Here is a 142684-nt window from a genome sequence, read left to right as displayed (position 1 = left end):
GTGCTATGCTGGCGACTAGTTCGTTCGTATACGGGACAGTTGAATTCGCTCCAAGGGATTCTCCATCTTTTGTCTTAGCACAATGGCGACCACGGCACAAAAGTGACTAAGTGCCCGTAATACTCGCTATTATACGCCCTCTTATTCTCGCGCACCTTTTCTGTTTCTCTCACTTGATCCCCGCGGGCTCGTCTTTCACCTTCCTATCCCTCTTTCACCATCCCTCTTTGGACTTGCTGTATGTGCAGACTACTTGGCACACCTTCGACCAATCTAATGCGAGAGACCGGTATATAATACGAATTTGTGGTATGGTGAACGCAACGCGTTGTGTTGTGCCGGAAATAACGTTGCCGCGCGCCGGTATTGGTTGAGGTGTACACGCGCTACGTTCGCGTGATATTGTGCGATACATCTCGCCCCTGTGCTATCGAACTCCACTGGCAGAAATCATTAATTTACTCTACCGACCCCTCTTAATACTACATTTGGCTTATACGAATTGCTTACAATACCTATCTACCGACCTTGAAACTTTGGAAGGCCGTGTTGTACGCTTGTAATACGGACTGCATCTATAAATTTAATCTGATTAACTCTCTGTTTGCAATCATATTTTTACTCCCTCTGTCTGGTCTAATCTGGGTCTTAAATATAAAAAATTTTATTTAATAAAAATTGAAATTCGAGCAAAAATGAGAAAAAAGTGGAAATTTGTTTCAAACTGTATAATTTAGCAATAAGAAAACCAGACTCAGCTCTTCTTTAATTCAAAGAAATTTGAGAGTGAAATTTTACTTTTTTTCATCAAAAAAAAAACATAGGTACCTGGATTACAGTCGGAGAGTTAAGTGTTCGATTACCGCTTTCTTCTTGAGAGCAGAAAAATGTATCTCTCACTCTTTTGATATTACCTTCGATCTATTTTAATTCTATAATTTGTAACAAAAAAATCGTAACACATCAAAATAATTTTACTTATAATTTTAAATGTTTATAATTTTAGTTGTCAGATTTCGAAAGCATTCGAAAAATCTTTGCACGTACAGAGTGAAGCATTTAAAGCGTTAAAGCTATTATGTTTGAAATTATGCGTTGAATAAAAAATATGTTCGGACAAAAGTTGTATGATTTCAAGGGAGATAAATAATGATAAAATCAATTTTTTAAAAATCAATTTTTCAAAGTCACATGGAGGTCGCCTTCACTTTTTTAAATATGTAATAATATAAATTTTTTTACATATTGATTTCCTTATTCTGCATACAAAAGTATTAAAGTAGAAATAATATCGAAAAATTAATAGCTGACGAGATATATTATACAGTTCTGGCACATTTTGATATAAAATATAAAATATCTTGTAAACTATTAATTTTTTGATGAATATACTTTAATATCTTTATGCACAGCATAATGAAATGATCAATTGGTGTAAAGAAAACATATACATGTAGTTATATAATTTTAAATGCTCCAATGTGTATATATACGTATATGTACAGGGTGATCATTAAAATTGTATTGAAAGATATTTTTCCTCTTCCGTTTCGATGATTAATTCATGTTGACATTCATAAACTGGCTTGTGCTATAGTTCAAATGAAATTGACGAGAGAGCCTCAAATACCGGATTCTAATCAGAAAAACAATTGTTGAAATGGAAGAGGAAGATAACGATTTATTTTTCACACAATTCTATTAATCACCCTGTATGTAGAATACATAATTCGTAAAATTATTGATTACATTCTATGCCGAATTGTAAATCATTTATAATGGATTTTAACAAACGCACGATAATAGTCATTAAATCAATTAGGTAAATAGGCAAAGTGTGTTTTCCAATGAATATCATTAGAATTAGCCACTGATATTCCAGAAATATTATAATTACCGCAGATAATTATCAGCGATAGGAAAACTATTTTAATGTTCAAAATTTAGTGCGATTATCATGAGAATTAATTACTGATTTGTGAAAATTGAAAGAACACGGCAAATGGTTGAATTTTTATCAGCGTTTAACACGTTTTTTTATAGACTACAATCAGTTCGTGTTGGGAAAACGTATGAGTGGCAATGAGAGCATCGGCGATCCCGCGACACTATTCTCGCGATATTAATAGGTCGCCGTTTCTCGTTGAGCCAGGGACGGGTGCACGTTTAGTTAGCACCAGCGATGGCAATTTGTAAGGGCGTCGGTGGTTTTCACGACGGGCAGCACAGCGGACGCGCGCGCCAGTGCAAAATTGATATAACCGGGTGCTCGAACATACCATGATGTATAGGTAACATCTGGAGACTCGGTCCACGTGACACACGCTGTAGGGTACCACGCGCTTTCGGGAAAATTAAAAATGCTGTTGAATCGATACTGAATCGCACGTGACGGTCCACAAAATAGATACCGAACATTTCGACAAAGGTCAGTCGACCGGTTCGTTTTTTCTCATTACGTATGTAACATGTATTCGTTTTTATCGAGAATGACCCAATCAGTCCTCGCATTCAATATTTTTGCTTCTACATTTTACACAAAAATATCAGTACTACATTAACCGATAAAGAATTAAAATCTAGTGAATTAATGTACACATGAATACGTAAGAATTCCTCTTTTACTTTTTATGATATTAAAGAATTTTTTAAAATTCAATTACTTTCGAAATCTGAATCCATGGATAATTATTGACGTCAGTCCTAAGTATGTCACTGGTAATTAATGAATAAAACGTGAAATCCCTAATTAATCTTTATTATTTGATCCAACTAATGTTTTAATGTATAAATTCAATATACATGATATTGGAAGATTGAAATTAACGTGTGAATATCGGTATTTTATTTTAATACTACAATGCTCAAATTTTCTTTCCAGTGCCAAGTATGTCACTAATTCCCAATGCCAAGTATTGCGACTGATTACCCGATTCACATAGTAATTTATCCACTAATTCAGATTTAGAAAATATATATTGTTACGTACATGATAATTACTTTTAAAAACGTAGTCCAATAAATTTTTAAGAAAATCTAATTTGAATTTGTTATTTTATATTTATGATATCATTTAGGATATTAATTGAAGTACCATTAGATTCTCAATTAGGAGTGACTATTGAAAAGTGCGAGATAATATAGTAGCGTTTTTACTGAGTGAGTAGATACAACAATGTATCTCGGGAAAGTTGCCGGCTGTTAGCGCAGAGTTTGCCAGTGCGTTGACGTAAACACAGACTTTAATATGTATGAGGAATCTAAATGTATGCTACACTCTATTAACTATGATATAGAATAGCCAACTATACGAAACTTCGGATAGCCAGATGCACGCTAAGGAATAAAAAGCAATAAGATAAACATAAAGATATACTTAACAGATTTTTAATTAACTCAGATACACACATAAAGCGCTGAGCAGTGAGAGAGTTTTAAACATTGAATATATAAAATTAAAACATGCTTATACAATATAAGAAATTTCGCGAAAATTAAACGATCTAAACATATAGATGCATTAGATGATGCAAAATTATGATATTTTCTTTAACCTTTATCGTAACTCTACAATTTGGTGCCTCATCCATACCATCAAGGGTCACTTCAAATCTCTTCGTTTTTTCACCTCTTCAAAATAATTTAAAAAATCTCTAAAAATTGATCAACATACTTTCAACTTTCTAGAATAAATATCGACTCTTTATTTTGGAAAAAATAATAAAATGTAGTATAATTTATAATTACCGAAAGATTCAAAGAAACTTGCACGAACAGGAATCGCTCGGTCACTAGTTACCCATATTAGCACGGTAAGGGTTAATATAAATATTTCCACATATAATAGCTTTTAAGAAATGTCTTAAAAGCTATTATATGGGAATAATTATTATATATTAAAGAAAATATCAATTTTGCATCATCTGTTAACATATTTAGATCGTTTAATTTTTGCGAAATTTAATTTTGTTAAATAATATAATTATACCAACACTACATATGATGAAAATAAATACGTCTGAAAATATTCTAGATCGAAATAGAATTAACGAACGTTTCGAGAATAACATTGAGGATAAATTGCGCTTTCTACACCGCTTCTTTCGACGTCGGATATTCGTGCTATACCTCACGATCAAGTTCCTTTCTCTTCTTCTCCCTCCGTATTATTTTGCCGTACTACTTTTTAACGATTTCAATTGAAATATATTCTTAGCCCGTGCCATCGAAGTTCGCTCGACTCGTGACTGCAGCTAACCGCGTTACAGCTCACCCCGTTCAACCGCTCTTGTTCTTTTTAAAATCCAGCCGCCGACTGTTTTTTTCCCCCAACCATGCTTAGCTTCTACGTCACGTCACTTAACTTCCGGGGACGAGCCGTTGAATTATCCTTCGGTACGTGCTCGCTCCGATTAAATCTCAATACCGATCGTAACCAATGTCTGTGTTTTCTTTACATGTAATAAATTTATTTACCGTCAAAATCTTGTATCTATTATCTGTATTAGTCTTCTCATACATGACAGAATGTTTATTTTAATTAGTTATAAGAAGTTTTAGTTATAAAAGCTCAGTTTGAAACATGAAGTATTTTGTCAGGAATTAACGAGAATACAATTGTAAACAAATTTAATTCTTTAGGAAAGTATTTTGTCGGGAATTAACGAGAATACAATTGTACACAAATTTAATTCTTTAGGAAATTTTTAATTTTCTTTTTTCAAATAACAGAAATTCTTTTGCGAAGCAATACATCTCTAATCTTCGAGATCGGGTTTTGATTTTACAATTATTGGATTTCCGATTCTATTTGCTTCTATTTGTATCTATTCATTTCATCCTAGAGAGTTAAAAAAGCGAAAGGGTCAAGGCATTGTTCGAACCATCTCATCGTTAATTTGCAGTTCACTACAAGACTTTTATTTAAACTGAAGAGGTTAAATATTTCCTCTGATGCGAACTCAGCCGGCACAAACCGTGTACCCAGAGAGAATAATTAAATTCCTGCTCTGCAATCAATTTTTTGTGGATGTAGAATGAAAGGAGCATTACCAAGCGATGTCTGAAAGTCGGGCCATTAGATTGCAAGTTTTGTCTACGCCATACAATATAAACATATTAAATGAACTAGTATTATATATAACTGGTATATTAGACTAAATGGGATATTGCTGATAAAAACGACAAACATAAATTGTGGAAACCTTTCTCGACGATTAATCTGCTGGAATTAGGCAATAATAATTTTACTAAAACATATATACCAGAAACAACGTTCGAATGATACTCTGAATAATTTAAAAGCTCTATAGTGAGCATATAGCTTATCGATTTCTTTTAAAGAACCGAAGTAACGTCACAGGAGGAAGTAAGGGGAAGCAAGAGGGATAGAGAGCGAAGGAACGGTAAATGCTCGATTAGAAAGCGTCCGATCAGGCCTATTAATCTTCGATCTGTCTGATACTACGGCATGAATTATGCATCACCCCAGCAGACGCATTGATTTCTCTACCGGACAAAGAAATATTATTCGAATAATTCAACGCTAATGAGTAGAGTACGAGAGGTCCCGGGTTCGAGCCATTTTCCATGCGGAGCTGGTTAACACTCGTTTCTCGACCACTGCCGGGACCCACTATTCTCCCGATTCCATTTTTATCTCTTAATACCCGAGATGACCGGTGCAAGCCGGCGGAACGAAAAAGAATAGCACTATTAACAAATTGGAAATTTCCTTCGACTCGCGTTCTCGTGTCCCGTTTATCGCATCCGCTGATTCCGTGAGATATGTTCGAGTTAAGCCACTGCGGATTTCTCGGGCTCTTTCCCACGGCGACCGCAGAAAAAAATGCAAATGCGACTTTAAAAGTATTACACTGTGACCAAAATGTTTTTCAATTCTTTGTACATTAACTTTGCATTGTGATAAAACGTTATTTAAGTCTTTTCAGAATATGAAAAGGTAATAATTCTTTTATGTATTATATGTGTAAAAGAGAATATTCCATAAAATTTTATTTAGTGAAAAGTAGTTTTTTAAAAAATTACAAAATTAGTAGATCAAAGGATACGAAAAAATGATGTTGTATTAACCCTTACCGTACCATCTACAATTTGGTGCCTCATCCATACCATCAAGGGTCACTTCAAATCTCTTTGTTTTTTCACCTTTTCAATAATTCAAAAAATCTCTAAAAACTCACCAACATACTTTCAACTTTCTAGAATAAATATCAACTTTTTATTTTGGAAAATAATAAAATGTAGTATAATTTATAATTACCGAAAGACTCAAAGAAACTTGCACGAGCAGAAATCGCTTGGTCATTAGTTACCCATATTAGTACGGTAAAGGTTAATGGCATTAGTTTAGTTGAAAATAATCTCATTAATAGTAGATTTTCCCAAAATTCCAAAAGTTTTTGACATTTTGTGTACGATAATTAATTCTTAGATTACATTCCAAGTTGCGTTCCAAGTTACGTCTCGTCTAAAATCTCAAAACAAGAAGGATTCCCATACAGCACAAACTTCCAAGGAACGTCCTAAAATGTCTAGGAAACATCTATATGTCCTCTGAACATCGTAAGGACATTTCCAGGATGTTTTTTGGTTAAAGTGTGCTGTATGGGCCATGATCGATCTATTCCGCAAGTGGAGACTCGTCGCATTGCCTTCTCGAATGTACAAGTGCCTCATTGTAAAACGCCTGAGCCAAGTATAATGGGAAAAAGCGTGGTCCTGATAGGCGGAAAGTTGCCAAGAATCGGGGACGCGACGAGGCCCGGAGGGGACCGGAATAAATCGAGAGACGAGAAAGCTTCCGCGTATCGAGTATCCTCGATAAATCGAGCCCCGTAGGGGTTTCCAGGAGATTAACGGAGAAGTTTGTCCTTGCGACGGGGGTGTGCAAGACGCCGTGAGAACACTTTTCTCTAATTCGATAGGAAGTCCCGGTGCAGCGGCGCGCCGGCCGATTTCCGACGGGGGTGTACCTACTAGCGGATCTTGGTCAGCCGACTCCCGATTCATCGTCGAACTGCCATCGAAGTTCGCTAACGATTATTCCGGAATTGTTCGCAGTAACACGCCAGTTTTCAGTTGACTGGCAAAATCCGTGAAGATCTTATCGAATCTAGCGTACATTTAACCTCGTCTCGCAAAAAATACGTTGAAATTTAAATCTTACGTAAATTACATATCCAGAGAAAAGGTTGCTTCGATTTAAAGAACGTTTCTTTGCTATACGGTTAAAGAAAAAATTTCTTTGATTTAAACATTATTTTTTAAAATCAAATAAAATTTATTTTGTCCAAATAAATTATGATTTGAACGTCATTTGTTGGATTTGAACATAATTTTTTTATTGAACAAAATAAATTTTATTTGATTTAAAAAAATAATGTTTAAATCAAAGAAATTTTTTCTTTAACCGTATAGCAAAGAAACTTTCTTTAAATCGAAGCAACCTTTTCTCTGGATGTAAAGAACATAAGTAAACTTCGAAAGAATTCTGTGTGTGAGAACTCTATTCACCGATACTTGATCTGTTTGATCGTGCCGAAAGTTGTATCTCTGTCAGTTGAATAACTCTGTTGCTTGATTATTCTTTGTTTCACTGAAAAAAATTATTTCTTTGGATCTATGAAAATTTCTTTAAAAATACAATATCATATTTCTTTGAAAATACAATATCTTATTTTCAAAGAAATTTTCATTAATCCAAAAAAATAATTTTTTTTAATACGGACAAAGAGATATTTCTTTCAAATTAAGATATTATTTTTCATTGTTGAAATGTTGGCACATATGAAGCACGTATGAAAAGCCTTGTAAAAGAAAAGTACTGCAAATTTTATTCATTTTATCTTTTGTATTTTTTATCTCGTGTTAATATTCCGAGACAAACATCTTATATATTACATAGATATTTTTCTCGGAAAATATCTTCTATTAGTGTGAAACTCGAAATGTCATTTTCACTTCAAATTTTTTGCCTTAAATTTGATAATATTACGCGGTACAAGATTAAGAGTGCAAGGGAAAAATTTATTGCAAATTCGTGAAAAAGAATTGTGGTTAAAAGTTAACGCCCGGATAGATTCGAGACGATCCCGTCGAACGAACCGTTTCGGCATTAAGTGAACAATTCGACTCGGCAAATTATTGCCAGTTCGAATTCTTTCCCCACGACGATAACAATGCGACTCGTCGTGTGTTATGCGGGTGGAAATACCTGAATGGCACGCGATCTAGCACGTCTTGAGGCAAAGATGCCGGCGCCAAGGCATGCACGTATATAGACTTTACACAGCACATGTTCCCCGTTAGATCTTAGTCTGGACGCGTTTCGTGCAGTTCCTCATCCAGTTTGTCCTGGGATACGAGTCTCGCGGGTGCTTACGGCTACGTCGGAGTTCCCGAAACTGTGTCGCGCATACTAGCACACGTGTTGAACCTCGAAACCTCATGCAACCCTTTATTTTCAAAGTTTCTTGCATATTACCCTTTTTCCAGGTTACTATTATTTAACTCTACTATTGTGTAACCCTGTTCTTTACTGTATAATTAGGGATGGACGATTAATAATCTATTATTTGAACAATTAATCGGTTATTTTTTAGGGTCGACAGGAGTGACAAACAATAAAATTATCTGCACTTCAATTGCACTGATTGGAAAAGTGCAATCGATTTATAATCGCGTCTATTTAACATAATAAATTTTTTTAAACAAATATATTATGCCCATCCTATTATGAACGAATTTTGTTTTAAGGTTCTAGTACGTAAAAAATAAAAACCTTTTACTGAAAAAAGATCTTATATTAACGAACGTTATAAAAAAAATAAATTACATTTTAACAAATTATTATATAAACTATTGCTATTCTAATTCTGTTTCTTTAATTATTATTAATTACTGCAGACTGTAATTACCAATTTTATCTCGCGGGTATACTCTGTGAGTATTAAATGCCGAAGGAATATTATTACATGGTTCTTTCCGAGTTTTCCTTAACGTTGATTGAGTCTGTTTTTCCTGGTTGAGATCTCATCTCTACTCGCATTTCCACGCCATTTTCATTTTTCATAAGTCCGCGCTTGGTAGCTGACCGCCTTGGTAATCCCGTATTTGAACTTCCGCGAGGAAGGTGCGAAACGTAATTCGCTGGCTGAGCATGAGAAAGCGGAAGAGACGCGTGGAATGGTAAACAAATGCGCGTTAGGACAAGAGATAGAGAGGAACGGAGGGAGAAACACGGGAGAATAGGGAACGACGAGTGATGAGGGGATGAGACGCGGATGAGCCGTCAGGCAGAAGGGTAAAAGGGTACTCGTGCAAAGGCCAAAACTACGTTACGAGGGGTTGAACGATACTCGGCGGATGGTGTAAACGGCACGGCGCGGGAAAAAGGAGGATGTGGAATGGCGAGAGTATGAAAGAGAAGCGGATGAAAGCGTACCATCGAGAGTGAAGAGCGGGGGGAGGTGGGGTTTTAGGTGGACGCGATTTGTGCGAGAGGATTAGGGACCGGAAAGAGGTTGCAGGGATTGGTCGCTGTAATAAATAATATACCGAGGTAACAAAAAGCGTAAAATGAACGCGATTAAAGCCGGTTAATTTGGAAGTTTTAATAAACAACCGTGCCAACTGGGTCGGCGCTGTTAGAGGATGAGGGAAAAAAATGTGAGAGAGGTAAGGGCAGCAGGAAGCATCTCTACGAAGAGTGACGCTTCGCGCGCAGGATAAGCATGGAGGGGGACAAAGAGGAAGGAAAATCTAGATTGCGCGTCCTGGCGTGTCGGAGAGGACAGGAAAGGGGAAGACGGATATACAGTAGTCGTCCGCAAATCATTTGCATAATTGATTAAAGACTTGTAGTATCCAAGTGTGTTGCTCGCGTCGGTGGAACGCGCCATATATAAGCCATTAAGGGAGCGTCGTGCAAACGATACATTACAGGGTCACGTCACAACGGGCCTCGTGCCCTTCTCTGCCCTGTGACTATATCGTGATAAGTCCAAAGATAACGCGAAGGAACGATGCGAGCGAGAATTTCGCGCGCATAATTTGCGCAAGTTCGTTAATGAACGCCCATAAGATACATCGGCTGCGTTTCGACTGCGCTTCCAGTCTTCCACTATTACACTTGCGGAGTACCTTAGGGGTGCACGATTACCAGAATTTATGGATGGAGCGGTGAAAGTTTGCGAGGCGACCGACTGCGCCTCCCTCTTTGTCCACTCGTTCTTCCTCCGTCTTTACTGCATCTTTCTCTCCTTATCCTTCTCCGGTACACTGCTGGTCTATTCGACTTTTTAACTCAACTTCGCGACGCTGCCTTGTTGAACTCTATTAGATTGTACTTTAAAGTACTCGACTTTCTGTCTCTTTATATTTTCATTGCATTGGGGAACGCTTCACGTTTGCAAAGACTAACTCTCGCCCGGTTGTGAAGAGACCTTTTGGATCGTAAGTTTACTCACGCGCGAGCATATCATAGACGAGCGTAGAAACGAGGATTTCCGTTGTGTTGTATATAGACTTGGTGAAACTCACCGCCTGACTTATCTCCATACTCTTTCCACCTCTCGCTTCTCTCGTTGGCTTTCGTTGCATTGCCATTCCACCATGTAAACTTCTCTCTCAATCTCGCGAATAATGTAACCAGCAAATTTTCTGGTTTAATTTATGATTCGATGTGGAAACTCTCGGGCGTAAAGAAGGACTGCGATAAACGTTGCCATTAAGTACGAAATTTATCGTTCAAAAAATTGGCTAACACCAGAGGACCATAAAGCAAAGAGAAGACATTGTCGGAGATTTTAAGTACATCGTTCACTAAATTGCCCGGCTTTTCGTGCACCGCGCACTGTGCCACAATGGCAAAGGAAGAGAGAGAGAGGGAGAGAGAGAAGAGTCGAGTGAAATTCGCAAAAACGCCCGACGAATCGGAGAATCCGCTTATCGAGGGAACAAAGTCGCGCTTCCAGTCTTCCTCCATCCTACCTTCCTCTTGCACGCTTTTTTCTCGGTGACTAAACTGCCGGAAGGTGTACCGCCGCCATGGACCGCACTTAATTTCATAGCGGCGACGTCGTGGTCCTCAGTTGCATGCAGGCCACGAGAAGGGCGGAAGAAGCTTTATTTATTTTCTCCATCCACCGGTTACTTCAAAAATATTCCTAATTACAACATTTCCTCCATGACGCACAAATTCATAATTTCCGCTACGTTTCCCAAGGAAGAGGGATGTAATCAGCGAGAATGCCTCCCGAGACATATTTGTACGGTGCTATATTTGCGGCGGACTTCTAAGAGTCTAAATATTTTAAAACTTTAAAATTTTAAAATTTAGATACTCCCCTTATTCTTCCTCTGCTTCTTTCTTTCTTTGAAAAATTTAAAAATAAAGAAAACGCACATTATCGTAAAAAATGAATTTTTTTATAAGCAATTTTTACATAATATTAGATAATAACTGAAAAAAATAATAATTGATATTTATAAAATGGTAATTTTATAACTAGTTTGAAATATGTGTTTATGTGTAATTTTTTTTATTTATATCTATATTGAGGTCAGGACGGTTCTTTTCGTTGGTTAATCCCGAAATAGAGAGGGTTTCGTTGAGCAAGATACACTTTTTGGATTCAAGATGAAGGTCATAAAAACACTTTCTAAAGAGATGACTTTTTCTGAAACGAATCGAGGAACTACGTTGCCAAGAAACCAGCGTTTCATGCGTAATTTAAGCGTCCGGAAAATATACATGCTTGGAAAACATTTTATTCGTATGCGAAATAGAGGATCACGCGACGAAAGCTGAGACGATGCCCATTTCAAAAGTATCGTTCTCCGAAAATTTTATGTGGCCATCGGATCCGCGAGGCGATGCGTATCATCCTTATCTACCTACCTGCTTTGAAATATCTCTTTGAAGAAGGTAAAAAATATAGATCGTCTTTCCGAACTTTCATGAATATGCAGTCTTGATCGACCTTGCATGGTTTTACCGGATAGCCAGGCTCAAGAAGAAAGTACGTGCGTGTACATTGGGATATCCAACGGAAACGTGCTGGGAAATATGTATGCACGGACTTCGTCCTCTTCGTAGTGCATGCGAGATGCGCCGACTCGATAAAAAGTGCATTTTTGGTTCTCCCGAAGGACTACGACACCGACGTCTTTGCATTTCTCGCTTATTTTCTGCGCTGTTCTCGCTGCTTGTGGCAAAAAGCCACGGTGGACGGCGCCATATATAAATATAAGTTACAGTAAATATTCACCTTACGAATTATTCTCCATTTACTACCATCCCAATCTTCGCTTGGAAGTATATCGTATATCTCCGCAAGGATTATAAGATTATTACTGAAAAGCTTTATAATATTATAGTACGCTGATTGCAACGCAAACACAATATTACTATTTTTAAAATTTATTGCCTTAATCTCCTTAGGGGATGCAATATCTGTAATATAAACAATTTGCAAAGTTTAATAACATTTAGTATTCTCAGTGAAGATCTTACATCTTGTTTCCAAAAAAATTTAAAAGACTTTCTAATTATTTTTTCAATAAATAATGATTTTATTTTTTCATGCTCAGAAATGATTAAATCACTTATCAATTTTTCTTCTAGCTTTTTAATTTTGTAATTTCGCATCGATGCTTACTTATATTCGCTATAGTCGCAATCTCGCGAAATCGATGTTTGCATTTCTCGATTACCGAGTTTGTCTGATGAGATTAGCAATAGAATAAATTAATGTATCTTTGGTACAAGCGCATGCAGTTGCGCAGATGCGCAACATACGCAGATCGTTTCTCGCAATTATCTTGGCCGATGGTCTACGATATCGACCACTTGTTGACGAGCTTCGTCGAGCGATCGGCGCCTCTATAAATTAACTCTGTGCGACGCGTTCACTGTTGGACCAATTAATCGGTGCTAGGGACGTTCGATACCACGTGATATCACACGCGTGATATCGTAAATTACGCACGGTATTATGTCTAATTATGCCTGCGCTTCTAACACCACTTTGCGTGAGCAAGAAACGTGATTATAACTTGATAATAGCGACTGATTAATTTCTTCGCAACAACTTTATACCAATTCACAAAATTCGTAGAAGTTTGTTAATTCATATTGTTTGGTAAAAAATTAGAAACGGCATTTTACAGAAATCTAATTTAATATTAACCAATTTAATACTAGAAATTATTTATTTTAAGTATATATAGTATTATAAAAGCATTAAATACACTAGTAGTTTTAATATTAAAAGTAATTAATGTCCTTATTCAAAATAAAGTAATTACATTTCTAATATTAAATTTTTATAAAAAAAAGTCAGCAGTTCGTCAAAAGTTTGAATTTTATATTTTTAATTATTTTGTTATATATATAAATAATATAAGTAATAAAAAATCTTGTGTAATATTTTGAGATTTAAAAATCAATTTCTGCATATATGCTTCCTATAAGCACATCAATTAATCATTATTTCAAGAAGATTAAAAAACACAGAGATACTTGTTACATTTATTTTCATACGTACAGTTTTTTCCTTTTAAAGATATATCGCAATAAAAAGTGGATACTGGTCTGGTTACCGACGACAGCTCGTTTCTCGAACTTTCTCTCGCGCGAAAGGGAGCGAGCTGTTTTTACGGAAGAAAACATAAAACTGGTAGATCGAGCTGCCACGTAAAGAAATATGTGGTTTGCCCGTGCATCATATGGAGATACGTTCTATATCAGCAAAGCGCGTTATTCTCACAGCAACGACATACGTTTTGCAGTCGACGACCTAGAAATCATAACCCAACATGTGTGATTTCGCGCAAAAATGCGTCTCGTAAAAAAGACGCTTCTGTTTATTATTGCTACCAAGTTTGAATAAAACTATATATCTTTGTAAAATAGACAATGCATCTCACACGTTACATCTCCAAGCTTCTTCTCGTATTAAATCATTTATCCTTTGTCCGTCGTATCGAATTTAATTAATTACGAAAGTGGTAAAGGTACTTTTTTTTTTTTACGGAACCTGACTGTGTTATTACAAAATGAAAAACAGAATTCTGGATCATCCTATGGTCGTACATCGACATTGCAAGCTAATGTCGAGAAAAGAACATCTGCACACCAACTTGCGACGACATATACCAATAACTAAATGCACACTAACTCCAATGTTCCGACCATTTTAATTATTTTTCCTTCATCACTGCCGAGTCGGGTCGGGTCGGGTCGGGTCAAATCGCGTCGCGTTGCGCTGCGTCGCGTCGGCGGTTCGCGGTAGTCTCGAGGAGTCTCGAGAAAATTACAGACAGCCTCGATAAATATTAACTCCGTAGCCGGGAAAGGTCGCAAGATCTACGGTGTCTCGGTCTGTCTCATTCCGTCGTCTTGTCGCTCCGCTTCTACCGTTCCGTTTGCCATCCCATCCCGGTGGTGGCTGACTGCCGTCGCTTGAATCTGAAACTGGGTTGTTTTGGAGGCGACGAGGTGAAGCGACGAAGTGCATCTAGAACGGGGGTAATCCGTGGAGGGTTGCGACAAACTGGAAAAAAGATGGTCAATACCATCTTCGTACGGAAGGCTTGCTCCTGTTTATTCCTGGGTTAAGTGGTATGGGTCGGTATGCAAGCAGCCGACGAGTCGGTCCATTGTGTGGGAAAATCTCTGAAAGTTGTCTGCTTGCAAACTGCTGCTACTACTACTTACTCGCCGACTAGTAGTCGTTCTCGCATCATCGAACAGTTTTAGCGAAAATTCTATTGACTTCACGTATAATTAAACGGTTTGTTTACCGTTCCAGAACGGGAAAATCACATGGCGCTGAAAAAGTATTATATTTTGAAACAAAAAATATAATAAAATAATAAATTATAACAAATGTTACTCAGGAAAAAATATAAAATTTTAAAAATAGACCCTGTCCTCTAAAGGTTAATTAATCGAAGGTACAAAACAAAGAAAAAAATTAATGTAATATTTTATTACCTCTCTTATCCGCCCTCTTCAATTAATACACTGAATGGCACTGAATATATTTTTTAGATTGACTGAATTATTTTTAGATTTTTATACATTTTCCGCGCTTATTTTTTGTTCATTACCTGTTTTCTCGTTAGAATGCGAAACAGTTTTATGGTTAAATTTCGCTTTTAGCGTTAGTTATTTCGTGGTATATTATAATGAAATAAAATGAAGCATTACATTTTTCTATAGATATTTTCAATAGCAAAAACATCATGATAATAATAATAATAATCTTTATTCGTTTTTGCCATTTATTTCTGCCAAGTCGTAAAATGTTTGCTGTAAATTTGCGAATTATCGGAAAACATCACACAATTGCGAAGTAGTTACTTTTGTTTTCGTATCGATTTTCTTGCGTTAAAAACAGACGCAATGGTATTCAGTCGTGAATGCCGATTTTCCAATGCGCACAAATCAAAGATTTAATTGGTTCTTCTCTCGTCTTGGGTGTCACGTAAACCGATTACATATTTCTATGTTAATAACCGTGCGACCATAGCGTGATTTATAAATTATTTGATTTGGTTTCTATAAGCTGTCAAAGTAAAACGTTCCCGATTATACCGAACCGCCGACTAAAGAAGAACGACCGAGCACGAGTCTGCGCTTGTGCGGTGGAATAAGTATTACAAAGGAGAGCTTAGTAAGCGGAAACGGATTCCTATAAAATGCGATCGTTTCGTACGAAAGAGATAGCGTTTATCTTGCAACGAGTAATTTGTTGTCTTATTTATCTCTCTTAGCATCGAGCACTTTGTGGAGTGGAGATGTTAACGATAAAAATAAGATTAAGATAAAATGTAGGTACACATAATACTAACAGCGGGTCCTTCGTACGCGCGGGATTACGTTATAAATTATATTTTTCTAAGCGAGTAATTCATTATATGCGTTGCATTTATTAAAATTATAATAAAGAGTACGTTTCTCTCTCAGGAGTTTATCTATTCTAATTAATCATTAGAGGACTTTAGAGATAATAATGTAACAGAATAGCCAAATTATGCACGCAGCTTTCATAATGAAAAACGCGGATGGGTAATGTTGAGATTTACAAAGAAAGGATTATACGTCCGTTTTGCTTCAGCATTAACCCAGCGTCTTGATTTCGCCGAAACGCCCCGCGGCGCAATATCGAGTAACAGAGGAGACGAAACGATGCGAAGGCACCTACCCTTTGATCCCGCCTTCCTCGGAATTTCGTTTCATCTCGAGTATGCCCGCCGTTCGTTGGCTTCACCAGAGATGAAGCGTATCGCAGGCGTGAACGCTTAACGGTTACCGTTACCCGTTACTGTAACGCGCGGAACGCGCCTCCGTTATATCAATTTCGGTTTGCGGCGGTTTGCCCCGGGGCGAAGTCGACCGGAAAGAAGATCAGGGCGAATTCCAGGGGAGACGACCGCACACGCTCCTGAACGCAAATGAAAAGAGATTATCATCCCGTCGTACGCAAATATGCAGGCTGCTCCGGATATGCACCTGCGCGGCGCGGTGAATTACGCAGTTTCTACCGCGATATTTTCTCGCTGCCCGCCGCGCCGCCGTCGCCGTCGCCGTCGCCGGGCATCGTTCTTTCGCGCCAGCAAAGTGGAGCGAACGTGCTCTCTAGCGGATATCGGCCGCGAGGAGAGAGAGAGACAGGGTAAAATTAGTTTCAACCTCTTGCGGTTCCTTCCTAGCCCAACACCGGATCTGTATGGAAACTACCCGCCTTCTGTTGCGGCTGGCAAGTGAACGGGTCAGCTGATGCATGCTCCACGATTACATAATATTCTCTAATCAAATATTCTATCCTTCGGATTATATAATAATACTTTATAGTTATATTTTTTATTATTTATTTCAGTTTTTAGTATTTAAAGAGTGTTAATCCGTAGACGCTTTTATGGCATAACTTTTTTTATTCAATATTTTTCCAATACTTTTTCCATTGCTTATAACTTTTTTATTAATAAAGATACATAGATACTCTCTAAATCCTTTGGAATGAAATTTCACTCGAGTGAAAATTGAGCCAGTTTTGAAAAAGAGTGGCTCAATTTTCAATCTTTAAGTGTGAGATTTCACTCTAAAAATTTTACAGAGTACATTCTCTTTGTACCGTTATCTTTCTTAATCAAATGATAATCTTAATTCCCTGATATATAAAAAAAATATATTATAACAAATTCGGCTATGGGAATTAGCGCTGTACTAAGTGCGTAATAAGTTTCAAATATTGTATCTTACATATTTAATTATTAATTTGTATACGTGTTAACCGGCAGTGGTTTGATGGAGATGAGATAATACCATTATTTCTATAACGAATATGCTTAGAATTTATTGATAAACTTTGTAAAATAATTGAAGACATTTAATCACGGTTGCACCATCCAATTAGCCAACTGATTGCGTTTTATCTAAGAAATGAAGATTAACCCACCTCACATGGAAACATTGCGGATACTAAAATAATGAAAAACATAAGAGTATCGTAGCCTAATCTTATACATCTCATCGCTTACTTTATCACATGGATTCATCTGTACGTACTGAGGATGGTTAAAAAGTTAGTCGAAACATGTATACAAATTAATGATTAAATATGTAAGATACAATTTAATATTTGAAACTTGTTGCGCACTTAGTACAGCGCTAATTCCCATAGCTGAATTTATAATAATATATCTTTCTTAATGTCTAGGGTTTCGATTGAAAAAAATTTTTTACAATAGGTTCATTTTTATGAAAGTTACAATGAATCGAATTGGATTGGCTACACACGGAAAGAATGGTTTCGCTGAAGTTCCAAAAAATTTAACTATGGTTAGATCTAAAAATAAATTTTGTTAGACCATTAAAATGATTATATAACGCTGATTATTAGAATATCGAAACTTTTTGCAGCCTTGTACATTATACCTGAGCTTCCTACACAAGTATTTTAATGTTCACTGAAATTATTTTCAAATTTATGTCTAATTAAATTTTTAGATAGGTATTTCAACAAAATTCTTCGTGTGTATGCCATGTTTATTAATAAAGATATATACATATATATTTGCTTGGTATCGGTCTTTAAAATGTCTGGCGTTTCGATTAAAAAAATATTTTTTACAATATTTATTTTTATGAACATATTGTAAAAAATATTTTTACAATAAGCAATCGAATTGGGTTGAGTGTGTCACATATCGATGTGTTGTTTCCATGATGAAGCCTTTAAAGAATAATTAGGTAAACGTTTATTAAATAGAAAGAGAAGAAAAAAAAACAGAGAGAAAAAGAGGTAATTATCTCTTCATGCGGTCGCACTGTTTATTAAAGGACCAATCGTTATCGCATTTAAACAGTGCAAACAAATCAGCGAATCGGCGCGCAATTGAACGCGCGCCCGGTCGATCGTGATTGTTCGGACAATTAGTCGAACACGAATAATACCGCGCGCGAGAGTCCCAGCGCGAAACTGGATTTACGTGACTTTTGGGTCACGTACAAGTTGCACGTTCGCCAAAGCAACAATAGAATTATCCGCGTCGTGGACGCGCGTTCTGCGAAGGCAGCCGCCTTCGTCTTCGCAAACTTTGGCATAGCACGAGCTGGTCTTCTCGCTCGTGATTCGTCGGGCGAATATCGATCTTAACGGGAACGAGAATACAACGGGTTTAAAAGTACGCGAACGCAATTGTTCCGTAGATGGTTTGCGATCCGAAAATCGGCGCCCGAAAAACGACGTAAATTACCCGCAGGAAATATATATCGCAAAGCGGTCGAGAAGAATTATTGTTCCGTCGATTCGTCGATAACTACGATTGTACCAAAATAATGTTCTTCCAGAGTTCTGATAGTGTACGAGTGCCCTCGTTTTTAGACACCCCATAATCACCGAGAAACCTAGTGTCACGACACGTTCACGTAGATAGGCGAGGATAACAATCTCCCTGACATCTCCCTAGTCGCTACTCTCAATCTTTCATGATTTATCGATGCAAGATAATTCATTTGTACTTCTGTGTATAGTGTGTCTGCTCGTAATTCCCTTTCGAGGCTTCAGATATTCTGTAATTTTTCTCTGAAATGTATACACATCGTGAGACTCTCAAACCGCAATTAAACATAAAAATCTAAATCCGGAAACAAATAAAATAACGACTGATCTAAATTTTATAACAGATTTTTTTTTTAACGGTATCGTATCTTGTATCTGGAATGGTATTTCTTGAAATATGCACAAAGCACAGACGCCAATCCGGGAATTCAGGATGGAATTTCGTACTTCTCTACTTAAACGCATAATATCAATAGTAATCGCAGTGTACACACAATTTTCTTATATTTTTCTTTTAAAGTCTGCTTTTTCTTTTGACCGTGTTATTTTAATATCTTTTCATTTAATCTTAAGTTTAAAGGTAGTATTATTAAATCTATCTATGTCTTAATTGCATAAATCTGATAATAATTTTTTAAGAAACGTGTCTGCATTCGAGCCAATTTACATTTCAGAGCGAGTAATTGGTCTTTTCATCATAAAATATTAATCGTTACGATAAATAATTAAAGATATTTAGCTATTGTTTATCTAATTGGCAATTTAGCTCAGCTATGATATATTGATATCACTGTTCGATAAAAAAAGAACATTAAAACAAATTCAGTCATCTTCCGTAGTTTTTTGGATTTTGAAAACGAATCCAGTTTCCAAATTGTTTACGTCGCAGTTTTGAAAAATTGACAGTTAAAATTATAAAAGGGGCTGCTTTCAGATTTTTTTTTTGTCATATTATATGAAGTGTTAGACAAGTTTTATTGCAATTAAAATGAAATACATGTTTAAAACTTTCAGTCCTCAAAAGGAATTTTTAGTATCGGCTATGATTAATGAGATATTCATCTTTATCGAACATTGTAATTGATGAAACTTCTTCTAACATGTGTATAATATATGAAGTTGGAAAAGTGATCGCAAAATTGATGGTTCTTTTTTTTGCCCATTTTTGGTCTCCCGATTTTAGAACTGAATTGTATGCGCAAATGATATCTTATGATGAGACATCAAAAAATTTTCAAGTTGAGCTGAGAATTGGGTTTAAAAGATATAGAAGGTCAAAGTTCATTAAAGCGTCAGCTCTACTTTTCGAAGCACGCATTTTTCAGAGTTTGATAATTTAAAACTTCGTACTCAGTGTTTTTGTTGGCTGTTGACAACCAATTTGAAGTTAGATTTTCAAAATTCAAAATGGTTGATTTAATATGGCGAACCATATATATAAAAAATGTTTTAATTCTACAAGAAATATCTTATAGAGATTTCTTAGATCACTGAGAGATTATAAATCTGAAGACAGATCTTTAGAAAAAATGATTGACCTAGTATAATGGACAAAAAATTTAAAAACTTTTTCACTTTTATGAGGATTAGTTATTAATAGAGTTGGTCGCAATATGTGATCGATGTGTGATTAATTATTTTTATTTGTTAATAATAAATGAATTGAAACTTTCAATCCCAATATGAATCATGAAAACAGCACTTTATAAAAATTATTCGGTTGGCTTAATTTGACAAACTTTGGTGATTGATGTCTCATTATAAGATATTATTTAGTACGTAATTTAGTGCATATTGTTAAAAATTCCAGGATCAAAGATGGAATTTTATGGTCACGCTTTGTGTTAATTTAGCACAAAATAAATATATTAGAAAGTAACAAATATTATATGTCAAAAAATTAACACAAAAATATGACATTGACGCAATTTGCAAGCAAACTGTGAAAGCATTTTTTTCAATAAAATTAATATCTATGATATGTTAAATAAAAATGTTTTTTATTTCTTTATCTTAGAATCCATGAATCCATCTTTTAAAAGACTTTTTTATACTATTTGTCTCCATTCCTAGAAAATATATCATTTTGATATTAAGGAACGTTGAATATCAATTTAATACAAAATATTTAAATAATATAATCACGTTATGTTCAATTAACACTCGGATATATTAAAAAATACAACACAAAGTTTTAACAAGGATTTAAGTGGATCAGTTTCACGAATACAAAATGTTTTTTTATTACGTACATTTTCGAGGAAATGCTTACAAAGGCATGACTATAAAGGCATGTCTCACCGACTGTATACGTGCCAATTTCGCGATCAGAGAGTACGCTGTTCAGCGATGCACCGCGTCTCAAAGTAATAATAATGATAATAACAATAATAATAATAATATAATAACAAGTAGAAACAGGGGTAATGATCACGCATAAATCGCTATTCAACGTCGGGCGCCTCGGCGCTCATCGACGATCGTCGCCGACTACGGTGAATACGCGGCTCGGCGCATGCAGTTGCACCTGTCGGGCACGAGGCGCGCAAGCGCTCAGGTGCTACAAACCGCCGCACGGAGGTAAAACGACGCGCGGTCGAGCTTTCGTAGTCGGCATCGGCCATCCGCGACGCGAACTTTCACCCGGTCGGCGGTACCGCGCGCGTCGCGGCGCGATTTACAAAGTTGTTGCGCGTTTTGTAACGCCGACGTGCTCGAGGCGGGGGAAAAAAAAAAGAGGAAGGCATCCTCTCTCACCTCGAACGACGGATACGCGGTATGCAAAAAACGTGGCTGTGCGACCGAAAAATGTGCAGTTAACTTTGGAACTCGGAAACGTTAAATCTTCGGAACTTTATTTCCGACGATCGCGCCAGTGCAATTTGCGGCCAGAGCAAGGAAATGGGGATTAATCCAAACTGGAGTACACACGTTTGGCTACACATATCTACGGATTAGAGTTACGCGCGTACGCGCGTGCAAAGGACGAAAGAATGCCTTTTTCTCGAGGACGGTGCCGCACAGGCGAATTAAAGTCGCGTCGCGTCGAGTGCAGACACTGATTTATTTCATCTGGCCCGATCACGCCCGCGGGCGAACGCGTGCACGCGAATGGAAAAACTGTTGGAAAAAAGAAAAGTTGCGGGCGACCGAAAGCGTCACTGCCTCTAATTTTAATTTCACCGGCCGTCCGGTCTATAAACCGCGCTTTCGCGTTTTCGGTTGCTCGATCGCGCGATGAAACCAGCCGGCCGGAAGAATTTCGATGCTGTCCCCGGAATTGCGGCGAGCCGCTCTTAACCCGGATAGAGCCGCGAAGGTAGGCTCCAAATACCGCGGTAGCGCAACCAATGCGGCCTCAAATCGTCCCAGCAATGCGAATTAACATACCCGTGCATACCAAAATAAATCGCGGTCACGCTAAAATTTCGATATCGGTCAGAAGCACGATCACCAATAGTTCGAGTTAACGAGTACATCATACGTCGCCGTCGCATTATCCGCAATCGGCAAATCTCTCTGTATTCCATAGAGAGAATGATAGCAATCATAGCGGTGGTACCGATATAAAATAAATGTGGCTTTGCGAAATTTCGACCGATCGGAATCTCGATCGCGAATAGTATACATTCGCAATTCAAGTTAATATATTCATCCTCTACCACTGTTATGTAATATATATACAGAATTATGTGGAATCATGGAAATTACAATATGCAGTATGCTTAAATTAACTCATAATACAAATCAGTGCATGCGATTGGAAATAAATGCGGTTTTGCAAATTTTCACTTGATTAGAGGGGTTGTCTATTGTAATCAGCATGCGTATAACGCAAATTTTCCTTTATCTACAGAATTATGCAAATTAGGAATATAATCTATATAGCTTACTTAACTTGATCGACAACCCATCGCTCATTCTCCGCCGGCTCAATTATTCGATCGATTATCAACCAAGCACGGATCGGTTATACAGAAAGAAAGAGAATTTGCTGAAGCATTTAAAAATTTAATTAGACGCATATTTGAAAATTATTTTGTTGGATCATCCAAATAATTACACAGGAATGTCAAATATGATGAGTAATGCTGCAAAAAGATTTGACATTTTAAGTAACCAGTTTGGGCGTCCTACATAAATATTTTGAGAGACTACAAACATGGTGTATAAATTCACATAAAATTATTTAAAACATTTAAGCTTCGACCGCGTATAGGCATTGCTTTTTACTTATTATGTATTTACATTATGTATTTACGGTCTTGATAATTTATTATTGTTTTTATAATTATTTTGATAACCCAACAAAAACCATTGTCTATATCTAAATTTTTAGATACTTTAACAAAATCATCCTTTTCTCGCGCAAGATTCGCATTTTCGATAAAGAAAACGTATTTAATACGATAGTAAAACGTGATGAATTTTTTCCTATTTTCTTTCTGTAACTATTCAACTCTTGCGTGGTCTTTTTCGAATAGTCTTCAAAGCAAAACTGATGAAATATTGGAGGAATATTTCACATATATTGGGACACACGCACATACACACGTACACATACATACACACGACCGGCATTGCTCGCTCGCGCGAAAGCATTGAAATTTATTAAGTCGTAAGGATACAAACGAGGGAATATCCGCTCGATGAATGCTACACTGAATCCAGACACGATTATCGAAGCGGAAGCTCGTCCCCTCGCGTTTCCGACAAAATTGTGGAAAGCCACATTTAAATTGAGATCAAGAACTTTGGATAGCACGAGGGATGGATTGCGAAGTCATGTCATCGTTTATAATCGAGCAAAATGATAGGACAATAAAGAGCAAGCGTCCTGTTCATTGTCGATCGCATGAATTGGTATCGGTAGAATTGATGATCGGTCAATTATGAAAAGAGCGAGAGCAGAAATGGGGCCGCGCGTCACATTGGTTTCGATTTTGTATGAGAGATCAGGCGATTTTATTGAGCTTACGCCGATGCATATCGATGGGACGAGCAGTGGAAAGCGAGAGCTTTTTTATGGGGGGAAAAAAAGGCAATAAGAGCAGAGTGCACGGCGAGGCTAGAATTTCGCATTTGGAAACGAGGACAGCGTCGCGCAGATGGTAGTTATGGATAGCTACGAGAGCGAAACGATTGAATTGGTGACGCGATGATACCAACTATTCCCATATCGCAGCTAGAAATCGTACGTGAGTGAAATTAACGATTGGCAAAATCAGGCATGCGAAACATTCAGAGCATAAAGGTTATGACACACAAAAAAAACTTGAGTACAGTAAAGGCTGTCATACATACTTTTCGTAACTGTAAGACGTACCATAGGAATTAGTCAATCACAGCCAAGAATCGTCAAAAATGTTCATCTTTGATTGATTATTACAGAAACTCTCTTATGATGCTTCAAAAACTAAAGGGGTTTTTGAGGTATCATAATTTGCCATAAGATTTTTATACTTGAACAAAAATTGTTACAATTGAACGCTTGCACTGTGTGCGGCAATCCTAAGACAAAAGTAATGTATGCAAGTGAATCAGCCAATCACAGTAGAGAACGTAAGGCAATAACGAAAGCAGTAACAAATAAAAAATGTTGATTTGCTTACGGCTTATGTTTTATTGCTCACATTTTTCTAAGTACCAGCATTAAAGTTCAACAGATTCGGACAAATACCGCGTTAAATCTTTTGTCAATGCATAATTTTTCTGCTTTTCACTACCGTGTTTCCTAAAGTTTATGCTGAAAATGTAAAAGTGAAACAAAAAATCTGCCAAACCGATCTTTCTTGTTTAAAGGATGGGGTTTTTGAGGCGTTATAACGAAATTTGCACAAAAATATAAAAATTCTTACTGTTTAAATTTCGATAATTTTGGTACTCGTTCATTGACAGAAGAATTAATTTGATTAACAAAATGAAATCTTAGTATCGGAACTATTAAGCGAGTTCTCAACAGGTTGTTAAAACAGACATAAAACTGCGTTGCGTTAAAAAGCCTTAAATTTAGATGAAGCATTTCTTTTTAGCGAAAGAAAATTAACTATTACTCTTGTAAACAAGAATTGAATGATATGGTATTCACAATTAACGTTCAAGTCAAAAGTTGAAAGGGGACACCCAATCTTATCTAGAAAAATATTTACAGTATCAAATAAATATTTTCTCTTCGGACTGGGTGTCTTAACTTTCATCGCGTGATGGCGAGAAGGATAGTCTTAGACGATAAAATCCTCTTTGTTTATTCATATCGTAATACTGCCGTCGGAAGAATTTCTTCGTGAAGGCAGAGTCGATATAGATACAATAAAAAGTACCGCGGGTGCGTGAATAAGTCAGAAATGGGTAGGCACGCCGTCCCTTATTCGGACGTATTCGAAGGGGAATATCCGCTGACAAATCGATTCTCATAGTCCACACATGGGCCGTTGCTTGTGGGGTTGTGTTTCGCGCTGCCGCCTGCGCACGTGGATTTCAGAGGGGAAAAACCAACAAGGCGAATACGAGGATATAGTCTTACCAAATAAATAAACCATACCGGCCCTACAATTGCGAGTTCCGGCAGACCTTTCGAACTCTCAAACTTGGAATCATTTACGAACATGGGTGGCGAGGCTGTCGCGGTCCCGAGATAAATCGCGTGTGAAGGTATCGTACTATGCCGCAAACCACGACATGGAACAATATTTCTCGCTTCGCTCGCGGCTCTCTATCGATATTGTGTGCCGCGTAGTAAACTTCGTAATCGTGTTTAGCTGAACTTTTCGTTTCGGCGTTCCAACATGCTTCTACAACTCAGTACCCTCCGATCGATGTTACAGGCCGTGAAGAAAAGTGAATGTACATGTATTGAAAATCGTGTGCACCAATCTCTATCTACGAGCTTGGAAAAAAAAGAAACGACATTACAGTGGACCAAATCTAGTCAATCTTAGTTTTCGGCGTCGAATATCGAATGTATATGTAGGACACGGAAATTGTATTTCCGTTAATCTTCCGACTGCCCAACGATGCTGAACTATAAGATCAAATATGTAAGATCAAACAGCGTGCTGCTTCAGTAAAGTAACTCCAAATTGAATACTCGAATGCTTGCCGAGATACCGAAGAAAAGCGGTCGATTTCCGATGGAGAGTTGCACATACGGATTCGGATAAACGGACGATACTGGCACTGGTAAACGGAATCATCGCAAGGTACATCCCAATTATAAACACAAATCACTATTTCGAAGTTAGGTGGGTCAGCCTCGCTCGATAAACAGCAACATCCTGTTCGATCTCCATGCTCATTAGCAGCGACCGTTGTGCAATCCGTGCGTCATCTCTGCATCTATCCACCTATATATCTATATATCTCTGTACGAGGATCGATCGGCGGAGCATGTATACGTGTCGGGAACTTCCTTCTAAGAGCGTTGTCGCGCGCGGCCGCGGCCGTCTCAACACTGGACGACGCCCGGAACTTGCAATGCAAACTCGCAACAAGTTGCATTTAAAATCCGCACCTACTGTCAGTCCGTTGGAGCAGTTGCTCGACAGTTTCGTTTCTTTTCTTCTCCTACCATTTTCCTCCGCACATCGCCTCCCCCCGGAAGCCCCGTCAAATCGCCGAGTATTCTCGACTGATTCGGGCTATTCAGACAAGAGCTCGTCCGAGATTTCCCGTTCGCTCGGCCCCAGGATTATTCAAGATGAAATTCGTTATAAATTCATTCGGGGGTACTACGCGGCTCGAATCGAGCTGCGTTTAATACTGCCATGACAATCTTCTGGCTGTCTTGACAGCTAGTAATTATTAACGAGATTAATTCGCTCGTTTCAGGATGAACATGGATGGAGAATAACGCGGGATTGGTCGGTCGTGTCTATTTTTGGGTGTCGCGGCGCCGTCTAGTTTATTCATGCGCTTCAGTAATTTTTATACACGCTCATTAATTCGGCTCAGTCTTTATAGTAGTCAGTTGAGAAGCGTGCAGTTTCCCTCGCGAATTAAAAGGCGTTGCACTTTGACTTACGACTCCTCGCGAAGAGGAAATCCAGTTAAGCAGCGGGCCACGTGGAATTACCGGAATTTCTCGACCGAAAGATGAAGAGCACTCGCCTCACGAAGCGAACGCTTTTAGCACCTTACCTTGGTAAAGTAAAGAGAAAAGATAGAAAGAGAAAGAAAACTTTCAATCGTGAAAAATTTCTAACTGGCGGTGTAAAAAGAAAAAATGTCACAGGAGGTCAGTTCTCACAAGAATGTGCCAAGATGAAATGTTAGTTTGCAAATGTCGAATTAGATTTTTTCAAGTTTCCTCGTTTTCAACTGATAATCAATCGGAATATCCTTTGAATAAAGAGAGTATAGGTGGCAAATGAGCGAAGTCGCAAATAAATCCATATACGGCCGTTAAGGAGGTCGGCTCTTTAACTGCGTATACGTTTCTTCCCTCTGAGTCGGACGCACAGTGAAAACACAATAACTCGCGGCAATCATTAAATTTAATTGACAGTGGAATAACGCAGAAGCTCGCCGCTAATTAAGACCAGTACGATGGGCATTCGCGCGTATCTGACGAGTCCGCTTCTGTTTCCTCTCTCTTTTTCTTTTTCATCTATCAATTCTGCAATTGTCTCTAACGCTATGAATGTCCATGCACAACTCTTTTCCGTTTGAACAAACCGTGCCGTGAACGCGCCTTCGAACCAGCTAAAACACTTTGACGGTAATTAAATTCAAATAAGGTAGTTGGCAGTTTCGTATAAATGGAACAACACGGTGATTATCCAAACAAACTTCATTGTCTATGAAAATAGGATTAAATAGTCATTTTGAAACTAGAAAATAATGAATGTGTAATTAATAACTTGGATATTAAGAACGATGATCATTTTTATTACTTAATTATCCCATTGATCCACTTATTGAAAAGGCTCATTTAACCTCTGGATAAATTTTATAATCAATTTTGAATCAGCATGAGATTGCGCTTTAAATTTTTGGCCAAAGTGATTCTAAACATCCGCGAGATTAATGAAACCAAGTTGTATCTCAAATTAATCTTTTTGACGTGAACCGATGAGAAATGTTCATTAACACCTCCCGCTGTATCTACGCTGCGTGTGGATAAATAAACGTTTGCGTTTTTTCTGTCATTACAATTACGCGACATTTCTGTGACGTCAGGAAGAAGAGAATTGTTGGCAAGATCACCGCCAGTCGCCGAGGAAACTGGGTGAAAATTACGAATTGTGGACCGGAGGGTGCGCGAGCGCCGCCGAGCGATGGATTTTGTGCTGCTGCTCCTCGTGATGCTGCTGAGGCAAGAGGGTGAGTGCTTTCACTTATGTTATAAGCTGCTGCGCTTTCGAGCGCACGAATGCACACTCCGGTCTCATTCCATGAACGCATGCTGTCCTTCCACTATAAACGCGTGCTGTCCTTCCACTATATCTGCTTTAAAGGATGAACATCCTCCTTCTATCCTCTTCCCATTTTTTTTGTTTTACATTGGTGACTTCCTTTTTTTTTACTCACGCCTAAGGATGCTAACTACCGCGCTATATTTTAAGCACGTGCTCCGAGAAAGCCACAAAGACTGCGAAAGGCCATTCGCGAGAATTGGTCTCGCTCGTGAAAATCCCTTAAGCGTTAAAACCGTGATGAAAATCCGATTACATATTATATGTATATATACTTTAAACTATCGTGCAATTGAAATGTCTGTTGGCTGAATTATGCATATAAATATATGTTGTACATTTCTGTCCATTACGGAAATAAATATGTACGTACAGATATAGTACAAGTATGGAGACAAGTATTACAAAACGTAGAGATGTTGTCGTTCTCCAATCTATTAATACAAATCTACGCCATGTAGAAATTAAACTGATTCTGATATTAATTACATTATTCAGTTATATTATTTAAATTTAATGAGTGTAATTAAGATTGAATATGAGATAATTTCTGTGTGCATCTATACTTCATATAGTAACCATCCTTTTTTCATATATCATGCTATTACAATATAATATAAAATTTTATCAATTGAATATTATTATTACCTAATCGATAAAATATAATATAAAATTTATTATCTTAATGAGAGAGTCAGGTGAATTATATTATTATTTTTAGCAAAAGAATGGAATAATACTATTTGCAAGAATTATTAGAAACTACTACAATTTTCATCAGTGCAGAGCGAGAAATAATTAAATAAACGCGAGTAAATACAGTGTGAAACGCAGCTTTGCATCACCATAATTTGTAATTATATAATTTGAAATAATCCGGGGCTTGGATAGAATTGCAATGCTTGGATAGCATTGGAAGGGATAGTTTTCACGAGTTGCGCGGCTATCATATCGTAAATAAAACATTGCCGTTGAAATTATAACTTAATAACAGCGTGCTTGACGTCACTCAGTTCTACCACAAATCATTAAATTACCAGGGCCAATAAAATATATGATACTTCGAAGCGGTATCAAAAGCGACATTTGCAAACTGATACCGTGACATTTCGCGTACGAATTACAAACTCAGGCTTGATACAGAACACCAATCAAGCTTGCAGATGGTAGTTTCGCTTTCCTCGCGATCCGTCTTTAACAGTCGGGTTCAAGATCGTCGTCATTAACTAGCCCCCTCTGGCTAAGGTATATATAGTCCATTGGATCTATCACGAAGAGCATAACAGCCAAAGATGCGTACGTTGCAGACGATGTATAACGCGTAGAGGTTCTCAAACTTTAATATCTCGACTCCGCCGCCACGAGATACATAAATTTATTTAAAGCTTTCACGACGGTGCATAATTTGGTGCGCGATAAAGCGCGAGTTTTATGATGCGTCTCGGGATAATGCGCTTTAAAAACAACTAACGTGTAATAAGAATACGCGCAAGTTGCATAATTCACTGCGAAAACGACGTCTAAGAAACGATTACGTCTCATAACAGATCAGATATTCACGTCAGTACAGAATTACGAGGTACATTTAAATGAATATATAACATGTTCTTTTAATAGCAAAAGGTTATATTTAATTTTCACTGAACTATTAATTTTCACAAAACGGACGGAAAGGGAATAAATCAACCTACAAAATTGGTTAGAAAGCACCATTAAAAATTAAATAAAACATTTAACGTCTTAAACGCTGTAAAACACGTCTTGTAAATTATTGCTCTCCGTTGTTAAGAATTAAACAATGTGATGTCTTTTAGATTTCCAGGAAAACAATTTTCACCTTCTTTTCTCTCTTTTTATTTATTTCGATTCATTATTTCAAGAGAACTGATTAGAAAATTCCAGTTGCGCTAGCGTAAATAGCACTTTGAGAATCACTGACGTATATATATAGTTAGCTGCAACCCATCTCTTCACTAAAGTTTCCTCTACCCGTTCTATACCCAAGTATCTGATAGCTCTTGTAATTTCCAAATGGCCGTTCTCCATCTCGTTTGTGTCGTTCTTTTTTGATGATCAGTTCTTTCTTTCTCGGTTTAGTCTCCAATCTGAACCCTAACGAGGGCGAAAAGCTAAAGGTTGAGTTCATTTCAAGAGCAAGGAAAGAACGGTTTAAAAATGACGCTGTTTCTAATTACATTTCGCCCGTTCCTTCCCGGTTATCACAATTTCAACGGGGGTGCACACGGTGCAAAAAAGGACGAAAGTCAAACGAGGGTGAATAAGGAACTTGAGAGAAAGAGAAAGAGAGAGAGCCGAGGGTGCGCTTTGAGTAAGAGAGCAGAGTGCAGGATGGCTAGGATTTATTACGTTCCGGTAGGCGGATGAGGGAGAAGCGGCGAGGAAGCAAGCGTTACACCGTGGCGGAATAAAAATCTCACGTTAAGGCAAGGCAAATGGTGTAACAGTCAAAATTAAATGGGCAGAGACGAAACGAGCTCGGGAGCAGTTAAAAGGTTACGATCGACGAGAGATTAAGTAACCGCGAATGCGAAGATATTTTCTATATCAACTACCGACGAATATCTGGAGGAGATGATCTGAGATTTGATCTTTGTTACGTCTAGAGACTCTATAATAGCTAGAGTTTGGCCACGAATAATTTTGTCAAGATAAGAGTGAGAAAAAAGAATATATATATACTGCCTCTTTTTATATATGCTTTATTCTAACTTATGTCATCTTACTCATTCCATAACTTACTGAAGTTGTTGACAAAAACGTCAGGCCAATCCAAAGTTTGTCATCTCGTGGCCAGACTCTGTTATAGGGTCTATAGTCACGTTGACATGTGAAATAACGGTCCGCGGTTATGAAATCTCGTGACAGTAAAGTTTGACGTGTATGTCTCGTGAACGAAGAATCGAATAGAACGCAGACTTCGTAAAATGAGTACCAAGAACAATATAGAAAACATGGGCCGGATGGGAATCAGTGAATTTTTGCTAACCAGAATTATTTTTACATATAAATGCTGATAAATTAATTGACAAGGAACGATGACAATCAACTGATAATGAATAATGTTAGAATATTCTGTTTATTCTGACTTTATAAACAATTTCTGTAAGAGTAGTATAGGGAGCTTAAACAGAGCTCTCTATAGATGCAAAGGAATACGAGAACGCAGAAACGAACTGATAAAATAATAAAGAAACTACGTTCTTTCTCGGGAATCGTACGGAGAGCTTTTTTTTATACCGGCTGTATCCTCGGCAGGAAATGAAAAGCGTTTCGACCAAAGAGAGTAAAGTGCATCGCCCCATACATATCAATATGGAGAACGTGTGCACTACGATGTACATGATATAAAATTTTAAAATTGTAAACTTGAAGTCTATACACATATACAAAACGAGTATCTGTATTCAGTTGGTTAGCATAAATAAATAAAAGATGCGTTGAACACCTCGATGTCGGAAGCTTTTCCTCTCTTCTCGAAGTTATCTGCGAAAATCACAAATCGAAGGCATAATTAGATAATTAAGAAAATAAAATATCGGAACGTTTGTAATAATTTTTAAAAAAGTGTTTGATAAATTTATAATTATATTTTATATATATTTTTAATACTTGAGAGATCTTTAACATTTTTTACTTAAAAAATAATATTCGATAAGAAAAATGATGTTAAGAAGTGACAAAGTTTTTTGAATTAATAAAAGTTTACATCTGTGAATGAAAAAAAAAAAAAAGAAAAATCTCATAGCAATTCGATCATTCTACAATTTCCGTCCGATATTTCAGATTGCTCGAACTGTAGCGAGAAATTCCTTTTTTACTTTTTCATTCGCGGATGTAAACTTCTATTAATTCAGAAAACTTTATTCTTTCTTTTGTGTATAAAAAGATAAAGATTGTTCTATAAATCTATTTGTTGCGGGTAAATTCTCTTTTACCTATTATATTAGTTATAATAAATTCTCTTTATTATGTAGAGAAGAAGATAGTATCACGGCCAGTGTATATATTGTAGCCTCCCTTAATATCTCCGCTATTATATAGCGAATCCTAATGATTACTTATGGAATTATTTGTTCAATAGCTCGTTGTTACATCATTACGCTAATATACTCAATAGCCAGCACTTATTATAACGCATTTTTACTTTCAAATATTTCAAAACATTTCTGAGATACATTTTAGCATTTAATTACAACTATAACTTCCTCATTTTTCTTAAATTTGAGCGTATTATCACATGAAGATGTGTTTTTTTTTAGTGTGTTATTTGCTATTTAACATTTTATTTGACTGTATATATTTTGCGTTATGCAAATTTAAAAAATAGCATTGCATTTTACTAATGTGACTCTATGGGTATTAATTACTTACAACCTTTTCTTTGAGGTTTTCATATCAAAATAATTATTTGATAATCGATTGTAGCTCTGTTAATCTATAGTTTATACTACGTGTACTATTTTTAGTACTGAGATTTGAGTACTGAGCAGCTTATATGCAGAAGTTATGTACATATATTCGTTTGCATAAATTTTAAAATATTTTACTTTTTGATTAATTTTGTAACCAAATATTGTTTTCTAAACAAAACCAATATTTTAAGGCTATTTTTATGGAAGGCCACATTACCACCCATTTTTTTCTTCAAATCATTATGCAATATCGTCATATTTTTATTAATAATCTTAAGTAATAAATATTTCGTAACTTTAGAGTCCAGAATTGAATCAACAACATTTTAACATTTTTAACGAATGTAATTGTCAAGTTTTAAACTTAAATATTGATTATTAACAAAATTATTGTGTAAAACTATCATAATACCAGCTTCTCCTCTATATATACATGTATGAATATCTTATTACGTTTTTGATTTAATTTTACCGATATAGCTTTTATAATAGCAAATGTACTCTGTTAATTCTTATTTCCTATTACAACACTCTTTATGTAAGTATTTTATTTCGTTGTTTTACAAATTGTTGATCCCAATGAAACGATAGATATTAGCAAACATTGTAGACAATTGATGCGCACATAGCACGAGCGTTAACAACCCTGTTGTCTCTGCTACTTGAGTGTAAAGAGAAGATACATCGAAGAGAAGGTTGGTAATTAAATTTCCTATGGGGAATTTGTTTTCGTCTTGTTTGCTCAGACTCGAGGCTTTTGGACACACGACACCGCGCGTGTGTGCAAACACGCGGGTCAGTGCACAAAGTTCTCCGATTTACGACCCGGTCCGGAAACGACGAGCAACTCATTTAACGGCGCGAAGTTGCATAGTGAAACAGATTATCGAGGACTCGTTTTAACAATGATGGCGATAATATCAGCGCATATATCTCGATTATGCACAGTATAATACGGCCGCGCATACAAATGAACGTTTGAAAAGGGGTAATCAAGAGATAATATTTACGTGATTTTTCAAATATTTAATATCTTGGAGACTGAATCGCGTTATCGTTGTAATCGTAAAACTGTAAAAATAGCTCTTTACGACACCGGAAATCAGTTCTGTGCCAACAGGTGTGCGCGGTTACGTAACACGCGGGACCGCGAATTAAGCGATCGCCCGAAACGATACACCGCGCACGTTATAAAGTGTCCGCGTCGACAAGCTTGGCAAATTGAAAAATCGAAGACCGAAAACTGGCGCCCGATTTGAAGGAGGAGAAAATGCAGCGCGCGACGCGCCTCAGGGCATTCCGGTATTTCGCCGACAATACCGTATGCATTTTCGCGTCTCGATGTAATAAAGCTGATGCAGAAATGCGCGAAACTTAATTTCCCGTCCCTCGGCGCGGAGGTTGCTAGAATTTGAATTTTTCCGCGTGGTCTCGTATTCACGTCTAGTGAGAAATGGTTCGGTTTTTCAGAGAAAAAGTATACAGGCGTATAAAAATGTCGCAGAACATAAAAAGCACGAGCGGAAGTTCCGCGCAAAAATTCAACGCTTCTCGCGTTGAACATTCGCGGACTCTCACACATTGATGGCTAACTCCTTCGCGCGCGATGAAAATATGTCAAAGGAACGGAACTACCAAGTGTCGCGCCGTAATTTATCGATCGAGTCACAGAGAAAAAAGGTGAAAAATGAAGGCATGTGAAGGAAGCGCGATTGGATGATTGACGCGCGTAACGAAGATGAATTAAAGAGCCGGGCCGATTTATCCGGATGGCTATCGCGAAGGATCCTCGACAAATTTCCTCCCTCGCTCTAATACGAGAGGCAGATTTGCAACGCTGTCATTTATAAGCATGCGAGAAGTTGCCGATAAAATTGTAGAATACGAGATGGGAAGTCTAAAACAGAGAGAAAAGATTAAAATATTTATATTAAAATATGGTTTATACAATGCGATTGTTATTTATTCGTTATTACGAAAATAATAATATAATAATAATAATTTATCAGTAAAATAATGCAATGAAAAATATTTCCCATTTGTGTTGGAAACGTTCTATTCAAGCCCTTGTTAAACTTTTGTGTTGAATTTTTTAACATATTTGAGTGTTAATTTAACATAACGTGATTATGTTGTTAAATTGATATTCAACATTTTTTAGTGTCAGAATAACACATTTTATGAGTAAGTGAACAAATAACATGAAAATAATGTATTTTAAACCGTAAATTCTAAGATGAGTGAATAAAATGTGTTAATTTAACATATCATAAATGTTAATTTTACTGAAAAAATGTACCTCTATGGTTTATTTACAAAACTGTGTCAGTATTATCTTTTTCGTGTTTATCTTCTTAAATAATGTTTATGTTATTGCCTTAAATAATATTTATGTTGTTACCTTCTAACATATTCATTTTGTATTAAATTATCACAAAATTGTGTTAAATTTTCCAACGATAAGGGGATCCTAAAGTCGTCTATTTTACCGATTCAGTAGGATTTACACACATACGATTTACGTATCATTAATACATCACTACACAGTACTACATTAATATCGCACACATACAAATTTTCTAATTAACTAATCTTTCATATTAGGTATTTAAGTCTAATTCTAAATACTCTATATTGTTTATAATACTTCAAATCAAGATTGTTTCACATGTACAAAGTACAAAACTTTTATATACAGCAAATATTCTTATGAGTGACGCCAGAAGCCGATAAAAAAAACTGTAAGTTCCCAACTTTTTTCATTTTTGGTATAAAGTCGACCGGTATGGATTACGTTATCGTTTATAAATTAATTATAAAACAATATATATATTTTGATCTATACGTAAAGGGAGGTAGAAAAATATTTATTTGAAAAATAATTTGTAAAACAACAGACGACTTTTTAGAATCTTTTTAAAAGGTTAAAATATATTTTGACATGTGTACGTGCGTGCAAAATTTGTCGCTATAAATTGTCCAATATGTGTAAATGCACCTCTGGCCAGACCTGTGGCAAACCGCTTTGAAATTCTCTCGCCGTTCGTTTACCAGCGAGAATGTAAACGTCCAGGCGTGCCGGACTTAAATCGAAAACGCACTCCAACGAGGCGAGTTATATCGCTTCCTCGCTCGGCCGCGCGACTCGCCGCCTCCCTAGAGCAGCCAGTCCGTTCGCCTGATGAAGATAAAACGGGATAATTATAGAGCCTATCGGGGATCGCGGCGCAGCTAAATTTCGTCGGGGCACGCGAGACCGTCGAACGTTGGGCGCGGCAATAAAGGGAGAACCGGAGCTTCGGTGGCGGCATGGCGCGCCGGCGACGAAAAAGAGACCGAAGAGAGAAGAATAAACCTGCGGACGTGCACAGCCGAAATAAAAAGCATGGTCGAGAGAGCATAGAAATAGTGCGGGCGCGAAAGAAGCGAGAGACGCTTAATTTTTCATACGAAACGAGATAGCATCTGCGTTTGGCCGACCGCGCGTGCTCCATGGCCTCGCTAATTATTTCTAACTCATTCTTTTTTCATCCGGCTTTCTCTATTTCGTGACTGCCGGATGCTGCTGGCAGATGCGGTTGCCGCTGTTGCTGCTGCTGCTGCTGCCATTGCTGCTCTCATAGCTCGTGTTCAAGACGGTCGCTGTCGCTGCTCGCAAACTTCACCCCCTCGCTAATCGTCCCATAGCACGCGAATTCCGCTTTCCGTTCCGCATCGTGTTTTCTCTCATTTTTCATTTTGTATTATCTATCGTATTCTATTCTAGAGAGAAAAACCGAGCTAACCCGCAACACCATTAAAATGATGTTATCATGGCTATGATAGTCATTGAAGAAACCACGCCAAGTACTTATGAGACAGTTTAGTATAGAAAATCGTTGCTCGAAAATAGCTGCATTCATCTGATATCTCGTATATTTTAAATACAAACTGATATTTTGTAAATTTCAATACATATAATTGTTTATATTTATGAAAGTCTCTTTTATAGTAATTTTTATTTTTTATTGTAATAAGTATGTTACACTATTTTTAAGCTAAATCTGTTCTAAAGATCCCATGCAATTAGGAAAGAATTAAAAGATGCACACATTAATTTCTCGTCTCTTTCTCTTTTATAAACTTTGTCTCGTTTTATTTTCTCTTACGAGGAAAAAAGCAGTTTCGAAGAAGTTTCTTTGCCGTAAGAAAGAAACTATTGATTGCAAATCGCAGTTTTAGTAATTACCCTAACACAAGCTTTCGCCAGAGTGAGGTAGTATCGTCAAATTCTCGTTGGCTAAATGTAGCTCTAATAGCTTCTTCCACCTCTGATCTGTCGTATCCACTTTCTCTCTTTCTGTCGTCTTTTTCTTTCTCCACCACGTTTATTCCCTTAGCTTTCGTGAAAAGGCACTCGACCAAGTGCGATCTCAGCACTTTCTAGTCGTTTCCCCCGGTGTTTCGACCTATTCGAGACGGAAACGAAATGTCCTCGATGGGTCAAGCACAAGTTTCGTCTTCTTGCTGAAAAAAAAAGATCGAAGTACAATCAACTCAAAAATCTTAAATTGAGAAAAATGTTCTCGTTGTACCAATAAGAAGTAAAAACAAAAAAAGATCAGAGAACAAATAAGGACTAATGAGAGTTTTTACGCGGTTATTAGTGCGAAAATAAAAATCGTTTATTGTCCAAATATATAGTATAAATTATACGCATAAACTACTTCTGAACTATCATCAGTATGTCTGAACGTATAATGTAAATTCTCGCTTCTTCATGGCAAGCCGGTAGAGTGGCAATTCAATCCTCTTATTCAATTGGCAATTTGTTTACTTGTTTTATTTACAACAGAAGATTTCTTATTATATAAATCAGATTTCTGATAGTTGTATTATAATTGAATTTCTAGTTATCTTAATTAGAATGTTTAACAGATTTAACTATAAATGTCTAATTTGTCCTTTTTAGATTGAATTTATCAGAATTCCAATTAAATGCAACAAGATTTGTTTCCAGTGTAGTTTTATTCTTGTGCACTGATAGCTTTGTTTATTGGGAGTATATCTCATTTATATCTCTTATAAAATTATCTTCTTCTCGTTTACTATATAATATTTTTAATTTAAAAAATGCATCTGCGAATTGATTGCATCAATAGATTTTACCAGTGCGAGGAGAGAGAGAGAGAGAGAGAGAGAGAGAGAGAGAGAGAAGTATTATTATTTAACACCCTAGAGAGTAATTTTTAGCTCCAATTTTTAATATTCACGAAATTCCTATCGCATGCTGATTAATCTCCTTGACGTTGAAAATGGTTCTAAATCCATTCTTTATTCTTGTATAAAATTATGACTACTGCAGCGATAAAATTTTATTTCACGCTACATTTTTAAAACGTAAGAAAAATAATGAACTACGATAGAATCACGCAGCCTCGTCATCGAATAATAATCAGTGGACGAAAGAACGCGTTCGATAATAACGGCTGAAGAACTTTTGACGATAATAGTACATTACGGGATCCACGTTCGATTTAATTTTCGCGATTTTTACTTCCGGGATGCTAATGGCACCAGTTTAAAAGTCGACCCCCACCGTCTTTATCGGTAACTTCTTTCATTATACGAATAGTTACGCTTGCATATTTTATATCTCCGACTTTTACTCCCAACCAACCTACTTTTTTCTCCACCAGTTCCGTACTTTGTTACCTCTTCGTCTTCCCGTTTCTCTTCCCTCTCGTAAAGCTCCTTTCGCGAAGAAGGTAAATTTAAGTCTCGATCTAACGACCCCGCGAGAAAATCTCGCGATCATGGAGCAATCGAAGGCGTTCATTTCCGCCAAACGTGACGCTGAGAACTATTTCGTGTCGCATTACGGGCGCGGCTTTCAAATCGCAGGATCGAACTCGCATCGGCGCTTTAATCGACGACAAAATCGATACGCTTGCCAATCCACGACCAAATAATTGACATTATATAAAGTATTCAGGTTGCAATCGCCGGGGTCGTTTAAGCCCGGCGCTCGTGCGGTAGTAATTTTCAATTCCGCGGGAAACGAAATGTCATAACGTTGTCACGCGAAACGACGTTAATGGTGAAACAAAGTGACGGGTTTAAAAGGGTGTAACGGAATGCAAAATTATCGGTGAATTTGTCAGAACTCAATTTAAAGCAATTTGCGCTTGCTCGCGCGCTTGACGTTTTCCCACAAATAAACAACGAAGCCGAACGATCGGATATTGTTCGAACAAACTTATATATTACATTTCTCTTGCGTACATCTGTGTGTACAATCGCCCTCTTTTGTGCTCAACATTTGAATTAGCATTAATCATTTAAGTAAGAACATTGCTTTTACAGATTATCGACAATACTTGATGTATTATCTAATATGATAAAGACGATCTATTAAAATTACGGCAAATGTACAAAGAAACGTAGTTAAAGGACTTGATCAGTTCATACAGTGTGCCGTCGAGCATTATTTTCAGTTCATCGCGCAGAATTGCTTCATCCTGCATTATATTATACGTTTAAAATAGATTAACGAATATCGATCCGCAATGTAATTTTGTTACCGTCGTCGTCTGGCCAGGTTAAAATCGCTTGCCTGACTAGAGGTACGATTTACGATCTTTCTAAATACGATTTACGTTAGCATTTACCGTAGTAACGAATATTAAAATAATCCCGAGATAGATGATGCCGAAATTAATTTCATCTAAATGGATCTCCGTTACGTACATATACATTACCGCAGCTTTTTCGACTTCCACAGACCGACTGACACACGATATAAAACAGTCTAATGAAGATTCCGCTCATTAACATCTGACTAACGAGCACATTCCGACTGAAGAACCGCAAGCACGACAAGAGTATTAAGCTCGCGCTCACCCTGCTCGTATAGTTGTATGTGTCTGATCTCACACAATCGGATATTATTATTATTTCATTTTTTTTTCTTTTTGTTTTCTTTCATGCGCGATTTTCAGCGCACACCGCGTGGCACCGTCTCGTGGTTAGTATATCTGTCGTAAAGCAAGCGTCTGCAGTTCGACCGTCGGCGGTGCCGCGCCGGCAGGACGGACGATGTAATTAAAGGTGACACTGTCATTGCGCGCGGCAGAACACAGTCGTACAATTACGACGAATAAAATTTAACGAAGTGTGCATCACGCGCGCGGTGTCACTCGCGATTCGCGCACGTGGTTAATTAAGCTCGCTCGCTCGCTCGCTCGCTCGCTCGCTCGTCGGGACTCACCCCGGTAACTTGATCCGCGCGCGATTCCCAGTCCACCGAGGTATGTAAATCGAGTTCTGCCGTTTCCTATGGCCTGGATCGTATAATTTTCCACCCGTGTCCGGGATCAGAGAAAAATAGCGGGGTGGACGAGAGCAAAAGAGAGAAAGAGGGAAAGGGATAAGTGAAAGAGAGAGGAAAAACGGAACTGGGCGATCTCGTGTTCGCGAAGGTATTTTCGTTTCGGTGGGATTGCGGAGGCTTTAGTCCTCCGGATTATATTTCCATTACGCTGTTTGCCGAGTAAGTTACACTCTAATGTTACGCGATATATATATATATATATATACATATATATATCTATATATATAATGCGAAGGATAATCCCTCTAAGAAAGGAACCGATTAACGACGAAACAATTCGCGCACGCGATAGCGGAACGTCTCTTTATTATACACGTTGGAGTTCCGCGATAAGTAAACCGTTCATTTCACGCCACGTGTATTATCCCGTTTTCTCATATCGGAAGGGAAAATATATTTAATCCTCTGATGGGAATTTGCAAAATCCCCAATCGTAGAAAACAATTGTCACGCGCGAGAATTCTCATTTTAAATCCTCCAGTGCAGCACGCGTTGTACACGCGTCTCTTAACGACACTCCTGTTAACAAATACATGTGTCAAATTCAGCTCCTCGTTTTATCGACAAACGTGCGAAAACGAATCTGCTTGCGGTTCATCTTCGTCGTTCTCATCGGCATCGTGGTGCGGAAAATTCCGTTCGAGCTCCGCCAAACCGCCGGAATGTACCCGGATCTTGTTACGAAGTTTAAAATGTAACGCTGACTGCCTGAATCCCGAGAGTCTTGCTTTCCTTTCTCCATCCTTTCTCTCAGGCATGCATTCTCGTTTCCAATTAATTCCTTTATTTTCTTTCAACCGCATTCCTCCACGGCGAGACGTAGGTTACGTAGGTAGACGGAGGAGCGTCGGAGAAGCTCCGAATTAGCCCGGTAAATGTATTCCGAGCGTTATCGCCACAGTTGTATATATTCCAGACTTCCTGCTTCCGGTATAATAGCCTTCACGTCGCAAATTCTAGCCAACGAAGATATAAATCGACAAACTTACGGGTCAGCGGTATAAGCTGAACTCTTCTGTAAATTTCGGAGCGACTCCGTTTGTCTCGGAAGAAAAATAATTTACGCTTTTCGCGTCAAATCCTTACCTCTCTCCGCCGTATGCGCGGCACTACCGCGTCTGTGTTTTTTCAGACTGGCTCCGCCAGCGCGCGAATTAATTTCTTCCCGTTTTTCCAGTCGCAGACTTTCTACAGATTTTCATTCTGATCGTGTCCTGGTCAAAAGCATTTCTGTTTTCCCATTTCAATTTCTCGTCGCGTTTTGTTCGAGATACGCGAACACTTAAATTTCTTTCGCGCAAACGTAATTACGCAATTCATACATTCCGTCACGCAAACAGGTGTTTCGCGAATTCACGTAATCTAGTTATATCAAATCATGCAGCTCAAAGTCGATTGAACTTTCGGTGCTGTGTCAATTTCAAGTTGTGCAACTTGCATTAATTCTCTGTCATACTTGTAATAAGACTATAGATACTAAATATAGGAAAATTCATATTTTAAGTCAATAATAATAAAAAAATTTATAATGTGCATAAATGGAGATTAAATATGAAGTCTTACGCTTAATTTTTATTTTCGATATCTTTGTGTCTCACTTAAATTCAACTTAAATTGCATAGAAAGAATTAAATTGTACACCTTTTAGATGTGTACATGAGATTAATAAATTAATTTTAACTGCTTCTGTAAATATAATTCTCAAGAGATATGTTTTATTTTTCGTAAGCAACGATTTGCCGGAAGCTAAGCTGCCACGCAAAACGGCATCGCGCTATATTCGCATTCCGGTGTAATTAGAAATAATACTTCCCCAGCGCGGAGACCGCAACGACGAGAGCAGCGTAATGTTGGAAGTGCACGGCGGCAAAAGAAGACCGAGAATGCAAAAGCGTGATACGTAAAATGTAAATTTCACGCATTCTTATTTTTTCTCGTCGCGGTAGCAACGCATAACACTTTTTGCGGACCGTACAATGCACCGGGCAAATTTGAATCTACGGCCGAACAGAACACGCGGGAATATACTTTAAACCCTTCGCATAATTACTCGTAACAGGATATAAACGGGAACTCTAGTTGGTCCCAGTTATTTACGCCGAATCCAACTTTGGCCCACCGCTCACTTCTCTCGTGTCCCTGTATTTAATTCCCGCGAAAATTGTTGTATATGCGTCTAATTACTAGGCCGGATGACAAAAAGCGTTATCCTGGATGCGTAAAATTATCTATATTTGTCACACGCTTTTGTGCGAATTATTCGTCGTATACATCCTAGCTAAATTTTCACAAATTTTCAACCCGTTTAAGTATTAATGATACAATAATAAAGCAAATGCATAATAATGATTATCGTCACTCATTAAGTCCAAAGTTACCTCACTAACGTCGTGTACGATGTAACGCTCATTGAGCAAACAAAAGAGGATAAAATTTATAATGAATTAAACGCACATAAAATTTCAATTAATCTTTTTTTCGTAATTATTTTCGCACTTGCTCGTTTTTTCACTTTTGTTTTTTTTTTTAATCGCTACGTATGAATTTTGCACTAACACGGAATTTGACATGTTTTCATTTGCCATTCGTTTCGTGTTTCGTAACGAAGAGAATTGCAATGTCATGTAACGAGAAATAAAGAAAAAGAGAGAGAGAGGGAAAGAGTTTCTAGTTTTCAAAGAACCACTTTTGTCTGGCGCTGCCTTCCGTAACATTTCGTTGAATTTTTAGGGATGCTCCGTGATTTGCAACGGATGCAAGAAATTTCATATTTCATGAGAGTCGGCACACGCCGCTCGGTGTGCTGCTAGCACCGCTCTGGCGCTTCTAGGGATAAAAATTTATCTCTCAAGATGCCTCGTCTACTTGTTGGTTTCCGACAAAATTTTTCTAAAATGCAAGAATATTATGGTTGAAATTTATGAAGCGCGACCACCAATCTTTGCTAGAAACAGGTACGGGTAAGTGAAAAGACACGGGCATTTTGCAAACGCTGTAGAATGAAGGAGGGGGGGGGGATCTGGCTATGGTCCAGAATAATCCCGAATTCCGTGGACGATGTCTATTCGCCGAGAGTAAAGTCATCCGTTTGACGACTTCTTTCCGTAAGTCGGTCATCCGACAATGCTAGCAGAGAATACATGATTTCGAAAAAGGACTACTGTAAAGAAAAATTTTTACAAATATTACATTATTTATTTTAATTAGAGTTATTCCGGTTTATAACATTGAAGTTTATGCAACGTATTATGCATATGTTTATTTATAATATGCATAAACTTCAATGTTGTAAACTGGAAACTTTTTAATTGATACTTCTACAACATTTTTATGTACAAGTTAAATGATATTTTATTCTCCTATACGCATTACATTTCTATAATAATGGTAGAATAAATAATAACGACGAATCATAACATTAATAGCAACAATGGCAAACAAGTAACATGTATATTACTATAATAATCGACTGAAAATGATATTGATACTGATTATAATAACAATGACCATGAATGCGTAAATTGAAATTTGTACTGTTATAATAGACAAGCACAGTAAGCTATTAAAGTATGTTTGTCCATTGCCCGATAAACGTCCACACGTTAACCAAACGAGTAATATACGGTTGTATTTATGTAATTTTGCGCAACCATTTTCTGTTAGAAAACGGACTTATTAGCATTGTTATCGCGACACGATTCTATTTATGCGCTATCAATTACAATAACGTGGAAAAGCTCAAAAAGTCGGATGAAAACTGGTGATTTCGTATCGGAATTGATATTGTACGTTACTGTAGCATTGATAGGAATCGCTTTTATCAATAATGGAAATATAAGCACACTCGCATAAACATACAAAATATGCTCCATATAAAACATGCATCACTATATTCTGGCTCATTCTAATTGTACACACGTATTGTTACGTGCAATATTATTTTCAGCCGATAAATTATATTACAATCAGAAATGCGAGATATATGAACTATATCTACAATATAATATAATACTTGCGAAAAATATTAACTGGACAAAAATTTAATTTTACACAGTGCGTATGAATAATCGCAATAATGTCTTCGCTTCTAAAATCATTTTCGAAAACTCATATTAATGCCATGCAGAAATGCATAATAATAAATTAACAATTTCGCATAATAAATTAATTAACAAAATAATTGTAATTCCCTGCGGATATTTCGATTTAAATATCTAATTTTCTAAAATTTACATTTTATTTAAATTGCATGTATTCAACGAGCATCGATAATGACGATGACGTTTTTACGGAGAACACTCTGAAATCCGCGAGGAGGACTTCCATACGTCCGTCGGAAGCCGAATTAAGGATTATCGTGAGCGCATAGGACATCGTTGCATTACCAATAATAAACGCGGTATTACCAATATGGCTGTGCTCATAGTCAGCGAGTAATATGCGGTTGTTTACCGTGATCCCTCATTAAATATTCAAATACATCGAGCGATGTCGGTCGGACGATACCCTCCCTGTGCGATGAACGATCAGTGGCGCGTACAGAATGTCGCACGAAAGCACTCGAAAACTTGCCCTCTCTCGTGGGTGAAAGCACTCGAAAAGTCGCGCAAGTACGTGAAATCGCACGATAATATAATATCGCCCTTCCTTGACAGGCGCGAAACTTAATCACGCGACCCCGACGAGATTTTCTTCCTTTTTCTATTTTTTCCTCAACCATTTTCGACACGCGGAGCGGCAGCAATATCGTTATGTCGTTGTAAGATGTCGACCCCAAGGACCATGATGATCGGTGGACCGTGGTTTTTTTCGGATTTTATAAGACGCCTTTACCACGTGACGCTCTTCACAACGTATAACGAAATCGCCAGTTTAAGGAAACGACGCGAAACAGCGCCGAGTATTCGAATTTTCTCAGCTGCACCGAGGAATGTAATCTGGCGAATGCGAATTCTCGCGGAAAGTAGCTCATAGGTTTCGGGCTTTTAAATCGCCTTTCTCATAATGGCTGTCTCCTCTACTAACTGTAGCTCTCCATGCCGTTAAAAATATTAAACGCGAGGATAAAAAGCCTTTGTTAATAACTCATGTGAACTCCCTCATAAATAATGGTAGAAGATAATATCACGATAAGGAAAAAGTATCATCAAGTTGCTACACGACCCAAATTAACAAATAAATGATTTGCTTAATAAATGTTTACTTATGTTTCTCATCACGTTTGTGTTCATTAAGCTGCTTCTATTGATCGCCATAACAATTAACGTGACCTCATTGAGACATTATATAGGGAGAGACGAAAACCTGTATTCGATGTTGAATTAAAAGTATATTAACCAATATTAATTAATATTGATTGTAATAAAAGTGACAGATTTTGCTCAATATCACTTGTTTTAACAATATTACAATATATGATGTGCATTTAGACCAACAAGAATAAATCTAATTAAATATGAAAATTCTTATATTCGGTCAAAGCGGGATCTTAGTGCTGACATATTTCTGTATGAATTTATATACATATCTGATTCTGTATTCTGCAAACATAAAATTATTTCGGTTTTGAAACGCCATTATGAGTAGAACGAAAGTAATATCACTTTGTTAAATTGATAAGCAATTTAATAACTTGTTTAAAAATTTGCGTGAATTTCATATGTGCAAAGTTTATCAGATTCACTGGGAAGCCCAACATTTGTGGCGATTAATTTATTCCGCCTAGCTCGTGCGACATCAAAGGGGCTATAGCTTGTTATCACAGTGAAATAATACATTTTTAACGTCGCTAACCGCTGTAACCTTGTTTCTCCCGTAGATGTCATTGCTGGCGAATGAACCCGTTCCTTTTTCCATTACTATCGCGGATTTCATTTTTGTTATTACTCCTCGTTGAGCCGCGTTTAACTCCGTTTACACTGTTGAAAACGGTCGGCCATTGTTTGCAGTCTATTCGTTCCCTTCCTGTCCCGTTCCAGTCTCTTTCCTTCTTTCTCGATACCGCCATTATCGCGGTAAACGGAAGGGTTATATGTACCTTGCCATCCATGGCGTTCTTATGCGAAGTAGTATAGTCAACTTGTTCCACGATGGTCTTTTTATAAATATCAGATGATTGGACTGTAGCTTTAACCGGCCTTTTTAAAAGAATAATTATAATGTTTTATATATTATACACTTTTTTACATTATTATACTTTTATATTATATATTATATATCGTTATTTACTTTTTTAATGCTTTGGGAAATATAAAATATTAAAATATCTTTTGATGTAAAAAAATTAATATGTAAATTGATACTATTCTGAAAATGTTGGAAATTAAATAACGAAAAATAAAAAAAAATTATTTATAAATAGTTGTGCACGATATAAATAAAATTTTTGTTCTAAAATTGAGACATTAGCATTAATGAGTTAATTATGTATGCATTTACTGTGTTGTGTCAATTGTCTTTTCTCAAAATTTCTTGAAAATAAATGTATGTGCTATTACACAATTTTTTGTACCATAATTTAATGAAATTATTACAATTTATGTATCGATTATAGTTGCATTAATTATTATTATATACATATATTAGCATGATTATTTTTTATTCTGCTGATGCTAATTCAAATTCATATTCGGATTAGTGCGGGTTTGGCGGCGATAGAATTATTCATGTGGTTGTTGCACGAATAAGCATTAACATCTGATTGATCGACGAAACCTATCATTACGCTAGAAATACGAAACTCCTCATCAGTTACCTTTCTCATAAATGTTTCTCTTGCAATGGTGAGGTGCTGCGTTATCCTTGTCTGAAAGAATGACACGTGAAACGTGCCCGGCGTAACCAACTCTCTATGTTACTCTGCACATGAAAAATATCCGTACTGTTTTGAGTATATAGAACGTATAAATGTTTCATCAATGGAGCTTAACTTGGCAATGTATCTTATTTCTCTCTTTCTCTCTCGTAAAGGAATTAATAACAATCTATTGTAGTATAATTGCTGAAATTTATTTTACAACCGCGTAAAATTTACTGCACAGATTTGTTATTCTCAGAGCGCGCGATTGTAACATACTTTCTGAAGCATTCTAACTGCGGTATGCGGCGAAATATGATTACGCATATCGTTAATGCATTTGGTGCAAGCCCGTTCGAGCGTTTTCGAAAAACGCTAACCCACGCGACAACGAGCGCACTCGTGGCGCGGTAATTAATATTAATGCCAAGTTGCTTTCGGCTGAGTCAGCGACAGGACGCACCACCAGCTAACACGTGACGGCCCCGAACCGTCTCGACGCATCGAGCGCGACGGGTACCACGAGGGCAGAAAAGAATCGATAGTCATAAAGCACGCGAAAAACTACTGCTCGCTCGACGGAGGTGGAACGCCCTCGTCTCCGGTTTCTGTATTTCCGTCGTAACACCTTCCTGCTTCTGTCTCTATCCCGACGGAATTGACTAGACTCTACACATCCGAACCAGCATCTCATATCTTGAAACAGATGACGAAGAGAAAAGCAGGGAGAGAGAAAAGGATAAGGAGAAACGTGAGGGAGAGGAGAGAATGCTCCGTGCACTCGAGGGTGAAATGCGCCCCGATGGCATTACATGTGGATTGTATAACCTTATACTGGAGAGAGTCACACCTCCCTTACATGTAGATCCCTCTGTAGTTTCTACGTCCACGTCGAGTGAACACTGGGGGTGCGAGGCAGTCACGCCATGAGTCGGAAGTGACCCCTTCCTCGAATCCCGCGCTCCGAACCCCGTCGGGGATCGTAAAGACAAAAATCGGGACTCTTATCACCGGACAAATTTATCACCGTAAGTACCGTGAACGTGTATGCGTTTGCGTTCGTGCGCGTGAACATATATGCGAAGGGCATAAACGAGACGAGGAGGTGACTTTATCCGACGATTGTCCAGCCGCGGGCAACAATTATCTTTCCTATGTCCCCGAGTTCGCTACTGACAGCAATGAAGATCGGAGATATTAGAGATTATACGAGCCAATCTGATTAAAAACATTTTCTCGACCCGCAGAATTGTTAATAGATTTCTTATAGATCGTTTTCTCTTCCTGCAGAAATATCTACCTATTTCTTCTGACAATAGCTGTCCATTAGCTCCCGCTTTTTTACAATGTCCACTTTCTCTAATCCGATTCTCTTTCCTCTTTATTGCTCCTTTTATTTTTCTCTTCATTTATTTCATGACATTGTAGCCTTTTATCTATTATTGTCGTTCTTCTTCCATCTTTTTTTAATTTTTTTTCTTTATATATAATATTTAATTACTCTTATAATTGTATAATTTTTCATGATTTTATAGACATTTACAAAGCATCGATCCTTAATGTATTTTGTTAGAAAAAGAAATAAAATAAAAAAAGAAGGTAAAATAAGATGAAAATTTTAAAAGGTTCTTTGCAGATAAAATTCTTTCATATATGTGAGATTTAAACGATGATGTATAAAGCAAAATGGTTTGGCAAATTTTTGATCGTCAATGAGATCGCCTAATTGTGAGTAAAAGATGATTAATAAGAGATTGATAAAGAATAACTGAAAAGGAGTTAATAAAGATTGAATGGCAAAGGTGAATAAAGCATGTTCGGAAGCAATTTCATCCGAAAAATATTCTCGTCTTCCAGCTGAGAAGCTTTCGTTTTCATATATGTAGATGGTGCCATTTAAATTCCGAGAAGAGCAAAGCGTATGGCAATTCGTCAATGTCAAGGCAATGCGGCTGCAGTCGTGCATGTACGTATCTTGGCGGCGTGTAACGAAACAGCGATATTGAGTTTTGAAGTAGTTTAACCACAAAAGAAACTTTCTTAGATAGTGATGTCAAGAGAAAGAGAGAAAAAAATAAATGGTGAGAATATCGATATATAATGTATCATTGTGAATTTTAAAAACTAGAATAAGAAAATTCATCCATTTTATTTACATTTTACATTTCAAAACTTTGATCAAATATCCAGTAAAAGACATACAATTATATATTCTGAGTTCCTCAAAAGTCCATCGATTCAGATAGAGATTTAAGATACAGGGGAGACCGGGGCTAATTGTCGTACGGGGTTGATTGTCAAAATGCTTATAACTCAAACAAGACACGGCAGAAAAATCTCTTTTTTTGACTGTAGAAAGCTGATATAATATAAATTTATTGTGTAAAATGGTTTGCACCACAAGCATTGTATATATTATTTATAGCAATTTTTGAGAAAATGAAGTTGGTGAGTAAATTTTTATAATCACTTATTTTGTTGTCTGACAAGTCTTTGGCATTATTAATCGTAATATCCCTGTATTCATAGAAAATGACATATCTTAGAAGATCTTTGCTACAATTAAGTAATCATTATTCTGACTAAGTTTGCGAATACAATCTCTTTTATTAAAAATGGCTATGTGGGGTAGATTGACCAAAATGAGACGAGATTAGGTGACAATCAATTTTAATATCTTTAGAGGACACATTTTCAGAGAATATACTTACAAATATATTATATTTCATATAGATATATATTTTTTCATTTTTCATATAGAAACTATGGTACAAAAACAAATTACGTATTTACTTTTATGATTAAAATAACTATTTTATTTATATTAATACTATAACTACTGTTATTTCTCAAAATATAGAACTGATATTAAAATAAAAATTGTGTTTTTTATACGTGTTGTCCATAACAAATATGTTACTGGCAATCCTAGAACGTGTGACAATCAACCCAGAACACGGGGTTAATTGTCATATTTTTGCAGCATCATTTAAAATTAAATAACTTATTTTTATGATATGATGAATTCACGAGTAATATTTTTTTTAATACCTAAAGGATGTAGGTATATTCTAACGTATATAATATTTCAAAATCAGGCATCCACTTATTTCTAAAAATCAATTATCAAAAACTGTGACAATCGGCCTCGGTCTCCCCTACTAACGAAAGCAATTAAAAAATGAGTTAGATTTTTTGAAAGATGAAAAATCTTTTCATCAAGGTTATTAATTCTCTCCTTTGAGACGAGTGGATCTAATTTTGTTGAATTTTCCTTATCTTCACGGGCTTTTAATGGGAACTTTCCGTTATTTCGAGTAGAAGGCGGAAGCTCCGACGCGAGCGTTAGCATGGAGTTCACGTAGGAAGAGCTTTGAAAACTTATTCTCGCGGTTCGTACGATTATTTCGTCGGTTCGTCGAAATAATCGTGCGGGAGCCGTTGTTAACGATCGTTGTTCTATCCACTTCCATCCGTGGCAAAACGCGAGTCCAGACGTCAGTTTAAAGTCGCATCAGCTCGAACTTCCTGCGGTCGGATGTCTAATTATGCGCTCGTTTCCGCGACGAATAAAGGAGAAATAATTCTATAGATATCGCATTTCTCCTGTGGATACCTGTAATTAGAGAGCGAGGATCGTATCGGGCGAGAACATATATTCGGCTCGCGCGCAGTTTATATCCACGTCAAAAGGAAACGTGAGCACCGTGGTTAATATCTCTGCTACCTATAATAACGCAAACGATCGGCATTTTGTATGTATTCTCATTCTCACGATATTACAGTGCTTATTTGCGCGAGTTTAAAACTCCAGGGATCTAAACGGAACGACAGAGCTAGTGTCTTAGAGACGTAATTATTTATGTTTTTTATAGATGGTCAATGAGAAAAGTAGAGTAATAATTTTATTTACAAAATATCATTTGCGATTTACAGCTATTGATAATTATTACGTGGATAAAAAAATTTTGCTAAAGTATCTCAAAATTTAGCTACACACAGATCTGGCAATTTTTTATTAGACTATCAAAACATAAAGATCCTCAAACTGATTGCTAGAACGTCAAAATTTTTTGTAGCTCATCTTGCTTGTGAGTTTCCTATATAATTATTTTAATGATCCAACAAAATTATTTTTAGATCTGTATCTTTTTTTATAGATACTTGATCAAACTTTAAAAAAAATACAAACAATATCTATATGGTTGTTCACAATAGACCGAGATTGCTCAAATCGCTTTCCGTTGAATCTACCATTTGATATGCTTTCGCAGTAACCGCGACACGCAGTGTCGTGAAAAGTGCACTCGGGAATCATGGACTTTTCATAGCTGGATCGCGCCCGAGAGAGCGACAATTTTCGGAATAGCACTGAAAGAGCGAAACGCGGAAGTAGAACGTATCGCGCCACTCTCTGTTGTCGCCGGCACGACAATTAAACTCGCGGATTACACCCGCGGACTAGAGCTCGCGGTACGTCGTATCGTTATAATGAAAACGTTAATGTCGAGCGTCGCTCTTCCAGTCACGTGAAGCTCATCTGAATACGATAATGCCCGGCCAGGTCGGCCGACCATTGCCTTACCGTGTCCCTGGCTTTACATTCTCCGAGGCTTTAATTCCGAGTGCAACGATGTATATAAGGAGAACATCCACTTCGTGTAGCGTGACCAGATACGAGTCTTAACCCATTCGGACAGGTAGTATAGGGATAAGATAAGAGGGACTGTCAGGTACTTCTCTTTATTGGGATACAATCTAGTTCGGTTAATCAAACGCGCAGTCTCGTAAAAGAAATGGACTTGTCATTGGCGTGGGTTATCGAACGTGACCATCGCGTTGTAACGTGAAACTCTGCCCCTGTCGATGTGAAACCACGAACACATTAATCAGACGAACACTAATGTTTTTCTCGATAGTTCCTATGTACCTGGTCGATTCTGTAAACACTTCGACTTTAGGAAAAGATTACTCGCAGGCCACCTGCTCGCAAATATTCCCTCGGAACCAAGTACCATTTTCAACAGTAATTTAACAACGTATTGCGAGTGAAAATTACTATTTAACAGTCTTCCTTCACGAGGTATTAATGCACAAACTTTTGGTTAACGGCGTATCTCTCTTTCTTCTCTATTAGGAGCGTCATATTTCGTTGGTCGACGACAGCCAAACGTTTGAAGACGTTTCTAGTCGGAACAATCGCCGCAGGAATAACTACATGGCAGTATTCGGAAGCGACGGAAAATGGAATGCGCATAAAGTTTGTTCGATGTGAATACACGACTGAGAAGAGTTAGCTGGCCTCTCTCGCGTGATAAGTAGAATAGTTTAAAACAACTATCCGCGCGCACGTTGAAGCACTTATAACTTTTACTACCGGGTCCTCAGGCGAATTATTGTGACAGGATGATAAGCAAATTATTCAAATATAATCAAATTATTCGACGAAACTAAATATTGCTGCATAACGTGATAATGGTATCTTAACACATCTTTTTGGATTTCAGTGTTTCTAACTAATTCACATCCATTTGTAATTTACAAATTTGAATTTTATATGTCTTATTATTTATTCATTTTATCATTATTTACATTATTAGTATAATTTGTCACTTTGTTGAAATTATGATAATGCAGAATGTTAAAATATTGGCTCTTTTTCGATCGTTCTCATTACAGTATTATCTTTTATGTCGTTAAATAATGTCGATTCATCTTGCAGACTTAATGACCAAAAAATACATAAAAGCTGATAATTAATCATGTTTAACTAAAGGATGCAATCACGTTTCATGAATTGGCAAACATTCGCCGGAACCTAGTGTGGTGGGATACACAAACGTTGGAAGCCGGGTCAATAGAAGTCGCGTTTAACGTCGCGAACGAATATAAAGGACTTCCACGGTTAATTCCTCCTTTATCCAAGCTGGAAAGCTTAACCGTCCGTTCTGGCGCAAAGGAGTTTGCGGTACTATATCGCCTAGAAGCTGAAAGCGACTAATTATTTTTTATTTCAACCGTCGCGGTCGCCAGACAAAGGCCTTATTGCTTGTCGCGCGAGCGCGACCATGGACAATTTTATACTCGATTCCTCGGTTAGCCCTCTCTTTCTCTTTCTGCGTGTGTATTTTTACGTTACCTTCTTGCTACCCTCGTTAATCTCGCGTTTCAGACAGAACTACTTTAGACTGATTTTCTTTATCCAGTTTTTTCCGCTGCTTTCGTTAAGACACACCGTCTGAAATAATTTCTTGAAAATTAAATCTCCATATATGTAGAATCGTTATCCATATTATAGTTAAATCTGGTTACAGGAGCTATTTTGAATTTTTCGTTAAAACAAAAGTTCAAGTGACTTCAGTTCGTTTAAATTTGCCGATTGAAATTTCTCGCAATATAGAAAGTCTTTATTTTTTGAAATTGATATATTATATGTATAATCAAATACACTGTTAGATATCAGTGATAATTTAATTCTTTGAGTAAAGTAGCATTTTGTTTATTCCATTCCAATTTCCATATGTGTTAAAATATAAATCAACCACTTCTGTGCGGCTAGTTTCGAAGTAAACAACATTCATATTAATAAGTAAGTATGCACTTACTTAGTGAATAATAAACTGAGTCAAATACATCTTCATGATTTTGATTAACTCCATTGGTTTTGTAAAATTAACATTTTAAGTTGGAGCACAGTGGCGATCGAGAAATGATGAAAATAACTCAAATTGAGTACAATTTGATGTTATGAATTAGATATTATAATCGTTGTAAAAAGGTAGGATATATAAGAATAGGATTTATGTAAAATAAATCTTGATTACAGTTTTTACTGTCTATCTATTTTACATGTAAAGAAGAGAGAAATTTATTCCTATTAGATCACATTAAAAGATCAAAAGATCGCAACGTGTATCTCTTAGATGCGTATACAATTTATGGAAGATGCATATGCATGTACATCCCAGAGATACATATCTTAATTTCATGCATTTAATATTGAGATTCTAGATTCGAGATACTAATTCTTGTTAAGTGGCAAAAAAATTGATGATGCGGAGAAAATTAATGGTACTGTGTTAGCTGACATAGCAAATTTATATCGGTTGATGCAACTGTTTCATCAATTAGTTTCCAAATTAGGATTATATATGTATACTCGTATATATACATATATATATATAAGTCTGTTCTCCACAAGTACCGAATGGCAATGATCGCGCGAGCAAGAGCGAAGACGAAGCGCTTGAACGCCGAGAGTCAGGGACAAAGCGACTATTACGCGCGGAAAGTGCCGCTGAATTATTCAGGCTATTCTTCTGTTATGCACAGGCGGTAGAACAAAGAACTGTGATACATCAATATCTTGCAAGTGGAATAACTAATATCGTTTTACGTGCCGTGTAATTACATATTATATAGGCGCCGTCAAGAAATAGAACAATGACGGCGCATCCATGGATATATCGAGCCGCGAAATAACGTTACACGTCCCGGTTTTGCGTAGCAATGATATAACTGGTGAAAACAGAAGAAAACCGATCAGCGTGTGCGCAAATTTGCCGAATGGAATTTTCGAAATAAAGCCGGAGCTCTGGTGTAACTATGGTAATGACTCCGTGCAAAAATGGTACGGGCAAAAGGGCACGAAAGGAAAAAGCGTTTGCACGCGATGAACCGGCATGACGACGGGCCGATAGCTCTGAAAAGCAGGGGGGCCTCGGGGCGGATCGCACGAAAACGATGACGCGCAGGCGAGTATCATCGATTCGACATCGCCGTAACTCGTTTGCTCGAGTAACGGCGCAGTGCGGTAAATCCGCCGTGGAACAACAAGCGCGTTTTGTTGAACTCGGCAGAAATAGCGAATTAAGCGATCCTATCTTATCGTCGCTAGAAGCGATGATTGCCCATTCGGTTCTTCGCTGTCATATCCAGTCATTATTAGATTCACCGAGGCAAACTTGATGATCACGCACTTGGCTTCGTTCCATCGAGCGCCTTCTCGATATTTACGGTAACCAATAGAATGATTGCACTGTTAGATATGAAAGGAACAATATGGTAACCCAATCCCTTGAGTTAAAAATAACATTTTATTATTTTTAACTTCCATGCATGTCAAAATATAAATCCATCTATTTCTGTGCATTGTTAGTTTCAAAGTAAACATCCTTATTAATGCATACATTTAATAAATAATAAATTAAATTTCAGTTAAATTTAATATATTTTCTTGATTAGATTGTTTAACTCTACCATATTTATAGGAATGATCGAAAATAAGTCAAATTGGGTATAATTTGACATTGTGAATTTAACGGTACGATAGATAAAAGTTTGATTAACTGAAGAATTAAACAATTAAATAAAAATTAGATGACAACTAAATACTAAAAGCGATATTTTCATCACCTGGAATGAAAGAGGGACATTTTATATTCAAAAGAGAAAAAGCATGAAGTGTCTAAAGTTGACAAATTTTTTTCTAGGAAGACACCTAAGATAGATAGAGTTTCATATCTTAATATATCTATCTTATTTTACGTTTTTATCTTGTTATTCGTTAAGCGTTAATTAAATCCTTTAAGTTGCTTAATATGTACTAAATTAGTTCTTCCGTGACCTTCTATAAACATTTCAAATGTTTTTTTGTTATAATCTGGAGCATTATTTGTGGCATTTAGCCGGTGTTTGACTTCTACCGTACAATTTTGCATCCCTCGCTCGGTTGCGTCTCTTTCGGCCAATTGAAAGACAGCGACGAAAATGACAAGCTACACAAACACGTGCGCGTGGCACGAATTAATTAAAACACAGCAGGGTGAGACGCGGCGTCGCGTCGGCGCCGACTCACGGTGTTCCGCCTGTGATAAAGGACAGGGAAGCGTCGTTATTAATCCGCGTAAAATTAATGTCTGCTTATAATGAATTTCAACTTCGTTCCGGGAAAGCCACCGTAACGCGGAGGGCTACTCTGTCTCTCCCTCTATCTTTCTCTCTTTCTCCCTTTCTCTCACTCTCTCTCTCTCTCATTCTCGTAACGCCCGAAACGCGGACACTGCATAAATTAAAGATACCTCAGTGTGCTGCCTCGACTCGCAAGAAGTTTTAACGATAGCGCTTTTTTAGGTGCGTTATTACGCTGCTCTTAGATAAGTCAGTATTAAAATAAAGTCTCGGTGCATAACGGGGCATTCCTTCTCTCTCTCTCTCTCTCTCTCTCTCTCTCTCTCTCTCTCTCTCTCTCTCTCTCTCTCTCTCTCTCTCTCTCTCTCTCTCTCTCTTATCGTCCTTCTATGCATGTCCTCCTCGCACATATGTCCATTATGCAGTGAACTATCGCACTTTACGGTGTAATTTAATTTCTGGGTCTTAGTATGTTATAACACGCACATTCATCGAGACCTTGTTAAAAATTTTACTATCCCACTTTCCAACGTGAAATATGATAAGGAGATGAGACTTCGAGTCTCGTGATTGCGTGGACTTATCAAACCATGTAAAGTTTAATAATGGATCTCGATCGATAAACGACAAAGTCTGCACAATCTGCAAAGCGGATTGCAAAATTTCGCGAAAGTGGAAGTAATATTATTGGACATTTGATGAATAGAGTGATTAAAATTTTTATTTTTGAAAATGGTTCGTGAAACAACAAAAAATTGGAACGAATTTATCATGTTTCTGTGCTCTTATATTTCGCTTTTACCAGCTTCAGAAATAGTCTGTGGAAAGGATATCAACGGAAGTTACAGTGAAATTAGCTTGTCATATCCTCAGAAATAGCGCTCTCCGCATTGTCTGGTACAAGAACAACATAACCCGCGCTAACACGGTAATACATAGCCCGCGCGAGAAGGGTGTCTCTTAATGTCGTTTAGAGCAAGAACAAGGTAGTTTCGGGGTTACACTGACTGATAAAGTGGCATTGTTCGCATAAAGTCTCTAATCCGTGTGAGATTATGTATATCATATAAAGAAATTCTTAATGAAGATGATTTATAAGGAACCTAAAAATTGAAAATAAATAGTATGCGTCAAAGAACAAATGCAACATAGAACGTTACATGATATTATTTTTTCTAGCAAATTATCATCAGTTTTCAATTTTTTGCAAAATTTTTTTTCACCAATCTATAATTGCTTTCTATATTATTATCTTTCATTATTTTTTATAACTAAAAAATTGTCATATCCTGAAAGTTTTTTTATAGAAAAAACTAAACATTTTTTTCTGTGTAAGAAGAAAGATTTATAAAAAAATAGCCTACCTACAATTTTAATATAATGTATTACAACGTTTGATAACTTGTAATAATTTTTATTGTTGCAAGATATCAAACGTTGTAATGCATTATTATCACAAGTAGACCTGTGTCGATTGTTCAAAATTCTCAATGCAAATTTTAGTACAACCGTTAGGTCATCGTAGGCGAAGGGCCTACAATATTCGTGATCGTTGCTTCGAACTTAGCGAGTTTCGTGAAGAGGCGACGGCTCCGACAGCTATGCAAAGCCAAATCCCGGTGCAATTAATTCTCGGGCGAAATCGAAGCACGATCCTCTCGATGGAATATAATCGCGCTCTCTTGGCCGGCGTCACGACCAAAGGTGACTCGTCGAGAGAAAGGTCGCTTATCTCTCTTGAAGCCGATCGTGTAATTCAACGGTCGAAGCTGGAATACATACGGAAAGCGAGGAAGTTATTGTTAGGCGATGGATGTAGTGAAACGAGAACCTAGCAACGATCGACAAATATCGTTGAATGCATCGCCGCGTTTCTCACGATTAAACTACGAATTAATCGGACGAGTTTTACACTCGTCCGACGCATCGACAATCGAGTCACTTTTCTTCTCGAGTTGAGGATAATAGCGTAGCGTCACATCGTTAACGCAAAACGCATTCGTTATTCCCCGTTTGTTCGGTTCCAACTGCGTCAACCCATTGTATTTTAACGATTTCAATGACAATCACGTGGAAGGATCCTACGTGCACGTTTTTTGCTCTGCACAAATTTGACGCTAATCAATATCTCCGGAGAGCGTTAAGTAAAAAATATGTTTAGAAAAAAGGAGTATGAATAATTGTCACTTTGAAAGGAGAATTAATATTCAGGCAGTATATTAGCGTGATTTAAATCACGACGTGTAATTTATTTGTAGAATGGTATACGAGCTAAAGTCATAAATATTACAGCTTCGGAAAATACGGTAGAAGGGAAGAAGACGACATCGATTTTCGCTTGTAATGCTCTAAAAACCACACACAATGTGTTACACTGGTGTGTTGTGGGCAGCTCTCCCTTATCTAATCCTCTTAGGGTGATCTCGAAACTCGGATTCGCCTCGGACCTACGTCACTCGTAGCTTGCTTCTGACAGGGCATAACAATTTCCACCAGATGAACATTACCAGTTTACCAGTTTACTTTGCGAGGTATATGCAGAATCAGGAAGCAGACCCAAGTCCTTCTTCGTCTCTTCCCCCTTCTCCAATTACGAAAGCTCGTGAGGTTTCCGTAGAAAGTTTCGGTTTGCCCGACGCTTCTCGTGCGCGCGTCGCTGACTAAACTGTTTAGACGTGTCCTAGGACGGGTGAAAACTTCGAAGTGACGTTCGAATTTTGGTACTTACCATGTCGAGTAAAGATATTGAAAGCTGTAAAGGATCGACAGGCTAGCGAAAGGGTAAAAAGGTAGACATTACGGCTGAGTCGCGAGTTGAGAAATATACTTCGTCGTGTCGGGAAGTTGGAGAAGTTAAGCGATATATTTATAAATGTGTGTGGACATTCGATACATGTAAAGTGAATTGGTTTCTCAACATTGATGTTCTATGTATATGTATAACTTCGACATTTCATAATAAACTATTAATATATCCATTATTTTTCGAAATAAGTTATAATAATTTCAAAATTTAATTCTATAAATAAATTTTAAAAGTTCGAACATTCCTTGGTAGAAATTTCATGCATTTTTTGAGCAGTTACTAAACAGTTACACCAACTTCTGTCTAGTAACTGAGAAGGAAAACCACTTAGGATCCCAAAAATAGGATGTAATGCTTTGTTTGCAGTTACTGCATACAAAAGTTGCATAAAATCTGAATCCATTTATGGAATAGAAACACAATAAATAATGGATATTAAATTGATTAATAAGCAAGTCTGCTTGTGAAATAGACAGAATAAAATTATCAAGTTCTTGTCCATTTCCTACTCAATATTCGTACAATTAATGAGAATACAGTAATGTTAGATAGTAACTGGATAGGTGTCTAGGAAAACTGCATACATTTCTACCAGGATTTAGCAATTTTAATCGTCAATTTATAACTCAATATGCTTTTTGCTTTTGATTTGGCGAAGTAATCACAAAATAGTATTTGCTGCCATCAAGCCACGTTCTATCTAAGTATAGACGCATCAATATTTCGCCATTAATTTAAGTACGGAATAATCTCTCTCATTTCTGCACAGAATATAGTCCCGGTTTTATTCTATGAATTAATATGTATGTACCTATAAGAGATCTTCGTCTTATGAACTGTCTACGGGTAACATTTACGAGTTCACGAACGCAGAACGAGACAAGACCGGCGCGGCGTCTAGAATGTTCTAGCCTCCACATTTAATCTGGTACTGAAAATTTCAGCTCGTCTCTGCCTAGGAATTCTTGATCTTAACTTTTTTGCTCTTCACGTCCATTCCCATTCTTCTGTCAGCGGCGACGACGACAACGACGACGACGACGACAACGGCAATGACGACAAAGTTAGATACCGACCTCTACTAGTCGTTACATGTGCATACTTATGTACTCTACATACACATATAGTCTGCTAGGCTTAAAAAATATAAGAGTTGAGCTTAGACCCTCGTAAGGTAGCTCCGCAATTTCTTCCTAGTTTATCTATAACGGATTGAAAACGCGTCGGATTATTAAAATCGGAAACTCAATTTGAGTATATAAAGATATCGATTTTGTTTTTTTTTTTAATATTTAAAGAACAATTTTAAATACGAGTTAACATTATATATCAAACGAAAAATTGATTTGCACAAAAACCGATAGAACTTATATAAATGTAATATTTTATAAACGATCTTTTGGCATATTTAAATAAAACGATGTAATCGTTTATGATGATTGAATTATATACTCAAAAATATTGATATTTATATGAATACTTATCAACCCTTCATGGAATAATTTAATAAAACGATACATATATTATTTGATGTCATAAAAGCATTTTTTAAATCATATAAGATTACATTAAATTATCGATTTTATTAAATCCTCGAAATGTATAGTTTATAAAAGTCGGTTTTTGGCTCGAATATGTCAAGAGGAGACAAGATGAAGGAAAGTAGAAAAGGAGGGTAAACTAGCAGACATCGTAACAAAATATATCTTCCATTATTTGAGCATCTAGCACGATCTACTTCCAATTCTTAGGATCATCCAATCGTAGCACAATTTTCCAAGCTTTGCCAACCCTCGTCACTACTGAAAGCTTGAGCCGAAGGTCGACGCGATACTTTTCTGTAAAAAGATCCGCGGTAGGTCGAGTAACTATGGTACCGTTTTTTTAATACTTCTTTGTACGCTTGGCAGTAGGTCAAGAGATTTACCGATTTAAGCGTGAAAGAAGTTTCACATTTGAAAATGTTCTCTATTCAAGTCGGGCTACACATCAGTAGCGAGTAATATTGAAGTAGCACTTGTTCAGGAGTTTCTGATCTAACAAGCAAACCTTTGCAACAGCTCTTTCATCTATTCTCTTAGAAATTTAAAACTATAGAAAAACTTAGAAAACTCTATCATAAAAAAAGAAGAGAAAGAGATGTGTAATGTATTGTCATAATTAATCATAAATTTAACGAGAAAATAGATCATGATGCTGTTTCAATTTCGATAAATAAATGTTTAAATTTGATATGGATTGATATTGATATCACCAAAATTGAACAAATAAATTACGTACAAAAGGAAACAAATTCATGATAGTAATAGAATATAAATAACCTCCCATTTTTTTTTTCATACAAATTTTAGAAATAAATAAAATTTTGCCTTTTCTTCTTGTCTTTTTAAACTATACTCATGTATCAATATCCATAACTCAAAATCATTCCTTGATGCTTTTACTCTGAAAAAGCGTGTTCTATGTTCTTTTATTATCGATAATATAATCGAACACTCGAGGAATCGTTGTCGTGCATTTCCGGTGACATCGCATCGATAGCACCCCCAGGCGACGACGTATATACTCGCAATTGACATTTATGCGATCTCACACGAGCTTTCTCTTTCTTTTTCTGTTTCAGTCGCTGCTCTGAAGCTACTTCACATAAATGTTCCGGCGTACACCCTCAGGGGCAGGAGCGCGCTTCTAGAATGCAGGTGAGAATGTTCGCCATAAGCTACACAAACGTCAACTGCTTTCTGCGTGCGCGAAATAGTCACTATGTCGGCGGTGATGTGCAATTTTCTTAGATTATTGTGGTGCTTTATCTTATAAATGTATTATCAGGATTTTATCCTCTCGATAATAACGACATACATGCACTTTGAAAAGGAAATGGTTTCAAATCCCGAAATAGTATTTCATAATATCGACAAGTATATTGGTAGACAGATATAACGTATCCGCGAAGTCCATCGAATGCAAATTACTTCGGAAATTATTAACGCACGACTAATTTTGTAATTGAAAATACATTGACTCAAATAGTAGTTTAAGAATTTAGTCAATAATGTTTAAATATAAAGATAATCTTAACTGTCAATAATGTTTAAATATAAAGATAATCTTTGCACTGTACCTTCTTTCTAAATTTAATTTCCGTGTTTCCAAAAATATCTGATAATCCTTGCAAGATATATTGACACAAATGTCTTAAAACTGTTCTTTAGAAAGTTCTAGCTTTCTGTATTAATATGTTGTAATTTGCTTCTATAACTTTTAGCATTTGGAATCTTTTTTGTACATACAATACATTAAGCTAAATATTATAACGTTATAATTTCACGTTATATTTAAGATGACTTACAGTTTACAGCTGTAGATTTATCTTTTCATACGTATGATAAATAATAATTTATTTAATATTTGACATAATATTGGAATATGAAAAAATAAATATTACTTAATATTAATCAGTTAAAAAAAACCTAATGCATGTAACTACTAATAATGAAAATACATTATCTTTACAATTTATGACCTTATATACCTACTTTAAAGAAAAATGTATATTCATACTTTTAAAGAAATCTTAAATAACTATTATTTCTTGTAATTTACATTTGTTTTCTTTCTCGATAAAGCACTCAATTATGAAAATATCATGGAGAATTTCACCGTGAAAAGTCAAAGCTTTTATCCGCTTTTGTTCATAAAGCACAGTCGAGTTAAACAGATACGCGCCGCCGAGATATATTTTGCGAATTATCGATCGATACACTCTTTATTTTATATTTGCAAGAGAGATGATGCGCATCTTATTGAAACAAGACGCTACTTTACCCTCATTACATAATTTCTGCATTCCTCTTGTCGGCATACCTATTAGCTTCCTTTTGTTCCGGCACATCCTCCCTCATTATTCTCTCCAATTACAACATCCGATTTTACGTACCTAACAAAATCTCGTTCAGCGAACTTTGTTAAAAAATCTTTAATATCCTTTTTCAAACATTGAGTTCAGGATCGCTAAAAGCGAGTTGAGAAAACAATTTTTTTGAATGAAAAGCATCTTTTTATAAGAAATTTATATTGAGGTAAAAAGAAAGAAACAAAAAAAAATATTTATCCTATTTAATATATCAGTGGAACGAAAGCAGAAAATTTATTTTTTAAGAAAATCCCCAAAAAATATTTCTTAAGATTTTTTTAACATTCATCTTTACGATGTTAAAATTAATCATTAGAAAATAATGTTAACAAGAAAGAAAAAAATATATATGTTGCATAATCGGGTTTTAGAGTCTCTTTCCAGTTTGCTTACTCTCCGCAATTTGCACGGGCCATGATTATGTTAGTCCTGTATTGAATAATTCAATTGATTTATTCCATTAATCAAGTTACGCCTATGCCTACGTAAAGAGGACTTCGAGAGCTAATTTGATCGGTTTTCGAATGACCGGCCTGTAGCACGCTCTTGCTGCGGCATAACAACGATAAATGATCGATTCGGTGGTGTAGAACTTGCTAAATAATTCGCCCGGAGTATACGGCATACAATAAAACCGAAATATCGCGACATAATCACTAATGTATACCAACCCAGGTTCCAGGCCAGCGGGCGTGAATTCTCTATATGTATGCACAACATGTGCATGGAGCGCGGTGTGCAACGTAACCACTGTTCATTCATTACAAAGCAAATGGTAGGACGTAATGAAGGACTAGACCTCCCAGCGGATAGTAGATTTTACACGTGCGCCGAAAGCGAAAAACTATACCATCACTGTTGCATCGACGGGCGCGTGCAAATTCCATTTCCATCCGGAATTATTAAGACCGCGAGCGGTAGCAGTACCGTAGAGAGGAAGATACGCGAGGAGATCGAACGAAAAATAGAACAAAAGCGCCAGCGGGATAAACCCGGCGGGAAATGCAGCCACAGAGGAGACAATACAGAAGAGACGGAACAGTTTCTCGCATTTACCCCGCGAAGGTAAATCGTGTAAGCGGAACTCATAAAAGCATCGGTAAGAAGCGAAGCAATAAAGTACGTATCGAGTTTGCGGTTAATGTTAAAGGAAAACGATAAATAAAATTACAAATAAAAGCGGGGCTGTGGGAAGAAGAGGGTGGATGGACGGGTACGGAAATGTTGCGGGGAGGTTGCGAGATGCAAGAGAGAGATCGAACAACGAAGAAATCTCGATACTTTTCAAGTCTCTTCGTAGTTTATTTATTTACTCGCCTACACGCGGAGATAAGTCTGTACGGGAAAACTTCTCGCCCTTTCTCCTGCTGCGCTTTTCTCCCTCCGTCCACGGTTTTCTTCCTGTCGGAAAAAGATGCCCCTCGACCCCTAACTCGGCCGTGAGACTCGTAACTCTCGCGAGATTTCTCCGCTCAAGTTCTTCACAGACGTTCTGGACTGCCGTGCTGCTTCGCGATCGTTTCCTCTAATCTTCCGAATCGGAATTCCATCGCCGACATTGATGGTTGCTGCTGCTGCACGACGACGGATCGAAGCCGTCAGCAGAGAGAGAGAGAGAGAGAGAGAGAGAGAGAGAGAGAGAAGAAAAAGGACGCACCGAACGAAAGAAACAGCGAGCTGTTAGTCAGCAAAACTCGTTTCAGCTGAACGATCCGTCATCAAATATGGGCGGAGGAAGAAAGAAAGGAAAGGACCGGAGGAAACGAAAGAAAGAAGAGAAAGAGAAAAGCGATCGCCAGACGCAAAAAGGAATCACCTTGAAGGTCCACCAAAGGCCATGGATTTCCCACCCCTTCGTGTGCACCCGGAATATACGTGACAGATCGATCAGCCCTTCGTAGTATTCGCGACGCGAATGCACGATAGTCCAAACGTGCGATATGGCTTGTGTATTGAATGGCTGATTCGCGGTCGATTCATTTCTTATCATTTTGAGCAATAATAGTAAATTGCAACAATAAATATACATTGACAAAAAATCAGATAAATCCAAAGAAAAATGTTGAAAATTTCATTTTAAGAATGTGTCCATTTGCTTTTTAAATGGCAATAATTCTTTCATACATTTCCTATTTTCTTGCTTCTCGACTCTCTCTCTCTCTCTCTCTCAATTTATATTTCTTTTCCTTCTATATTTCTTACGTTTTTTATATATTAAAATTTTTACTTGATTATCCATTTATATAAAAATGAATGTATTAATTAAATTGATACATTTTATCCTATGGTGTACACACACGATGATCTATCGCTAATCGATGGAGAGTCAACATAATAACCGAGGTAATAAAATATGGAATGTATATATAATTTTGCTGAAAGATCTAAAATTTTGCTGACTATAGATCTGAAATTTTGAATTGTTAAGATAATTTTGTTGAAACTAAAAATTAATAAGGAATTGCTGACAAAAAATGTCTATATTTTAGCTATTATATTAATTTGAATTTCCAACCAAATCATTCTCTCTGATGGTTCTATAAAATGATTTTCATATTTATATCCAGTAAAATTTTAGAGCTTTCAGTAAAACGATTTTTTTCTGTATAAAAAGCAATTATTATAAAATAAGAATAAATCGATTGTTAGCGTTTGTGTAATCAAAGACAAGATTTTCAACTGACTGCGTACTGTCAATTTATAAGCTCACAATCCGTCTGCCTCAATACCTTCTCACCCTTTCTTGGCCCTTAGGTTGGGACCACCCCGGTTACCCATGCCATCTGCTAGATGGATGGTAATTGCGTACCCTAAGTTATCACGGAATCGAAGTTTCTTCCGGTAGGAAACGACAAGCTTCACGGAATCTCTATTAGGAGGGCTCGATCGAAGAGCCGCGTGGACGTGTACTACGTACACACCGCCCAGTTTGTGTAAGAGTCTTGTAGTCACCATGTTTAGCTTGCACACGAACGTTCGTTCTCACGTAACCGCGGAATCACCTCGAGCGGAGGATAATTAAAGCGTAATTATATACTTTGGCGAACGAGGGAGCGGAGGATGGGTGTAATGACGTTTAGTCGACACGTCGTAGATTTAAACGTCGTAATTGATGTAATACTTAATGAACAAGAATATGATCAGTATGAGATATCATTGCTTTTGAGGAAACTTCCTAGAAAAATTCCTTGAATTTAATACAATAGCAAAATATGTTATGATAAAAAATACTGAAGAGTACAGTGACAAAAATATATTTTCTGTTTTTTGCAAACGATATTCAAACAGTTCTTATATTATTCGTACTACACTAAAATAGTTATTTTCTTTATAAGAATAACAAATGAAAACATATATTCGTATATATAAGAATACAAATGAAAACATATATTCGTGTTTTGCGATGTTTCAATTCTTTAGTAAAAATCTTTAGTAAAAATTCTCGCTTTTTGCTTTACGTACAATTATAAAAATTGAAGTATAAAAAAATAAAATCTATGGTTTTCATCTATCTTTTGTTTTTTTAAACAGTTTTTTGTATTATTCGTATTAAAATAATTACAATATTTTTTTCTATAAGAATAAATGAAAACATATATTTATGTTTAATTAAATTATTTAAACAATTTTTTTATTATTTGTATTAAAATAGGTATTTTCTCTGTAAAAATAACGAATGAAAATGTATGTTTTAATTCTTTAATAAAAATCCCTTCTTTTTTCTTTATATGCAATTATAAAAATTTAAGTACAAAAAATAAAATCTACGATTTTTAATTATTATTTATAATCAATCATAAAATTAAATTAACAAAATTGTTTTTTTAATGATAATTTTCATTACATCACAATTACGAAAAAATGTGGTGTAGAACGTAGTTTTAAATACGAGAAATTTTTGAACAAGCTTTTTTTTAAATCAATTTTAAATGAAGACCTGTCATTTTTCTGACAGAATATATATTGACTTCAAAATATCCCTATTGCTTGTTCATGTTCATAGTACAGATTTTTTTTTCAAAAAAAAAAAAAAACAATAGGTCTTCACTCTAAACTGACACGAGAACGAATATTGTTATTCAAAAATGTCTCTTGTTCACAACTAGCTCTGTTCTTTCTGTGTCGTTTTTACATGAAGAGAAATTATCTTGACGTATTTGCAGTTAGAAAATTTGAACAAACGAAATTTATAGGATCAACACACTATATAAGATACGATTACCGTCACACTTGACCTTACATCCAATGCCAAGATATACATCGCCGAACCGCTCCATAAATTCGGTGTCCTAGAGCTTGCCCGTGTGTCGCGCAAGGAGCGAAACGCATGAAGAGCGATGAGCTTGCCTGAAACTCGGCAAACCGTCCGGTAACACATCGATTCGATGACCGAGCCGTGAGTTATTGGATTTCAAAGTTCGGAAGTAAAATTCGTCACATCGACCGCCGGCGAATCGGCGACGGCAGCGTATGCGCGGCACGTACCGTCGAATTGACTATTGCACTTTGAAACTCAATAACTTACCAACGAGAACCGACGCGACGCGCTGCGATATTGAATTCAAACTTTCCTGTTATTCTTATATGACGGACGATTTATCCCGGTAGAAAACATTTTCTCTTAGACGTTTCCGCGGTACTAAGATCCGATTCGAGATGTGTCCTCGTGCCCAAGCAACCGCCAAGGATTCCCTTGCTTGACAACATTTGACTTTGACTGCTATATTTAATAATATATTTTTTATTATATATCTTATTCCACAAAATTTATTTATCATTATGTATTTATGAACAATGCGTTAATTTATGGATAAACGGCGACGGTATTCCACAAGCTCGATAGAATTTATGTATTAAAGCGTGACACGGATACTTGTTTTGCGCAAATTCCATAAAATATGGCATGCAGTGTCATTGCACGTACGTCGTATGAAGCACTTTACGTTAATCTGCTCCATGCATATGCCGCGCACGGACTCCCCCGTCTCCTCCGTAATATATCTCTATTTTTCGGCAAACCTTCGTGTGCGCGAAAGCCTGAAATAAAGATACCATCTCTTTAGCTAAAAAGGATACAAAACAGTCTGTCAGAATCGTTTACGTAGTAGTCGAAAATTCCTGTAACATATTGCGGAACACAGTTTGTATTGTTGGGTACTATCAGTCCCAATTAATAATTTTATCACGAAGAAAATACGCGCATTGGCCGGATCAGCCACGGCTTCCACAACTTTATTCGCTATCGAACGAGTATCGTATTTGCCAGGAGAAACAATATGCTCCCCACGTAACGTCGTAAACGAGACTGTGAAAGCGCGCGAAGCGCCTACAAATTGGAACATACACTTTTTCCACGGTGTCTCGAGAAATCATGGAGAAAGTGGAGCGAAACGTTGTTCTCTCATCACCCTTCGATCGGCGACCCTCTTACGCTTTTACCTCTCACCCTCTGTCGCGGGCACTCTTCGAAGTATGTGGTTCCGCCGTCGCATTGACTTTCGCATAAACCGAGATACTTCAACTTTTCAACCTACTCGTCATTTCGTTTCATTTTATAAGGTACTGCTCCCTCACGCGTTATTGCACTTGTTTCCGCGGTACTTCCAGTTCGATGTTTTAAACGAACCCGGGGGAGAAGAGGCGGGAACAGGGACGCCCGCATCGCAAGCATTAATTGGATCCTACTCGACTCAGACAGCTGTCAAGGAACTCGTAATTGAATTTCTGAAACATTAATCCGACTGGCACGCCGATCCAGCGGCAGCGAATGAAATCTTGAGACAGCAATAAGAGGGAAAGTGAGAGAGGGAGAGAGAGAGGGAGAAAGAGAGGAAAACAAGTGGAAGTAATCGCACTCGGTTTTCCCTTCTTTCTTCTCACTTCCTTCACGCTAGATCTCGTCATGTTCTATCGAAATTTACAGTAATCGGAATCATACCATGCTCTTTGCGGAGACAAATGTTAATTGTGAGTTCAGAAGTAATTGAACCGTTAAATGTGTGAATAAAAGTGAACAAAAGTTACATGAATTAATGAATAAAATAAATACATACTTTGATCGGACTTTGTGCTTAACTTATTCTTGCATGAGATAAAAGTTTAGATTTTGTATTTTTAAAGAATCATTAAAGTTATCTATAATAAAGATTAAATAGATAATTTTTTATTTAGTTTTGATCATTTTTTTTCTTCCTTATAAAGAAGATATAATTTATACTGATATATAAATAATAGAATTATTCCATATTTTAAAAATTAAAATAATCTCTTATCAATAAATTTTCTATCTTTCTTGAACGCAAGGTAATATTTGTGTATACGCACACATACACACACACATTTGCGAAATTGCTCTAGCAATATTTTGCACCATTAAATGATTTTCTAAAAAGAAGGAAGGTAAATATTGTTATTTTTCAATCTCCCTTATTTCTTTATGGTTTTCCTTTATATTTGTAAAGGCTGAACTTTAATCGTACACATTTGATCGCGTATTAGGATCATGTACAGTACAACAGCAATGTAATAAGTTAGAAAGGAAAGGAAACGTGCGAAAGAAAGAGAATTCTATGAACACAGTATCTCCTTTGTCCTGCGATTTCCACATTTTGACTCCTTATCCTCTTACCACCTTTCATGATACCTTAATCCACCACTTGAGTGTGAATTGTAGCAATGAGCTATCGTATGGTCTTTTGAAATTGTTCGGATAAATCCTGTTTTACAGAAAAATAGGATCTTGTTTATAACCAAATCATACTAAATATAAAAAATCCTACAATTTATAACTATTCTATGTAAAATTATTGATTTAAAGGATGGTAGGGACATGGTCATTAAAAACAAGATCTTCATTTTGCAACAAAAAAATAAACGCACTTCAAATTATCAATTTATAATAATTTAATTAACTCGAGTTAATTAGATTTTCAATAATTGCATTATTTAATTCATATTCTAAAGTATCCTCTTTCATCACAAGTATTTCCGCCGCAATGTAATTCACATTGATTTGATACGTTTAATTTAACTGAGAAGTTTCGTATCTTCACTGTGAAGATACACAAGTATCTCGAGGAAGCGCGACCATATGCTCTACTTCGAGAATTATTTTGTCAGAGGCAGAAACTTCTGGCGAAGAGAGATTCGTAGCGATATTGACGTTTCACTTCTCCAAACTGCAAAGATATAACGAAGCTTTCAGATTTCCGTACAAATTCGCAAACTCTTACCTAATGTTGCGTACTTAATTAGGACTTTTGAATCACGATACACTGCGTGTAGAGATAGGTACTTTCGAAGGACCCTCGCAGAAAGACCGAGCGTTTACGTAACTTGATCTCGCAAAAGGGGTATCTGCTGGAGCAATTTATAATAATGTTCGTAATGATCTATACTAGAATTTAATTTGCCTAACAGCAATTCATCTATTAACTGAGGACTTATGAGGAAGATATTTAAGAAAAGATGTTTGCTGATATGCACGAGATGAGAATATTTTTATTTATCTTCAGGAAAATAATAAAGCATTTAAAATGCGTAAAGTACATCAAGATAATAAATGTTTAAGGAAGACTTCTCTTTCCAGAATTATTACAATATTTACTGAGTCTTTCATTTTTGAACCATCAAATATGCATACCTCATATAGATGTACACTTACATTTTATGGTATAATTAATTGGAACTTCTTATGTAGATCGCGATCTACTTTTTAAAAGGACAAACATTCGTGACTCATCTAGTTTTAAATATGAAAAAGCGGTGGATTGATAAATAAATTATTTATTTATTCCTACTATACTGTGTCTATTTTTCAATATTTGGTCGCGATTCGTACTTTGGGATTCTCAGAACTAATTAATTAATTGAGTCAAAAAATCAATATTAATACCCGCGGAATACTAACAGTAACATTACATTAATATTATAATTTTCTACTCAATATAAATGAAATACAGCACATATTGTATGTAACAATTATATTGTTGAGTAAAAAATTATAACAGTGATGTACTGTTTGTGTTCTGTAAGTAGTATCGTCTAATGGGGCAACATAAAAAGTAATCGAAAAATATTGTATGTTTGCAAACTGCTAATTATATCTTTTCTATTTCATGTGATAACAGAGTACGTCAACATGCAAATGAATGTTCTAAACAGAGCACGATTATATTGAAATATCTTGTGTGATATACACATAAATTACAAATTAGTTCGCTCTTGTCGACACAAACTTCTCTGGTCAGTTTATTCGACGTTTATATCGTCATCTCCATAGCAGCAATTTCTCGCGCGTGCAGCTCACCTCTCTAGAAACGAAAATTATTCGCGCTTATGACTAGATCGTCAACCCTTTCATTATCGGTTTTCTAGAAATTCTGCAGATATTTAAATCAGTCGGAAAATCTCGAGTAAGAATGTCGGATAACAATAGTACTGTTTAAATTTTTTAAGAAGAACTCCCATCCGATTATTCATGCTATGTTATATTAATTTTGCGTCGAGATAAATCACACAATTAAATAATAACAAAATAACTGTATACATATAATAGTCACAATTAAATTCTCATGCGTGCAACAAAGCAGATAATCATAGGCAGATACCAACATATAAACCCTGCTTTATCATTTATGATAGCATGATATACATACATCTTAAAATGAGAAATAACACGCGCTATTGTATAATAATTAATAAACCTTCATTATACTAATCACATATCCATTAGTGATAATATGTAGAAAATCATGCGATTGAAATTGTTGTCACGTTTATATATTTCTATTGTGTAGACGCGCATAAGTTATCGCGAGATTGACTGCCTCATTTTAATTAATATTCCCAACATGTTTATTTAATATGACAAAGCTTTGAAACAGTATACCGCTAATTTGCCATTAGTTAAATTATTGGACATTCTGCGTGTTTGAACGAGGAATTTGGGGACATATATACGTAACCAAAAGGAGCGTAAAATACTATTGTCTTCTGACAAAGAAATTTTTTAATTTTTGTATTTTCTCTCTCTCTCTCTCTCTGCTTTTCTAAATCATATTATGTTAAATTCTGACAGTTTGTGTATAAATAAATGCGAGAATGTATTTTAGTATTTTCGCACCTATTTGATAGCGCGCAGTTAAAATTTATGATTGGTATATCCTTCCCAAACGAAGATTCATCGCTACACGTTGGTTTCAACATTACACGCACTCCTTCCTCTGTATAATTTCACCACAGAGAATTTCCTATTACAAGTTCCACAGACCTCCATTCTCGCGCTGTCTAATCGTTGAATTTCGCCTCGATTGCCCCGCGAATCTCATTCATCATTGTGACATTTTCCTCGATCTTACTAGCCCGTGCAACTTGATTCTACGTTTATCAAATTGCAAATTAATTTCAAATTTTGCTGCGTACGAACGCAACTACACTAACATGTAACTCTTTTTAATCTTTTTAAATAAAAAGCTATATTTATATATACAGCGCCCATATAACGTTAAGTGTTATTTTACACAAAAAACACAATACTATTTTAATTTATAATAAACAAATTTATTAAATAAATGAAATTTAAATACTGGAGATATGTTTAACTGAAATAAAAATCGCACGTGTGTGTTACCTGATATTAATTACAATTAAATTTGATAATAAATAAAAAATAGGACAAGATAAGGATAATATTTAAACCATTAATTTTACAAGACTTCTTTGAATGAGAAATTCAGAGAATTTGCTTGTTGACCCATTTTAAAATACGTCAGAAGAAAGAATTTACTTCTATATTGGCAATAGCAAAAAATGTATAAAATTGAATATAAAATAAAAGGCAGCAATAAAAAACGGTAAATGATAGTTAGCGCAAGAAATACAGACTACGTTTGTAGAAGAAAGACATTGAAATTGACAAGCGCGCAAGGAATTGGAGGAATATAAGCACATAGGCAATGAAGGAAGGAAGGAAGGAAGACGAGAGCTGAACGAAGAGAAGCGGAGGAAGATGCGCGAGAGCAGAGCAGAAGAGAGTAAGGGAGTGGAAGAGCAAAGAATTCCCGCAGGACACGACCCAGCAAATGAGCCGGAGAATGCAAATCAATCCCACGACGCGGCGCTCGAAATTGTGCACCTACGCTCGAATGCGGCAATCCCTTTTCCAGGGCTTTGCTGCACGTGCTGGTGGTATGGCGTTACCGCCACCAACACACAGCCCACGAATGCCCCCCTAGGGTACGTCACTGCAACGGTGCAACGGTGCAACGGCGCAATGAGACCGACATTGCAGCGGAGCGTGCATTATCGCGTCCGACGTGTCCGACGCGACCCGGAGAACCGCCTTCTCCTGCGCGATCCTCTTCGGGGAATAACGTTTCCCCGACGCTACCTGTAGTAACACGACTTCGCTTGCTCGCGGATCCTCTCGGTGCGAGCCACGGCTCTACCACATTTCTGAAACGACGCAATACATGCCAGACGGCCGGTGGCAATCACCAGACGGCCCTTTACACGGCACCTTAATACACATCGTATCTTCTTGCACTAGTTTTTGTCTTTCGCTTTTTTCCGATGGTTCACTGCGCGCTGGGAAGGCGCAAAAATGGAACAAATTTGCTCCGAATGGTAGAACAGATATTTTTAACCAGGACTTAAGAGCTTAAGAACAAAATTCGCGAAAATCGTCTTATTTCTGAATTCCGTCTTTTAGCACTGAACAAGACTTTGACGTCTAAAGTTAGATCTTCCTGCTTTATCCATTCTTATGTCTTTATCAGATTTCGCGAAATTTGGCTTTATGATTGTCATAGCAAATAAAGCTGTATTATTTCAAGAGTGGCTTGAGTAAAACTGTTTTAAGATTTAAAATAACAAAATACGAAGAATTGATCCAAAAGAATATATCTAGAAAATATGAGATATGTATTAATACTTCTTTGCATTTTTTACCGTCACACTTTTGGTTTTATTTTTAAATATATTATTATTTTAATTATACGCGTATATGTTAATTTTTATTTTATCAAATTCTTAATTGGTTCACGTTTTTTTTAAGAGATAGCAGCTTTCCTGAGATTGATCTTATAGCGCAGCTATTATTTCGCATTTTTCTCTTTTTAGCAAGATAAAATCTTTAATTACAAGCCGCTTTTAAACTTTTCTGACATGCTCACTTTTAATCGTGATTTCAACTAATTGTGCCAAGAAAAATTCAATAAATGTTCCGATATTCACTTCAGAGATGCTTAATTCTCTTATTAAAATCATTTGACAGATAAGATCATATTAATAGAATATCTCGTAAACTTTCTAATGACGTCCGTTTGATGAATATAGATGGATCGGATGCGAGTCTGGAGAGAGAGCACATGCGGTTACTTTTGCAAACGCGTCACTCGTAAGAACATGGCGATGACGGGGTCGAAGAAGCGATTCCCTTTGTCCTAACCGGTGAACTAACCGCTCAAAAGGTTTATCGGAGCATGACCGAGAAACTCCATTGAAATGCAATTTAACGAGATGGAACGGTGGGGAAGGCTATCTAGAAGGGCGATTATAGCGAAAACGACAAATGCGCGATCGTCGAATAAGGTACCTCTTCCGACCGGATCAATCGTTCTGAACATAATATCAAAGATGGAATTTAATTGCGAATGAACATAGATATGAAGATGAATTTGTTACTTGGATACGCGACTACTTTGTTATTCGAGCAAAAGGAATGGGTAGCTTGCTTACTCTTCGTAGTTAATTATAGATATCGATAACGAATTTCGTCTTTTATAACTTTTAATAATTTCTTAAGTGTAATGTATCTAAAGATCAACGTGGAATACATGTACATATACTCTCTTGTGAAGGATTATCGATTACTACGAACATGCAAACGCAGCGTATAACGATTACACAGGCATACAAAAAATTTTTTGTTCCAGATATCAAACCACGGTATTCTTATGTGTTTTGGCGCTTTGAAACCAATGTCCAAATTACTCCATCATATTACAATTTTTTAAAATTATAAATAGCGCGATTTTCAAGTATTTTTAGTCAACCAACTTGCATATTAATTTTAAGCTTGCATATTATCATCGTTAAAAACTTATTTTCTCTTTTTTTATATCTCAGCTTGCATATTAAAAACCAGGCTATAAATGGCTCTAAAAAATACTGAAAAATTGAACTATTCACAATAAATAAAAAAATTGTGATGTGAAGCAATTTGGACATCGGATTTTTCGGAGCGTCAAAATACATAAGAATACTATGGTCTAAGCTGCGATTCAAACATTAAAAATTCTGTTTTGCGTATTATTAAATAAATGTTACACAATAAGAGAGAATTATCCGTTATATGCCATTCGATACACGTTATTTGACAAAAATCACGATACAGGCAACTGATGTTTTCGATTTGCCGTTCGAATACATCAAGGGTAATCTGCGATTAGCAAAATGACGGACTACCGCGACTGTGCTCTGATCACGGATATCGATCAATTATTGCAATAGTACTCGCCCTACATTCGAGTCTTGTCACGCGAACAGTCTCTCTTCGATCCTTCCTGCCGAACGTAATCACGTTAAAACAACATACGAGCTACGTTTCGCGAGTTCGGAAAAATCGCATTTATGGTCGATGCCTTTAGGACCTGTCTGTTTCGGACGATCGTAAAAAGCTTCTGATGCGAGCGATTTTTCAAACGACTCTTTCTTCCTCTCTCCCTCTCTCTCTCTCTCTCTCTCAATATAGTATTTTATGACATCTGTGATCCATCGTTACAGTCACCTACCGAAAAACTATATTTGTATTCTCTTGGAAATTTAGTGGATGTATGCACTCTAAAAAATATTGATGTGGATTTAACACCATGCTGTGTTAATATCAACATGATGTGGATTTAACACCATGGATTTTAAATCCACATCGATATTTTTTAGAGTGTAGAAGCACTGCGACGTCACTAAAATTGTACGATTGAGCAATACGCTCTCCCATGTGTCAGTTTAAGTTATTATACCATACGGCATAAGGCGCAATCATACGATTAATATTTTATCACACGGAATTAGTGAATTTCGAAATGTTAATGCATTGCTCACCGCAAATGTGAATATGTAACGTCTATGTAAATTGCTTCCGCAAAGCTATTAAAATTTAATAAAGAGATATCGAACGGGCCACAGATGTCCCAAGCTCTAAACGCTCAATGGGGATCCGTTAATCGTACGGCAATAAGCAGCACGTTAAAGACTCGAGGTTCAGGGATAGCGTTTCGTTCGTGTTACTTCCAAAAGCGAGAAAGGACTGTTTCAATTAATAGCGCGATTCGACGATAGAAATAATCGAACGAGGACCAATTAAGGATACGATCTGAAGCCAGCACACGAATGGAGCGCGCGTTCATTTCACTTTTATTCCCAGCTCGTCAGTATTCGCTCGTTTCCACGACTCGTCTCTATTGTACCGAATGAACCGCAGAACCGATTAGCCCGTGGATACGTAAATTGCGTCCACGATAAAAGCGGCCTGTGAATAGGATGGGGCGCCTTTCAGTAGCCGAGTAGGCGCATTGGTTGGCTCGTGCAGGTATCCATACTATTAGCGCTCAGTACCACACCGCCAATCTACGATGAAGGTTCTGGATAACGGATGTGTCGGCGCGTGTTAATAAAACTGAATTATTAAAAAAAATTACATTTCATTTGACAGTAAAACTCTTGCGATAAACTTTTTGTAACTGTTTGCCAAATCGATTGGCAAACAGTTCTTCGATTTGATTAAAAATTTAACTGTTGTATAAAAACTTAATTGCTACGTTTCTCACGTATATTCGACGTTTTAACTTTCAAAAGCAAAAAATACTGACTGCTTAAAAACTTAAAACGGGTTTTTTTATTTTTACATTTTTAAATCTTATGAACAATTTATCGTATGAAAAATTACTTTATATCTATATACAATGAAACGTATTTTTCACGGAAAAATTTGAGGCGAGCAAAATAACAAAAATAAGTTGATTTAAATTCTTAAAATAAAATTGTATGGATATATCGTCTGATTAGATATTGATTTATAATCACTTACATAAATGTTCGAAAGGTCGCGGCAGGTCATCTAACCAATAATTTATTACACAATCTATTTTAATATATTTATATATGAATGCTCAATTTTAGTAGAAGTTACTTATTTGACATACGAATAAAATAGATTTTCCAAAGTAGATTTGTCAAACACATTTCTCTGTTGAGAATTAATAAATTAATAACTAGAGAGTGTGTTATGCAGGAACTTTAATATTTGTGTTTAATTAATTTACGTTATGAGTATATTGTAAATTAATATTTGTCATGTATTCAAAAGCAATACACAGTAAAAATCACTTTATATTCGTGTTAAAATCAATCCACTTAAATCCTTGTTAAATTTTGTGTTGATTTGTTAATATATAGCGTTAATTTGACATAATTTGATTTTGTTACTTGAATATTTTGTGTTTAATTGAGATATTCAACATTTCCTAATATCAGAGTGGACCAATTTTAACACGAATATAAAATGATTTTTACTGTGTATTGCTTTTGAATACACAATTTATGAGTAAGTAAACAGTAATATTAAAATAATATATTTTAAAATGTAAATTCTAAAAAGTAAATGAATAAAATACGTATTAATTTAATATATCGTAAATGTTAATTTTAACTTGAAAAAATGCTTCCACAATTTGTTTAAAAATTGTGTCACATTTTAGTGCTACATTTCTCGTGTTAATTTTTTTTTTTTACATAATATCTGTGTTACTTTCTAACATATTTCTCTTATGTTAAATTAATACAAAAATGTGAATAAACTGTGAAAACATTTGTGTTAAATTTAACACAAATTTCCTAACTGTGTAGTATATATATATGTTATATCTATACACATGGCGCGTAGTATATATATTAGGTATATCTATAAACAAAGCGCGAAATGCAGCATCTCCGTACATTGAGAATATCGTAGTAAGGGATATTTGAGAATTGTCCGCAGGACCGGTGTCTCAGGTGTCTTTACTAATTCAGCAAACAGTTGCGGAATACATTTAATAATATGTCCCGCTCGATCTCCTGTTTCAGATATGATCGGGAGAGAGACCATCTCTATGGTATTACATGGTACAAGGACCACGAGGTATTCTACAAATACGTACTCCGAGATAAAAATCCCCACGTCTATGACGTCAATGGTGTTAAAGTTGACGTGAGTAAGATGCCCTCTCATGTCCTCCCATTGTAATTCAGCGTTATTGTTTCTCAATTTCTATTGAATATTTTATCGAATATAATATTTTTTTAATAAAGAGCACTTCACTTATAGAATAACTGTTAAATTATATGTCTTTGTGTATTAGTTTTTATATATGTAAATACGGAATTGAGATATTGGCAAATGTGACAATGGTGCATGAAAGCAAACGCATATATATAGTTGTAGATAAAGAATATATGTAATCCCCAAAATGCGAAATATTTTAACAGCAATGGATTAGTTTAAACCTAGATTTACGTTCACGTCTGTTTCGATAAATCATTCAATAAAACTCGAATTCGTTGGCAGACGCAGGCAAATAAATCGAATTGAAGACCGCCACATCGCGGCTATACGTCATGGACGATGAATTTTGAGACAAATCTCGAAATCTATCGCGAGTACCCGATAAATTTTTCGAAGGCGACCTCCTGCAGATATGTCTTAAACGTCGATATATCCGGGATGCCGGGTAACAGGTTGGAGAGCCTGCGGGTCAAACAAAGTGGAGCTTTCGACCTGATCTACGATACCAATTTCATGGAAAAATCTTCAATTCGCTCGAGCATACGTAGTGAGAGAAGGAAACGAAAGATTTGCTCTAACGCAGGTTATAGAAATCGGAGCGGCGGGAAAACTATCGGTTCTCTCGCAAACGAAACCGCGAACGATGAGCAAACTTCGTTTCAAAAATATTTGTCTCGTCGCTCGATAAACGAAAACGGTCTTCCCGAGAAGGAGTTTAACGCGCAAGCTTTACCAGCTGCTTTGTCGCCAGCAATAAAAACATTTGTTCGTCAAAGAAAAATATTGTTTGCCGTATAATCCACAAAGAATCGGAGATTAAGAATCGGAGTCTACGTTTTCGTAAACTTTGACGACGTACAATGTAAAATTATTCCGTTGTTGAAACATTTTTTTTATTAATTCTAAAATTGTCAGGAATAAGATGCTTATTTTTATTATTTCTACATATATATTTTTTAAAGAAAGAAAGAGAATTTATAAAGTATTTTTATAAAGATATATAATATATTTGATATAATACAATATAATAATAATTTTTTATATAAGTTGAGATTTTATATTTTCTTTTTGAGATAATATTAAAAATAATTATTAATTCCCTTTCTCTCTTTCTTTATCTTTCTATTACAATCGACGTCATGCACAATCATGTAGGAGATAATTTAAACAAAAACCACCAAAAGTCCCATCATATGTTTATCAATCTTTTGTCCTGTTTTATATAGACTTGGCAAAAAATGGACCTAGGTATACCTACTATCAGAACCCGGTGTGGTTCCGTATATACGTGTGCAAGGGAATGTGCATCGTATATCATAGACCGCCATTGTGCTCAACAACGTACGCGGGAGCGCTCAAGTTTTACGGCTTTCCACAAAGATTTAGCGGCGCCAATCTACTCTTTATATTACGGAGTAGATGAGGCTGAATTCAGAGATCTTTGCGAAAAGAGATTGCATGAAGGCGATGCATCCCCGCGCTGTCGTGACGCGATGGATATAGGTCGCGATACGTTCATTGAAAAAGGACGGGTTTTAATGGACACGCGATATCGGTGATCGGCTGATGTGATTACATGTCCATGAAACGAGAAAATCGAGTTGCTGCAAAATTCATATCTATCGATTTCTTTTTTGACTAACTATGTTTGACAGAGGCTATAACCATCGTTCAGCTTCAATCCCTTCAATCTTTACCGATAATATGAAACAGTAATGTTTAAGACATTATCACATAATGCGATTTTGTATGCAGCAATTTATATAATCGATACACACTCATACATATGAAAACCGCTTTACTTTGTACATAATATATGGAAAAGGATTTCTCACATAATTCATGAATCTGAAAGATAACAAAGAAATTTTAGCAAGTAGAATACTTCGTAAATATGTATGAATCAAAATCTTTGATGTTCGCTCAATCTTATTCAATATAGAAAAAGCATTAAAAAAATGTACAGAATTTTTTGAAAATCATCATTTACCAATTTGCATTTATAAGCAATTCTTTTTAAGCATGAAAGATCCTGTTTTACTGTAATTTTCTTGATCTTATAATATTGCAATTTTTCTTTCCATCAAGTTCGTCCATGTTTAGTGTCAACACTTTATATGAAGCAAGATAAAAAATAAGATGGATAACTGCATAAACTTCCTCTCTCTCTCTTTTTCTCCCTTTCTCTCTCTCTCCGTTTTCTTGTCTTACATTTTAATATCTATAGTCGAGATCCTTTTGTGTTGCGCGCAACAGGACAAGCTGTAAAACGCAATTACCTTTACGACTACATACTCGCTTTGACGTAGTACGCTTTGTGGTTGAGTACGTCGAGTGTACCCTTTTTAATATTTTAAGTATTACAAAATTTTCCAAATTATGAAAACCAGAATTTTCTTTCCTTTGATTTTAACGACGCGCGAAAGTATTTTTGAATGAAGTCTGAGCCATCTTTCACGTTAAAGAAATTTGTTATTAATTTTTAAATAAACTGCAAAAAGAGGGATTTTATCATTTATTACTTTTCAAATACCTGTGGTTTCAACAACAATAAATATTATTAATAATATTTCAATATTAACAGTATTCCAAATTTTTAAAGCTATTTTTTGGTTTACCTATATTTTTAATCTATAATCATGAACATACATTGTTCTCATTTGGCTAGTATTAAATCTCTCAGTCTGACTGAAAAGTCAGAAAGACTTTTCAATGAGCATCGTACGATTATCAGACGGTATCTGGTAATTGAAAAATCGTTTGACGACATTTACACCGATAGGAGAAGCTCAACCGTACGCCACGTACGTTAACATGGCGTATTGAATTGTCGGAGGTAACTGAGTTTACAGGGAATTGCTCGTTCGACCGTGAAGGAATCGTATCGTCGCTCTCCGAGAAAGGACTAAAGTGAAACTGCACCGCTCACGATACGGGGTGAGAAAACGTGGACATCACGAAAGGAGAAGCGTCAGATCGGACTAGAAACCACATGTAACCACATGTAACCACATGTATGTGAGAGATTCGTGTAAAATATTTCAATTTATTCTGGGTCGCGAGAGGTTGCGCTCGCGACGCGTGTTCAGCGGTACCGCATGTATATGTATGAACAAAGTCGCGCAATAATAAAACGTCACACTCAAAGCTATAATAAAAATAAAGCTCGACTACCCATCGTGTTGTAGATGGGCTTAGTTATGGAGAGTGGTGTTATACGCGATCGTGGTATTATGCGCCATGATAAAAAAGACCATCGTAATGGGAATGCGGAAATGCGCAAGGCAAAGAAAAACGAGGAACGACGAGAACTGTTCTGGAAATACGCGTGTACTTTTCTTTTAAATTCCACAGCAGGGAAACTACTAATGACAAAAAAAAAATATAACGAAGAGTTACGAAACGTAACAAGATATAACAGAAGTCCGTTGACTGTCGTAAACGTGCTGTGCCTTACGAGACAATGGAAATATAATTTAAGATTTAATTGCCAATACGTAAAATTAAAACGGTTGACATAGCAAGCCAGTTTTCACCTAAAAATTCTTTAAATCTCTAGGGATAAGTATTGAATATTTTCCACGTTCTTTTTTTAAAATTAATCAAGATAAATTAAAAATATATTCGGGATCAATACAGATTAATTAAGGATAAAAATACCGAAGATGAAAATGTACGTATTTTTAGCAAAATTAATAAAAAAATAATTTTTTAATAACAAGACGATGCCGTCCCTAAAGGATTAAAAAACAATTCTTTATTCGTAATAAGAATAGTATAAATAGAAGAACAGTATAAACAAATAAAGACGTTACTTCACGATCAATTTCAAATAGTAAATTTTTAATATGAAGATTAATTAAAAAGATAATATTAAAACTAAAGAGATGCAGGAACCAAAAGATACGCGCAGTTCCGCCGTATTTCGTACAGTGCCAAGATGTGAATTCGTGCGGGGTGTAGCACAGGTCCAGGTTTTCATCGAAAAATCAGCCGATAAGATCGTAAAGCATCACATCGTATTTGTAAATTATGTAAGATCCAACGTCTCCGCGACGCTGCGAAGGATCGTCTCGATTCTCGAGATGGTGCGTCCGCTTCCGATTCACGTTTTCGATGGCACGAAAGTTCCGCCCTCCTAGGCGCTCGTTAATATCGTCCGACGTGTAACGAGCATTACGTGAGTCGAATCGGTTCATCCCCTTTTCCCGCCCAGCCGCCGATCTTTCGAACCTTCTGTATTGGATAGCGGACTATTAATCTGGCTCGGTCCAATAGTTCCCCGATATCAGCGGAGAAAACTCTTCGTGGACAAAAGCGATCGTGTCTACCCGCCGTCGCTGTCGTGCCTGATTTCTGGCGTGTATTAAAGTGTGAGGAACCACGCAAATTTAACAGGATATGACATCGTTAAGCGCAGAGCGAACAAAAGAAGCTCTAAAGTATCCTTCCGTTATCCTTTATTATAAATATCTCTTTCCGTGGTTTCCATCCACATAATTTTTATAAATCTGCTTGTAATTTTTCTCATATCTTTAATAAATTTCTTTTAATTTATTATTGAATTACGAAATATATTTTCCAAAGTTGGTAAATTATCAATTTATCCCCAGTTGTATTACGAATTAATATTCGCTCTTTGGTTAGAATTAATTTCCGCGGTTTTAGCATGCGTTTCTTCGATTGGAAATCGAATTATTCTGCCTCAAGAAATGAAGCAGGTCACAATGGCAGCATGTATATTCTAGTGCAAATCTTTTAAATGCAAAAAATAAAATAGCGTTTATATCAAATATCTTCGATAAATTCCAAAATAAAGATTAAGAGATTGCTTATAAAATAGTACTATCGTGTATTGAGTGGATATTATATATTGAGTGGACATCGTAGTATATTCTGATTATGATTTATAGACGAAAAATACCCTGTTTTTCTCCGAAGTTTATATAGAGAGGAATTTATGGAAGAAAAACAAGATGATATACGATAAACCGTTTATCGGATATGAATTGTGATCGTTTTGACCGTTTTTCTTTTGTCATTAAGTTAAAATTATTATGATTGCATGAGAAGCTTCATATAACAATTAAGTTCCGATAAATCGCTGTAACATTATGTCGTTAAAAACCTCGTCTGTATTTTCTTTGATATTACAGTAGAGATGCTGCATTTTCTTTTTCGTTGTAATTATTGCCAATTCGTAAAAAATGATTCAACCGAGAACTTGAGCTAATATACTTTTTCTCATCTCGCAATCATCATTTCATGCATATTCTATCCTAATATTCCCTTAACGAATAATGCGGATAATAAAGTAGTATTAACGAATCTCGTAGCTTGGGGCAGTTCTGGAATTTTTCTAGATTTTCAGACGCGTGAAAGGGCAACTAATGTAAAAATTGTTTTCACCTCACCCGTTCGCGTAATCGCGTTTACCTTCATCGAGCACGGATGCATCCGGCTTGAATGGCGCTCGCTAATTCGCCGTAAAAACGAGAGATTCCGAGGTGCTTGGGAAAAATGATGAAAAAGTTGAGCTACGCAGGAACGTAGCTGAGAATGGAAGGCACATGGATATAAAGCAAGAAAGAAAGAGAATAGGACGAGAGAGAGAGAGAAAGAGGGGGGGGGGGGGGGGGGAGAGGGAGAAGTAACACGCGGCTTTGAAATTACCTGCCAACTCGAGTCTGAAATTTCATCGAAAACGAATCAACAGCTGGATCTTTCGCGATGTGCTAGAAGCGCGTACCTACATTCTAGATAAACTTCCTATCTTTCTTAATCCTTCTCTCTCCCTCTCTCTCTCTCTCTCTCTCTTCCTCCCTCTTCATCTATTTATTTATCTATTTCTCCATCTATCCATCTGACTCCCCTTCGTTCAAGTTCTTGCACAGAACTTCCGTAGTGATGCCAACAAACAATCTCGGATGCTTTGAGGAAGTTATCGTGCGTTTCTCTCTTCGCTGTCGACTGCTTTTTCGACTCGGTTCAGTAAACCTCTAGTTTATGGAGTTTCTTTTAACCAAGCTCGAATACTGGTTTTACTTGTAGAAATCTGCTATTATTGAAATATTTGCAGGTCGTTAATCAATCATCTCGGTTAATTAATATGAACCGAGTTAACGATTATTCTTTGCAATTATAATTTTTCTTCAATATATATGAGGAAAAATAAGAATTACAAAATTCATTATATTAAACTCTTTTGCATCACAATTCTTTTTATAACTTCTTCTTCAGAGAAATCAAAAGATAGAATTGATCAGAATTAGAAATTAAGAGTCGATATAACTGATCTGAACTAGAACTGGTTTTTCGAATGATATTCTTGATACAAATTCGTGCCTACCTTGACCTTTTAGTTTATCATTTCAGAACAGAAGCAAAACGTTTGAAGAACGAATTGCCGCCGGTGGGAAATATTGTCGGCGGTAATACGATTCTCACGGTTTCTGCCGCCCGCCGTCATTTTCCCTCTTGTTTTCGCGAAACTTTTCTCGAGGGACGTAAATTGATTTGTCGGCGTAAGAACTCTATGTCCGACAGCGCCTTTACTACGAGATAAACGTCAACGTTGCCGCGCAGGAACCATGTCGTTTATACTTCGTGACTTCCTCCACGTGATCGCGCGGTTGGCGCGCCTTCCTTCCTCGCGTTTCCGTTTCCTTGTGGAACTCGCGTTTGTACTTCTCCATTGCTGGAAAAATCTCTGGACGTGTTACTGCTGGTAATAAAATTCTCCCGGACATACGAAGGAGCGTATTACTCGACCTTTTCCCTTATGTTCGGTCGTCCGACTTTTCGATCCTACTTCGATTCGTCTGAATTTTCTCGTAAAGATCGCCAAGTAGATACATAGTATACTTCGTTTGTAAGACTTCTCTTCGTCATTGTCATCGTTAGTAAGAACACGTAATGCGAATAAAATTGTGACAAACGTTACAAGAGTGTCTCTACACTTTTCAACATTTAACTAGCGAAGAAAAATATAATTTGAAACTCACACGTTGAGTTAAAGTTAGTTATTGAGAGGAAGTACAAAGTTTAAAAGTATATTTAATTCCTAATAATATATTTGCTATAGAGTCCAACGAGAATTTATTCTAAAATATTACCGTGTGCGCTGAAACATATTAATCCATTTCTATTTCTAGTTAACAAATTAGTTTTAAAGAATCGCGCACTGTACGACATATTACTCGTATAAAGTTGGAAAGTAACGTGTTACTTATAACGCCGTTACCGTTCGTTACGCCGGTAACGATTGTTTCTTTTCTCTGTAACGATAATGGTAACGTCGTTATATTTTTACAGTAACGGTAAGTTCAGCCTTATCGTTATTTTAATCCCTTCTTATTTTTATAACTATTCAATTATAGATCGCATTATTTTTAATTGGTTAGAAATATCTTATGAGAGAAATTTAAATATCGGAAAATGTTTTGTACTTTATATTTTAGGCTGCTTTCTGGTAGTTACTGTCGATATTGAAAATCTATAGTATATAAATAATGTAAACTATAAATATTTAGTGATGAATACACTCTTAATTGCTATATTAATGTTTAAAAACGATGTTTCATAAAAATTTTTAATAGACTCTGCGTTTATAAATTAGAATCTAATTTCTTAAAGTATATATATTAAAAAATAAAAATATTAATATAAGAAATTATCGAAGAGATTTATTAGATACGAGTTTAATGAAAGTTTGCTATAAGATTAATTAAAAATTTAATGTTTTAATATCAATTTTTACAATTAATATTAATTATTAAATAATGTTTTTTTTAATTATAAATAATTAATTTTTGAATAATATATAATATCTTACGTTAACATTTCATTAAAAAAGTAACGAATCCTCACTTTCTAAAAGTAACTGTAACGGTAACGGGTTACTTTTTAAAGAAACTAACGAGTAATAGTAACAAGTTACTTTTTAGAAAAAATTAGTAACCGTAATAGTAACGCATAATTTTTATAAAGTTCCCAACTCTAATTATACATAATTAAGGAAACGTAAGGCGTTATTACATAAAACTCGCGATATAATTTTCTAGACAAGTTTTCATTTACATCGTCCTACTTATCACTCTCTTAAATTTATAGCGTCTTTAACACTTTCACTATCTTTGAAGGTGTTTGGTAGATCTTCGAAAGAGACATTGCTTACTTACTTCCTCACGGTTGCGAAGTTTTATCGCACCCACGAAAGGTATTTCCTGAAAAGTTTTCGGATACCGCGGATTTCTCCCGCATCTGGGTACCACAGCACGATGCCTTTCTATCGGTAACGGCGTTTATCTTTCTCACCGTTTCTCTACAACGTACATTTTTCTTTCATCCGATCCAATATAATTCTACGATCGCTCGTGTTAGGTATTTCAGGATAAGCCTTTTGATAATTTATCGACAAATAGACGATTGCTGCAACAATGAATCAGCGCACGTACACATATCGCATGTCCCATTTTCTACGTAACTATTTTTAAAATTACTAGTTAGTTGAAAAGAAAAATTTTTTTATATTAAAATCTCACTCTATTAGAAGAGCATTTTATGATACGTGTAATTTTGCTTTAAGTGAATCCATTTTAATCGTTTTTTTGAAATATTTATTGTATAATAATTATTAGGATTTAAAATAAAATTAGGTCGAAAAACTAAAATTAGAATTGGATATATATATATTGGATATAAATAATCATGAAAAGACCATAATAATAATTTTAGATCTTTCTAACAAATAAGTTCTAATTTCTTAATAGTTCAAATTTCTTAATAGGAAAATTTTATTTTTGTATTCAGTCCGTAAACAAGATTATTCTAGTCGAGTTTTAGTCAATCCATTTTTGGATTATTTTATTAATTTTATTGGGTCACGTTATTAAAAATATAATATGAAAACTGTTACAATTTATGCAATTATTGAGTAAGTAAATCTGTCTCAGGAAAATCTGATTCGTTAGTTTGAACATCAGTTTGAAAGCTTTTAGTCCTGTTACGAAACTGGGAAGTTGTCATAGTGAACATATCTGTAGTGTATTTTCCATAAACTCGAATAGCAAAGAAGTGTTCCAATTTTCCGCTTCGTGAACATCCAAAGACTCGCTTCTCTTATATAAAATATATATATATATATACACATGCCGTTATAAATGGAATAAGCACGTATATTTGCTCGCTCGTTTAAGTGCGCATATATATTTCTTTATATACGATCCAAGTGCCAGCCGGATCGTTCCATATAAAATTGAATTTCCATATTTGCCTTTTAGATAGATGGACAAAATTGCATTTTAAAATTTGGAACAGCTCACTTTCTTGAGCTGTAATTGAATTAAATTATTGTACTATAATTACGTAATAGATTGATTGTATCCATCTAAAACTAAGGGAAAAAGAATATTTGCAATTCATTTAAAAATAAAAAGCGGATTTTTTTCTTCATATTTACACATCGATATTGTTCCAATATCGAATTCACTAGTTTTACTTTATTCGCTGCAAGCTTCATTTTTACTCTTTTTATCTTATTTTTTTTATTTGAAGATTTTTGCATTTGAAAATCAACGAGAAAAAAGAATAATTCCATTTGCGCTTTGTCATTTTTACTCACGTAAGAGCTTGACATAATACAGAGTTTTTTTCGACAATTGATATAATTGCATCTTGCCAGCACGTTATAAAGAATTTTGTTCAAAATATCAATGTCAATTTTATATTAGTGCTTTGAATTACATTAAAAATTACATATTAATATTTAATTAAATTACATTAAAAAATTATTCTTAGAGAGATTGGTATTTCTTACAATTAGATATACAACTTGTAAAAGATTCGAACCAGTTAATTTACCATTAATTTTTTTTCAACTGGCGCATAAGTTTGAACAGAGTATAATAGATGATCATTTTAATACAATAAAAAGCGAACAAGCGTTGGAGTCTTTTAAAGTCGCAGATCGTAAGTCTGCAAAAAGAAAATAACTCCGTAATCATGCGCGATCTGCGACCGCCATTTGTAACAACGTAACTACTCCGGCACGATTCACTGCTCTAAAAACGAAATGACTCGTAAAGTCGATGTCCCGCCGCTCCGCCTTACAGTAATGACACGAATTATTATACCTTGACTAAACGCTGTCAAATAGCTCGGAAGAATCGCAAAGTCTGTTAGGTCCATCTTTCCCCACTTCGCTCTTGATAGACATATCTTAAAATATATCTTCTTTTCTTTTCATATAATGAGTTTATCTTCATTTGCGATATTTTCAAACTTTTATAATTTTATTCCAGTAATAGTCCGCAATGGCAGATCCGCCGTTAAAAATAAATTGCATGCACCGTGCAAATCAGATGCAATATGCATCTTTCACCATTTTTTCCGATATATTTGACATATTTGAGATGTTTCTTTCTTTCTTTTCATTTTTAATAATCTTTATTTATTAAATTTTGAAACTTTTGATATTTCTCTTTAATAATTGATAACGGAAAATTTAATTTCTAAATAAATTGTTGCATAAATTATATAAATGTAATAAATATTTCTCATCGCTTAAGTGTAACTCATATAACACACAGCTCTTTTACTTAATTTATTTTTAATCCTTAAATCATATTACTGGAAGAACACTACGGAATGACATTCCAACTCAATTTGATTGCTTATATAACTTTCATAAAAATGAACATACTGTAAAAAAAATTTTTAATTAAAATACCAGATATTAAAGAATATAATTATATCAAGCAAATGTACGTATTTTTAGTAACAAAGAAGTTATAAGCAATGGAAGAAGTACTGGAAAATCATGGAAAAAGAAAACCATCAGGTATGCCATACCGAGAAGACGTTTAATATATAATTTATCTTCATTCGAATTATTTTTAAATTGACATTTCCGACTCTCCATAACAATTTACAATTAAAACTTCGGCACGCTTATAGAAATAGCTCTGCACAGTCAAATATGATAAGTGAAAAAGGCAAAGATTTTTAATAAGACACATCAAGTCCTTATTATAGAGAAAATGACGTTATTTGTCGTCATATTGACGTCAAAATGACATCACATTGATGTCAAAAATGACATCTATACATTTGGATATGAAAGTGATAAATAACGTTTGCTATCTAGGTCGAATGGGGTGTTTAAATAGATTAATGTAATTTTCATTTAAGTAACATCCGTTAATTCTTCAATCATTCCTTACGATTTGTCGTAAAACGAGGTTGCACTTTCTGTTTCAGAAATCTCGCTCGAATGATCAGATAGTGACGCTGCAGGACGCAAACCTTCATGCCACCGGCATGTACAAGTGCGAAGTTAACGGGGAGGGGCCGAGCTTTAATACAGTCAGTGCCGAGGCGAGAATGGAGGTCATAGGTGAGTGGGCCGGTGTCGCGTTTAATTAATAATGCTTTTGAACGCGACCGCGTCGTCGTCTATCCTTTGGTAACTCGATTAAAGACTACGACGTGGTCGAGTTCGGCAATAGTATGCTGAAAGCGAGAGAGAAAGAGAGAACCGTATCTCGTGATGAAGGAAACTAGGAGTCGATACTCTTGCAACTATCTTTCGTGACGTTCCATCATCCTTGACGGTGGAACGAGCCCGCCATTCTAACTGTGAATTGGCTACCGCGTTTACACGTTCATCTGGCTACGATGGACCGATTAGTTCGCGAAATTAACGGCAACTCACCACCAAAGTGCTGGCGATATCAGATTACAGAGCCGTGTAAGTTTGCAAGTGTTACTGAGATTCGGGTATTATTCGCAAGACAATCTAGCAGTCGGAGAATGTGGTAATTACCGAATGTCAAGTTCGCCTTATTGAAATAGCTGTACACTAATGAGATTTTAAACGAATGATAGATATAATATAAAAGACCATCGATAACTTTGACAGAGAAAAACGTGAATTGAAAGTAATCGAGAGGTAATCGAGAATATAATTAAAAACAATTGAAAAAGATTGAATATTGCAATTTAATATGTTTTAATTCGGATTAATATTTAGGATAAGAAATTTTTTTAATATAAATTATAATGGAAAATAGTTATATTTTTCCAAATTGCCGTGCAATGTAAATTTTATATCCATCTCTAGAAATGCAAATTCCACACTTATTATACAAACATGCAATGTTATTATTGAAGTTATTTAAAAAAATTATCATTTTAATGAATGAAATAATAGCGAAGAATATCAAATTATAAAATTGCACATGTTATATAATTATACCTTTCCTTTAATTTGACCGTTATATTGGCGTAGGGGTATTTCAGATTTCTCGTTACCTTCTAACGGATAAAAAAACAGCCATATAATCGCTTCATTGATTAGATGGACAAACAGATAATCGTTTGCTCCACTGACCAGTTCAAGCGGGTAAACGAATAACAGTTTGATTGATTAATCGTTCAGCTCTTTATTTGATTGCGCCATCGAACGCACGTACATACGCGTCCGTGCGGAGTTACAAATTCATCAATAATCTGCACTGAAAACGTCATCTGCCCTCTTTTTTTGCTTGTCTGTTATTCATTTGTTATTTGATCTCTGTGTATTCTGCGATTTCTGAATGCGAGCGCTTTTACCGGCTACATGATACAGCGGCGAAATACAGCATCGATATGTGTAATACTGCAAACGACAGATTTATCTCGTGACAAAGCAAAAGTATGAAATAGTAAACGCGACACTGGACACGCGCGATTCTGGCATATTACGCTAATTTCTTTTTTCCAAGATCGCACTTTCGAATGTTAATCGTAACACGTGACTCCCACGTGACGTTTCGGATATTGACCGATCAATCCATGGTGGATACGCAATCGGTACGGCTATGCGCGTAGGTGCGTATGCTGTTCTTACGAGGATCAAAGGAAGCGTATCTAATTATCTCAAGCACACGTTAGATGCGGTATCCGTTGCAATAGGATTATCATACGGTCAAAGTGGGCGATACATGGTACATAGTGGCTCCGAGTTGGATATTAACTCACCTCAGCGTGGGCGGTACGAACAAGAGAAGGTAGACACGATTACGAAGGACTCGCCCCGCTATTGGTAGACGTAATCGTCTTATAATTATTTCGCCACAATACACTGTCTACCTTTCACGTAAATGAATATAATTCGTGAACGGCAAAGTGTGGGTTGCGGTGAACGGATTTTAGAATTATTGCAGAAAGAAAATACTGACGAGAGATGTAAATAACAATATGTACATTAAGCGCATTTATTCTTCAGTTAATTCTTCAAACGGTTATCCGCTCGCGCGGAAGTTACGTTGCACGTAACAAAAATAATTTCGCGTATGTCGTTAACAATTCAATAAAGGAGATACATTTAAAAACGGACGTGTAATTCGCTGGCTGAAATGTAATTAATAGAATTTAATAATTTTATATTTTGTTTTGTCAGTACCGAAAAATATAAAGCACGCAATAAGAGCCTACGGGTCGCGAAAACAATTTTGATTGAAAAAATAATTACTTTTTATGCGATATAAATAACAGTTTTACCGTGCGCTCTCAAAAATTTTCTCATACAATCGCGTTATACATAGAAATATACACATTCATACGTTTAATTGCGAGATATATATTATCAAATGTGTTTGGAGTAGCTTATATATTTCGAAAAAAAGTTTATCATCTTTATTTACTAATAGTAAAACTTTAACGCAAATAAGAGAAATCTTACATTTGATTAGAGTCGATCTTGGTGATTAATAATATGTAAAATTTTTCAAATTTACTCTCTAAATCTGAATCAGTGAATAGTCACTAATTACCCAGTGACATACTTGGCAGTAGAGTTCAACTAAAAAAGGAAGAATGTTTGAGCATTATATAAAATATTAATATTTGCATGTTAATTTCAATCTTCCAATATCATATTCATTGAATTTAAACACAAAATAAGGTTAGTTAGATCATATAATAAAGATTAGCTAGGTCAGGAATCTCATATTTAATTCACTGATTATCAGTGGCATATCTTGGCACTGATGTCAGTGATTATCCACTGATTCAGATTTAGAGAGTATTTTTTAATTCTAACTGCGCGCTGATTCCATTTGTCGGAATTGAAACGCAATCTTAAACTGAATCTGAAATAATATCATAAATTAAATTAACTGTCAGATTAATATTAATATAATAAGCAACTTAAAAATTAAAGGGTACTCCAAACTTTTAAGAGGCAGTGTATATTATTCAAAGCATCAAATAAATGATGCAAAATCGCGTGACGATTGGTTTTTTTTTAGAGGAAATTAAGAAATGTAGAATTAATTACTTATTTTGACTATCAAAAATACTGAACTTTTTAAATTCTTTAGAATAGAATCTCACTCTAAAGAATAAAATCTCACTCTTAAAGACTGAAAATTCTGTCACTCTTTTCAAGACTAGCAGAATTTTCTTTAGAGTGAGATTTCATTCCGAAGAATTTAAAGACAACAAGAGCGCTTTTACTTATTTTGAATATTAAAAGCACTGTTATTTACTGCTATTGATACTCAAAATAATAAATTTTTAATATTATATTAATCAGTATTAAATTGGATTTCTATAAGGGTCGTTAACGCGAGAAAGTTAATCGCACGGGAGTCAGTATCACGCGCTTTCCGACATCGTTGAGACGTGAAACGTGCCAACTTGCAGAATTCCGAAAGAAAAAGACGCCGTTATTTCTCGTCGTGTCGCGTCATTCGGTCGACTTGAGAGAGAGAGAAAAAGGAAGGCAACGGACGTGCGTTTTCGCCCGCGTTCCCACGAAGAGCACAGAATTCATCCGAGTTGCGCGTGAAGCGTGGACGTTAAAGTTTAAGTGTACATAAAGCCGTCGAAACGCGATAAATATTACGGCATCGTAAGTCGTAAGCCGTAACTAGGCACCGTCGAGGCCGCCATGGGCTACACCAAAGAAGACAGAAAAAGAGAAAGAGACTCAGGTTGTTCCGCGTGCCAGCGCGAGCAAGACACTCGTTGAGGATGGAAGAAGGGTGGTAGGATAGATGGGGGGAATTTTAAGATCGTTGTAGAAGCCTCGAGGAGGCTGTCGTCGTGCCAAGTTTCGCCGGCCTGTCGGCTTTTCGTTTCTCACTGCATCTTTGCGACGAAATTTCCTCCCTCGCGCTAGCTCGTGGAAAGATCGATAACCCGCGTCGTTCGCCTTGCGGCCTTTCATTCGCGATTGCAGTGAATTTTGAGCTGCGAACCATCACGAAAAATTCAATGTAATCGGACATAGAGATGCAGTAGTAAAGTATCTGATTTTCTTTTAAACATGCATAAACGTAAGATGAAATCACAGACACACAGCTGGATTTTGTATCGGAGATAATCTAGCTTTCTGTGCTGTCGGACGTAGCTATTCTTTTTTTCGTTTGCATAAAAATAGATATCTGATTGCATTTTCATAGCTGATTACATCTCACTTTCTCCTAACGGTCGAAATCTTGCACTCTTTTTTTCTTTTTTTTTCCATCTCATCTCTTCTCACTGATGTGCAAGTTCGATCGCGTTCCCGATGTCGAGCGAGTGCGTTTCAACGGGAGTAAGCGAGCGTGAATTATTCGAATTTATTTCGTCGCCATGCTGTCGGCAAGACGATAACTTTATTGCCAAATATTAAAACATGCTAAGAGTTAATTGCATGGGAACTTGCTGTTTGCTCGATCAATATCTGCGTCCGCTATATATTTGTCATATCAATATTAATTATCCATTTTTGCAAGAACAACTTTTTTCGACGGCATCCAAAATTCCAATTATAAATTTCAATTACATTTTTTGCTTTTCATAATAATATCATTTGTTTGTCTTTTTTGTCCATCAACTCGATAAATTTATAAAAAATTCAAAAAAATTTTCATATATTCTTTATAAAATGTTTTTCGCAAACATTTTATTTGAACTGATTACAATGTAACATACTCATACATACTGAAATAATTGAATAGTAATTTTAATTCATTTAAAATTATTCAACTGAAAATAAAAACACATTACCCGCATTTGTTAGTTGGAAACGTTATTAACGCAGCTTCCGGCGGAAACACGTCAGTTAGGTAGGATCGAGAAGATGGTTATTGTAAGACCTGGAATGGCTTCGTTGAATATTCCGAACGGAGTGTCGCGGTGGCTTTAGAAGCTTATCTAGAAGATGCACTTTTATCGGGATGGTATCTTCGAGAGTGATTTTGATAAAAATTATCCGGTCGTCTTACATTAACCCACAATGGAGTCGATTTAATTATAATGGAGAAAACGACCATGGAAATCAAGTTTTAATGCAGCCAAGAAATTTTATTCTGTTCCTTTTATATATATATAATGATATAAAAACAGATCATTTTTTTAAAATTGATATTAAATTTAAAATGCATTACATTACCAAAAACGACTAAGTAATGTAATCACAAGCATAATTGATATGTACCTATTCATGGATATATATATACACACACACACACACATATATATATATATATATATACACAATAAAAAAGAAAATGTTAATTTAAAATTTTTTACATGTCCCAGGAGATCCACTCTAAATTTTAAGTTAAAGTAACTCATTCATCTTGTGTTGATTTAAAATTAACATATAAAATAAGTAGAGTACATAGAAGAGTAGTTGCAGTAACTCGTAAGAAAATGTTAATAAAACATTTTTGTTCATATAATGTAAATAAAAAAATTCTTAGATATTAAATTAACTTTGAGATATATAGATTAATTCAAACAATTGTGTTAAAAACACTCAAAATAATATTCCATTTTTAATCGACATACACAATTGTTAAGTTAGAAAGGTGACATGAATCTAACACATCAAAATGTTACAAAAATAATAACATATCAGCTGTATGTTTATTTTACATTGAAGTAATAATCAAAATGTGATAACACAAGAAAAATTCTATATATGGACGCACGATTTTTTACTGTGTATAATTTATTTAAATAATACTCGTCTAAGGAGATTAATGGAAACATTCTTAATTCAGGTAGAAATTTTACAGAAATTATTTCTGCAATGCTGTAGAAATCTTATTTTACGTATTTTTCGCATATAGTTTAGCAAAAAAAGATTAAATTCGAAAATACGATACCGCACATCAAAATCTTTTTAATTTTAAATTTGTTACAAAAAACATGTAGCCATGTAAAAAAGTCATAAAATTATTTTAATTTAAAAAAAGCAAAGTTAAAAATAAAAATCAAGCTTTAACGTCAGTTTGTAAATAAAAGAGAGGATCTATTTTCTATCCAGAGAGTACTCTGTCTGGCAGAAAATATACGCATCAAACAAACGCGCGTTCGGCTTCGGCTATCGTCGTAAATTTCGCGAGTGTTTCCCAAACGAGCACACCTAATCCCCGATGCATTCTTGTGGAGCTCACTTTCCTGGCTTCGACTATTAATCGTGTCTACGCGACAGCGTATTGTACGGCCGCTTCATTATGAAGAACATTAACGCGAGCGGCACGTATACGCCAAAATTTAAAATGCACGAGATCTAAAGCTCGGTTAATAAACGCGTTTAGTGGCAGTAAAACTTCTTGCTAATGGCGCGCCCGACTTTATATGCCTTACCATGCAAAGTTCCCAAAGAGAAAAGCTGTTTTTTATGCCGCCGAAACAATGTCGGGTTTAGTATTAGATGTCCTGGGCGAATAAGGCCGAGATAAGCGACCGCATTCTGAAAATTGTCTCTTCGTGCTCTTTCTCTCTTTCTTTTCCCAGATGTTAAGAAGGTAATTTCTTTTGAATAGTATTTGCAAATTTTATTTCTACGGAGATTATTTTATACACCTCTACTCCAATTTAGAATTACAGAAAAAATTGTGCGCGCGTATTTCTTTTCTTTTTACATACAGAATGTCCCACAACTACCGCATTTCCTCTTAAAAACGTATTCTTGAGATAATTTTGAGATGAAAATCTTAATACAAAAATGTCGAGACTACAATAATTTTTTTAATTATAAGCTAACTTTAAGTGCTTTATAAAAAAAACCATTTTACTTTTATAGTCTCTATTATTATTTGGATTCTTTCGAACATTCTAAAACGGAAGTCCTAATACGAAAATATCGAAGCTATAATAGTTTTTGAATTACAAACTATCCTTAACCAATTATAATTCAAAAACTATTGTAGCCTCGATATTTTTGTATTAGGATTTTCGTCTCGAAATTACCTCAAGAATAAATTCTTAAGAGGAAATGCGGCAGTTATGGAACACCCTGTATATACTATTATATTTACAATAAGATTATACAATATACAATATGTACTTATTTTCTGTCATCTTAGAAATAAAACAGTAGCTTTAAGACGAGCTAAAATAAACGGCGTCATGTCGTATAATTAACGCACACGTACCGCGGGTACATGTAACAATTTTCTCAAATTGTTTCGCAGCACTACCTCAAGAAAGGCCAACGATAACCGGAGAGGAAAAGGTGTACGCCAGCGGAGACGTGCTCGCGCTGAATTGCACCAGCGGCAAGTCCCATCCTGCCGCAAAACTCAGATGGTTCGTTAATGGCCAGCAGGTGAGTGCAATAGTTTTCCAACGTTTATATTTCTCGCAGCATCGGGGAAAAATGTTGCACAAGATAGAAATGTCATTTGCGCGTTGAACTTTCAATCATTTCGGTCAAAGATAATATAGATAAACAAGCTAGATATACGCTAAGAAAAAGATAAAATACTCGATGTTATGTATTATTTCCAATGTGATATCTTTGTCGAATGGAAGCGTTTACAGCGTGTATCCGCTGTCACATGGATGACCAAACTTGCACAAAATCTATAGGATACATGTATGTATAACGGTGAAGCTTGGAATAGCACGTGGATAACACTGGCGGGCAGAAGCGGTCACGCGTTGGGGTTGGACGGGATTGCATTGGTGCTGGTGAGGGGATGGAAAATGTGTGAGAGAGAGAGAGAGAGAGAGAGAGAGAGAGAGAGGGAGGGAGAGGGAGAGAACGAGCGAATGACAAGCTGGTTCCACGGTAAGCCGACTGAGAGTTCGACCGTCGCGGCGATGTGGCTCGATTTCATCGCGTAAGCAACGGCGACGCTTGATGAGCCAAAGCTCCAATTAACGACCGGCGAAACGGATCCCTCGTATAGCTGCACCGGCCATCACTGTGCGCCGATATTCCAGTACTTGGAAACCTTGTAATGCGCCATCAGTGTTGCGCCGTAGTTTTGCCCACCTATAATATTATTCTCCTGCCGTTAGTTTCGAACTCCCCGTTTGTAACCCTGTGGAGATAATCGTGAAAATCAGACAAAAGGAGAGTCGAAAGCACGCATTCAGAAAGAGACGAGACCGAGAAAAAAGCCATGGCTCTTTAATTAATCCGCGACGCGCAATAGAGAAGGGTCAATTTGCGTTTGCGATGGAGGAAGTTACCGGGAGAAAAATGAAGGGTTTGCGCGAGTCTCCGCTTAATTATTATATCTCCCTTTGTCAGGCGATGATCTAAGATAAATCCGGAAACGGATTTTATTCTTCTCTCAGTCGTTCGTTTTTCACTAATGTTTTTGAATCTAACACTCGCTTGTCGTACGTCGTGTCTGTTTTTCACGCGGCAAGAACGGACACGCGATAAATCGACGTAAAGATGCGCGCATGTCTGTGTGTGAATGAGAGCGGGAGAGAGAGAGAGAGAGAAATAATGAGAAAGAGAGAGAGAGACAGAGAGAAAGTTCTATTCGGCGGGCGGGATTCTTATTTCTCTCGTTTTACGTTATTATTACAAAGTTTCCTTTCTCTCGCCACGTCACGAATAATTCAATCCTTCTATCGCTCGAGGCCGCCGGAGCTTCTATCGCATGCATATTGATGTATCGTTATCGGCGTTGTCGGGTGAAGAAAACCCGGACGTACTTCTTGGCTCTAAGCGAGAATAGGGAAGAAGTTCGATAAAATCGTTGAAGATAAATGGCGAGAATATCTCCCGCTTTTTTTTTTTTTTTTTTTACCGCGGCATATACTCATATAATTATTTTTGTCTACCCTATTAATGAGAATAACAGAAATAGTTAGACATACTATCTGGAAATAATATATAAGGATTAAGCTATAAAGAGAACACAGATTAACCCGACAATTAAATTTTTTTACACTCCAGCGGCGAAAAAATGTGAATTGTGAAATATTTTGTATAGATATGTTTAACATATTTTTTTAATAACTATTCTCTACAAACCTTTAAATGTGCGATTCCATCAACAATCCGCAAAAAAACATTATGTTAATTAAAACTTTTACTTTTTAGAATTATCATATTAAGCTAATTAACATATTTATTTCATTTAACATTTGTCTGGATTCTACTTAATTTTTTCAAAAAATTATAATTAAATTAACATCCATAATACATTCTCAAATATGAAATATTAAATCGGAAAACAATTAATAATTTACAATAAGCTGTTAATATAATTTTAATTGGGGTGCATCCCAAATAATCGTTTACATAAAAAAATGAGGTGACTACATCCAAGTTAATCTTATCATAGAAAGATTATAACTTGAGCATACACGGAGAGAATTTTTTTCTTAGAGTTTACTTCGAAAATATGATAGTCCTGGGATAACATTGTATTTCGAAGAATTTTATGTAAATTTTTCTCATTTATTAATAAAACTACAATAAAATATATAATAAGTTTGATTAATTTTACTGAAGTGCATAATAAAAATCTTTAAAATATTGTACCACAACTATCATATTTTCAGGATAAATTTTAAGAGACAATTCTGTCCGTTAGTGAAAAAAGAAAATGCTGACAGTTTTCGCCATTTGTATTCTTATTGTTACATTAACTTAAGTATACAGTGATAACTTAAGTATACAGTGAAGCAAGTATTGTGTTATAACTGACAATGAGTGTTTCTCTCAGGAGGATCGTAACAACTACCGAAAACATGGAATTACGGCGTCTTGACTATTCAATTTGCGAAACTTGAAACGGGCCGTCTTTTTCACCGTTTACACGAGAGATTACCCGTCGGCCGCGATGTGCACGGATGGGACCACGCGGGAGAGTGTCAATAAACGACGCTCTTACGTCGAGAATAGGCAAATCACGTCACGTAAAGTGCAAGTGCTTTCCGACGAAGCTTTAAAGACCCCGAAGATTACGCCAATATAACGAGCGACGCTCCTCTAGAGCCTTACAGTGAATCGCATGCGGCGGCGCTGAAACTTTCTTCCTTATCTTTCGGACTTCGGTCTTCCTTTTCCGCGGGAAACACACCTCTCGCTTATGCCTTCTGCCCCCTTTCGAACCGTTTTCCTTTCGAGAAAACTTTGCAACGCTCCCAACGACGTCCATTAGAAGTTGCGCGAGTTTAGTATAGCACTTAACAAGTAATATTGTTTCGGAAATGTTCGTGTCGCGAGACTCGAAAAACCTGTTAACGCGAGTCAAGTAATCTTACGAAACGAAAAAGTTCGATCACTCGCCAACTTGAAGAATATGTCGTGGATGAGCAGCGTGATAGAAGAATCGTATTGTCGTAATAGAGTGACGACAAAGATAGTTATAGAGATTGAACATTCGATTTTTAGGGTGCTTCTTTCTTCAGTTTTCTCCAAATTTATAGGTTTCATTTCGTTTTCACGTTTACAATCAGTAAATAAATTTTGTATTTAATTTCTACTATTCAGCACTTCGTACAGTAATATAATTTTTAATTTTTAGTGATTTAAATTGTAGGAGAGAATTGCCAAATGCGTACTGGTTGGCTAAATCGTACTTCAATATTTTATATTATTACTTAATATAGGCAACATTTAGTAACAATAATATATAATAAAATACATTAGAAATAAATAATGTAAAAAAAAATATAATAACTTATGTCTTGTTTTACTGACGTTAGCAGCTTTTTAAAAAATTAGGTACATTTGATATTAATTTTTAATTGACTTATGTAATTGATAACAACATGATTATCCAATTTTATTATAAATTTTTGTATTTTTATAAAAGAAGATTTATTGTAGAATATTTTACATTCACTGTATATGTATACATATCTGCAACTATTATAAAGATTAAATCGATATTTTTACAAAATCCATCAAGTTTCCTAAATCATATCATCACAAGATAAGACTGATAACTGACAATAATAAAACTAATAATTGATATCAATACAAACGTCACGTGCAAAAATATATTTCAGCTAATTTTGTTTTGACGTCATTTGTCTTTTTATTATTGTTGCTCTTAATAATTATAAAATATTTGATTTTCTTCAATAAATTATTAATATTAGGTATTAATCAAAATTTTTAGGCATTAGTTCATGATTTCTTTTATTAATCTTATACTTTCAATTATTTTCATTCATATAGATTCAATACTTTAAAAAAGAATACAATAAAAAATACCTACAGATACGATTAGGCGACCAATTGCCTAAATCGTACCTTTTACAGCACGTTACAAAAAGACTTATAGCAAATTAATTTGTCATTGATGAAAAGTTAACTGTAATAATAAGCATCCAAAACCTCAAGCTACAATTTCTAATGTTCACTTGCAAAAAACAGTGCCAACGGAAAATATAATAAAAAATAGGTTAAATGGTACGCACTAGGCAACTCTACATTTTGTGTTACAGATATATCAAGTGTATAGTCTCTACAAAAAGCGATTGGTACTGATATTTTACGTATAAAAATAATTATTTTATATGTATGAAATAGTTCAATAAGGTCAATATTTAACAATACATATTTAATAATACAGTTTATAGTTTGAATAAAAATTTTCTCATTTTTATCTTAATCATTTTTTAAAAACACGTATATTTCTTATTGGAATAATTTTTGATCCATGTTAGATCGTTGTCAAATGTTTTGTATTCAAATACAATATAGAAAAAATTTCAAATATACAATATAAAACATTCAAAATACAATATAGAAAAATTCACAATTTTTTAATTTTACTCAAAAATATTTTATTAAAAAATACATTCTTAATAATTGCTACATTATTCAGTTTTTATTTCAAGAGAATTATTTATTTTAAATATTTTTCTAATGAAAAAATAATTTCATTAAATATTAACATTTATATATGTGTTGTGCAAAATTTAAAAAGCAACTTTTTATAGCTGCAAAAATATTCTGACTTTTTCTTCTACTCTCTTAGTCGCGCATAAGAAGATAAGGTCATTCCGGATTATGACCCAGGAAAAAACGAGACCAGCTGCGTTCCAAATCCCTACTTCCGTGATAACCACGCGCTTTTTAACCCTTTGTCATCACATAAGAGCAGCGAAAATGGCAGCACTCCTCGACCGTCGTTGTTATACCGGCCAAATGAGTATTTTTACGAATTATGTTACTATAAAAGAAAATGTTCTACGTTGTAGACTTACAATGCCGCCGGCAACACTTGGCCATAACGAACATTGTGTTGTAGTCGTGGTTTGTGTCTGCAAGGGACGGCAACAGATGGAGAGTAATTTCGCTGGTCCTAATGAATTATTTCTGGCCAAACTATTAGTTAATGCGTAAAACGAAAGAACGACTTTTCGCGTTCGTTTTCTTGGTCTGAGTCCAGTTCAAAACACACACGTTTATTAAAAAAAAAAAAAAAATTATCATTTTAAAGGTATTACATTACAATCGAAGATCACGACTTGTATTATGATATCGGAGAACTTGCACGAGAGGTTTCGATAAGGAAGATAACAAGAAACTTTTGGAGGAAGTCTTGTTACCATATTGGAACTTGTTACTATTTCGATGGAGAACAAGTGCAAAAGAAAAAGGCAAAACTGTAGGGTAGGAATTGTAATACATATGTATAGCGTGAGAAAATTGTAGAGAAAGAAGAAAAATTCGAAACGGCAGCAATTGAAACGAATACAATCAACGTAATTAAGATCCAAATAGTTGAAAAATGATTTAATCATTCGACTTTTATTTCTTTATTATCCCGCTTTTGTCTTTTACCGAGGGCACGCCGAGACGAATTGCCGGACGACGACTGTTCAAAGATAGCGCGTAAGTACGCCGTAGATATGCCAAGGAGACGACGAAATTGCATCGTATTTCTACACAAAGTAGAATATATGTAGCCGAATGTATAGTGTAGTTGCGTCAGGACAGAACACGTCTGGCTACAAAGGGACGTATGCATCCGACAACAAAACCCAGGTGGAAGCACTGCAGAATTCATAAAACGATAGGGAAAACGCAAAGCGTTAGAATTTATCGATAATATGCCGATATACGACCGCTGAAATATTCCGACGTGTATTCGTAATGTATACCAGCTAGATCTTCGTTGTTCTTGAGATGCCGAGATGTACTCTTTTGTACATCATCAGCATTCTTTCCTCAAGAGACGGTTATCCGTCCTAGAAGAGGATGGGAGGGTAGAAGAGAGAGGGTCGGAGACTGTCCTCGGCAACATTTAAACGACGTCGAAACACGAGCTCGTCGTTTTCGCCCCATTTGCGTAGCTCTGTCACAGCAGTCTCGCGATTTCGTTAATTACGAAATTCTGCGCTTCAAACGAGCGTCGTGTCGTACCGAAACTTTCGACGAAGTTCCGTCCGTCAACTTTCGCACGTTCCGCACGGTTGCTCGTCTTGCTTAACACGCGTACACGCATAAGCGCGGCCCACCCCAAAGTTTTTCGTTTTTGCAAAGAAAATATTCGAAAACGAGCTAAAATGTCAGGTACACGAAAAGGACGGTTTTGCTGGAATATGTCAAAAAATATCTAAAATTTACCTAAATATATTAGATTTGAAAATAACTTTGTTATATTATATCAAAACAATTATATAGGTCATCCAAATCGATTGTCAAAATGTCCAAACTATTTGCAGCATTGCTCATGCTTGACATTTCAATGAAATTATTTTGACAAGTCAATAAAATTATATTTAGATGTGTATATAAAAAGTTAAATTTTTAGATACTTGAGCAAAATAATTCTTACCACGAACAGTTTGGCGAACGCGAATGTGTGTACGTGTATAAATAGGTGTGTAGGTGGATATGCAATGTGTGGATACGTAAAGGTGGCTTATTAATAGAAGACAATGAGAGGGTTGAGTCTCGACTTTCGAAGATAGACGGAAAAACACATACGATACAGTCATACACGTGTAGTAAAATTGGAAAAACGAAAGAGTTGAATAGAGAAAAGGCGGTGCGGAATAAGCGAGCAGAATTGTGTCGCTGTCGCGGCAAAAAATGGAAATTCCAGTCACATAAAATACGACATACGGGTATAAAGAACTTGGAGGACTTGAATTACAAAGCGAGATCCGTATATCCGACTGTTGCATGAAGTCGGAACATGGATGTAGCGAATCTGACAAACGCGTCTGAAGGGACCGTTGGAAGGTATCATTAATACATTTCAACGCGCGTTTTTCAGCCTAATAAAAGTAAATAGTAAAAAAATATATCTGCATTAATTACGATTTTCCATTCTATGTATATGTGGCATTAATAAGATATAGGACGCTCTCACACAATAAATTTGTATTGCAATTTCGCCATTCGAGATACACTCGCAATATATCGTAATCACAAATGCAGCATTTTATCTGTTTATTTATTTAGTCACAAATTGAATTGAACGATTCCAATCTTGCGAGAGACAATGCTGAAAGTATGGAATAACAATTGCTTTTTTTCCCTATACGTAACATATTTCTCTATAACATATATTTTTACTGATCCTACTTTTAACATTTATCCTCGTACAAAGTTTAGTAACAGTTTCTCGGTCGTCCTATATTTTACGTCCATTAAAAATTGTGCTTTTTCGCAACATATGTTTATTATAACGTTTAATGCGTCTCATATATAATAATAAGAACTTTATTCAGGATACCAACATTGTTTGCCAGCACGCCTGTTTACATTTAATTCCATTTCGACACGATACTCTGTAATCATGCTCGTGATAATCTCGAAGCTACCCACGCCGATATTAACTTCGTCTCTAAACGATATTTGCTCGTTTTATCGCGTTGCACGCGAAGCGTTGCGCACGGTGTGCATCTAGTAGAATCGGCAATCATGTCGAAGCATTACGCGGCTGCGTTATCGTCGTCCCGCGGCGTCACATTTACGCTCCTCGTTTCCTCCTCAATGCGTTTGCGTTCTTTGAGGCGATACAACAATATATACCGGACGCATATTGCTTGCCGCTCCGACGTCTCTTGCTCCTCGGCATCGCGCGACAGAGTCTGGCTTACAATTTATTAGATGTATAATTACCAGGCACGTATATATTCCCTATATGCTCTGAATTTATGTCGTCCTTAAGGATCAGTTCCAACGAAAATCACACACTTAATTAACACACGGGTTTAGATATTGAGATATAGTACTTTTTAAGAGAATATTTAATTGGCTATTTTTATACCAAATGTTTCTACATAAAAAATCTTTGTATTTAAATCAGATTGTTTCAGTTTGTTTTGTTACTTCTTCAATTCTTTGTGATAACACTTGAGTTGAATAAAGTAATACAATTTTGTGATATAATACTATATTTTGAAAAAGAATTATAAATAACTACTACTATTTGAATGGATTCAATGAGACCACTTGGATCTTATTTTTTTTTAATTAAAAGCATTATCACTTGAATACATATTACTTGATTTGAGTATAAGAAAATGCAATTGTTACAAAAATACGTATCATTTACGTTTTATTACATATAAAAATTAATAAAAATAGTACCACTTCCTCTTTTTAATTTTGAAATTTAACTTTAGTTTTTTCAGAATTATCTCGAATAAGATAATTTTTATAAAAATACGTATTACTTAGATTTTATCATATATAAATTAATAAATATAGTATCACTTGAGTTTTACGTTTTAATTTGGAATAATAAGTATTTTCGAGAAGCGCGTACTCTCAGCGCTTTTTTAAACCTTTTTTAAGTAAATTTGTTTTTAACTGTTTTTTATGCAATAATCAAATGTCAGAGACTGGGAATAAGGTAAAAAAACAAGTAAAATGATCAAAAAGAGAAAAAAATGCGGTTGGGGTGCAATATATAGATTTTTAATAATAAAACATTGCACGCAAGCCACAATAATACACGCAAAAACGCAAACGTTTCGATCATAGATTTTAGTTCTCTTCATTGTGAACAAAAACGCGAAGAGATCCTAATCAAGAACGATAATTGCGAACATTGGTATAATTTAATAAAATATTCGTGAAAGAGCAAATTAAATTAATCGGTCACTGTTGAAATATATTGATCCATACGTATAAATTATAGTCGCTGAAGTAAGACATTATACATATTAATTAAATCAAAGAATAGTGAGATTACAACGCCTAAAGTATTTTTTTATTCCGTAATATATTTGCGTATTTTTATATTTTTTATTTTCCCAACAATTTGTCAATCTTATTAAACTTAATGATAACTTCTCGGATAGAATTAATGTACATAATTAGCATTAATCTAGATTGACACAAACGACTGTAAGAAACAACAAAGATTTATATTTACAGCAAGGTAGTTGCTCGTTTATTCATATTTCAAGCTTGTAATAGCAATTGATCGACGGAACTTCACAACAAGCGACATTCATTCTTCCTCGATGCTGCAAACGGAAAGTTACTTTCAATGCGACTCGATTCGATCACCGCGAAAAGAAAATGCGCAACGAACGATGGTTTTTCCAGGTGAAGCCTGATTCGCCAGACTTGTTCGTTGAACAGCACGGGCTATACTCGACGATATCAAGTCTATTGCTCGAACTGGAGCCGGGTCATCTCGCCAGCGACAAGATAAACGTCAGGTAATTTCGGTGTTTACAACATACCGTATATTTCCGTCCGTTCGACAGAGCCGTTGCCTATGGCACCTCGGCGCATACTCCTCATAAATATACATCGCTTACTCGCGAGTAGGATAGCTCGTTTTACGCGAGTTTCGCGCGATGGAACGCGATAATTTATCCTTCCGTCTGACCGGCCACCAACGATCCGACTTAGAAGAATGATAGAATGTCTTGTTGCAGGTGCGAGGCGACGGTGCGATCGAGCCACGAAGTCGAGCCATTCGTCGATGTTCGCAACACCGAGGTCTTTGGTAAGCCCACGTGACACAATACGATCGATATAAATCGACAAACGAGTCGCGAGCGAAGTTCGAGATCACGTAGACGAAATAATAATGACATCGTAATTATAGACGCTCGAGCCTGAATCTGATTATTTCAATCAACCTTCAATTAAATAGATTAAACACGGAAACGAAAAGAAAAATTTGAAATTAACGTTTAATTAATGAATAATTTTTCTTCTTGTTAAACTCATTTTAGATGATACAATATAAGATAATATCAGAGATAGAATTGTATGTATTATAATGTGATATGCCGTAAACATATGATAATGCGTAAACGTAATAAACACTTACAGAATCAAAATTATATCCACCAAGTTAATATTTGTGTTCAAATTTTCTGCTTTATGTCCACGTATATACTATTTTACTAAACGGAAAGTGTATGCGACATACATGTAGTAAATGACTGACAAATTTAATAATCATAATTCAAAAATTTTAATTACATATATAATTTAATACAGCTACGTCTGAGAATAAATTATATGCTCCCGAAATATGAGAACAAAATTATTTACATTCACAGTATATCTTTATCAAATTACTGTACATAAATGCAGATAATTAAATAATAAACCATCAGAAAATGAGAAAATTCGAAAAAGAGAAAAGTGAGAAAACTAGTGCGAATAAAATTTAATATTCGCTTGTGTAACGTGATAATATTATATGTGTGACATATCATATTAGCACAGAAAATTTATGTTTGTATACATTCTTTATATATAATTTATTCTTTACATATAATTACTTTCATACATTTGAAACATTTAAATTACGAATAAAACTCCGTCCCGACGAGTCTATTTAAAACGGTCTTCTAATAATTATTCCTCACAAATTAATAACGGTTTTGCTAAAATAAAGTTTTAATCGGATTTTTCAACACTTCAACATAATCTTTTCGTGTAGAATATCACATCATAGAAATAAGGAATTCAAAATCACAATATTTAACACATTTCGTGCCAAGAGTAGTAACGGAGGTAAATGAAGCTATATTCCGACGAAGGATGTTTGTACTTGCAACAACTTTGGTTATCGATATACCGTATACATTTCTTTCGAGGTAACCACTCGAGGAAATGTACACGCTTTATTATTTCCTGGCATGCGAAATTAGCATGGGACCCGCGCGTTACGGCGGGGCCCAACTAATCGACCGACTCGGTTCCCGCGGGGAGCAAGGGTTGCGGAGAAATTAAGACAATAATTTACAACCGTTACCACCTGCCCTCGCAACACGCTCTCACCCAGCTGCACCTGCAGTTACTTTATCCTTACCTTCGCCCCGCCCCCACTGGATTTGCTCGCGACCGTGCGTTCGTTATCGTCTAATTTCTACTTAAATTAGTTTCGACCACTTTTTACTTTTCCTTGTTTACCTTCTTTTACCTTTGATATCCAGGGCAGCGTTATGAAACAATCGACTGGCATATTATACCTACATTTGTAATAAGGGTGAAATTACAGTGGTGCGAAAGCATCTCGTTTCCCCGGCATGAGGTGTCGCCGATAGGGAAAATCGGATGGGCGAACCGGGGATGAAAAGGTAGGGGTGAATACGTGATTCATCAGATCGTACACAGTCGCGTGTGTTTGTATGCATTCCCGTTTCCGACCAACAACGCTCCCGGCAACGCTCGGTGTGCAACGGTGATTAAATATTTATCAACTAATCCCTCGCGTCACGCAATTCGAGTTACGATAAGAAATTCACGATTTGCGCGCGGCGTTACAGCGCGCAAATACGCGCGCACACGTTCGCGGACACCGGACGTATGCCGATATACATATATCACGAGAGTTTTACCGCAATAGTATTTTTCGGCTCGCCCGATGGACCATAAATCGACTTTCCGCGAGAGCACTCGTTTACACGCGACGCGGCGGCAATATTTCGTAGAGATGTAAGCAGACTATTTTTCGTGGGAACGCGCAGACACTCGCAGTTGACTAGTCGTTGAAATCGCAATAGTAACATCCGAGAGAGAGAGAGAGAGAGAGAGAGGTGCACGCGGATCATTCTACGCCTGCAGCGTTGCGCTCTCGATTCGGGTCAATTTTAACCAGAATGAGCCGCCGCAGCCGATCAGCCAGCGATTCACACTGTTTCGAACGCATATCTCTCTTTTATTAGGGCCACAAAGGTAATCAACGATTTACCACATTTGTATATATACGATTGTATTTGCCGAACAAAAAATACGTGGAAAAATATACGGACAGTGGAACACCTGCCGCGGATATATTTTTTGTTTTGTAATTTAGCGGGTGTTGTTGCGTGTCGCGCTCTCTATTTTTGTAAATTATAGCCGCTGGAATATCGGCGTTAAGATATCGGAAACGGTTACGGGTGACACAAATTGAACAGCGTATTGTTTTAAAAAGTAATCGATAATTTATCGCATCGCGATGCAATTGGTCAGCGATAAAGAAGATAGTACATCGAAAAATACGCTTCTTTCAATAAAGATAAAGAAATAGTACACATGAGAGATGCATAAGCTATTTCGCGTATATTACACGGAAAAACCCATTTTGTTAAAGTATTTAAAAATTTCTCCAGATACAGATCTGAAAATAATTTCGTGAAAGTAAACTATCAAAATATTATATAAACTGTTAAATGTTAAAGATTTAAATTAATTTCTTAAGTTAAACAATATTTGGTTATTTTTAACTTCTACGTGTGTAAAAGGGTATATAATTTTATTACAAAACGTGTGGTTAGAAAAATTTAATCAACCTGTTTCTGTTAAATTGCTCCGTTTCAACGAAAGTGTTCATTAACGTATATATTCACTTAGTAAATACTAAATTAAATTTGAATTAAATTTGCTACACTTCTTGAATAAATTGTTTAACTCCAATTCAGTTAAATTAACAATATATTGAGAAGCAGTGGTGACCTGTAGAAATAATTAAAAATTATTCAAATTGGATATAATTTGACATTTTGAATTTAACAGTGTAAAAACGCTTAAACATAAAAAGCAATGCTCCAATCAATTTTAGCAATCAGCTTGAGCGTCCTGTATAATATTTTGATAGTACAATAAAATTATTTTCATACCTGTGTTCTAAATTTATAGATACTTTAACAAAACTGTTTTTTTTTTGTTTATGTGCGCCAGAGTGGTGAAATTTTTTCCAACAATACGAGCAGTAATTGCATTCCGATAAGAAAGTAAACGTTTTCGATTGTACGACGATATTTTTGAGAATGCATCGCGAGGCCGTGACGACCGTAACGACTCATGCATTACGAATGCGCAATGAGAATGATCAAATGTGCGTTAGCTGCATGCCGTCGCGTCACGCCGCGCAATACAAATCCCGCGGGCGGGCGGAAGGAATTACAATGCATATAATACGCGGCATTTGACTAGCTCCGCGTATAACTATGCTATTGTAAATCGACAAACATTTCGGCGCATACAAACGCGGCCTAGTTATCGGGCATATTTTGCCGTCGTGCCGCGTTGGTAATGCGTCTGGAAATATTCGAGTCATAAGTCGGGCCAATTCCCACATTGTTGTTTAACGCGAGACACGTTCCGCGCAAAATTCCTATGGAAATGATATAACTTTGATCTGTTTAATTTTGCGAAATTGGAAGATCGATGGGCGTAGGAGTGAAGTTTTCGCGAGCTTGAAGAAAAAAATGAAAATATCCGTTCTGCAAATCTATGAATTATTCATGTATTTAATTACATAAATAATAGCGATCGATGATAATCTTTATAACATTGTCGTAATCATATATCTGTTATTTACCGCCAACATTACCGAGAATGCCTATTAACGAAACACGAAGAGGAGACACGTGCTTTTATCGTCGCTGTGGATACCCCAAAGGTACTCGGCCTAATTGCATAAGTGGGCCTCCGAATATCGACCGGACGAGTCGAGCGTTGCACAACACGGGGTAAAAGGGTAAAAGAAATAAACGCGAAGGAGCAACGCGGGGGGAGAATCCTCCACGCGAGAATAAGAGGGAAAGAGGATGAGCAAGAGGGAGAGAGAGCCGATCGACGAAGTCAGGTCGAACAACGCAAGGTAGGAAGGAGAGGACAGGTAAAAAGAGGCAAGGCAAACCGGAAAAGACGTCGAACGACTCGAAGAAATTGCTCTTAACGATCTTCGATTTTCTCGTTAGACGGAATCGTTCTTGGAAGCGCTCTACGCGACGGCCAGCGTCGCTACGCCTCCTGCATTTACCGCCGAGCTGGCTACCTATAGCTCGAACCTCCGCCAACTATCAGTTTTCTTTCTATCAGTGGCCACCTTTCGTCTCGCCCGTGTCACTCCTCCTACCTCATCCTCTCATCTCCTTCTTCGCACAACCTCTCAAATTATCCTTCTGCATCCCCTTTTCCTTATTACTCCTTTAACCCAGTCTCGCGGCTTAACTCGGTCGCGACGCCGTCGATCCTACCAAAAGGCATCCCGTTCGGCCGGCTTTAATCCATTTTAATCGCGGACGGGATGAGTTAATTTTAAAATGTCCTCGTAATTTTACTCCTGCATATTTTGTTATGTAATTATATATTTGTACTCTGTCGAGTAGAATTAAACCGCGAACATTTATTATGCGCAAAACCCCGCGCATAAATATATCTGTCGTTACTAATTTACGATAAAACGTATGGATAAACTGTCACGAAATATAATTTATTTAAAAAGTTAAAATATTTTGTAGTAACGTAAATATTTAAACAATTTTATATATATATATATATATTCTTATATTTTTAAATTATTATAAAAACTGAAACTGAAATGATGAATTTAATGTTATACCTTATTGTCGAAAGTTATGTTGTATTAATAATTTGGTATAAAAAGCGATAAGAAATGGAATGCTACGATAAGGAGCAAAAATTGAAGAGACAAGGAGAAAAATTTTAGAATATGAACACATTTATACTGTTAAATTTAATATCAAAATGTACTAAATTTTAAATTAATTTTAATCATTTCGTAGATGATATCTGCTTTTACTCAATATGTCGTTAATTTAATTAAAACACTAAAATTAAATAATTTTACCAAGACAATGTAATTAAATTTAGTTCGAATTTAGTTTATTATTTACTGAGTGCATACGTTGATATAGACATGTTTACTTTGAAGCTATAGAAATGGATTGATTCACATTTTGACACATATATGGAAGTTGAAAATAACAAAATGTTATTTATCAAGGGATTCAGTTGCTATTGCTCCTTTGATATTTAATGGTAGATTTTATCATTTCTTTTGCAAAAATCACAGGGAAGATAATCTGTGACAGATCAACAATTTCGATATACAGATGGTATCGAACCCTTGAACCTCGAATTTCTCTTCTCTTTTGGTGCGTTGCCTCCGTATAGAAAGCTGAAAGACCGTACGCGCAAAAAAAAAAACTTTATCCCTCACAAATAATAACCGAAACGCAGCGACAATAGCTCTGGCTGGGTTATGTTGTACTGACGGCTGATATTGTATTTCTCTTTATATTTCCGGAATGAGTTGAATGCCGTTTCTTTCGAAGTGCGGATAGAAATACCGCACACATTCATTCGTTCGTGGTAAAAAAAAAAAGGGAAAAGAACGTGGAATAAATCTGAAAACTGTATCGAATAGACGATTTTCAGTAGCTCAATAGGGCCTCCGAGTTATGTCATATGAATGACTCGTATTGTCTGCCTGTTTACGTTGCCTGAATAGCGGCCACATTGTTTCGCTTCGCACGCGATGTATGACGGTCAAGTTGTCACACGGTTGTGATTCCCACATTTTCTACGTACACGGAAACGTAACGCGGACTCTCATTCGGTTTTATCGCGGTCGAACAATTTCTCATCTCGACAAAATTATTGAATTATTTCATAAAACTTTTAGTAATTTATTATTGTGCGAAAAAAAATATGTCGGATTATTATTATTCATTTCAATAAATCAGCCTCAAATATGGTCTAGATAATATTCTATATCAATTTGTATGAATGCAGGATGTTTATTGCGTTAAAAAAATTGTTTACGTGGCACATATTTATGATTCATCATATATACGCAGCATATTGATTTTTTTATACCGTTCCGGCTAAATTTTGTTATTTCACGTTTTGCGCCTGTTTTAGCATAGTTGAAATAGAATAAGAACACAACTAGAATGGGGAAACTGTCAGCGTTAAGGATGCGTAGTAGCGAGTACAAGAATAAGGACGCCGTTTGCGAAGTCGTTTATCTCGTTACGAAATGTATCCGAAAGTTACACACGTTTCAGCTAAACTACTATTCCTCCAAAGAAAACTAGCTTTCGAGTTATCTCAAAGCATTCGTGCGTGACGAAGGTAATGATACCAATTCTAAGCTCTTATCTGTCTTTTGTCTAACAATTTTTTTTTTAATCCGTAACTGTCATTGTAGATATTGTAAATAGATTAGATATGCACGCGAATCTCCAAATTCAGATTTTTCTTTTTGAAATATGTGTAGGATGAGAGGTGATACAATTTTGAACATGGTACAATTCTGAACGAAATAAGATTTGAATCCACTTTTAGAGATGTAAGTTTGGTTTTGTCTTGTTTGGTGGCACTCTTTAGTACTCTCCTCACAATAAGATTAGAGTTATCAAACTTAAATCTTGAAATTGGATTTAGATCTTATTTCGTTCAGAATTATATCTTATTCGAAATTATACTATCTTAACTCTATATTGAAGCTTTATAATTATTCAATTAATACCTTCCTAACTTGGCTACACTCACATATACACACTTTAGGCATCAAAGGAGCAACAGTGACCTTTGAGCTAAATAATATTTTACTTCTATGTAGATCAAAATCTAAATCAATCCATTTCTGGTTTCAAAGTAAACAACGTCAATATTAATGTATACACTTAGTAAATAATAAATTAAATTTGGGTCAAATTTAATACATCTTCTTTGAGTTAAATTATTGATCTTCTTGTTTTGTTGGTCGAATTAATGGCATATTGGATAGGAACAGTTGCGACCTATAGAACTGATTGAAAATAATTTAAATTGGATATAATTTAGCATTATGAATTTAAGTACATATACAGTATACACATACACATATGTAAAGGAACATAGAATCTGTATCTCCAGGAATTATATAACATTCTATATTTCGCACTGCTTCTGATATAAAAATAAACCGATTTTCCAACAAAAGTTTGCGATTCAATCATAATTTTTGTTGTTATTGGCTGCGTTTAGTAGAACATTTATTTTGCAACTGTTGGAAGTTTTCTCCTTGCTGATTGGATTATACTTTTAGATCTAAAAGAATGGTCTTATCTCAACAGACAATCATAAAACGGGTGCAAAACTGTTGTGCTCTGCTGAACATAGCCATCGATCTATTTTTATGGCAAAAGCAACGTAAAATAAAATTGTTACGTAATGCTTGAAGTTATATGTAGATTCTATATTTCTGGATATTTCTTTCTTTATTGATATCATTTAATAATGATATATTAAGGAAATTCACGTGGGTGAAATTTTCTTATTTTACATTAAAACGTAATCTTCGCTTACCGTATCTGTAATTCGAATAATTGAATGTCATAATTATTAAACTGTCACTCATATTAAAGTCATAATCTTTCTTGCTCGAGACGGAAATTCAATTGTCACTAGAATAAACTGACATGCGTATGCGGTGATATAGCAAATAATTTGTGATAATTCTCTCATTAAAGAGAAATTACCAGAGAATTCTAGCGGCTCAAACATCTAATTAATTCGTCATATTTCAACTGTCTGTCTATAAAAATAGACGAACCGAAAAAATTTGCGCTAATAATTTTTCATTCCTTCGTGTTTCAGTTCAAGGTCTCGCAACCCTGACGACACCGTCGCTGTGTCTTTTGGTAGCTGCAGTATTACAACGATTTCTGCTGCCTGTGTAGAATCTTCCAGCGCGACGAGGGCACCAAGCTGACTAACGTGAGAGAATAATGGGAAAGCGGATCACGGAGGAACCGGAAGGCGAAGAATGACCAACGTTTCGTGACGAAAGACAATCATATCTTAATACGAAGCGAACTGCGACGAGAAATCGCGAGGGATTCGCGTCAGACTTGCCGATCGTTATCGCAACGGCGAACAGCCACGCGTCCTTGCGATTTTTGCACGTCGCTGCGCCTTCTCGTTAGACCGAAGGAAAATAAGCATTGATCCGCTCGTCGTTACTCTCGAGAGTACACATTCCCCCATCTTCCCGACACGCATAAAATCCTAGATAGTCTAATTAACTACGGAAGAAAATACGCGATAACCAAGTGGGCATCCACAAAGTTCTCGCACGTGCTACTCCTTGACGCTCGTCTATTCCGTTAGGATCGATATCTGCGTCGTTATTCGTGAAATAGATTCAAATCGGCCGCACTCAGGGGTTCAAACTTTCGATAACGAGAAGGAACTTTTCGAACTTTCCACCTTAACGATATAAGTTGGAAAATGAACTGATTCTATAGCCGCGTAAAATAAAATTTGAATAAAATTTCATTAACAAATTATTATGGATTTAGCAGAAACTGCAAATTGGACTGTCACTTGATACTATTACATAAAATGAAACATTGATTTCTTACTTTCTTCGGAAGTTCGAACCCCGCGTGAATCTTCATTTTTTGTTAATAGTTCTCAAAGAAGTACAATCAATCGGAATCATGGATGAGAAATGAGATTTTATGCTGACAAAGGGAAGAAAAGTAAGTAATTCAATACTTATCAGATCAATACGTATCGGATAACACTCGCGAGTTAATTAAGAATTTTAAGTCTACACCGAGAAAACTTAATGAGCTAAAAATACATCCAGTGGTTCCGATAACGGCATATATCGATTCCCTCAAACAATTTTCGTTACAATGTGAGACTTTTGACATTTGCAATATTTTTCCGTTGAAATAATAAGCATGCAAATCTCGCGTTTTGTATTTTCGTTCTTTTGCTTATGTTTGAATCATAAAAATGGTTCAAAAATATATAATCTGAATAAAGGAACAGAAATGATGATGTATACGGAAAAAATATCTCGGGGAAGTAGCTTTAAAAAAACGATACATAATTTTCTGAACGTGATATATTGCAAGTTTTTAATTTGCAAATCTTCCCGTGATATAATGTTACGAAAATTTTGCAACCAGGAGAAATCAATTTAAAAGCGTCGAGAACGTTGTACCTCAGGGTTCGGAAACCTTCTCAGCGTGATACCCGTTGTCAGTGATAACGGGCGCAGCAGTTGTCGAGATGCAATCGTTATCGATTGTATACGTGCCGCGGTCGAGTGTAAATATATACAACAACAAGGTAGGCACACATTTTCATCGAGCCCCGTCATAAGCTTCCTTCATTCTAATTATAACTTTTTAATTGATACGTGTAATTAAAATAATAAGCCAAGAAGAAATGGATCTCCGATTGCACAATCACCCTCCCTTTTTGCTGCAAAATACTTTATCACATCGAAAAACCCACTAAATGAATAAATGCAAAAAGAAAAAAAAAGAATCTCTCTGGGGTAAACAGTAATCCAGAAGTGCATTTATTATCATAGAAAAGAATATCGTTAGAAAATCTTGAAAGAATATTTATTCATCGTTATATTATAGATGATGCTTGCTTCATCAGTTTTTTTGTCGTTATCGTTTTATATGTCCACAAGTCATCCGAGAATTATTAAAATTCATATTATATTTAAAATCGAAAACGTGATAAACACCGTAGTTCGTAGTTGATCGAATTGGAAAAAAAAACAAAATGAAATTGAAAAAGTATTCACATTTCAACTGAATGTTTTATCTAAAAATATTTTGGAAAAAAACATTTAATTAGTTTGTATTTAACTTTTACGAAAAGACAAAACAAAGTGTTTACTCGAACACTATACGATAATTTATTTATAAATTTGTGGCAGTTGGTTAATCGGATTACAGATAACATCAGTGAACGTAAATTCGTGAATCGGCAAATAAAAAGTCATAGTCTTGTAAAAAAAAATTAAGGAGTCCATTGGCTTGCTGTTTGCTCTAGGCGTTCCAACACCTGCGAGATTGTACAAGCGCATAAAATGCGTAACGAACATCAGCGCTGCAGTATGCGCGAGAAGTGTTTATTTTTTTTTTATCGCGTAAACACACACATGTATATAAACATATATGCACGAACGGTAGCAGCCGCCATCAACGATCGCGAGCGATCGGAAAATATGATTCATATGCGTAAGCCGATTAATTTACAAAGTTCAACGTACACACGGCTGACGTAGATATTTATACAGGACTCTCCGCGGAAATGCGTTATTTTTTCACCCGAGATTAATAGTTGTTATATTTCCGCGTCCCGCTGTGTTTTCGCGTGTCTCGCTGGTACAGTTGTGCGTCGTCGCGATCGACAGGTCGACGTAAATAAATAAATGTTCACATAATAAATATAATAACTAGAATTTTCGAAGTACAGGGGCGTAAAAAATCCATTACGTATCCGCAGGATATCGAGGTATCAACGAAATGGATTCATACATCCAAAACTACAACGTTCGTCTTAACGAGAATATTAAACGAGAGAATATTCACAGACTATACGATTAAGATACCGTTCATTAAGATTTAGTTAACGCTTCCAAGAGGACAACTCGATAAAATATTCAATTCGAATTCCGAGTTTTACGAGCGATATCGGTCTTTGCCTTCATCGCGAATACAATCATCTTCCATAATCCACAGAAAAGCCGTTCGTAACTGTACGCGAAACGATATCTACATAATAGCTATTGAACGCATTTTCGCGTGTGATTTGCGTCGTTTGCCTTATTACCGTGATTCTCAGTTATTCAAATTCCCAGCTTGCATGGAGAATTTCATAACAACGTGTGATACGTTACTGGTGATGAAGCATATTGAAATGTTATATACACGCGTTCGGAAACAACATTATTGTTTTCTTTGTTCCGCTTTTCCTCGGCGCGCATATCGGCAACATGCAACAAACACGACCGTTAAGCTCTTCCAGTTCCATGCTTTCTGTCTCGAAATCGATAACTTCCTAGGTATAACAGCAGCAGCAAGATCTCTCGCGGCCATGGGACTGTTTGCAGGATGCGCTGCGTTTACACGGAGCCGCGTGAAGCTGTAATAAAGAGGGACGGGAATATGCGAGTCTCCGTTTATAGCAATTTCGTGCTCAGTATTGTGCTCGGTTTGTTTACGAACGAATCGAGCGCAAGCAGAACGCGTTTCGGCGTATAAATACAATTTGCGGGATGAAAAAGAATTGTTGTACATACGATTTTTAACGAGTTGTAGCGCGCGTGTGGAAGGCTCTGCACGATCGGGATGTCTCTTTGGCATGCAAAAGACCCGTCGGAACTTTAAGGTGGGAGGTGAAGTTTCGAGTTGAGAATTTGTCATTAATTCTCAGCAGCGTGCTGCGTCACGGCTTAAGAAGGTAATACGTCATCGCGACAGGACGAAGGTACATATACCGTTTTAATTACGTATATGTATAATAGTGCAATTCAATATTCATTTAGTCCAATTTCTTTTTTCATGCGGTTTGTATTGTAATTACTGTCAGATATGTGTTGGCACAAATAGATAACTATTTTCCGATATGTTGTGTGGATAAACTTTGATATCCACATAACATATAGATAATGTAAAAAGTACAAAATCTTTACAATGTAAATCGATAATACTGATTAAAAATTGAAAACAGAGCGCAGAGAACATGTATGTGTACGAACCAAAATAAATACTCAAAAGTCTAAATGATCGCTCTGACGTTCAGATTTTAATTCGTATTTCAGTAAAATTTTTATAAAATTATTATTATCTTGTACGTTTATCAGAGAAAGGTTTTTTTAAATAATAAATACAGCCAGACGTTTTAATACCTCATTTGATAGAGAAATCTCGCTGCAGATAACGATGCGTAAATTCTGCGTTACATTCACCGTCGTTATTTTCGATCTCTGATTATTATACTTTGTTATATAGTTAATTAACTTCGTCGACACGGTTAAACGCACTCGATGTACAAAAACTGTACCTAGCTGATACGTCTTTTCTGATTACAACAGGAGAACGCGAGGCACTTTATATTTACATATTCCAGCAAGCTTTAGCTTTTCGTTTGCTTTGAAGTGGAACGGCAGTATGTTTTGCGTCTTATCGGGGACATATCTCCGATATTTACGGTGGCGTAAAGGCGAGCAAAGAATTGTACATACCCTTGTATATAACTGCGCTGTAATGTATAATAGTAAAGAATTACTCTCGAAAGGAGGACTGAAGGACTTCGGAAGTCTCGTGTGTGATTAAACGAACGCGGGGATGTCAATCTCGCGTCCGATAGGAAGATAACAGATATTTAGCCATATTGTGAAAGTGTTCAAATGGCGCGTCCCAATTATCGCGGGACATCGCCAGTACAGATAAAGAATATACGCGAGAGAACGCGTGAAAACGCGCCCGTATCTTCGCTCGCGAAGCGAGATGTGAAGTTATTAGAAGAAAAAAATAAAGACGATGTACTCGGTGTTAGCTTTCAGTTGTAACGAGCTTCTGAATACACACACATACACACACACATACACATAATACAGAATAAAAACGCCGATGCGGAAATAAATATATGTACCTCTGTACACACACTTGTGTTTTTAAAGCGGTAAACGCACGAGAGGCTCTTCGCCGTCGCGACGACGAAGAATCGAGCTTGAGCGTTCCGTTCATTGAAAATCAGGAGCATACGAGAAAGATTACGTTCTTATATGTATGGCCTAATGTATATATCTCGCGAATTTAGTAATAAATCATATTTCATTATACCTGCCTCTTTTATTACCCCAAAAGCCCAAAGTTGATATCGGAAAGGGACAAAGCGTGTAATATTGATTATTGCTAAGGTGTGATGATATATATTCTTTCTTTATACTTTCAGATCATCGCGCGAAAGATGAGATTAGTCCAAATCAAGATTAAAAACGCTCGGTCTTTCGTTACGAGGACAGTTTAAGCCGCGGATTAATATATAAAGTCGTTAATTATTATTTATTCCGCCAATAAACATGACACGAAAGGGCTGATGTTGACGCATATATGCATGAAACTAATATTATTTTCCCCTCGCTGACTCCACTTTGTGAAACGATTCTGCCGAGAAAAACAACTCGTATTCGCGGATCGTTTGAGAACCGATGGAGAATAAACGCGTCAGGAAATCGCGATTCTTCGTGTTCGGGGATAATAGTTGGACGCAGACGGGAGAATAAGAAAGAGAGAAAGATGCACGGGATGAGCCAGATAGAATTTGAAATCTCCGGTCGGTGTAAACGGTTGGTCTACCGGCTGTTTCCTTGCTCGACTGATCGTAAACCGCCGGAAAGCGATTAACGCTAACGATTGCTCGACTGATCGTAAACCGCCGGAAAGCGATTAACGCTAACGACTCGTACGAAACTCGCGAGAGAGAGAGAGAGAGAGAGAGAGAGAGAGAGAGGGACGAAGAAAGACAAGAGGAAGGAGAGATGCATGCCGTCCTTTGAATATGTATCGATGCATATTTTACCGGGTTGCTATCAGAAAAGATTTTCGCAAAATCCCGAAATGCTGCAATTCGAGACAAGCCAAAGCCGGACATCGCATCGGTCGTATAGGTACGATGTCGTGGTATAGCGACGCTGTAATATCGAGTATAATTGTAATATAGTTGCATTAACAATGGCAATACTATGGCTGATCACTAAGCGTCGAGATATTTTCTATGCCCGCACGTGCCGTAACTTCGGAAATAAGCATGAAATTAATTACCGTTCACCGGCATACCACGTTAACCGTGCTTGTTTAACATTATTATTCACTGGCGCATACCAAACGGTAACTGCGTTTATTTAAAGTTACGAGTTAAGTTATTACATGAGGAGGATACGATTTGCATTATAATATGTGCGCCGTTCTGTTCCATGTTTATTTGTATGTATATAATACATATATATATATTGTATATATATATTGCAAGATGTACGTATATTTTATCTTGTATTAGATTAAAATTCCGGTATTCATACATATACAGGGTGGCCTTAAATTACGGCATCACCCATCCTGAGCAGATAGAGCGAACTAAACTGATGTGAGTCGAAAAGTCCTCTACCATTTTGCAATTTTCGCAATAGTTATCGAGATATTAATTACGAAAAATCGCTAAATGTTAGTCTTCAATAATTTTTTACTCAAATGCTATCAACTTTACAGAAAAACAGTAAGAGATAAAAATTATATATTTTCTTTTCATAAATTTCCGAGAATTTTTTTAGAATTTTCTCAAAATTTTTTAATACCGCATTTTCTCACCGTAGTTGGTAAAAATAAGAAAATGCAGCACTAAAAAGTTAATAATAAATTCTGAAATAATTCTTAGAGTTTTATGAGAAGAAAATAAATGATTTTTGTCTCTTGCAGTTTTTCTGTAAAGTTGATAGCATTTGAGTAAAAAATTATTGAAGACCAATATTTAGCGATTTTTTTTTTTTTTAGTAATTATAATATCTTAACCATTGCGAAAATTGCAAAATAGAGAACTTTTCGACTTAATTTAGTTCGCTCTACCTGCTCAAGATGGGTGATGCCGTAATTTAAGGATACTCTGTATGCTTGTCAAAAACTTAATTTATCAAGTATTATTTACTACATTTATAAATATCAACGTAAATAAATTGGCAAATAAATTATACCAATAAAAATTTTATACTGCTATGAAAAAATTATTACAAATAAAAAATTATTTTTTATATTTAAAAAAAACTTTTTAAAACCCTTGCATTTTTGCCATGTATCTCATAGGGATGGGTTGATGAAAAATTTAAAAATAATTTAGAAACAAGACGAAAATGACACAATAACTTACAAAATGTGTCTACAACATTTTATAATAAGAATAATAAATACATATATACGAAGTAATAGATAATAATTATAATCTTTTGCATATATTATAAGTGTTATGAGGTACGTGTTTCATGTAATGAATTTATTTCATTTAACGCACTGAATCCAATCTGCATACTTCATGTGCTTTGAACATAAATTCCGTCCGCTAAAAATGCCGTATATCTCCTCAAACAGGTGGAATATACAAGATATCAAGCTAACAAAAAATACAAGAGGTAAGCTTCTATTTTGCTATACTCCATTCTTTACTATTCTTCTATACTTATATATCACCAAATAACCATTGAGCCTTTTGCATTCCCAGTATTTTATGTAGGTTATAATAAACAATTGTGCTATTTACTAAATTGACAAATCGATTCAACTGATAATGGCCTTATTAATATTAATAGTAAAAGAACTGAAACGATAACATAATACTAATATAACATAAAAACATATGACAGAGTGATCGTGCAAATTATCCCCATCCTTTTATTTTTTCCTAACTTCTTCACGTGGCGGAGTTACCCTAAAGTAAGTATACTTATAATTGTATCAGATATTCCGAACAGTCGTATAAGTACTTGCGTAGATGTAATTCGCAATATATCAGCTCTTATCGAACTATTTTTGACTAAAGTACTAAAAAATGATCGCGCCTCTCATTACTACTATAGGTAAACAGTCCGACGAAATTCGTGGATCTCTTCGTCTATGAACTTGGTGAATATTGACTAGTTGCCTAATCGGTTCTTGGCATAATGGACCAAACAATTCCCACGGTACGCGTAATAAAGCAGGTCCGTGTAGATGAGCCGCCATTGGAAAATCGATAACAGGCGATGCGGACAGACACTATCTGCTGGCATGTATCCGATACAGGCATGGCTCGTGCCAGAAGCATTGATCGCGTTACCAGTACATGAATAAGCGCCACGAAAGGAGGGATTATAACGAGCGGCGGACAGGAGACGAAGGGGAGAGAAGACCAGTCTGGGATAGAGCTGAGAGGCGGATGGCGGAAACGAGAATGTTTGAGCGCGAAACTCATCTCCACGTCCCCTTGACTTTTACAAACTCACTTTGATCCGGTTAGTATTGACACGGATGGACAAGCTTGATTTATAAGCGAGAGTGCGCGCGACACGTCACGAGTACATGTCTCGTAATGCACTTGACATCGCGACACGGGCGATATCGCGACGGGTTGTGATGGAAAACGAGCCCCCGTCGGGTCTCGATGCTCCCTTTCGACCGCGTTTAACGACCGAACATATCACTTTTGGCTCGGTAACGCGAGATAATTAATTATGCCGCCAGCTGACATCTGCCCGCGTTAAATCCGCGGACCGTCGCTCCACGTTCTTTCTTCGATCGCACCGATCTCTGGTGCATAAGCTGCTCTCTTTTCCCCCAGTTCTGTTCGAAGTTGAACGCGCGGACGGATTCAGGATTCTAAATCCGAGGGACATAATTGCGCGATGCGACCGCGCGATGAGGCCTTTTAATATCGAGCCGAACGTGATATTATTCCGCGGCTGACGGATATTCAAATGTCTAGGGAGGCTTTTCATGAATAAGCCTTCAAGATGTGACCTTGGCGGTTTATTGAAATTATTCCAACATCGGATTGTCAGAATGGGGTAATCGGTATCATAATGAATTGATCGATCCGTCGATATACCCATCGGCAACGATGCCGTTGACCCGAGTATACAGTTACCTTCCTTTAAAGTACAGGTTTCCTGTCTCATTATCGCTGACGAGCTCAGTCGACGGCGTTTACTCGTTCCTGTATTTTTCTTTTTGTTTTTTTCTTCTCGTTCCTTTTTTTCCCATTTTCTCTGTGGATTTCTCTATGGAACATTTTCAGATGGCTGGTGCGCGACAATTCACTCGAGACTTGGGGATTATGGCGAATTAACCCCTTCTCGTGTAAACTTGCGCATCTGTCGCGGCCAATTTAAAAGTCACGTTTCCCAGGTATAATCTACAACAAAACGGCGCGCATACGCGGCACACGGATGTTTAAACAGATTATTGCCAGAAGCTTTTTGCTCGCCACCCGACAAATGGGTAACATTTTTTATAACACAAAAAAAATAATATCATACAGAATTTTAAGTTACGCACGCGCCGACAAATTTACCGAATAGCAAAGCCATATTTCTACGTCGAGTTTCTATCGTATTGCGAAACGTGCGCTTGCATTAGATGTTTAAATATCACACTGGCTGAAATGGATGTGTAAAACAAATACCGACGAATATAGACAAATATCAAGAAAATAAAAAAATCAAAGAAATTCTGTCGTTAGATAACTTTAAATATTTATTGTGTGCGAAAGAAATCCTCAGATAGTAATTGCAATTCATTGTTTATTAAAAAAATTATTTCTAATTTTCTTCATGAATATAAAACAAGCAAATTTTTAATTGGAATAAAAATACTTTTTATTTAATATTAAATTAAATTTTTTAACACATTCATTTTTACAATTAATCCATCTCTAGTTAATATAATTTAATATAATTTATACCAGGCACTTCGCAGTAATGTATATCACATTGTAAAAAATAGTCTGATAATTACTAAATATTGAATAAAATAATTTCAATCAAATATTCATTAAATTAGCATAACAAAAATAATTTTTTTAAATGTTTATTATTATCAAATAGTTATATTATTATGTACGTTTGATTATACTTACTAAATGTTTAGAAAAATAAAAGTTTTTTTAGTTATATTAATTGAACATTTAATTGAAATTATATCAGTCAGTCTGATAACTATTACCAAACTTTTTTCAATGCAGAATCAAGTTGTGCTAAAGGTTAACAGCTCAAGAGTGCAATTCTTTTTTTCGAGAGAAAATTCGTTGCTCCAGCATCTCCTCGGTACTTGCAAATGCGGGAAAATCATGAGTATCCCTGGAACTTTCAACCGCACGAAACATGTATCAGTGTACTCGCTCCGATTCATGGCAATCGTTCACCATCTCCAGTAATTTCTTCCGCATTCTCTCTCTCTCTCTCTCTCTCTCCCCCCTCCCCCTCTCCCTCTCTGTCTCTCTCGTGTGTTCTGAATTATAGAATGTTAAAACGTAGCGGTAAAGCGCACCTGCTTCTCACTAAAGAGAGAGAAAGAGAGAGTGAGAGAACGTGCGCTAGAAAGGATCGATCGAAACCACTTGCGAGTTCGCATACGTCCTCGCGGAATTTCACTCCCTCTCGTATGGTGGCAACTTTGCGATTCCGTATCGACTACATATATCGGTCGGGCTAACGAGCTGCCGGGAGAGAAATTGTTTCTCTACCCATGAATACGACCGATCGATGAACGGCCCGAGGCCGAGCACAGACCGATGCCGTCCTGAGCTTTAAGCGTGCCCGACTTGCTCGCGAACTCTTTATCGCAGCATATTATCGAAGTAGGCTTACTATTACTTTTGTGCCGTTTCAACCGGCCGCTTGAACTCTTGTAATTTTCTGCAGTAATAACTCTTATCTTTTTATACTACTCCTGAGTGTGTTAGCTGGCTTTTTAATTGATCAATATACCGGATATAATAATTCGTGATACTTTTCACTCTCGCCATGATTCGTTTCTGCTGTTCCTGTTTAATATTTACGACGTGCTTAATGTCTACAAGATTGATTTCTTAAGTGGTTTTTTCTTTTAACACGTTTAATTTAATTCTTTTTTTTTCTCTCTATCCGCCTACAAGAGCATGTTCGGATTTCCACACCCTTAAACTATTAAGAAATTGATCAATCACAGTCGAACGTGAGGAAAATAATCGACTATGATTAATCTTACATCAAATTTTTTACGTTAAATTGTGATACTATTAATTATGCTAAATAGTACTATTAATAAACAATTAAATCTAAAATAATTATTTATTGATTGTTCTGACAGTTTTACTAACACGCATTTTGGATCCGAGATTGCAAATGAAATGTCCGGAGTTTTTGATTTGTAAGTCCTAATCATGAAAATTTTGATATGATAACTCTATGCGTGCGTAACAAAAATTAATTATATAAAAAAAACTTTTAAATTTCTCTGATGGTAATAATCGTGGCATAAAGTTGCGAGTTTGTTCTCTGTGTCAACGATCAAGGCTTCGAAATCATTTAGAACACGTATCAGATTTTATTTGATCGTCACTTCTCGAAAGATAATGGCAAACCGAGAGTAACTTTGCTATGACATTTAAAAGAGATGACTGTTCGTCTCTTCTACCAGATCGTTCGAAATCGACGTTAAGAGAATCATAAACTGAAAACCGGATTCCGACAACATTGTTTATTTTATAGACAATCTTGTCGGAATTGGACGCAACCTACACACATACGATTCACGATACATATATACAATATATGGAACATCATACATCACTACGTACTACTGTCTACATTAATATTGCACGCACACATTGGTACACATAAAATTTTCACAAGGCTTTCTCACTTATATTAAAACTTTCAGACTTATTTCTAAAAGCACAGTATTATTTTTTCATGTGAACCTTACAAAAGACTAAGCTTGTTTTATACCTAAACGTAAATGTAAAACTTTTATATAAAGTAAATGTTATGAGTTGACGCCAGAAACATAATAAAATTGTAATTTCCAATTTTTTTTCATTTTGCATATGAAATTGTTTGGTCTTATACGTGTTATTATCTTATATGTCTAAACTTTAATTATTAAGAATTTACAATTCTGTGTAATCAACAAAAAGATTTTCCTGTTAGAAAAATGCCAGTAAAATAGATGACTTTAAGATCTACTTAAAAGTGTAGGTAATATATCGCTGCTGTTATCCAATATCTTGCGCTGAAAAAAGAAAAAGAGGGCGAGTCGTACGATAAGAAGTGGAATTTCAACATGTAAGAAATAAATAGGCGATACGGATGATTAACAAGCAGTGGAGCTCTCATGGGGTAGAACGCTAAATGCAAGACTAGCAATATGGAAAACGAAGGATCCTAAGTTCTAATCCCGGTTGGATTCATTAATTTTTCTGTCGCTTATACCCACGTTGAAAAACGTGTGTGTGTGGTAACCGTTGAAATACTCAAGTACGGGGACCGAATAGGAGAGAAGCATTCTGAAAAGAACAGTGGCATATAAAGAAGGAGGATAGGTGCCGAGAATGCTAGCGTCGGACTGCTATTGGAAGTGGATTTAGGGATTATTGATGATGCTGAGAAAGTACGTGCAGTCCAGAGTTAGAATTCAGTGCCATCACGTTGTTCAGGTAGATCGCCTTTGTCTTACTGCTATTCTACGCAACTTTCGCGCCGAGTCAGTGAAAGTTCTGTACTTAAAGAGAAAAATGTTCTGGTTAAACCAACAAAAAGGTCTAATCAGATTAGCATTTCGGTGAGACCTTTTTAATTATCAAATTTTTTGGTTACCATAACCAAACACGTTTGCTTAGGTTAATTCTGAACGGTGTTAGTTTGGCTTTGGCTTACCCTTTTTTTAGATGTTGGCAGCCACTTAATTAAACCGAAAAGTGTTCCGAATCCGTCATTATCTGTAAAAGTCAGTAGTTTACATAACAAGTTTTCTTTTATAAATTTCATTATTGCGGTTTTGTATTTCCAAATGCAAATTAAACATTTTTGACATCTTTTTCTTTAATTTTACTAACCTGTGCCTCTTGTACCAGTCTGTACATGCATACAATAATGGTTGAATTATTTACAAATCATGACAGATTCGGAACACTGCTTGACTTAGTTAAGTGGTTGCAAACATCTAGAAAAAAATAAGCTAAACTAACGTCGTCGTTCGAAATATATCCCCTGATGCCTATTCATGCTCACTCGCTCGCCTTGTATTGCTATATATAATGCTCGATCGACTTTAAAGCATTCATAGATTTTCGATTAAGCTCTGTATTTTAATCGCGTCGAATAAAATATTCAGTCAGCAGGGATTAGTTTAGAAGAAATCATCTGTCAATACATTAAATGCAGTTTCAAGCGATATATATAGAACGCACATTCGCAATCGACAAATAATATGATTTTAAAATAAAAAAAGTGACTGTATATAAGATCAATAATTTTCTATGCAAGATACATTACAAATCTCTTTTTTATACGTCCGCAGCGATGATGAGAGAATCAACGACATCGCGAAAATGAGGGAGTCGATTCGGCAGCGCGAACAGTGGCTCGTTATCGGCGTCGCGGCGCGGCGTCGAAATTTCTCCACGGTCGGATCGGTGTGTTGGAGGGAGAGTCCCGAGTGCAATCTCGATGACCCTTCATCCTGCCAACGTCCAGGACGCGCACCGGACGCCGGTGCCCGACGTGAGCGTTGGTCTCGCTCGCGTGGAGGGCGACGGCCGCACGTACATGTACGCGTCCATCCGGTCGGCCCAATACGTTCTCGTTCTACTGTCACTTCATTTGCCGTCCCCTCGCCGATCAGCCCGTAGCTTTCACGTTCGCTCCCGCTGCGACGCGCGCGAGCTCTCAAATCCGAGGCTTTCTCAACCCCTTGTCCCCCTCTTGCCACCTGTTCTGTGCCCGCTGCCACCTTGCCCTCGTGGTAAAGGCACATAGGAGTCCAGGGGGGTCCATTCTCGTTGCACGTTGACGGTGACCCCCCGCCGCATACACACTATCCGAAGCGTACACGAACGGATGCGGTCATATAATCAGCACTATTGACGCCATTATGGCCCGCAACGGCAACCCCGTCGATGTCGTCGCCACCCCCATCTCTCAAATACATGACCCGACATCCTCGCTGTGCTATTCCCTTCTCTCTCTCTCCCGCGATTCATCCCACAGACGAAATTTCGTATTCTCCTGGACGAGCCTCGCCGGAGATGCACAAATAAACAGGCCACGTCGTCTAATTGTCTTTGTCCCCGTGGGTCGATTATCCTTCACAGTCCACTCTAATTCGTCCACCGAATCCAGTTTCTATTCCTTACTATTTCAATTTCGACCTCTCTCTTCCTGCCTTCGCTGGCGTCTTTTTTTAATTTTTTTTTTCGCCAATTTTAAAGTATAATGCATCTACACAGAAAAAAATATCCTGGTTAAACCAACAAAAAGTTCCAACCAGAATTATCATAACTATTTTCTAGTTATCATAATCTGAAATTATGTTTGGCTTCACCAAAGTGACATTCTGGTTGGTTTTTTTGTTGGTTTAATCAGAACGCTGTTCTCAATGTAAAATTTTTTTTAAAAAACGTTTTATACGGCAAAACGTAATTGTTGAACAAAGGGTCATAAGACCATAATGCATGGATACACAATTAACTAAGTAACTATAACTAAAGTAACTGCTAATACCGATACTGGAAAAAAGTATTAACGATCGAACATCGATCAAGTCACTTCTGATATCAATTACAAAAGTTTCGATACCTACTTATTGTAGCGTCACAGTCATCGTTCGTGCAAGATCGAAGATTTTGCATTGTGCTTGCAACTTAACGCGCGAATTACCGTGTGCGCTGCACGGTGACATGAGAACTTTCACGCAAACGCTTTTGTTAGATTCACGCGCACCCGATAAGTTTACGTGGCGCACTTGACTCTCCACCGCAAAACACTAATTTCCTCGAGGCGCGCAATTTGCGCCCGCGGTGTACCTCGCGGTTATTACCGCGTACCACAAGATCACGCCACGGTTATCATATTTTTTTATTTCGTCATTATTCGTAATACAGACCTTTCGTGTCGGTTATTAAAAGCGCCGCAGGAGAATGCGCGCTGCGTGATGCGATGCATTACTGTTTATGAGAAAAACCTGGTATTATCCGATTTTAATTCAAAACTAAATGCGCCTACTTTGTTTATGAAGATTTCACACAATCGATCGGACATGCCAAATATCGATCGACTATCAATCTGATACTATTAATTTAATTTTCTACCAACTTCGTTCGACGGCAGACGCATCTCTCCGGAGTCAGCAGTAATTGCTCTCAGAGTAATTGATGTTATTGCTTTCGCAAATAGATGTTTCCTCCAAATAGTTTTATTTGCATATTATTTGCTATATTTTTTAATTATGATAAAACCAAATCTTATTAAGGAAGAGTTGCTAAGTGCACATCACTTAAGTTACTTTTGCGTGTGATTTGTACGCAAATAAAATTTTAAAATTGTAGCTTGATGTTTCAAGCACCTATTACATCTTTCACCAATAATTAACAAACTTATTTATTATAAGCCTTCTTGCAAAAGATGTAATTTATGCAATCGATCGCCTAAATTGTACTGTGCACTCTAAATTTTTACGAGTGAAATTTCACTCCAAGAAAAGTGATAGTTGCGCCAGCCCAGCAAGGAATAAACTTCACTTCACTCCTTCAGGAGTGAATTTCTTAACCTAACCTAAAAAGTCAACTTCATTGATTAATATGTCGCTTCGCGAGACAGAGCGGTGCTTTTTTCTACCGTATTCGTTCATTTTGTGCAAAAATACATCGAAAGAGCATAATAATTTTTAGATTAGATGTAGGGAGGCTAAACTTATAACACTTATCAGAGTGAAATTTCAGCTCTCCCTTGGGAAAGTGAAATTATTCACTCTCCACATAAATTGAAAATTTACTTCTATTTGGAGTGATTCTTCACTCTCTAAGAATGAAAATTTCACTCCTGTCAGATTCGCGCAATTATCACTCTTTGGGAGTGAAATTTGATTGCTAAAAATTTAAAGTGTGGATACTTGTGGAGCATATGGACTTTTTAAATCGTATCGTCTTTGAAGGCATCAAAATAAATTAGAATAACTAAAAATATAGTATCAATATAAAAAGGAAATACACTATAGTATAATTCACAATATTCCAACATCTTTTTCAATCACGGAAATAATTACGATTCCCAAATGATACACATTTGTGCACATATACACGTCTAAATAAAGGCACATCTCTTTATGAGAAAATTCATCGCCCGGTAGTAGCGTGTAACGTGTACGTTATGCAACGGGCATTAAACTTACGAGCGCGTGTAAACAACGAGACTTGACGAGGAATGTATTACTGGACTGAAGGCAAATATGGACGAAAGTGCAATTTCGCCGACGCACGCCTAATGAAGCAGTGCTGCTCTGCGGAACGTTTCGACTTGCGCGATCGTGCTTGTCCGAAGTTCCATAACAGCGACTACATTAATTCCGTCTTTGAGCGAACGCAATATTCGTCAGAAATCCTCCTTTTATCCGACGTTCGTAAAAGAGAGCAAATTCGCGAGATGCAAATCTCTCCGTCGATCGATCTTCCAAGAACAAGCGCACGAAAATTAAACGCATTATATCTTGCGATAAGGAAACAGGCGCTGACGGGGGTTTGGAGAACTCGTCTCGAGTTTCCAGAACGGCCTCGTAGATGATTAATCATGGAAGATACGCGGAGGATTTACCAGGTAAATGACCCACGTCGCGACAAATTAACAAAACGGTACAACTCGAACGTAAATGTCACCGAGATTCGTCCGCTGCTCTTCTGCCAACTGATTAATATCAATGAACACGGAATCTCTTTGAGAACGAGGAAGTAATGAAATTAAAAATTCGTCTTCACCCACCCAAAGACAAACTCACGAAGGAGGAACGTTAAAGCGTCATCGCGGAGCGTCAATCTACAACTTCTACGAGACGGAGAAAATTTCCCTCGCATTTCATGGAGTTAGAACTAGGCGTACTTGGGATATTTTTTAGACGATTTTCCTAAGAGAGCACGCTCAACTCTTTGACGATTTACTTCTTCCATCTGTACGACTTTGAGGGCGAGCAAAACTTTTGCACATAACGAGACTTACCAAGACTAATAATAAGTCTTGATGCGATACCCCGTATGATCTTTCTGGTATTAAGAAAATTGCATTAAATAATAATTTTGTTCATTTTTCTCAAGCTTACATTTAGTCACTTTCGTTTCTGTTTCAGATATAATCTAACACTTTTAATTAAACTTTTAATTGCAGCGAATAAAATTTAACTTTATATTCCACTGGTTGTTAAAAAGATTCTCCTAATATGTAATAAAATGGTGTATTTTATGGAACAGTATATTATTAATTTTATATTTTTTATTTTAATATCAGTTGTAATTTACTTTAATTTTATTTTACTGCCGTTGAAACCAAGTAAACAATGGACCACGTCAAACATGTATGATACGAATAAACGAAATGCCTAAAAAATACGCACCGATCCTGCTCTATTATTTCAGTATACCGTTATCACAGTATACAACTGACGTTAATTAATATCCCGTTTCACGTGAACTGCGAGACACAATTGGTCTACGGCTGACAATACGAAATACAAAAAATATGTGAATTGCTTATCTGTAAGCCAATGTACGATAGCGAGATTTGTTAAAAAAAAACTTGGGACGACTATTGTAAAAATACTATGATCGGGATATCATGTTGTAATTCCAACGTGGTAAATAACAAGTTGAGCTGGTAACGGTACGTTAATGAATCCCTAGCGGGTAAATGAACGTAAGTACTCGCTTTGAAAATAGTCTAAGACCCTAGGGCGGTGTAGCCATCTATTTAATTAAAATTCGATAGACCGCCAACTGACTTTCTTTTTAATATAAGAAACGACTTGCTCCAGAAAAACACAAGATGATTACTAATTAGCGAGGCGCAAAACTGCATCCTATTCAAACGCGATAATGTAAGAAATAACAATCATATTTGTCGCTCATAATACATCATATTCGCAAGTCAAAGGGTCACGACGAACATAAAGATTGTAACCGCGCGCAAAAATGACTCTTCCGTTAATTTGACTATTACTACTGCGAGTTTGTAAATCACTTTGTCGATACAACCGTTCGCATACAATCCGAAAGATTTAGAACAAGCATCATAAATCGTTGGGTTGAAACGAACCTGCGGGGCAGGGGATGGTCTGGGCGAAATGGAGGGGGGGGTCATACAAGGGTTAAAACCAAGCGCAAATATTGATTTTCAATTATACCATTCGTGACTTCGCGCAATGTCGCAACATAGGAACCCCGCGCGCACGGCAGCCTTGGCATAACACAAACCGTAATCTCAAGGTCCATCGATGCACCTCGTCGCATTGATTTATCAAGAACACATAGCCACATGCTTTCTCAGCGCTTAAACATTCGTATCAGTTCAATTTGATGGAAAAGATTATTTTCTCTTCGTTTATTTTTATTACAAATCGGAATAATAGACATGACATTGTGATAATCTAGCGTTAATTTTAGGACGCTACCGATATGTTTTAAAGTATAAACGAGTGGGATTACTGAGATGCTTTCAATAAACATAGAAGGTCCACAATCCACCATATATTAAAACTTGTATATATAAGCGCCAAGCGGTAGACAAACTTTTGAAAATATTCTGTCCGTTTTACATATGTTATGGACAGAATTTTTTAATGTATTACGGCAATAGAGCTTGTTATTATTATTACTATTATTATTATGGCAATAAAGCTTGTTGTTGTTGTTATAGCAGCTTGGACCTCGGGATTAGTATTTTTTGTCATTAAAAATAAGAAATGTATGAAAAACTTGAGTTACAACAATTAGAAATGGCTTATTTTCTTACGTAAAATTTATGTATTAATAGCAATACTGTATCACTCAATCGATACGGCACTCTAGGGTTAAATTGCCCCTGAAGATAATAAATTATGAAGTCTCTTAAAACTCATTATTTTTATATTTCTCTATTTTATAAGGATATAATTTATGTAAATTTAACTATAATACATTATAATTATAATATAAACTGGCAAAATATATAATTATAAAATCGTTAAGTATATGCAAGTTGTAGAGTGCTCACATACCCAAAAAAAATTTTTATTTTATATGTATATTATGTTGATATATTAATTATATTCCTAAGAAATTGAGGGATGTAAAGAATAATTAACTTTAAGACTTGTGAGCATCTAGGCAATAAATACTTATTACTTTTTTTTTCTCTCTAGAACAAAGTTTTAAGGAAATCTATATCTGAGGTGTCGTGGCCACGTTATTCAAAAGTTGAACGAGTTATCGATTGTCAATTTACATAATAAGTAAATGTGATGGTTTTAATCAAGCATGACTGATTAATTCGATTGTCGATTATAATTTACACTTGTACGGTATAATTCTCTCTTTTTTAACGAATTAAGACAAGTGAGAATTAAATGACAAATCTAAAAAAGGAATTTAAAGCTGCAGGAGGAACGTTGCTCTTTAACAGGATATCGATATTTTCGCAGAATTTCCAAATGTAAATATCCGAGTTACCTCGGACGAACCGGAGGTTTGTTGTCGCCACGTCGTTATCGTTCACTCTTGAAATGTATATATAAATACGTGTGGAATACGATAGAATTTGATGGGGAATATCGGAAAGCGATGATATGCGAAAGAATTGAGACGTGAAGAGCTTTTACCGGAACGCGAGGGACATCGGGCGCGCGTCGGTGCTCTGTCGAAGTCGTACGCGCATCGGCTCTCTTTCTCTCGATTTGCCTCGTGAAATTTCGTCCCCTCGTGGACTTTGATGGGCGCTTCGGCGCCCGGAAAGAACTGCCGCAAAAAAAGAGTGGCCGGTGGGGGGAAATATCGGTTCTCTCGCATTGGGTTACTTCCGGTGAGGTGATTTTTCGGGAGAGCGAATCGAATGTAACGTGACGAGGCAAATCGGAAGGAACCAACGTGGAAACTGTTATATGTCGCATCGATATTTCTACAAACGTCCTCGTACATCCGAAAAGCGTTTCGCTTTTCGGAAACCGGCTACCGCGCCCAGCGTGCGTTCCACGCAATTGCATTAAATTTCATAAGCTTTTCCACCGTCGTGATTCCGAGGTTTAAAAGCTTTAAAGCAGCGCGTGCCACGACTGAGAGCGAGCAATCCGGCTGTGAGCAGTGGTCTCGTCGGCGTTTTCAAGTATTCGGTTCGTGCAAACGGAACTTGTTATCACGATCATCGTGTACCCTTTTACGTCACCCGCGAGTAAATAAATATCGGTAGCTGGGGCGATGCGCTTTGATGCACTCTACCATAATAACTTGCGTGTAATTTTTGCCGTGACGTGGAACCTAAGTAAATTCACGAGCATGTATATTTTTTTAAACAGACGCAACGCTGTTCATATGCGTCTCATAAGAGAATCTTGTTTACAGCTGGCAATGTAAAGTCGACGCTTGTTTACTGTAATTCATGGGTGAATATTTCCTACTTTTTCAGTTCCATAAAAGTTTTGTGCGTGTGGTTACCGAGAGAGGGTTTCCCGTTTATTTCCCACTCCCCCCTTTCCTCTTTTACCATTCGAAAATATACTTTCGTTCCGCCACTTGAAACCAAATGTTTCTTGAAGCAATAACATACGGAGTCTGTGCTCGACTGAAAAACGGAGAAAATAACCGGAAGAAACGCGTCGATAGGAAATATAGCACTCGCTATGAACCATCATTTCAACGGAAGGAAAGAAATCGAGATCGACGATACTCTTGTACTTATTTTTTTGTAATAACAGGAGCAATCAAATACGCTGATTAACCTTCATCCATTTCTTGCAATCGCGAAGCGATATAAAGTACGGTGTAAGCGCTTCATGCGAAAAATTAAAGACCTAAATTTTATGTATTTATTTTCATATGTTTAAATTCTATCTCATTTTTATTTGTCTAATTTAAAGAGTCAAAGTATGACACTGGTTATTAAATTTAGGACTTTAATTATGGGACTTAAATAGATCTATTATGATTGATATTATACTTCTTGTATAACTTGATTGTCAAACATATTAATCATACTGTCGAATTAGTCAATTTCCCTGTCACATATGTAGAGCAATTGACTTGTCGGGCAACCATGTCATACGACTGATGTAATAGTACCCTAAGGCGTGGTACGATTCGGCAAACCCCCTTAACACAATGACTCGTCATAATAATAATAAACGTAAAAGCAGATCTACGTATTAGCGTGGTAATTAAGAAAATGGGATTAGCTAATGTACGCATTGCTGTGAACAAGCCGACAATAAATTGTTAAACCTCCGACAAATTGTCACTTATATTATAACTCGATTGTAGTTGAAATCTTATTTAATTAAATTTTCACACGAATGGAAAGGACGGATATTTTGCTGAAGTATTTAAAAATTTTGCTAGATAACACAGATTTGAAAATAATTTTTTTAAGCTGTAAAAATAATTTGGTCGCTCAAGCTGATTACTAAAATATGAAAACTTTTTGCAGCGTTGCTCATCATATTTGAATTTTCTACATAATTATTTTGATGGTCCGACAAAAAATCATTTTTAAATCTGCGTCCAAAATTTTTAGATACTTCAGCAAAATTTTTTTTTCGTGTCTATGTAGGTATATATGTAGTATGACCCTCTTATAGTTTAGCTTTTATTTTCATATGTTTTAGTAGCAGAGATATACAATAAGTAATTTTAAGACAACTTGTATATTGCAAAAATCTAAGACATTCGTAACAGAGTTATATTGAATGAGATATATATATATATAGAAAGATCGTTGCGGATTATCACAGGAGAGAGTGAATTCGCCGCACTTGTAAAATATTGATTTATGTGCAAGTTACGGGCAGTGTATGTATACCGAATGAATTTACATATGTATTTGCTTATCATTTTTTCACTACTCCATTTGCCTTACCGATATATGTGTGAGATGGATGTTGAATAAATGATCCAATTCCACCTCCTTTGAAACACTCAATGTCGTACATCACGTTGCAGACGCGCGTTCTTCAACAGATAGCGGAAAGATTTCAGAACGCATTCTATTTAAATACTTGCACAGACACCATAGACGAGCGATGCCCTGCCAGAGTTGAATACTGCAGAGAAACACTTCCACGGAGTCGATTTATAAATCTAGATTCCGCACAAACCGCTTGAAGCGTTCGACCTGTCACGCGCGGAACTTCAGCGATTTATCGAGTGTCACTAGAAGACAGAAGCAACTTCGAAAAGTAAACTTATTTTAGAAAAAGTCGATGAGTCGACGCTTCGAAAACGTGAAAGTAAGCCGTATCGAGAACCACCAGAAGTTTCCTTCTATCGCGTCGTTCATATCTCTCTCTTTCTCGCTGGCGTATAATATTTCGTTAGATTGATTCCCATATATTCGTATAATAATATTATTTAAATAAATATTTCAATAACTTGTCAGAAAAAACATTTAATTTTGTGATTTTAAATTTATACGAGGAAAAACTTATTTTCTCTCTTTTTTTTCTTAATTTAAAATAAATATTTAAAATTAAAATGTGTAAACAAATATAATACGCAGTATACATACAGATATAAATTCCAAGATAAATACATAAAAATTAAATCATATTGAAGTTTAAGAGTTTATACTTTGTTAAGTTTTATAAAATTAATATATATAACGTATACAACACGTCGAAAAACTCCATGCGAAATCAAATTGTTGCGCGTCCTCATCTCATCGATAACTCGGCATTGCTTTCTCTTTTCGATGAATTGCCCAGCAAAACTGATTTCCAAAGCATTCTTCTCCCGACTCGTACGTTCGTCGAAGGGAGAAAGACTTTCTCGGGAAGAGGACTTGTCGCAGGTCTACGGAGTGAAGAAAGAAAGAAAGCCATGCACTTCGTTTCGAAACGACGCGACGTTCTACATCGGAAAACGAGAAGTGGAACTGGACGAGGACAAAGGGAATGCTCGCGACAGAAAAAGGAAGATCGGGAAAGGATGGAAAATGAAGAAGAAGGACGAATCGGCCCGATGCTGTATAACAGATCTGACTCCCTCTCGATTCTTACCCGACCGACAATCTGGTAATGCAACCCCCCTCGGGATCTGAGACTCTAGATCTTCTTTTCTCATGTCCGTCTTACAAACTGCGTCGTTGAGCGATAACGCGCACATGCAAATAGTTCTGCTGGTGCCGATCAAAGATATGAAATATAATCCATGACTCTTTTTTACAGAACTACTCACGTCCCAGGATACCAAGAAAGGATTGTGAAGCGCCGATAAAAGTAAAGAGAGAAAAGAGAGAGAAAGTGGAACAGAAAGAAGAAAAATAAAGGTGGAAGGAGCGGAAAAGAGACGGAAGAAGGGTAGGTATGTACGTTGGGTCTCGCGCACAAGCACGTTTGTCGGTATTACCGGAAAAAAAGAGAAGAGGAAGAAAGCATTAATTAATTCGTACCCCCCTTAATTGCTGCCGACGGCTTTAAAACGAGCCCGCAATTAACGCGCGATTCCATTAGAATCCTCAGCCGTAAAATTCTTTGCCGCTGGATGCTCCCACCGGATGCGGTCGAGGCTCTCCTAAATCGTTGACCGTCCGGGGCGTCGATCTTCGGGAAAAGTCGAATTGCTTCCAACTTCGCACGAAAGTCGATTCTCGATATACACGCATCGTACTGTGTGCATTTCAGCAGAAACCTGGCACGATTTCATCGCGATCCAATTTACTCCCCCGCCCCTGAAAAAAATCTCCATTTCGTTTTCTCGAAAAATTCCGGCAATACAAGATCGATATATGATAAATTTCAAAATATTCAACGAGTAAGAAATTCAACTAAAAAAAAATGATCTTGCAAAAATTGGTCTCGTGCGTTAATAGTTACGCGAATATATTTACAATTTTGAAATATCGGAAAAAAATTAAATGCCTCAGAAATTAATTCAAAAAATGTATGAGATAATTATATATGAGAGCGATCAAGCATAGAGCGAGGGAAAAATTAATATAATTCTCATAAAAAAATAAATTAGGATATTAAATGATGATGATAAATTAATGATGATAAAGGACTTTTTGCTTTATAGAGAGAAAGAGAAATATCTAAAAAATTTTACTAAAATGAATATATCGCGTCAATTTACATCCGATTGCAAGTCAAATTGTTGGAAAATCGAATTTATTTTTTTCAAAATAATAAACGCAAATATATATATGTATCGCAATGTACATATACATGCGTATAAATAAACTTTGCATTTTTTGAAAATGTAAAAATATTATACAAATCGCGCATGAGGCCGTCATTGACGTCAACATTTTTTTTCAGTCGTGCTGTATCTGCCCGTCCAGGTTGTATCTCTAAGTAAATTTGAATACAAATGTATCCACCAGCCGCGCCGAAATAATGTCGTTAATTACTCGTCGAAAACCAGGCTGCGCCAGCGGTCCATTCGTCAATTCCACGCTCACAATACGTGTTGGATACTGCAGCTAGCAGCGATAGCCGTGATCGATCGTATGGTATCGAATGATCGCGTGGCACTATAGTATATGTGAGTACTCTTGCGTGCGCACATCGATGCACGCACACACGTGAGCAAACTGTATCCATGTATCATCGCGGCACGATCAAAAACACTACACACGACGTGGCCGTTGAGAGAACGATCGGCATACACAGCCATCCTCTAATGAACTTTCCAATTAAAAGGGGAAAATGATAACGGACACTATCACGGCTTAATCGACGCACAGAGAATGTGTCGTTTTACATGTGAATTTCGTGAAGGCAACAATTTGTTCAATTTAGATAGCAATCAAAGTATAAAAGGAACATCTCAGAGAATCTCTGGGATCAATTACATCAATGAGAGAGAAGTGTATCTTTCTCCCTCCCCCCCCTCTCTCTCTCTCTCTGACGTTCTAAAGAAAATATAATAATATATAAAAATAAACATTGCCCGCGCAGTCTGCATCTTTTGTTATATTTAGCTACTTTTATAGAATCAAATAATAAAGAACCAGAAACGATCCAGCTTTGTGTAACATTTTGAACAGCATTTCAAAGTTTAAGTTGTAAAATGGATTTCAATTTTTCTTTAGCTTTTAATACACACAATGATATTCCTTCCCTCAATAATACTACACATGATGTTATTCATGTCCTGAATTAACTTTCATTACTTTTACATCTATACAAAATTTATTAAGTGATTCTCATATATACTTTAACATCTTTACAAAGTACACATTTATAAGATATTTTCAAGAAAAGGAAAGAATAGAAATCATTATTTAATCAAGCGTTCCTAGCGTTTCAAAGAAAAGAAATGGGCAAGATATGAATGACTTATGCCCAATTTCTTCACCTCTAGATAACTTTATCCAAGAGATATCTCCCAGAATACAATGGAGATATATCTCCTGTATAAAGTTATCCGCAACTTATCTGGAAGTGAAGAAATTGGGCATTAATCGTGTTTATTAAGAGTTGATTATGTAATAATGTGACATTTGAAAAAAAAATAAAAGCCAATTAAACCACGCGTGGAAATAGTTTATCGATAATAATACACGCCAAATAGCGATCGGGTATGCGTCATGACCACATACTTTACTTCCTTTATTTTCTTTTTATGATACTCTGACCATATTTCTCTAGGGCGGTTCTTGGCGCCGCCACCATCCCTGAGGACCTTCCAGGACGCGGGATCTCCCGTAGGTGTTCACCGCCTCGCGGCTCGACGCGCGTAAAAACAGACAAGAAAGATATTCCTTTAGGGAACTTCGGGAACGTCGAGCCGAGAAGGCTATGTCGGCACGAGAGAGGAAACGGAGACGTAAATAACGATAGAATTCAGAGAGGAAAGAAAGGAGCACAGGGGAACGAGACGGATATGTCGTAACGGTGGCGAAATAGCAGCATACGTAAAAAGAATACGTTTATTCGAAATATCCTCAATATGTGCGAACAATTTATACCGTGATAAAATGACTTCTTAAGCTAATATATATAATCTTTATTATAAAAGCGAAAATCCTTTTAAATAATTAGATCACACAAATTGTACACTGTTAAATCTATAATGTCAGATTTAATCGAATTTAAATCGCTACTGCTCTTACTCGATATATCTCTATTTTATACTAAAACAATGGAATTGAACGGTTTAAATTTGGCTAAATTTGGTACTGCATAGTGTTAAATTGAACTTTTTTCAGGTTATAAATTAAGAATTAGAAAAGCACAAATATAACAATAAAAGAATGGAAAAAGAAATATATTAAACATAATCTATAAATATCGAACATGAGAATTTCCATAAATAAGAATAAATTATTTATTCTTATGCATCCCTTTTTTTATTCTTTTATTATTATTGTATACGAAAATATGGCAATATTTCAATTTTTGTACGATTTGTCGTTTTTTTTTTATAAATAAGTTACTTTAATGTAATATTGCTCATATTCTTTCTTTGGCCATTAACTTTATATTTATTTATTTGTTGCTCTAACGAACTTGTACTTTTTTATACACGAAATGATCAAACGCATTTCTATTTCAATATCAATCTTAATTCTCAAACTCTAAAACCTCCATACAGTCTACGTAAAAAAAAAAATCCACAAAAAAATAATCGGATTTTCTCTTAACAAATGAAAATTAGATATCAAAAGAAGAAGTGGCTGCACGAATCCGAGTTTCGATAATACGGCTTCGTTTATCCACGATTACGAGAATTCCTGTACGAATAACGATCAATGTATTAAAGGTCGAAAACTACTTGACCTCAGTAGTAGTCGGACTGAAAATATCGATTATCCGATGACCCACTTGAAGGAGAATTATTACCCGAGTAACGCCGCCAACCTTCATTACGAGCTGTTTTCTCCGAGCAGCGCAATTCGCAATCGGCACTTCCGTTTACCACACCACACACCGCGCCACACGACCCGGCATCGACACCACCAGCTCCACCACTAACATCGCCAACAGCCACCAACGTCGTAACCACCAGCGATGCGAGAAACGATGGAATTAAGAACAACGGTGGAAAATCAATGAGCTGTCTCTACCACCGCGAATTTACGGCGGCCCGAGTCTGATAGCTAACCAAAATCACTTTTCGTTCCACGAATCGGATAAAACGAACAGCACTTGCTCGATTTTTCGCGACACTCGACCGACGCTACACGATTTATAAGGTGCTCGCCAATAGACCTTAGTTTATTCGACTCGAATTGCATTCGAATAAAATTAATGACCCGTGCACACAGAATGTATGACCGAAGATCACGTTTCGTACGCAGGAAGAATTTCGAATAAATGGAGAACGTAGCGTCGCTTCGCTTATACGCTGTCACTAATCATTCCACGATGTGCTGTCATGTTTTGCTAGTTGATACTTATCTCCCGGTACAATGACATTTTCGCAAAATACAATATAACGTTTGCCTCGGTAGTTTAAAGGTTTAGGAAGCTCGCACGGAATGCAAGAGATCTGGATTCGACTCCCGGCCGAGGCAATATTTTTCGCAATAAATTTATTTACAGTTTTTCAGCACTTCTTTATGACAGAATGCCTGATTGAGCATCAAATTATAAAAAATTGCTTGTCAATTTAATTTAATTTGTGATATTATTAGTAGTTTAATTGCGTTTATAAGTCCGGAAAACCAATTCGGGGCGCAGTTCGAATGACTATAAATGATATATATGCATGTACATATATAGAGTGTATACGGAGAGAATTTTCTTTTAAAATTTACCCTGAAAATATATTGTGGTACAATACAATATTTTAAAGATTTTTATCACGCACTTCAGTAAAACTGATCAAACTTATTTTATACTTTATTGTAGTTTTAGAGAGATTTACATTAAAATTCTTCGAAATACACCACAATATTGTCCCACAATTGTCAAATTTTCAGGGTAAATTCTAAAAAAAAATTCTCTCCGTGTACACACACATACGAGTATATATATAAAATTCACGTTGAATTATTTAAGCATTAAAGATTCAGCTTCGACCGTAATAGACATTTAATTTCTAGTTCGTATTTGTTGTGTTGTCACATGTACCATATGATCTAAAATAAGATTCTTATTATTAATATACCGTACATTTACTTTATTGTGTAATGCCATAAGAATGAATTAGCTTTAAATAGTCTCCAGACAATTTTCACGTAGTACAATCACGATTTACAGTCTTGCAATTATTTACTTGGTTAGTGTTTAACATGATGTTTCGTTCACTTCTATGTTCTCTTCTATGTTCTGTATTTATTCTTGCATGTCTAACAAGGCATCTAGAAGTGTAATTTTATATTGGAAAATCCAGAATTATTTAATTAATCGCAACTATTCATCCGTTATCCATTTATCTAATTAAGAAATAATATACGTCTGTATGCGGTATGCTTTGTTAGTCTCTATGTTAATTTCTTTGGTAAGAATTAATTACTCGTTATTTGCATATGAATAGTACGCGATACGGAACTTTATAATACAACTACGCGTTTCTGTGTTTTAATCAGTTACTTTAATTACGTAACGAAGTATTGTATATCGCATGATGCGATAAATTGCTTTATCCGTCGATCTTCTCTGTCAATTCATCCTATTATCCTGCACGTCACGGATAATCTCCGCATACACTCGAAGTGACGTCACATCCCGAGATAAACGTCGATCGGTTGTCTGATATTCCGCAGTGTATTTTATATTGACGAAACGTATTCCCGAGATATTTGCGTAAAAAATTAGTTGTTTCTCAATACGATAAACTTCTTAACTAAGTCGAGACGCCCTAATCATCGTCTCTCTTGAATTCTACGACCACTCTTGTCGAAACGAAGAGAGCAATTAACGCGCTAACGAGCCCT

At 36.2% G+C, this 142684-nt stretch overlaps 1 protein-coding gene across 1 annotated transcript; it reads left to right on the top strand.

Annotated features, from left to right (window-relative positions):
* Positions 1-21621: 21621 nt before the first annotated feature.
* LOC108770571 (cell adhesion molecule 2) lies at positions 21622-114388 on the top strand. The gene is made up of 9 exons (XM_018522213.1): positions 21622-22194; positions 28053-28196; positions 61229-61304; positions 77645-77768; positions 89103-89238; positions 96302-96435; positions 105610-105725; positions 105948-106018; positions 113911-114388. Exons 2-9 carry the CDS (start codon positions 28151-28153, stop codon positions 113991-113993), a joined length of 786 nt encoding a protein of 261 aa, XP_018377715.1. The 5' UTR covers positions 21622-22194; positions 28053-28150; the 3' UTR covers positions 113994-114388.
* The last annotated feature ends 28296 nt before the right edge of the window (positions 114389-142684 follow it).

Source organism: Trachymyrmex cornetzi, unplaced genomic scaffold, assembly GCF_001594075.2.
Source record: "Trachymyrmex cornetzi isolate Tcor2-1 unplaced genomic scaffold, Tcor1.1 scaffold129, whole genome shotgun sequence".
NCBI lineage: Eukaryota > Metazoa > Arthropoda > Insecta > Hymenoptera > Formicidae > Trachymyrmex > Trachymyrmex cornetzi.
The sequence above is the reverse complement of the archived record's forward strand: the minus strand, read 5'-3'. Positions and strand labels throughout refer to the sequence as shown.

Excerpts from the sequence above, each read along its gene's own strand:
- LOC108770571 (XM_018522213.1), top strand. The coding sequence starts at position 28,151 with ATGGATTTTGTGCTGCTGCTCCTCGTGATGCTGCTGAGGCAAGAGG. Across the intron at positions 77,769-89,102 it reads TCAATGGTGTTAAAGTTGAC|AAATCTCGCTCGAATGATCA; the intron begins GTGAGTAAGATG and ends TTTCTGTTTCAG. Across the intron at positions 105,726-105,947 it reads AGCGACAAGATAAACGTCAG|GTGCGAGGCGACGGTGCGAT; the intron begins GTAATTTCGGTG and ends GTCTTGTTGCAG.